This window comes from Oryctolagus cuniculus, chromosome 5 (genome assembly GCF_051225735.1).
Source record: "Oryctolagus cuniculus isolate XC-2025 breed Fujian yellow rabbit chromosome 5, ASM5122573v1, whole genome shotgun sequence".
NCBI lineage: Eukaryota > Metazoa > Chordata > Mammalia > Lagomorpha > Leporidae > Oryctolagus > Oryctolagus cuniculus.
Genome location: NC_142871.1, coordinates 140619295 through 140762194, shown reverse-complemented (window position 1 = coordinate 140762194; position 142900 = coordinate 140619295). Strand labels below are relative to the sequence as shown.

The following is a 142900-nucleotide window of genomic DNA, read 5'->3' as shown; positions in this document are numbered from 1 at the left end:
GAACCCCCAACGTGGAACAAACCCAGGACGTCCAACTGCAAAAGGATATCACTGTGTGGGCTTGTGTTGCTAATAAGCATTTTAATATGTTTATATTTGTATACAGAATTTGCATTCATGTATCTATTTAAATGTTTCTCTGGTTGTATTTTCACATTCAGTGTATCTTGACTTTCCTTATTATCCTAATGATATTTCTATATAAATACAGTACATGATTTATTTGTAACCTTAGACAAATCTGGCACCTGAGACTATCAGGCTATTTTTCTGTGCTTATATTCAGAAATGTAATACATTAGCCAGCATGTAGACTTGTGGAATATTGTGTGTTTTGGTTTGGGGAATGCATATGTGTTATGATATAAAGGGATGAAGTTTGAGAGACCATAAGATGCAGAAGAAGTAATTAAGAAGGTCTTGTCATCTCCTTCATGACCCTTTTTTTTTTTTTGAAACTAGAGAGACCCTCATTCCTCTGAACAACTGAACTGCTCACCTGTCACAGAAGCATGAAGGAGGTGACCTCTCAAACTGCTTCCCCCTCCCCTCCTTAAAACCTGTGGACTTCACCTGACAGTAAACACTGGAGGGGACTGAGTAGATCTGGGAGCTGAAGGAATAAAGTAAAACTAGAGGCAAAGAGGTGAAAGTTGAGTCACCAAGGAGACAGTTGATAGGAGCAGAGACAGAAAACATGTAGACAACGGAAAGAGAAAGAAATAGGGGTAAAAGAGAAAAGTACCTTGACTTGGAATGGGATTTTTCATGCCCTGAACATAAAACCAACTCTGGCTTTGAGAAGGAAAAATCTGTTAGGAGGAGGAAATTTCATCCCCAGATTTTGGGGAAGGATGGGAAGTTGGGGGGCAGGAAGGGGGGGGTGGAAGGGGAGCTGGGATGATCCGGCCCTCTGCCCAGGATAAACAGAAGACAGTTCCTTGTGTTCTTGGGAAACATAGGCACTGTCAGGAAGAGAGCACAGTGGAACTTTATCCCAGGGTCCAAGAGTGAGCTAGGGTGCACCGCGGACTTAGAGCTGGGCTGCCCAATTTCAAAGGCCATCCTATTCTAAAAGTGGCGGAGTCCCAGTACTTCCATCGCAGGCAGCTTTGCCCGCTGCGCAATTCCACCGCGGCAGCTTCTCCTTGCTTTGGGTGGTCTTGTCCTGCAGTCGAGGGGATGTGAGCAGCATGAGTACCAACGTCTCCGCGGTGAGCGAGTTCATTCTCGTGGGCTTCTCCCAGCTGGCAGGCTTGCAGGGCCTGCTCTTCTCGCTCTTCCTCACTGTCTACCTGCTCACCGTGGCGGGCAACCTCCTCATCGTGGCGCTGGTCTCGGCCGACGCCGCCCTGCAGTCTCCCATGTACTTCTTCCTGCGCATCCTCTCCGCCCTGGAGATCGGCTACACCTCGGTCACGGTGCCCCTGCTACTTCACCACCTCCTCACCGGCCGGCGCCACATCCCCCGCTCTGGCTGCGCTCTCCAGATGTTCTTCTTCCTCTTCTTTGGTGCCACCGAGTGCTGCCTCCTGGCGGCCATGGCCTATGACCGCTATGCAGCCATCTGCGAACCGCTTCGCTACCCCCTGCTGCTGAACCGCCGCGTGTGTCTGCAGCTTGCGGGGTCAGCGTGGGCCTGCGGAGCGATGGTGGGGCTGGGCCACACATCCTTCATCTTCTCCTTGCCCTTCTGCGGCCCCAATGCCATCCCTCATTTCTTCTGTGAGATCCAGCCCGTCCTGCAGCTGGTGTGTGGAGACACGTCGCTCAATGAATTGCAGATTATCCTGGCGGCTGCCCTCATCATCCTCTGCCCCTTTGGGCTCATCCTGAGCTCCTATGGGCGTATCCTGGCTGCTATTCTCCGGAACCCATCTGCTGCCGGCCGACGCAAGGCCTTCTCCACCTGCTCCTCCCACCTGATCGTGGTCTCCCTCTTCTATGGCACAGCCATCTTTATCTATATTCGCCCCAAGGCCAGCTATGATCCAGCCACTGATCCTCTGCTGTCCCTCTTCTATGCCGTGGTCACGCCCATCCTCAATCCTATCATCTATAGCCTGAGAAACACTGATGTCAAAGCTGCCCTAAAGAGAATCATCCAGAAAATGGGGTCTGCAGAGATTCGACAAAGGGGAGTTAGTGGTGACTGCTGCTGACCCTTCCCAGTTAGCCCTATCACCATCTGTCAAAGGGAGAGAAAGCCTGGACCTCAGCTTAGCAGAGAACCAGGAAGCCAAGAAGACAGACTGATCCTTGAGGACCTCCTGGAACCAAACCCCCTAATCAGGACTTCACAACACACACACATCCTCTGACCTGCTTTCTGTTGCAAGAAACAAGAGACACAGGATGGATAAGCAACTTGACAAGCAGAGCAAGTGGCGAGCTAAGGGAAAAGAAGCAAAATATCACCCCTACCAGACTACAAAGATGACACGATTTCCAGCCACAGTAACGGTCCTTCAAGTCATTTGATGTTTGTACAGCCTGGGCTAGGTATTTGTTCCTAGGTGACACTACTGTTTAGTATGGTAGCTCTCATAATTATACCTTATTTGAATCTATCTCCAGGAAAAAGTAAAATTTCTTAAGAAGGGAGGAGGGGCCAGAAAAGTATCAAGAAAGGTAAGTCCTTATGGAAATCCATATGACACAGTAAGAGAGTAGAATTTTGGTATCAGACAGATTTGAATTCAAGTATTAATTCTTCCAACTAATTAACTATGTGACCACAGAAGAATGATGCAATCTCTCTGGGCTTTAATTTCCTTACCTTGTTGTCGGGATAACAAATAGAGTCTATTTCTTGGAGCATTTACAGGATTCAGATTTGTATATCACCAAGCTTAGTAGCTGGAACAAAATAATGTATCAGTAAGTGCTTTTATTAGTGAGTCAGACAAGTCAGCAGAGAAGACAATGTCCAGCTCATACTGGATGCTTTTTCTGGGGAAAATGTCAGTGGTATTAGGAAGCCAGAAAACAAAAGGAAGGTAGAGTAAGTGAGCCCACATGACACTGTTACAGGTCACCCAGAACAGACATAAACCAGAAACAACCAGGATGCTAAAGAACAAATGTAATAGCAATGACATGCAGGACAGTCAGTCAGTAACCTGAAGAACAAATAACTGTGATAAGCTTAGATGGTTAGTCAAAAATATAATCCACACATTTTTTATTGCTCTCAATGTTTTATTTAATTGTAATACCATTTATTGAGGAAATTCTATACCCATTACTCTGCTTGGCACCATGCAAATACAGGGTGGTGATTTTTCTCGGAGAATGCTTGCTTCTGGTTGGAGGGAAAAAAAAACACTGATTCCCAAGAAACTGACAGAGAATGATGCAAAGTAAGAAAATACTCAAAACACTAAAGTGAAGAGATGTAAGTGGTTCCTCACCCATCAACCTCCCAGAAGGGCAGTATGGCCTTCTCCATGCCACTATTATTAATAAGTAAAATCTCAAAACTATTGTTAAAACTTCAATAGGGAAGAACAACATTTAGGAAGGGTTGCCCAGAGGATTGGCAAGAGTTCTTCCTCTGATAACCTAAAATCTTATCCTCAGGCTAAAGCAAACCAGCAGAGATCTGCACACCTAAAATGCAATGTGCATTTTCCACCTCCTACTTATGTCCACTTACCTACCCATCCTCAACAGAACTGTTCTTGCTGAAGAGTGCTTTGCATTGTGCTGTTCATTTACACCGAGAAAGATTGCAAGAAGCAATATTATAAAAGTCTCAGAGGAAAAATTTCTCTCATACCTCAATGATAGCAATAGTTGTGATTTACAGGCGATATAACCGATAACTTTTTCTCACAGTTTTGTGGAAGTAACATAATAAATTGCACATATTCAGTGTACAACTTGACAAGTTTTCAAATATGCATACACTGTAAAAAAAAATTGGCACCATTAGGAAAGAACTTGTCCTCCCCAAAAAGATCTCCTCCTACCCCACTGTAATTTCTCTCTTCCATCCCTCTCTGCATTTCTCATTCTAACAACCTCTGATCTACTTTCTGTCCTTGTAGATTTCCTTTTCTAGAGTTTTACATAAATGTAATTATAGTTATGTACTCCTTTTAGTCTGATTTATTTCATTCATCATAATTGAGATTCATCCATGTTGTGATGTACCCAACAGTTCATTTATTTTCATCTCTGGGTAATATCCCATTGTATGGCTATGCCACAAATTGCTTATTCACCTGCTGATAGAAATTTAGGTTGTTTACAGTTTGGGGTTATACAAATAAAAGTTCTCTGAATACTTTTGTACAGTATTTGTATACTTCCATTTCTCTTAGGTGAACACATGGATGTGAATTGGTTGTATAAAAGGGAAGGTGTGTGTTTAACTTTTTGAGAAATGAAGTAATCACTTCGTCCATTTCACCTGACAGCTAGTAAGCTTTCACTTGAATTTGTAACTCATTTCCAGGAAATGTGAAGGCCCTCAAAAAAAAGTATACTTTTGAAATACTCACTTGATTTCTGGTTTCACCTTATTTTTTTCTTCATCCAGTAGCTTTCATCTTTATTTTCTGCATAGATAAGACATGTTGAAGTTTAGAGGCATAGCAAGCAAAAAGAAATAAACAGCAAAAGGTGTTTTTGAATGGGGAAAACTCTGAGTAAGACTAAAATCCTGGGTTATATGATCTTCACTTTGTTACTAAAATTTTACACAACCTAGAGAAAACTTTAAACACCTTCTGGTCTTTAACTTCTTCATGAATAAACAGAAAGGTTGAATCAAATGAGCTCTGTGCTGGGTTCCAGCTCCACTATTCTATTCCTATTTCACCAAAAGACCTTCTACATCCCATAGCTGATTCTGATTCTGAGGAAGAAGTAGAAGGAAAAGGAGAAGGAGGAGGAGGACAAGGAAAAGGAGGGAAGAGGGGGAAGAGGAAGAAGAAGAGGATGTTGACTGCGGTAAATATTCCTTGTCCACTATCAATACCAACGGATCTTGAATTACATTGGTCCTTTACCAATTATAATTATGTCCACTTGGTTTCCATGACAAATATCAGCCAAAATAGGTAAGAAGCTTCTATATTAAGAACCAGAGCCCCATACCTAAAAGAAGTCAAGCAGACTGGTTTGTCTCCTTTATTTGCAGAGATTTGCAGCAGAGAGCAGACATGCATGTGCTCACCAGTAGAGAAGGAACAGATTGGGAAGAATTACTTGTTAGAGGGATTTTTGGGTGACCAAGATCTACTTTCCCCCAAGATTGGGAGACCAAAAATCAGATAACACCTGTTCCCAAAATCCAGTGAGCTTTCTGCTCCATCTCCTTCTTGTGAGTGCCCATCATATCTGCGAGTTATGTCTAAGAAGCAAGCATCCAATTTAGCTAAGTGCCTGAAAGGAATTTCCCAAAAAGGGGAAATCTCATCAGTATTATCGTGTTATTGGATGGTATGTTTGAGACCAGATACATACATTAGAAACATTAACACAATTGCCAGAAGAGGTGCCTGAAATTCCATTCTTAAAGACTAATAAAAGCCTCTCCTTTAGGTCATGTGTAATTTTGACGTTGAGAATTTCTGTAAAGGTGTATTACCTGAGCCATTTCTCATTTACAGCTGTGGTGTTGGGGGTAGGGGGATGTGAGTCATCTAACAGCAAAACATCAAAGGACTTGGGCCCCAGACCCAAGGGAATGATAAGTAAGCAAGTAAGCCAAAAGCAAAAAGGAAAGGTCCCAGAAGGTAGGAAGATGGCTGGGTATGACCATGTCCCGTTGTGTCTCAGTCAACAACACAGCTCCCTGGGATAGGCAGGACCTCACCTCCACTGTCCTTACTTCCTAACACTTTTTAGACAAATTGATAGATCGCCTCCTGGTGACTCAGGAACATGTAGCACACTACCCCATCTCCTCAAAGTTTGCAGACCCCAGCACAGGGATCACTTTTTGTTCAGAGTGGGATGGAAGCCTGCAGCGGAGTAGCTGGGGGCTCACAACTATTGGCCTATCTTTATATTAGCCCACTTTTTCTTAAAATACTTAAATGCTGTCCAGTGGCAATAGCATCACCTGAGAACTTACAAAAGCAAATTCTCAGGTGCTACCTCACAACACTGAATCAGGAATTCTGTGGGTAAGATCCAGCTTGAAATCTGACAATTCCTGCCTTAGGCCGTAGCTCAACGAAAAGTTTGTACAGTATTTCAGGATAAGAGTGCCTTCCAATGCTACAGAAGATACAATTCCCATCTTGGCCACACGGTGGCATAATGATTCTGCTATTTTCCTGTGAGGAGCGAGGCATTGGCACTGCTAGAGGAAAAGGCCTCTATGCAGAAATCGGTAGGCTCCTGAAAAGTTCAGAATTAGAAAGCCAATGTAAAAGCTGTTATAAACAATAGCTTTAAACAATCCCAAAGAAAGCACAGGAGAGTAGTATTGGTCCAAATAATTCATCTGTAAAGAAATGCTGGTCTCCACCAACCACAAATTTTAAAACGGCATTCTTCTTCCAGTGAAAGGCAGTTCATTGCAGGGAGCAGCTTGGTGCACAAGAAAACAGGTGCAGCCCCACCCTCTGGGTGAATCCATAGACTTTGGGAATGATTTCACTTCCACAAACCCTGATGTTCCGTGTAAGGGGACTGAGAGAAGGATGGGGTTTCCACCCACACTTTGTCACTCCAAAAGTCTCATTGACTAGGAAATATCCAGGACCTGGAGGAAGCCGAGGCCAATGCAGCCCCCATACCATCACCTTTTCCTGTGTCTGACTTCTGCTCTGTGCTCTGTGAAAGACAAGATGTGCTTCTTATCTTGTTTTACTTTCTAATCACCCAGACTCCCACCACATCCAGAAATTCCACAAGTGAGGAATGGGCAGAGTGTGATATAAAGGAAATCCCACCCTGTGTACCATCAAAGTTCAGAATATCCTTAACTGAAACTTGAAGGTTTGATACAGTGAGGAGAGGGCAAGTGGAGGGGCTGATGCAAATGAGAATCCCTGACCTGCATGGCTCAGAAGACCATCTGGGGTTGGAAACATAGGGTGGGACCATCAGAAATGGGAAGCAGCTTCTCCATCATTAACATCACCAATAAGATAGCCCAGACACTTCTATGAGCCACTGAGGAACAGGAGGTGAAACCCCTAGACAATAAGATGTAGGCAACAGGATGAGAAAACTCTGAAGAGTTTTTCCCAGATTCATACTGCCTGCTATACTTTTTGTTCTATATCTTCTGCACCCAGGTAATTCCCTGGTGACCCAAGCACCCAGGGACTTGTAATATGATTTCCCATGCTTTAGAAGAGCCTGGGAAACTCTAAGGAGATCTGAGTCCCAGAAGCCCCAAGTAGTCAGCCTGTGTCCCTGAAAGTGGTGACTACAGTCACCTTGAAAGTCCCTCTCCACTCCCAGTCTCCTGTGGCTGCAAAGCTCTCCATTTATTTTTTTGTTTATTTATTTATTTAAAATTTTTAAGGTGAACAAATGTCATGTATTTCATATATACAGATTTAGGAACACAGTGATACTTCCTACCCTACTCTCCCTCCCGTCCACGCTCCCACCCCTCCTCCTCCTTCCTCACTCTCTGCAGTGATCTATTTCCAGTTAACTTTATACTCTTAAAATTAACCCTGCACCAAGCAACAAGTTCACAAATAGTTAGAGGGAAAGACTTGTTCCTCAACAGTAGAGACAAGGACTGTAAACAACCATGGAAACTCAAAATGTCAGTTTCACTCCTACACTTTTTTTTTTAGTACTTTCTTAGTTACACAGATCAGGGAAAATATATGATATTTGTCTTTTTGGGACTGGCTTATTTCACTAAGTATAATGGTTTCCAGTTACATCCACATTGTTGCAAAAGACAAGATTTCATTCTTTTTTACTGCTGAGTAGTATTCCACACACACTATATATATATGGAGCCCCACTCCATGCCATTCTGGCTGGAGGTCTCTGACTTTAATAAATCTTTCTTTTAACTGTCTCTGCTTGTCCACTTGGAAATTATTCCATGACAAAGAACCGAGGTAATAATATTTTCTCCGTTGCCATTTCACCCGTAACATTTTGGTGCCGTGACTTGGATAGCAACTCCAACATGACACAGATCCCATTGGAATTTAACTCCAGCCAGCAGTGTATCATCCTGCCAGAATGGTGACCATGCAGACGGCTCTTGTTTTTTAATTTTTTGCTTCTTTGGTTTTTTTTTTTTTTTTAGAATTTCACTCTCCTCCATAGCAACTTTAATTTTCTCAAAAACACTGGATCCCTGCCAACCAGTGAAAAGCAATTAGCCTGGCTGCTGGACTTAAGACTCAGGGGCCAGGCTTGCTGATTATAGCCAGGGCAATGCCCTGGAGCTGAAATTCTATTCTAACCTCTCTGCTCTCTTGTGTGGGTCAGCCCTTTGCTGACTGACAGAAGGCCTCAAGAGATCTGACAGATTCTGGCCAGGGCTATATTCCAGTGCTTCCAGAAGTTCTCTTGTCTGGACACCAGACCCCAACAGCCAGGATGGTGTTGGGCTAGAAAATGCACTTCCCTGCAGGGAGCAAGCCCCCTGCTGTTTTGGAGCCCTCACAAGCTGTGAAGCCAGAGGATCAGCTCTTCACAGATCTCACCTCAGCTCTGGGAATACTGGCTGGTCCAACCCAGCTTCCTTTCACAGGGATCAGCCCAATGGCCCATTAGGGAGTCAGCCAAAAACTGACTTCTGTTCTTCCTTTCTCAGAGATTTGATTTGTCAGTGAGACTGGGCACAGCTTAGAGTGAGGCCATGGGCTCCAGGCTCCACAACTCAGTGAGTTTTTCCTTTACCCCAGATCCTGACAAGATCTCATCTCTCTCTGCTCCTCTAAATGCTTACTGTACCTCACCAGGTCTTCTCAATTCCTACAGACTCGATTTCCTGGTTCCATTACTAGGTACTTCTTAGAATTTTTTTGTTAGCTCTAAGTTATATTTTTTAAAGATTTCTTTATTTGAAAGGCAGAGTTACACAGAGAGAGGAGAGGCAGAGAGAGAGAGAGAGAGAGAGAGAGAGAGAGAGAGATCTTCCATTGAATGGTTCACTCCCCAATTGGCTGCAATAACCAGCGTTGTGCTGATCCGAAGCCAAGAGCCAGGAGCTTCTTCTGGATCTCCCACGCTGGTGCAGGGGCCCAAGGACTTGGGTCATCCCCTACTGCTTTCCCAGGCCACAGCAGAGAGCTGGATAGGAAGTGGAACAGCTAGGTCTTGAACCGGCGCCCATCTGGGATGCCAGCACTTCAAGCCACAGCGTTAACCCAGTGCACCACAGTGCTGGCCCCTTCTAGGTTATATTTTAATTATCCCATTTGCAGATGGGTAGTTTTTTGATCTAGACTCCCATTAGATGTACATCCTCACATGGCCTGAACTTGTGTGGACAAGTCTCAGCATGTCTCAGGTATCCCCTATGTTCCTTCTCAAATCCCCTCTTTTGGGTCACTTCTGTCTGGTACTTTGTATGTAGTACCTACCTCAGGGAAGCTTACTGGGGAGAATTTTTTATTCCCCACTCTGTTTCTTTATCCCTTCATCTGCCTAGTCACCAACCTTGGTGGTAACCAGGACCAGCATTCTCTCACCAAACTCTCGCTCAAAACACCTTTGTTTCCTAGGGCTCTCACCACAAAGTCTCATTGTTGAATTCAGGCCCATTAGATAAGACTCAAAGTTAAGAGGCATAGAACAACTATTTCTCTTCATGTAGGGGAACAAAGCAACAGTATATTCTTGACCAGGCAGAGGCCCATTCTAGCACACTGCCAGCAAAGGGAACTGATCATTCCATGTGCATGCTATTCTGACAAATATACACCCAAGGTTACAGGCATGGAACACTGAGTGAGCATAACACATGCTAATCCCACCCTCACCTTCCTCCCCTCCCTGTGGGCTTCAGTGCACATCTGGACACCAAGGCAGTGAGAGAGTTTTGAGAGATGTCTCAAACCCAAGAGAGGATAGAACTGGGGATACTTCCATTTTTATACTTTCATTATAGTAGGCATTCCCTGGAGATGCATCCTTAGACTTTGGGACTCCTTTGATCCCTGAGCTTAAAGAAAAGCACCTCATCATTTTCTGCACCACCATCTGGCCTGGTTACAAACTAGAAGATAGTGAAGCTAGCTGAAAGTGAGTTGTGAAAAGTGTCAGCCCTCCTACTCTGACTCCCATCTCGGGAAGCCTCTTGCCTCTATTTCCCTACATGTGCTCCAATATGCATTAAATTCTTTTCCAGAGTGTCACAGGGTCCTTGGGTCTATTTAATGAGCCCTCTGTTATTACGTTTGTCTGTTGTTGAGGCTTCTAATTCCTGTTGGGTGGAGGAGAGTTTTTATCAGGTGCCCATTGCCCCCATTGTTATAATTTTGCCCAGGGGTTTCTAGGCAAGAATCTAGGCCCAATAACCTCAGATGCTATTGAATATTTATGGATTGATCCAGGTGATGAAGTCTTGGACTTGAGCTACCTCCTGAGCTGACTCCTTATTGCTGAGACTGGTTTATCTGCAGCCTCATTATTACACACACTTGCAGTGTTGGCTCCTGGTTTGGAGTATCAGGTTATTGTCTCTTTTCAGGGCTTCCAGTTTCTCCCTTTAGGCTGCCTCTTTGTGGGTTCTTACAGCCTCCTTGTTGGTCATTGCCCTCTATTCTGCCTCCTATCAGATTCTCCTTAGTAATCTCTGGAGGGGTGCACATCTACTCTGATGGTGACCTCTCCCATTAAACTTCACATAATGGTGAACAATCTTCAGTGCAGTTCTTGTCCCCGGCACATCAGTTCCTAACCCACAGTCACCCTCGGGACCTATCTGGCAGCTTCCTGAACTTTTTATTTCAGAGGCAGTCCCAAGTACTGACTGTTGGCTGGACATCATTAGCCTAATGTCTTTTTTTGGGTAAAAAGAAAACTAGACTCAAACTCAATAAAAATCTAGAGACTTCTCTGGTAAACAATCTTGTGCATGAAAATTTAGTTCAACTGCAATGGTACATTGAGTTTAAGAATACTGCCTAAAAATATTGCTTTGTAACTTGCCAAACTTGTCTTACAACTTGTTCTAGCAGGTTTCTGATGAAATAGCTTGTTATAGCCCCCCCTAAAATGGATTTTGCAGTTTCTGGTTTATGTCATTGATTTGTAGCTTGAGTTTTATAAAAAGGAGTATAATTTTTATCTTAATTCAGATAGAGGTATGATATAATATCAGCTTCAGTCATCTAGGTGTAACTGCTAAATGTAAATTGGGTAAAAGTAAATGAGGGAAATGTGCCTAAATGTACACTTTGATACTCTAAACACCTTATATTCTATGGGAAAACAATTTGGGTTTGTTAACAAATATATTTTCATAAATAGTCTATAAAAATAGTTCAGCACTACTTGAAAATAACTAAGGCTGAAATTAATTCAATGTGTTATCTTAATTTAGAAATGTCTTAATTTGGAGATTTTTAAGGAATTATTTCAAAATGGAAATCAGCAAATGGAAAAAGGTCACAAGCATAGAAATGTGTTCTTGATAAGGAAGGTAAAAGAAGGAAAGAGTTTTTTTGAATAAGGACCTGGTTTGTAAAAATTACCTATCCTCATGGCTAGTTTACTCTAGACTAGAATGTAAAAGATAGAAAGGTTTAAGTAAGTTGCACATGGTGTGAGGAAATACCAGAAGGTTATGAAAGAAATTTTGGAGACAAAAGTTATTAATATATTTTTCTTTGACATAGAATTAGAATCTGATCCTCTGTTAAAGCAGTGAGGTTTTTGCAATACATATATGTTGGTAAGTACTTTTAAATAGTCTTTAAAAATCTGTTTAAAAACTGCAACATCTTCTTTTAACAGTTTTTGTTTGGAGGTGATAATGGAATGAACCAAGGCCTTCAGCAACCAGGCAGTCAACCAAATGCTGCTACAGGAATATACTTGGCTCCTCACCCAGGAGACAGCAGCTTGAGACATTGTCCCATGCCAGCGAAGAGTACCTTATCACCCCATGTCAGCGGGAAGTAGCTCTAAAGATAGATCATCGTCCCTCTACCCCTCCTGGACTTTTGGGACTAATGTAATCCCATACAACTCCTGCTTTATAAAAAAAAGGGGGGGGGGAGTGTTAGTAAAATGGTGCAGTCCACCGGCGCTGTGGCTCACTTGGCTAATCCTCCGCCAGTACCCCAGGTTCTAGTCCCAGTTGGGGTGCCAGGTTCTGTCCCAGGTTGCTCCTCTTCCAGTCCAGCTCTCTGCTGTGGCCCAGGAAGGCAGTGGAGGATGGCCCAAGTGCTTGGGCCCTGCACCCTCATGGGAAACCAGGAAAAAGCACCTGGCTCCTGGCTTCAGATCAGTACAGTGCGCTGGTCATAGCGTCCATTTGGAGGGTGAACCAATGGAAGGAAGACCTTTCTCTCTGTCTCTCTCTCTCTCTCTCCCTCTCTCTCACTGTCTAACTCTGCCTGTCAAAAAAAAAAAAGGGCAAAATGGTCTTATCTATGGCGTGACTTACACCCTGACACCATCCTAGGTTCTAGCTCCCACTGCCATTGCTGGAAGCCAGGTAGCCACATGGCCCAACCACCAGTGTCAGCCCCACCCCCATCCTAATGGGATTCACTGCTCCTACCTCCCTGCCCGCCCCCAAGTGAGGTTTTAAAAGGACCTGTTCCTGAACACGTGTCTCTCTCTTCCTCTCCATCTCTTGACCTCTATCTCTGTCTCTGTCTCTGTCTCTCTCTTACGCTCTCCTTCTCCCTCTTTTCCTTCTTTGCCCCTTCCCTCCAGTCTGTTGGGTTTCCCCCAATAAACTCTTTCCCTTAAAAAAAATAGTTCTTGTTTAATTGATGACTCTGTTAATTTTCTAGCCAGCTCCAGTGAGCTGTTTTCTCTTCCTTAGTTCTGACATTATTAAAATTGTTCCAACTTATGGGATTATTCCATATGCTAACTCTTACATTTAAGGTTTGATTTCTCATTTATGGAATGACAAAAGAGATATGGATTTTGTGTCTTGTTGAAGTAATCTATTGTGTTCTCTTAATGTCTATTTAAGTTCTGATTGTTTAAAAATAAGTAAGCTTTTTCTTTTTACTAAGAGTTATGGTATGTTTAGATAAATACTTATTCTAAAGCACTTGGGTGATCACTTTGTAACAGTGATCAAATCTGGTCTACATCATATGCTACTTATACAAATGTCCAAAAGTTAGAAAAGTCTAATGATCTTGTAGTGTTATCAAACATATTGTTTTCTCAATGAGAAAGAACCAGAGGCCTAAAAGGGATAAATGTTTTATAAAATCCTACAGCTGCTTTCAAAATACTGTGTGGAATAAGCAAGTCCCTCTTCTTTTTGGTTAATGAGTTTATACTTTTAAACATGGCTATTTAAAGTCTTTTGCCATCCAAAGTTCTAGATCACTGGGACTAGTGAGATGGCATTGGTACATGCCACCTTGATGGGATTGAATTGGAATCCCCTGGTATGTTTCTAACTCTACCGTTTGAGGTAACTCAGCTTGAGCATGTCCCGAATTGCACATCTCTTCCCTCTCTTATTCCCACTCTTATATTTAACAGTGATCACTTTTCAGTTAAGTTTCAGCACTTAAGAAGAATTGTGTATTGATTACAGTGTTCAACCAAAAGTATTAAGTAGAACAAACAAAAAAAAAATACTAAGAGGGATAACATATGAAGCTGTTCATCAACAGTCAGGGCAAGGGCTGATCAAGTCACCATTTCTCATAGTGTTCATTTCACTTTAACAGGTTTCCTTTTTGGTGCTCAGTTAGTTGTCACCTATCAAGGAGAACAAGTGGTATTTGTCCCTTTGGGATTGGCTTATTTCACTCAGCATAATGTTTTCCAAATTCCTAACAGGGATCACTTTTCAGTTAAAATTTAAACACCTAAGAATAATTGTGTTAATTACAGAGTTCAACTAATGGTACTAAAACAAAAAAAAATACTAAAATGGATAAAGTATTACATTGTACATCAACCATCAGGACAAGAGCTGATCAAGTCACTGTTTCTCATAGTGTCCATTTCACTTCAACAAGTTTCCCCTTTGGTGCTCAGTTAGTTGTCACTGATCAGGGAGAACATATGATATTTGTCGCTTTGGGACTGGCTTAGTTCACTCAGCATGATGTTTTACAAATTCCTCCATCTTGTTGCAAATGACCAGGTTTCGTTGTTTGTGACTGCTGTATAGTATTCTATAGAGTACGTGTCCCATCATTTCTTTATCCAGTCTACTGTTGATGGGCATTTGGGTTGGTTCCAGGTCTTAGCTATTGTGAATTGAGCTGCAATAAACATTAATGTGCAGACAGCTTGTTTGTTTACCAATTTAATTTCCTTTGGGTAAATTCCAAGGAGTGGGATGGCTGGGTTGAATGGTAGGGTTATCTTCAGGTTTCTGAGGAATCTCCAGACTGACTTCCATAGTGGCTTAACCAATTTGCATTCCCACCAACAGTGGGTTAGTGTCCCTTTTTCCCCACATCCTCGCCAGCATCTATTGTTGGTAGATTTCTGCATGTGAGCCATCCTAACCGGGGTGAGGTGGAACCTCATTGTGGTTTTGATTTGCATTTCCCTGATTGCTAGTGATCTTGACATTTTTTCATGTGTCTGTTGGCCATTTGGATTTCCTCTTTTGAAAAAGGTCTATTGAGGTCCTTGGCCCATCTCTTAAGGGGGTTGTTTGTTTTGATGTTGTGGAGTTTCTTGATTTCTTTCTTTTTTTTTTTATCTAGAACAAAATATGTATTTTATTGTGTCTGTACTAAGTATACAAAGATAGGCATCGTCAAACACAAACAACTCTCAGCCTGCTTTAAACAGACCTCCTCATACAATTAGTGGTTGTAAGGTATTATGAAAATACAAAATGCACAACAATTAGTCCGGGAGAATAATTATTGTTAACAATACAGCTAACCATCTTGAGCTATGTGAATAATAATAAAGAACACTATATGTGCTCCTGGTCGAAGCAGAAAGAGTGATCCAAGATTTTGTAAGGAACACATTGCAATTGTTAGCAAGTAATAGAGGATGCCCCCAGCACCCGAGGGGGGTGGGTGGTACACAGGAGATGAAGGTCAAAGTCACTGGCCATGGAGCACAGTGGGGATGCTGTGGGGAGCAAAGAAGGCCGGACTAGTTACAGTCCTCTAAAAATCTTGATTTCTGGCCTTAGGATTTGGGGAAACACTGTTCTGAACAGCAAGAATGCAGCAACACATGCCGGCACATCTCTTTCTATGGGTGGATACTAATTTTCCCCTCGCGCGGTAGGAGCCATTACCCACATGCATTTTCATCGCTGGCTGCGCACAAACTTACCCCACCTCATCTCATAAAGAACTTAGTGGTCCTTTCGGTAAAACACCAACACCCGCATGAAGCAAACACAACGTTCTCCAGTTGTTTCAACCTAACCTAAGAGACCAGCTACCCATGCTTCAGCAAGGCCCGACCATGAACACTGTTGCATGGTTTTTTCTTTTTATTTTATTTTTTAACTTTTATTTAATGAATATAAATTTCCAAAGTACGGCTTATGGATTACAATGGCTTCCCCACATAACGTCCCTCGCAACCGCAACCCTCCCCTCTCCCACCCCCACTCCCCTTCCATTCACATCAAGATTCATTTTCAATTCTCTTTATCTACAGAAGATCAGTTTAGCATACATTAAGTAAAGATTTCAACAGTTTGCTCCCACACAGAAACATAAAGTGAAAAATAATAGATGATTTTTAAATGATGATGAAATTAGATCAGACCTATTGTCATGTTTAATCCCAGTGAGAGTCAAGTTGGGAATTGATAATTTCTTCTATTTTTTTTTTTACAGAAGATCAGTTTAGTATACATTAAGTAAAGATTTCAACAGTTTGCACCCCCATAGAAACACACAAAGTTAAATATACTGTTTGAGTACTCGTTATAGCATTAAATCTCAATGCACAGCACATTAAGGACAGAGATCCTACATGAGGAGTAAGTGCACAGTGACTCCTGTTGTTGACTTTACAAATTGGCACTCCTGTTTATGGCATCAGTAATCTCCCTATGCACCAGTCATGAGTTTCCAAGGCTATGGAAGCCCCTTGAGTTCTCTGACTCTTATCTTGTTTAGACAAGGTCATAGTCAAAGTGGAGGTCCTCTCCTCCCTTCAGAGAAAGGTACCTCTTTCTTTGAAGACCTGTTCTTTCCACTGGGATATCACTCACAGAGATCTTTCATTTCGGTTTTTTTTTTTTTCCAGAGTGTCTTGGCTTTCCATGCCGGAAATACTTTCATGGGCTTTCGAATGCCTTTAGGGCTGATTCTGAGGCCAGAGTGCTATTTAGGACATCCGCCATTCTATGAGTCTGCTGAGTATCTCGCTTCCCATGTTGGATCACTCTCCCCTTTATTTATTCTATCAGTTAGTATTAGCAGGTACTAGACTTGTTTATGTGCTCCCTTTGACTCTTAGTCCTTTCATTATGATCAATTGTGAACTGAAATTGATAACTTGGACAAGTGAGATGGCATAGGTACATGCCACCTTGATGGGATTGAATTGGAGTCCCCTGGTATGTTTCTAACTCTACCATTTGGGGCAAGTCAGCTTGAGCATGTCCCAAATTGTACATCTCTTCCCTCTCTTATTCCCACTCTTATGTTTAACAGGGATCACATTTCAGTTAATTTTCAACACTTAAGAATAACTGTGTATTAATTACAGAATTAAACCAGTCATATTAAGTAGAGCAGACAAAAAAAACTACTAAGAGGGATAATGTATTAAGTTGTTCATTAACAGTCAGGGCTATGCTGCTCAAGTCACCGTTTCTCATAGTGTCCATTTCACTTCAGGAGGTTTCCTTTTTGGTGTTCAGTCAGTTGTCATCGATCAGGGAGAACATATGGTATTTGTCCCTTTGGGACTGGCTTATTTCACTCAACATGATGGGTTCCAGATTGCTCCATTTTGTTGCAAATGACTGGAGTTCGTTGTTTCTTACTGCGGTATAGTATTCTAAAGAGTACATATCCCATAATTTCTTTATCCAGTCTACCGTTGATGGGCATTTAGGTTGGTTCCAGGTCTTGGCTATTGTGAATTGTGTTGCAATAAACATTAAGGTGCAGACCGCTTTTTTGTTTGCCCATTTAAATTCCTTTGGGTAAATTCCAAGGAGTGGGATGGCTGGGTTGAATGGTAGGGTTATCTTCAGGTTTCTGAGGAATCTCCAGACTGACTTCCATAGTGGCTTGACCAATTTGCATTCCCACCAACAGTGGGTTAGTGTCCCTTTTTCCCCACATCCTCGCCAGCATCTGTTGTTGGTAGATTTCTGTATGTGAGCCATTCTAACCGGGGTGAGGTGAAACCTCATTGTGCTTTTGATTTGCATTTCCCTGATTGCTAGTGACCTTGAACATTTTTTCATGTGCCTGTTGGCCATTTGGATTTCCTCTTTTGAAAAATGTCTACTGAGGTCCTTGGCCCATCTCTTAAATAGGTTTTTGGTTTTGATTTTGTGGAGTTTCTTGATCTCTTTGTAGATTCTGGTTATTAACCCTTTATCTGTTGCATAGTTTGCAAATATTTTTTCCCATTCTGTCGGTTGTCTCTTCACTCTCCTGAGTGTTTCTTTTGCAGTACAGAAACTTCTCAATTTGATGCAATCCCAATAGTTGATTTTGGCTTTGACTGCCTGTGCCTCCCGGGTCTTTTCCAGAAATTCTTTGCCTGTGCCAATATCTTGAAGGGTTTCTCCAATGTTCTCTAATAACTTGATGGTGTCAGGTCGTATATTTAGGTCTTTAATCCATGTTGAGTGGATTTTTGTGTAAGGTGAAAGGTAGGGATCTTGCTTCATGATTCTGCACATGGAAATCCAGTTTTCCCAGCACCATTTATTAAATAGACTGTCCTTGCTCCAGGAATTGGTTTTGAATCCTTGATCAAATATGAGTTGGCTGTAGATGTTTGGGTTGATTTCTGGTGTTTCAATTCTGTTCCATTGGTCTATCCATCTGCTTCTGTACCAGTACCATGCTGTTTTGATTACAACTGCCCTGTAGTATGTCCTGAAATCTGGTATTGTGATGCCTCCAGCTTTGTTTTTGTTGTACAAGATTGCTTTAGCTATTCGAGGTCTCTTGTGCCTCCATATAAATTTCAGCACCATTTTTTCCAGATCTGAGAAGAAGGTCTTCGGTATCTTGATTGGTATTGCATTGAATCTATAAATTGCTTTTGGGAGAATGGACATTTTGATGATGTTGATTCTTCCAATCCATGAGCATGGAAGATTTTTCCATTTCTTGGTATCCTCTTCTATTTCTTTCTTGAAGGTTTTGTAATTTTCATTGTAGAGATATTTAACGTCCTTGGTTAAGTTTATTCCAAGGTATTTTGTGGGGAGCAAACCGGACTAGACTGAGTTACTGGAATTAAGACTTATTCTATGCATCTGCTCTCCCACAATATGGCGCTGGGAGAGAAGTAAACAGCTTCCGCACAGCTGCCTCCAGTTCAACCAATAAACTGTAGGACTTGCTCCTGATTGGAGAGCAGCGTACTCGGCGTGTGGGCAGCCGAGTTAGGATTGGCGGAGGAGGACTATAAAGGAGGAGAGAGACGGCATGCACCAGGAACATCTATGGGGAACATCTAAGGGAACCCGTGCTGCCCCCGAGAAAGCCGGCCGGCGGTGTGCCGCTCCCCTGCGGAAGTGGGGAATGTGGCCAGGGGGAACTGCCCTTCCACGGAGGTGGAAGGGATAGTAGCCAACCCGGCAAGAACCAGCAGCAAACCCGGGGAGGGCCGAGCAGACGAAAGAACAGCGCAGGGTCCTGTGTCGTTCCTCCACGAAGAGGGGGAGCGACATATTTGATTGTTTTTGTAGCTATTGTGAATGGGATTGATCTTAGAAGTTGTTCCTCAGCCATGGCATTGTCTGTGTATACAAAGGCTGTTGATTTTTGTGCATTGATTTTATACCTTACTACTTTGGCAAACTCTTCTATGAGTTCCAATAGTCTCTTAGTAGAGTTCTTTGGGTCCCCTAAGTAAAGAATCATATCATCTTCAAAGAGGAATAGTTTGAGTTCTTCCTTCCCAATTTGTATCCCTTTCATTTCTTTTTCTTGCCTAATAGCTCTGGCTAGAACTTCCAGAACTATATTGAATAGAAGTGGTGAGAGTGGGCATCCCTGTCTCGTACCAGATCTCCGTGGAAATGCTTCCAGCTTTTCCCCATTCAATAGGATGTTGGCCGTGGGTTTTTCATAGATTGCTTTGATTGTATTGAGGAATGTTCCTTCCAAACACAGTTTGCTTAGAGTTTTCATCATGAAAGGGTGTTGTATTTTATCAAATGCTTTCTCGGCGTCTATTGAGATAATCATATGGTTTTTCTTCTGCAGTCTGTTAATGTGGTGTATCACATTGATTGTTTTGCACACATTGAACCATCCCTGCATACCAGGGATAAATCCCAGTTGATCTGGGTGGATGATCTTTCTGATGTGTTGTTGCATTCTATTGGCGAGAATTTTGTTGAGGATTTTTGCATCTATGTTCATCGGGGATATTGGTCTGTAATTCTCTTTCAGTGCTGCATCTTTTTCCGGCTTAGGAATTAAGGTGATGCTGGCTTCATAGAAAGAATTTGGGAGGATTCCCTCTTTTTCCATTGTTCTGAATAGTTTGAGAAGAATTGCAGTCAGTTCTTCTTTAAATTTCTGGTAGAATTCAGCAGTGAATCCATCTGGTCCTGGGCTATTTTTTGTTGGGAGGGCCTTTATTACTGTTTCAATTTCTGTCTCAGTTATGGGTCTGTTTAGGTTTTCGATGTCTTCCTGGTTCAATTTAGGTAGGTTGCATGTGTCCAGGAATCTATCCATTTCTGATAGGTTTCCCTGTTTGCTGGCATACAAGTCCTTGTAGTAATTTCTGATGATTCTTTTTATTGCTGTGGTGTCTGTTGTTACGTTTCCTTTTTCATCTCTGATTTTATTGATTTGGGTCTTTTCTCTTCTTTTTTTAGTTAGTTGGGCCAATGGGGTGTCAATTTTGTTTATTTTTTCAAAAAACCAGCTCCTCGTTTGGCTGATTTTTTGTAATTTTTTTTTGATTCAATCCTGTTGATTTCCTCTCCGATTTTAATTATTTCTCTTCTCCTACTATATTTGGGTCTGGTTTGCTGTAGGTTTTCTAGATCCTTGAGGTGTGTTGAAAGCTCATCTGTTTGGTGCCTTTCCAATTTCTTGATGTAGGCACCTATTGATATAAACTTTCCTTGTAACACTGCTTTTGCTGCGTCCCATAAGTTTTGGTATGTTGTGCTGTTATCCTCATTTACTTCCAGAAAATTTTTGATTTCTCTTTTAATTTTTTCTATGACCCATTGTTCATTGAGGAGCATGTTGTTCAATCTCCATGTGTTTGCGTATGCTCTAGGGATTCCTGAGTTGCTAATTTCCAACTTCATTCCTTTATGGTCTGAGAAGCTGCATGGTATGATTCTAATTCTTTTGAATTTGCTGAGACTTGCTTTATGGCCTAGTATGTGGTCAATCCTAGAGAAGGTTCCATGTACTGCTGAGAAGAATGTAAAATCTTTAGCTGTAGGATTGAAAGTTCTGTATATATCTGTTAGATCCATTTGGACTATAGTGTCGTTTAAATCTACTGTCTCCTTGTTGATCTTCTGTCCTGTTGATCTGTCTATTTCTGAAAGTGGAGTATTGAAGTCCCCCAGTACTATTGTAATGGGGTCTAAGTCTCCCTTTAAGTCCCTTAACGAATCTTTTAAATAAACCGGTGCCCTGTAGTTAGGTGCATATACATTAATAATTGTTATATCTTTTTGTTGTATTGATCCCTTAATCATTATATAGTGTCCCTCTTTGTCTCTCTTAACAGTTTTTGTGGTAAAGTTTATGTTGTCTGAAATTAAGATGGCTATGCCCACTCTTTTTTCATTTCTGTTGGCATGGTATATCTTTTTCCAGCCTTTCACTTTCAGTCTGTATGCATCTTTGTTGGAAAGATGTGTTTCTTGTAAGCAGCAAATAGATGGGTTTTTTCCTTAACCCAATCAGCCAATCGGTGTCTTTTAACTGGACAGTTCAGGCCATTCACGTTCAATGTGACTAATGATAAGTGGTAACTTTGCCCTGCCATTTGCCAAAGAAAAGTTCTAATATATGCTTTGAATTCCCTGTGATCTTTTGCTGTGAGGTTTCCTTCCTTTACCTTCTTTCATATTGATGACCGTGTTTCTGTCTTTCTGTGTGCAACACATCTTTAAGCATCTTTTGCAGGGCTGCACAAGTGGCGACAAATTCTTTCAATTTCTGTTTGCTATGAAAGGTCTTTATTTCACCTGCATTCACAAATGAGAGCTTTGCAGGATATAATATTCTGGGCTGGCAGTTTTCCTCTCTTAGGACCTGGGCTATATCTCGCCATTCCCTCCTAGCTTGTAGGGTTTCTGATTAGAAATCTGCTGTGAGTCTGATTGGAGATCCTCTGAGTAATCTGATGTTTCTCTCTTGCACATTTTAGGATCTTTTCTTTCTGTTTCACTGTGGTGAGTTTAATTACAACGTGTCGTGGTGAGGATCTCTTTTGGTCAGGTTTACTAGGGGTTCTATGAGCTTCCTCTACTAGGATGTCTCTGTCCTTCTCCAAGCTTGGGAAATTTTCTGCTAATATCTCACTAAAAAGGCCTTCTAATCCTTTCTCCCTCTCCATGCCTTCAGGAACTCCTAGAACCCGAATGTTGGGTTCTTTTAATAGTATCCTGAAATTCCCGACAATATGTTTTAGATTTCTAATTTCCTCTCCTTTTCTTTGGTCTGACTGTATCCTTTCCTGTTCTCTGTCTTCTAAGTCCGATATTCTCTCTTCTGCTTCACCCATTCTGTTTGTAAGGCTCTCTAATGTGTTTTTCATTTGATCTATTGAATTCTTCACTTCATTATGATTTTTCATCACTATCACAGTTTCCTGTTGTTTCATTTCATTTTGATTCCTCCTTGATATTTCATTTTCATGAGAGAGTTTTTCTATCTTGTCCATTAAGGATTTCTGTAGTTCAAGAATTTGTTTTTGAGAACTTCTTAATGTTCTTATCAATTTTTTGAGATCTGCTTCTTGCATTTCTTCTATCTCATCATCTTCATAATCTTGAATCGGGGTGTCTTTTTCATTTGAGGGCGTCATGGTGACTTCCTTGTTCTTATTACCTCGGTTTTGGCGTTTGTTATTTGGCATATTGGAGATATTTGGTTTCTTCACTGTGGTGCTTTTTCTTGTTATACTATGACTTAGATTAAGCCTTAGAGGCTTGAGATGGGTGTGGCCTGAGAGCTCTGTTTGATGTACCAAAGGTGACACTCCCAGATTTCGTGGTAGATCGATTTCTTTCTTTATTTCTTTCTTTCTTTTTTTTTATTCCAAAAGGAAGTAATTCCGCACAGCTGAACGAAGTTGGAGGTAGTTAGCAGGCAAATGATATACCCACAGGAGCCAGAGATTGGAAGCTCTTTCCCAAGGACCACACAGGGAATCTGTTCTGCGCTCAGAGTGGGCTCAAATTCTCCTTCAGTCTCCTACTGGGTTGCCAAAGTTACAGAATTGTAGCATCTCTTTAGAGTACTCACATGAATTTCATGAGTTCTCTCCCCCACCGTCTCTTTTTTCACAGTCTCAGCTCAGTAGCACCACAAATTCACTAGGTCCTAATCTCCTGGTAATTCACCCCGCCCAGAGTCAGGTTTTTCTGCTAGGCTCAGGGCCAGTGCAGACCTGAGGTCGCTCTGCTTATGACGTATGTCCAAGATGGCGCCTGCTCTTTGTCTTGCTTGCCTTTGAGAGGTGAGTGGAGGGAGAGAAACCCGTGTCCGTATCAGTCACTTTTTTTTTCTCTCTCTCTCTCTTCTAGTTAGCCTGGTGAACTTTTCCCCCCGGGGTCATTCCCTCTAGTCTCCTCTTTCCGCTTGCCTGCCGGTGTCTCAGGCTATTGAGGTTCGGCTCACCTCACGTTCCAGCGCTGGTGTGTTGAGTCTGCTGCTGGTGTCCCGAACTGTGGGCTCCCACACTCTCCACACAGGTCCACTGTGAATCACTCGTTCTGGAAGAGTTTCTTCTGCTGTTTCCTCCCCTACTCTTCCTTGAACCTTCAGTATCTCCACTTTTATTAAACTGTCTCTCCCCGGACTATCAGTGTGCTCCCTTCCTATTCCACCATCTTGCCTCTCTTCCCTGTATTTAGTATTTTAAGGACTGTTCTGTAAGCACATACAGCCAGTAATGGACTACAGGTTCCATCTGAGAAAAAGTATGGTTAATTCAGGCTACTAACAGCGGGAAGTAATTCTAATAAATTGATGGTAATTTAAAAAAAAAACTGTAACTATGAAATTTATATTTATTAAATAAAAGCTTTCTACTGAAACTGCTTTATTGTTCTATCTTGTATATTATGTTACACATGTGTACATACTGTATGTCTACATGAGAAAATTTATTAAGAGCTCTGTTTTAATTGGCTCATAGATAAATGATTGCTCATAAATTTAAACTGTTAAATTAATTGAAGATCCCTTTTTTGGTTCACGTGACCAGATGTTTTAAATTTGTTGGTAGAAAGAAACTAAAAATGTTTGTCATTGACATGTTTGTACTTTGGTTTGCTGGTCAAACAAGTTACACTTGTGTTAGATATTTAAGCAATGTTTCTATATACATGTACTCTTGTCTTGAAATATATAGAAGGCATTGGGCCATCTGGTAAATGTTTTCATAAGTTGTTAAATAACAGTTAAAGCTGCTTGCTAAGTTTTCATTTGATGTTAAGTCATTGACAGTAAGTGATCTGGAAAGCCTGATTTGTTCCCTTATTTCTCTATTCTCTCCAAGATGGGAAGCTGATTCTATACTGAAGGTCTCTCCAGGATGTACAGTTCGATCTTTAGACCTTATAAAAGGGATGGCTAACACTTCTCTGTAATAATAGCACAGCCAAAAAGAGAGCTTAAGTTATGATTTAACAGCTAGATTCACTTTGCCATGGGCACAGTAAGTAGGAAAAACCTCCCTTTCAGATCAAATAAAGGGAGAGAAAATTTTACTGATGACTTCAAGTTTTATAAATAAGGTGGTCATCATGTTTGATGTTAAAGTGAGGACATAGCTTTCATCATGAGCATTGTCTACCTCAGAGGAAGACCACTATCAGAACATACCTGTGACTGTAGATTTCTAGCTTAGGCTACCAATGATTAGGAATGGGACTGAGCACCCCCATGACTTGCATCCTCTTAAAGGCTGCCTCCATGGTCTCCTTTGCCAGAAACCAAGAAGAAAGAGGAGAAAGCTAGGCAGCAGTAGCAATGAAAAGATAGGTGGCAGGCCAAATAAAGGCTGCTTTAAACAGTGATCTGCCATCAAGGAGACCCAACAGGCCAGTCTACTGCAAATGGCATCTGTTTTTGATGTGGAAAGCCAGTGCTTCAGATGGACATTAAAGTCAGTTTTTGAAGAGCCCTGGCAGCTCTGCCAGTGAAAAGGTGGGTCACTGGAAACAAAACTTCCCTGGGGGTTGGAGGACTCCTGGGTCAGAGCCACAGACCCTGTTGGCTCTAATCTGGAAAAATCCCTTCACTCCAGCTTCCAAAGTGGCCACCACTGTGGAAGAGAAAGCCAAGCAGGGTCAGTAACACTGCAGGCAGACCTGTAAACCTCCTTCCAGAGATGCCACCTGCCTTCTATTCAGGCCAGCTCTCCTCCTGACTGCTAGGTAATGGAAGTCAGCAGGGTGCCTTCTCTTATATCTCTTCTGGTACCCTATCTGAAGAGATGTATAGGTCTGGGCCTCAAACCTGGGCATGCCCTAAGCCCATCTGGTTATTATCAAGCCCCTTCTGTCAGTTTCTACTTGCCTCTTCATGGGAAAACTTGCTCATGGTTTAGACAGTACCTTTCTTAGGTCTTCTAATAATGACTCTGTCCTTTGTTTTAGAGCCTGGAAGTTTAATCTGCTTATTAGATTTGTTTTCTCCAGACCTGAAGCATCTATGTACATAGATCTATGGCTATCTATGTACATGAAACCCCAAATGGAAGCAGTTTCTGCAGGTTGGCATTGCATCCCCCCACCTGCTGCTGGAACCATCTTGACTGCTGCTCTGCCCGTACTCAGCTTGAAGAAGCCAGGGCAGTCATCATACCATACCCCTAACAGAAGTTAGGGTCCATTCTTCTGGGGAGAGGGGAATGTGAGACTTCAGACAGATGGTCCCAGTGGATATTGAAGGTGCAAAATGCTTTCTTCCTCCCAAAAGTTATCTTTAGCAAGCCCCACTCCTTGAAAGCTTCCAATCTTATCATGAGAATAGCAAGGGAGTGGTGACTCCACCCTTCTGAGCTCCCAGTTTACTGTAAAGCAAGTTAGGTATCCCACCCTTGTGATGGCTCTTTTTGTATTAGCGTGAGCAAGCCAGACAGGATAAAAGATTCCAAATCAGGTCTTTTGATTGGTTTTGTCCCTGCCTTGTAACTGAATGTCAATCTGATCGCCAAGTTTTTTCTTCCCCAAAATTGTGCTTAAAAAACCCACTACTACCAGCCCCTTTGGGTTTTACCTCTCTTGGAGCCCTCCTCCATGCCACTGTGGCTGGAGGTCTTTGTAATAAATCTTGCTTTTAAATCTCAAAAAAAAAAAATAAGCTAAGCTAAACAGAAAATATTTTTTACTGTTTTTGCCACGTGTTGTGCTATCATTCAGTTATTCTTTTCAATTAACATCAAGACTAGGAAAGTGCTCCATGAACTACATTTATGTGTATAACTTGGTTTTGAATTCTTCTAGGCCTATCCATGAGCTCTGGGGCACCCCACAAAAGATTAGACAGAAACACACATATGACTATATATATACCAACAACATGCATGTACAGAATACTTTCTATAAATGAGAATAGGATTGATATCTGGCGTTCTCTCAGTAGTAGGCTAGTGGGCAATGATAGGGCCAGGATAGGTGTGTGATTGTGAAACAGTTTTTAACTATTCAGAAATAATGTCATCAAATGCATGACCTTTTTTTTCTTAGACAGAGGTACACACACATGTATAAAGACTCATGAGCACACATGATCCATATAGGAGGATAATCTATCTATTTAACAACCAGCCAACATGACTTCAGATGGGTGACAAATCAATGAACCTGCCACACTACTGCCAGTGACCAACGAAGGCAATACCAGGTGAAGGCATTAGTGTACCTGCTATTATCCCCAAGCCGCATCACCACATAATCTGCCAGCGATAACACCAGGCCTTTCGGGTCTCATATTCTCAGTATAGAAAGAAATTTTTCCCACAGAATTTTTGAAGCACCCTCATGTAAAAACCAGGTAGCTCCAAATTTAAATGAGCACCAAGATACTACTTGGCATCACTATCAAAAAAAAAAATAAAGACATGAGAATTGATCTTAGAAGACAGTTTAATTTAAACAACCCTAAAAGTTGACTGTGGCTCCAAGCCATGCTCCTATCACTCTGACATTCTTATCTTACAGACATTTGGGGCTACATAAATACGATGTCTTTAGACCAATATTAAACTAACTTTTGGAAGAGTCTATGAGGAAGACAACAAAATTCAAAGATAACTTGTGTGTCTGGGTAGTGAGATTATGAGTGCTTTTAAGTTTTTTATACTTTTTGTGTTTGCAACTTTTCTACAATGAGAAGACATCACATTTGTAAGCAGAAAGATGTAACTTTTATTTTTCAAAAACTTACAAAGCCACTCACAAGGGTAAAGAGCAATCATTGTGTCTCGCTTATGACCCTGGAGCAACTCCAAGTCTACTTCACACTCCAAATGACAGCTTTCTCAGGTCAGGACAGGCTGGTAGAGCTCAGGAATGGCATAGCTCCAGTATTCAGTTCGTTTAATAAATGCTTGCTAAATGAACAGAGCAAAAACTAGAGTATAATGAGACCTGAGTGTTAAGGGACTAAAAGACAATAATGGACAGTCAAGCATGGAAAACACAGCAAGACACAAAGATATAGAGAGAAAGGAGACAAAAAACAAAAAAGATAAAGAGTGAGGGGCAAGTATTGTGGCACAGTGCATTAAAGCTGCCACTCAGGATGCCAGTGTCTCATATTGAAGTGGGTTCAACTCCTTGCTGCTCCACTTCTGCTTCAGCTTCCTACTAAATGATTCTGGGAAGGCAGATAATGATGACATAAATACTTGACCCCTACCGCCCATGTGGGATACCAGGATGGAATTCTTGGCCTCTGGCTTTGGCCTGGCCCAGATCTGGCTGTTGCAGTCATTTGGGAAGTGAACCAGCAGATGGAAGATATCTCTCTCTGACTCTGTCTCTCCCTCTTTCTCTGTCACTATGCCTCTCAAATAAGTTAATCCATAAGAAAAAAGAAAAACAGAGTGACCTAGAGAAAAACTATATGCCAAAATGCAGGGAGTGTGAATAAAATTCCCAGCACTGTTCAATAAATAGAACCACAACATTCACAGCTATTAGATCATTTAAGCAGAAATATGAGCCCATTTGGTTCAATGTCGTCATTTTGGAAATGAGAAAAAAAAGGCCTAGAGTGGCTAAAATGTGCCAGAAGTCACATAGTGACCCAGCAAAAAGGCCATAGTTAGAATTCAGGTCCCCAGCCAAATTCTCTGGCCTTCGTGCTCCTGTTTCCTCTCCTCTCTGAATGAATCCTTCTTACCCAGGTTCATCACAAGATTTGAATCAAAGCTGTGGAGTCAGAAAAGGCTAGTGAGATGGAAGAAAGGGAAAGAGATGGCTGAGTACAAGCCTAAAGAGGAAAAATGAAAAGGGAGAGAGGAAGAAAATAAAACATGGGCTAGGAAACAACTATATGCAAGAGAATTGTCAGGACTCCACATTCTCACCTGAACTCCAGATGTAAAGAGCATGGTTGTCATGGCTGGTCTGTGGAGGATGAAGATGGAGGAAAGTTAAGCTGGGGGAGGCTGTTACAGAGACCCCGGTCTTGAGCCCTCTCTGCCTTCTACCTCCCTGAATTTGACACCTAAGCTCTGCCTCCTTCTCTCACATCCTGCCCCAGCCCCAGTACAATTCCTGGCCCTTTGGAACTCTTACTGCCCTTTCCCTGTTTTCCTTTCCAGCCTCCTTCCCCTTCCCTATCTTCCCCAGGCCCACAAACCCACAATCTAGAGTGTGCCCCAGACTCAGGTGGTGTCTGCCACTGGAGGTATCCTCTGTCCCTCATTTGTAGAACTGAAGTGGAAAGGTGGTGAGGGAGAACTCAAGCTTCCTGGGAAAACTGCATGTGCTCACTGAGTCAGTCTTTCTTGTCTCCTGGCCAGAGAGCAGTCCTTCACCCAGGGTTCACTTCGCCAGCATGCACACACTGGTTCCCCCATCAGCTCCTCCCAAGGCAGCACCTGTCCCCTGCCTAACCTCTCCCCCAAGGACTCTAGAATTTACAGATCAGTGCCCTTGGGAGGGACTGGACAGCCCAGTAGGTGAGGATCTCCTGAAGGGGCCAGGAAAAGGATGTGGGAGCAGGAATTGACACTGAACAAAGTTCCCAGGAAATGGGAGTGTCTGTGTGTTGGCCCAGTCTCCCTAGGGTGGATGAAATGGTGGGAAGAGAAAAGAAACGAGGTGGAAGAAGGAAAAAAACTCGGGCACAACAGAGTTGCTGAGAGACGGTTGAATGGAGATACACACTGAAAGAGGAGAAGCTGACTCAGCTTGCCGCTCTGCATACTTGTGTACTCCTGGTCCTTTAGAAGCTGAGAAAAACAGGAAGTGGGATCTGAGTGCAGACTCCAGGCTTCAAAGATGCCCCTCCAACTCTTCTATTCAACCTTCTTTGTACTGTTTAACACCTTTTTCCAATGTTATCACGTATTACCAAAGTGCTATGAAATGCCTTATTCTACACGTTCCTCAGGATCTAGTAAATTCCATGTGCCTTCTCACTCTGCTCAGGATCTGTTTTCTTTTTTTTCTTTTTTCTTTTTTCTTTCTTTCTTTTTTTTTTTTTTTTTTTTTTTGACAGATAGAATTAGACAGTGAGAGAGAGAGAGAGAGACAAAGAGAAAGGTTTTCCTTCCATTGGTTCACCCCCCAAATGGCCACTACGGCAGGAGCTACATGGATCCGAAGCCAGGAGCCAGGTGCTTCTTCCTGGTCTACCATGCAGGTGCAAGGCCCAAGCACTTGGGCCATCTTCCACTGCCTTCCCGGGCCACAGCAGAGAGCTGGACTGGAAGAGGAGCAGCCGGGACTAGAACTCGGTGTCCATATGAGATTCTGGCACCGCAGGCGGAGGATTAGCCAAGTGAGCCATGGCACGGGCCCAGCATCTGTTTTCTATCCTCTTCAATCTCCCTCACTCTCACCCAAACCCAGTCCCACTTGTTCCCTCCCCCATCTCCCTCATCACCGCCCTGCAGGGGTACACAGTTTTATCCATCTGTCTCAGCCATTGTAACCACCACAACCACCACCTGGCAATTTTCCAGATGTTTCCTTTCCTGAAAGCCAGGACTGGCACTGTCACCTTCCAAGACACTGGGAAATATGAACGCACCCTTCTTAGAAACTTCTCTTGCCACCAAGAAGTTGAAAGCACTACAGAGAGCATCAGGAGAAGGTGGACCAGCAGGCCATAAATGGTCTTGATTTATTTGGAGGCACAAGGATAGAACTGTAGCATATGGCTGAGAATAGACATTTAGCCAATAAGGATTGCAGAGGTGAAAGCATAAAATTTGTTTCCTTTCTCACTGTTTTTTGCAAAGTTCACATTTGATTCACCCTCAGCATGCCTACATGTGTTAGATAATATACCTGTTAAGGACTGGGTCCTTGTGAAGTAAATTATTTATCAAAAGTGACTTCCCAAGTGGCTGGTATGAAGCCAAAACGACAACTGACTACTTTTCCTTAAGATTTATTTCATCAGGGCTGGCATTGTGGTGCAGTGCACGGAAGACTGACTCTCTCTCTCTCTCTCTCTTTCTCTCTCTCAATCCATCCGTCCACCCACTAGTATACTTCCCAAATGGCCCCAATGGCTGGAGCTGGACAGGCTGAAACCAGGAGCCTGGAACTACATCTGGGTCTCCCACATGAGGGGCAGGGGCCCAAATACTTGAGACATCTTCCGCTGCTTTCCCAGGCACATTAGCAGGAGCTGGATCTGAAGCGCGGCAGCCAGAACAAGAACTGGCACACATATTGGATGCTGGCATTGCAGGTGGCAACTTAACCTACTGTGCCACAACACCGGCCCAGACAGCTCAGTAGTTCTAAATGTGCAGCACACCTGGGCTGAGTAGTAGGGTCAGTTTTGCAATCATCTTCTTCAGTAAGCCAAATAACAGGTCAAAACATTGTTTAGAACCCAGACAGTGAAAGCAAAACAAGACCTTTAACTACCTTAGGCCTCATGATAGACCTAAACAAAAAAGTCACTCATTTTCTACAACAAAAATATTAACAAAAAGATGGAAACTTATCAACCAGACCAGTGTCTTCTGACTTTTGTATTTTCATTGGATGACATTCCAGTGAGCTTTTTTTACTCTTTATCTCCTACCTCAAACATCTACCCATCTAGCTGTTGCTACCTAGGCCTTATTACCCATGTGCATAAAGAACATAGACCATAGTCATACAAACTAAATATCCATGATTCCAAGGGATAAAAAAGAAAACTGTAATAGGAAATCATGCTGCCTCTTCTTTGCCCTGAAATAACTAGGAAGTTTTCTAAAGCAGCAGTTGGGAAGTCATTTTTAGAATTTTTGCAGTGGGACCACAAATACATATGCAACATCAGACATTGTCACGTTAATCTTTGTTCCCTTCCCAAAGGTAAGCAGCTTTAAAAAAAAAAGAGTTTGCCTTGACAACTTTGCATTATTAATTATAAATTGGAATTTTGTACTAACATTTTGGACAGTGATGGAAGACTCCGGAGCACTGCTTGCAACCGTACACCAGCATGGGTGTAAAGATAATGTGAAGGAGGCCTAGAGATAAATACAGGGTTTACCCAGGTGGAAATGAGAACTCCAGTCATGCACTGTTTGCAGAATCATGATTAAATGTATTCTTGTACTCTGGAAGTATGGTGGGGCTACTGTAGAGCTATCTCCTATATCATGCCAAGAGAGAAACTACAACGAGACGTTAATGAAATAAAGACCACAGTGACTGGCTCTCCCCAAGGATTTAGCTCTTTCCCAGATCCTCTAGAGCACTGGATATGTCTTCTTCATATACCCTGGATTTTTCACCAGTGTTTTATGGCTAGTAAACCTGTCATAAATCCTTTAGTTCATTCTTCCAACCAGCATTATGCTTCCAATAGCATTATGCTATTGGTACTCAAAAATGATCCATGATCAACAAATCTTCTCCATGGCAGTTAGCATGGCAGATGGAAAACAGAGTGAAGACCTCTTAAAAAGCTGGAAATAGACTTGCCATGTGATCCAGGAATCCCACTACTGGGCATATACCCAAAAATGTGAACACAATGAATCAAAAAGACACCTGCACACCATGTTTATAGCAGCACTTTTCACAATAGCCAAAATTTGGAATCAACCAAGGTTGATCATCATCTTGATTCATCAGATGAATGGATAAAGAAAATGTGGTATATATACACAATGGAATATTATTCAATTATAAAAAAGAATTAAATTCTACCATTTTTAGCAAAATGAATGCAATCAGAGGATATCATATTGAATGAAATAAACTGGACCCAGAAAGGAAAATACCACATGTTCTCCTTATATGTGGGAGCTAAAATTTAAAAAAAAGAGAGAGAAAGAAATGTCTGTATCAGTATTGCTGCAAAAAAAAAAGTTTTGCAAACTTTGTTTTATACCTTTTTCAACCTAAAAGTTAAGAATGTTATTCTGATATAGTTTTCATGATCTATGATTACTTTAAAATTTACTGTATATGGGAGCCAGCATAACAGGTAAATCTGCTGCCTATGATGCTAGCATCCCATATAGGCACTGGTTCAAATCCTGGCTGCTCCACGTCTGATCCAGTTCCCTGCTAATGCCCCTGGGAAAGTAGAGAAGATTGCCCAAGTCCTTGGGCCCCTGCACCAATGTGGGAGACCTAGAAGAAGTTCCTGGTTCCTGGCTTCAGTCTGGCCCAACTCTGGCTGTTGTGGCCATTTGAGGAGTGAATCAGTGGGTGGAGGATTCTCTCTCTCCCTCTCTCTCTCTCTCTCTCTAAATCTGCCTTTCAAATAAATATAACAAATCTTAAAAAATAAAAAATATTTCTTCGGGACCAATCTCAGCATGCTCCCTGACCATCTCTCATGAATCTGTCTAAATTCTTTCCTACATATGTGATGCTTTCGTAAAAATTAGAAATAATTTTAAAAATTTATTGTATATGGATGAAATGGCCATTTTTCATTTAATTATTGTTTAAAGCATTGTCTGAATTCCCACTAAACTAGGCTGTTTTTGCTGTTTACTTATTAAGCTGTTAATTCGGTGAAGTGTTAAGCCTTGTTACCGTAATGTAAATTTAAAATGTAATCTCAAAAATGAAAAAAAAAAAAGAGGATAGAGGGAAAGGGAAAAGGAAAGGAAGTGTGGGACAGAGAGAGGGGGAAAGAGGAAGGGAATAGCATTATGTTCTTAGAATTTTATCTACAAAGCATGTTGAATCTATTAAAAACCAATTAAAATTTTAAAAATGAGCATCTTCCTGACTACTCACCCATACAAATACATACATATCACACACCTGGCGCTAGTAACAGCGTGACCTGGAGCGAATCCCTTGAATTCCTCAGCTTTTCACCAGTGTCTGTGGCAGCACAACTCAGTTGCACTAACCTGTACTGCACCTGCCACCCAGCAGGACACCTGGAGCGCAGGTGAGGGCGGAACCCTTCCCGAGCCTCTGGCGCGGACACGCCCCTGCTGCCATGGAGACGCCAGATTTCCGTGGAGGCCACGCCCCTCCAGATAGGTCAGCGGCTTCCCTCCCCTATGCACCGCCACAACCCCACCCCTGGGCCTCTGTAGGATGCCCGGGAGGTCGGATCTTGATATGCTTCACCGTTCTCTCCAAGTGTGCGAGTTGATGGAGCTAGGAAATCTCAGTGGGTTTTAAATCTTTAGCTGAAGTGGGCACTGAGCGGGCGAGAATAAAAGGGGACGCTCCAGGGAGCTGGTTGAGCCTTATGTCCTAGCACAGAACCCTTGAAAGGCAGAGAGGGCAGGGGAACGAAAGGACGAGGGAGCCAGGGGAGGGGAGGAAAGCGGGGAGGCTCGTGATGAACGCGCGTGGAGAGGAAGAAGGATGCAGTGCAGAGGATACTTAAGGTAAGAGGCCGCAGGCGCCCAGGAGAAGAGTGGGAGCAGTTTCTAAGGGCTGGAGCCGCTTGTAGGAAGAAGTGGTACTTTAGGGGGCTAGGGGAGGTCCAGGCCCACTGGAGGGAAGATGGCCTGGACTAGGGAGGAGTTCTGGTAGGCTGGATGGGCATGGGGTTAATAGAAGTTTTGATCCTTTGGATGCACTGCAGTCCTAGTAAAGTAATACGAATAATGAAGTTAACATGCTTGAAGACGTATCAGTCAATTGTTATCTGTAGTGACGACTTCTCCAAATTCTGACATTATCACCTTGTCCAGCCACTACACAGAACATCCTACTGACGCTCTTGGATGGTCTTGGAGCTGTTGAATCCTTACCTCCTAAGTAATCAGAGTACAGCTGCAGTTATTCATCGCAGTCAAGAACTGAAAACAATATACAACCCTCTTCAACAAGAGAATGGATTTCATAATTGTGATATATCCATGCAATGAAGTACTGCTCAACAATAAAGATGAAGGCCTGCTGATACCAGCACTACCACAGGTGAATTACTGAAATGAAGCAGTCACAGAGAAGCAATCGTGAAAATGTATTATTCCATGATGAGAAGTTTTAAGAAAATACAAACTGCAGTGAAAGAAAAGATCAGTGGTTGCTTGGAACTAAAGCCACTTAGAAGGGGACAGAAAGAACCTTTGGGAGTGATAAGAAATGTTCTATATATTGATTGTGGAAATGGTTTCACCAAACACCTATTTGTCAAAACTCATTAGTTTGGGTCAGGCATTTGGACCAGCAGTTAAGATGTCAATTAAGATTCTCATTTCCCATTTTCACTGTTTAATTCCCAGCCCAGCCCTCACCTCCAGTGCAAACCCTGTGAGGCAGCAGTGATGGCTCAAGTAATGCCCCTCATTGTGGGCATTTGGGGAGTGAACCAGCAGGCGAAAGCATTTTCTTTCTCCCTCTATTTCTCTCTGCTTGTCAAGTAAATAAATTCTTTAAAAAAAACTTAATTCAGCCAACTTTATTTTTAAAATAGATGTGATTTATTGTATGTAAATCATACCTCAATAAAGCTGACTTAATTATATTTTTAACTTATTTGAGAAGTAGAAACAGACGGTGCAATAGTAATGTCTCACTCTACTTTATAAGGTATTTCAAATGCAATGAAACAAAGAGAACTAGTTGGGGCTGGCTTTGTGATATAGTAGGGAAAGCTGCCACTTGCAATGCTGCCAACATCCCATATGGGTGCCGGTTTGTGTCCCAGCTGCTCCACTTCCAATCCAGCTCCCTACTAATGTCCTGGGAAAGGCAGTAGAAGATGGTCACTGCTACCCTTGTGGGAGACCTGGAAGAGGCTCCTGGCTCCTGGCTTTGGCCTGGCCCAGGAGCTGGTTATTGCGGCCATCTAGGGAGTAAATCAGCAGATGGAAGGGGTGTGTGTGTGTGTGTGTGTGTGTATGTGTCCGTCTCTGTAACTCTGACTTTCAAATAAATAAATAAATCTTTAAAAAAGGAGAGAAAGAGAGCTAGCAATTCTAACCTACAGACTCTGAGGATGTAGCTATGAACAAGATAGACCATGTACCTACCCTTACTGTGTGCTGAGGCTTGGCCTGCATCATCTCTAATCCTCACAGCAGCCTGTTACTAAGGGAGGTGCTATACTCAGATGAGGATTTTGATGGAGCTCCCCATGTGCAAAGTATACACTCTTTCCACTATGTCACCAGAGGCATAGATCTGCAGGTAGATGATTGATTGATCAATGCGTAGATAAATAGATAGACTCCTGGAATACCACAGATATATCTGATATAATCATTTTATTCCCCCACCACTCTTTCTTAAGGAAATGCATAAAAATACAAAAAATTCTATTTCTTGAAATTGTATTTTAGGCCTGCGCCGCAGCTCACTAGGCTAATCCTCTGCCTTGTGGCGCAGGCACACCGGGTCCTAGTCCCAGTTGGGGCGCCGGATTCTGTCCCGGTTGCCCCTCTTCCAGGCCAGCTCTCTGCTGTGGCCCAGGAGTGCAGTGCAGGATGGCCCAAGTCCTTGGGCCCTGCACCCCATGGGAGACCAGGATAAGTACCTGGCTCCTGCCATCGGATCAGCGCGGTGCGCTGGCCGCAGCACACCAGCCACAGTGGCCATTGGAGGGTGAACCAATGACAAAGGAAGACCTTTCTCTCTGTCTCTCTCTCTCACTGTCCACTCTGCCTGTCAAAAAATAAAAAAAAAAGAATGAAAAGCAGAATGTGAGAAAGATCATATACAATGGTGCAAAGTGTTAGGACTCTGAGAGGTGAGAGGAAGCTTAGGAAGGCTTCCTGGAGGAGGCGGATCTTGTGCTGACCCTTGAGGGTCAGAAGTCTCTGATGGGGAGAGGACACAAAAGACCATTTCACTGACACAAGGAGAAATGCAGGTGTAAAGCTGTGAGGCAGAAAAGCTGTCAGTCACCCAGGATGACCAAGACTGCACGCACAGTCCCATGAGAAGAAGAGCACCAGTTGAGTGGGGAAGCTGGGGGCCAGATCATGGGAAGCCTCTAATGACAGCCTGAGACATCCAGTTTTGCCTGGTGAGAGATCTCAGCAGGTAACTCTAGCCACCATCCATTCCCCTTACTGAGCCATGAGACATTAAAGGCAAAGCAAAACAAAATCTTCTGGAAATAACCTGAGGGAAGTGAGAAGGAAATGGAGGGGACATTGGGGAAGGCGCCCTGTGTTTCTCTGTTACTCAAGCTGTCAATCACAGGTGAAAATGTATTGAATTCTGGCTTTTTTATCTCATCTGCGCATGTTCCTACATCAGCACCTCTGCTGGAAACAGCTCTCTTGACTCCCTCAGGTTCAGAAGAGGGTTTTGTTCCTCCTTCTTGGAGACAGCCTTCTCCATTCCACACTCCTGATGCATGTCCTGCTCACAGTCCTCACAGTGCTCGCTTGCCTGTCCTCGATGTTTACTGCATTGTGTTCCAAGTACATTTTAAACTACTGTTTTACTCTGTTTGAAGGGATTTAAGTTGCCTCCTTAAATTGAGGGTTATCTCCTACAGGCAGAACTTGTTGTTATCATCTTTGTAACCCCAGCACCAAACATGAAGCTTCACAGAAAGCAATTCCCCCATAAAATAATAACAGCTACCACGTGTGCAGTGGTTACCACGCACTCAGCCTTCGCACTCACTCACTCATTCCTCAAATCTATTCACTACCTACTACGGACCAGGGAATGCTCTAGGCACTTCAGATTCAACAATGGATAAAACAGAAGAAAGCAAGTCATAGCCTTCAACAAACCTACATTTCAGAAGGAGAGATAAAATCATTTCACTGATTTACTTAAGTAATAAAATCAGTGAAATACCAGGTATGTTACATAATGATGAGTGCTAAGAAGAAAGCAATAGCAGGGACAGGGAATAGGAATGTCAGCTAAATAAATTTTAAACTAAAAATAGCCATAGGATCCCTCAGTGAAAAGTTGATGCTTAGATAAAGCTTCTGAAGGAGCTGAGGAGAAATGGCCAAGAAGCAGTCTGAGGAAAATACATCCCCTGCATCGAAAACAGCAAGAACAAAGGCTGTGGGGTGGGCGCAGCCTTGGCAAGGTCATAGAAAAGCCAGGGGCCAAGGTGGTAAGGCCAGAGAGGTAACAAAGGATCCGATCAGGGAGGCAGTAGCTCTCAAGTGAGGCAGTTCTGTCCCCATGGGACATGCGGCAATGTCTGGAGATTATTTTTGATTGTCACAGTTGGAGAGGAGGCACTATTGTCATCTTCTGAGGAGAAGCTATGGATGCTGCCAAACAACCCACGATGCACAGGACAGCAAAGAACTATCTGGTTCAAGTTGTCAACACTGCTGAAGTGAGGAACCCCAATCTTTCCATTGTGGGACTAGGTTTCCATTCTAAGTGACATGAAAAAACTGTTGGGAGATTTTAGGAAAACAAATGAGATGATCAGTGTTGTGTTTTAAATGGTCTGCTCTGGCTTCAAGAAGAAAGTGAACTGAAGGGTAAGGACAACAGAAGGACCTTGTTTCCATAATCCAGGAGAGAGATAACCATGGCTTGCACCAGGCAGAGGGGTAGTTCTGAGGTTGCTTGCAACTGGACAGTTTCAGGGCAAATTTTTGCAGGTAAAGTCAATAGAAATTGCTGATAGATTGTACCTGGGTGAGATGAAAAGAGTCAGTACCCCAATATTTTCATCTGAGCAACTAGGAAGATGAAGTCCCATAATCAGAGATAAGAAAGGCTACAGAAGAAGCACATTTGGGGTGGGGGATGACAGGTGCTCCATTTGTGGCCTGTTAAACTTGAGATACAAAAATGTTGTTATTGAGTAGACAATTGGACATAGGAATCTGAAGCTCAGATTAGGTAGAACTATAAACGATTAGACAGGAAATGTAACTGTAAGAGTCATCATCACGCAGGTGGTGTATTAAATCTTGAGAAATGCTGAGATTAGCTAAGAAATTTATGTATAAAAGAGAAGATGTCCAGTGAACAACAACCTGAGGAGAAACCAGCAAAGGAAATGGAAAGGGAGCAATGCGGCAAGTGGTGGTGCCTTTTGAAATTGCCTTAGTGCAGGCTGCCATAACAAACTGCATAGACTGAGTGGTTCAAGCAGTAGAATTCCATTTTTCCCTATTCTATAGGCTGGAAAATTTAAGATCAGGGTACCCGCTGACAATTAGTGATGAGGGTCCTCTTCCTGGCTTGCAGATGACCTCCTGCTCCGTGTTCTTATATGGTCCTTGTTCTGCCTTAACTCAGAGGGAATCTACCTCCTATGCTTTTAAGGACCTCATCCTTATGACTTCTTTAAGTATAATTACTTCTTTTTTATGATTCATTTTATTTATTTGAAAGACAAAGTTACAGAGAGAGAGAGAGACAGAGAGAAAGGTCTTCCACCCGCTGGTCTACTCCCCAGATGGCCGCAATGGCTGGAGCTGTGCCAGTCCGAAGCCAGGAGCCAGGAGTTTCTTCCAGGTCTCCCATTTGGGTGCAGGGATCCAAGGGCCTAGACTATCCTCTACTGCTTTCCCAGGCCACAGCAGAGAGCTGAATCGGAAGAGGAGCAGCCAGAAGTAGAACCTGTGCCAACATGGGATGCCGGTGCCTCAGGCCAGGGCTTTAACCCACTGTGCCACTGCACCACAGCACCGGCCCCTGTATAATTACTTCTTAAAAGGCCCATCTCAGCACTATATTGGGGGTCATGACTTTAACATACGGATTCGGGGGCGGACACAACTTGAAACCAAGTGAAAGGGTGTTTCAAAAAAGGAAAAATCAGGGACGGCGTTGTGGCATGGTGGGCAAAGCTGCTGCCTGCAGTGCCAGCATCCCATATGGGTACAGGTTCAAGACCCAGCTGCTCTACTTCCAATCCAGCTCTCTGCTATGGCCTGGGAAAGCAGAAGATGGCCCAAGTCCTTGAGCCCCTGCATGCACATGGAAAACCCGGAAGAGGCTCCTGGCTCCTGGCTTCAGATCAGCACAGCTCCAGCCATTGCGGCCAATTGGGGAGTGAACCAGCAGATAGAAGACCTCTCTCTCTCTCTTTCTCTCTCCCTGCCTCTGCCTCTCCTTCTCTTTGTGTGTAACTCTGACTTTCAAATAAGTAAATCTTTAAATGTCATGCTCCTGACATTACATTAGATGCACCAATGTAGAGATGTCGATGGACCGCAGTAATCAAGAGTAGAGCAGCACAAGGTAGGTTTGGCTAACTACACAAGAATTAGAATAGGCAAAAACTGGGTGGCCTGGCTAATGTGAGAACTGAAAACTGAACATTGTATATAGCAATGCAGAGATCATTTGTAACATTTGACAAAAGCAGTTTCTGTGTCAAAGCCTTATGGAGTGAATTCAAAAGAGAAGGAAAGCAGAAAAGTGCTATATAAGACAAAGCTGGGGTGATAACTCCAGTCAGTGGAATAAAGAGATTACTTTTAATGAAAGTAATTAAAGCGTGCTTACATGTTGGTGGGGATAGTACACTAGAGGGTAAATTATGTACAGAAGAGAGAGGGAAATGCTAGAATCATGCCCTCGGGTAGTTGGAAAGGGATGGAACATAGTAGACAAATGGATTGGCCTCAGACAGAACCACACACAAAAAGTATCACACAAAAAGATGGTGAGTATGAGCATGCATGCAAGTAGGAGAGATGGGTTGATGAGAGCTTATGGAAGTTCTCCCATAATTTCTTTAAAATTTTTTCAGTGACATAAAATTATTATTTAGGAAAGCAGGATATTCTGTAAGAGTGGGGAGGGAAGAATATTACAGATTTGAGGAAAGACCAGAAAGTTTGTACTAGATATATAAAGAATGTGTACAAGTGAGTGGACTAGGGGTGCATAATGTGATTATCAAATGCTTTAGTCCCTGCTCTCTAGAGTGTAGTGCTTTTCTTCAATCAGCTGAACAAACGTAGGGAAAGAGTAGGACTATAGTTGAGTTTAGATAAGATAGCAATTATCCAAGTGAATATAATGAAGTGAAGCACCGAGAGTGTGCAAAGGAGTGACTATAATGGTTGACATGGTAACCTAAGCCAGATAAGAGGAGAGCAGACATAAAGGAAGTAAAGGACAATACATTTCCAGGGGCCGGAGCTGTGGTGCAGTAGGTTAAAGCCCAGGCCTGAAGCGCTAGCATCCCATATGGGCACCAGTTGTAGACCTGGCTGCTCCCCTTCTGATCCAGATCTCTGCAGTAGCCTGGAATAGCAGAAGAAGGCCCAAGTCCTTGGACCCTTGCACCCATGTGGGAGACCCAGAAGAAGCTCCTGGCTTCGGATCAGCGCAGCTCCGGCCATTGCAGCCGTCTGGGAAGTGAACCAGCAGATGGAAAATCTCTCTTTCTGTCTCTACCTCTCTCTATAACTCTGTCTTTCAAATAAATAAAATAAATCTTTTTAGAAAATACATTTCTAGACCTTAACTGAAGAAGGAAGTGAGAATAAATCTTCATTTTAAAAAATCTTAAAAGAATTAGAAGGAGCAAAGGGGATGGGGGGGATGACGTCAAAGAGGAGTGTGGTTGGCAAAAGCTAATGACATAAGAAAGCTGCATTCAAAACCGAGGATGACGTCAACAAATCTGCATCTCTGGCAACTAAAGATTTTCCTCCAAGTTTTGCAGATAGCAACACAGAATCACTGAGGCTAAGCAGCCAGCTTAAGATCGTTCAACCGAGAAAAACTCCAAGAGAAATGAAAATGAAAGGGAACTAGCCTGCCTCTGGCCTTCACACACTGCAAGGACTTTCCTCTTCTTCACCCTGGGAGACTTCTCTCTGGACACCTCCATGCAAAGTTCTAATTACAGGAGTGGGATATAGATTCCCCAGAGCTCTGTCCTCTCTTCTAGATAACAGGGGAAGTCGATTCCCCTGTGTCCTCTCCAGTCATCGGCATGTTCCCTTCTTCTCTCCAGCTCCACGCCCTTTAGCCTCATGAACAATATGTTTGCTACCACCTGACTACTGCTGATTTGTAACCAGTGCAAGGTTAAATCCTTGCCTTGTCTGTAACCATCACGAAACTCTCCAACAACAGACGTCACCACTTATGCCTGGATCTGTGTTTCACAGACTTAAATACCTCCTTCTCCAGATGTGCTGTTCATTCCTCTGTTGAGAGGAAGATGGCACCCACACCCTCCCTTCTTGCTGAGACACATGACACTGATCTAAGGCACCCATTCCAGAAATTAACACAGACATGCAACTGGATCTTCTGTTGATCTCTCCCTCCACTGTCTCAAACCTAGAGAATCCAGAGCAGGAGCAAGCAACCAGCTTATGATCTGAAAAGCCAAGGTCTAAACATCAGGGTCAGACATGAAGGTAAGTTTGCTGTTAACATTGCCAAGGGAAAAAAATAACCTTTCAGTTGAGAAATACATTCTAGAATATCAAATGAGGCTTGCAGACACAGTATACAAAGTGTTCTACGAAGAATTTGCCCTCTGGGTATGAGAGAGAATGCTGGGCTGATTGTATATGTGTACATGTTTGAGCTATTTGGAGGACTTGTGCACACATGCAGTATATCATCTGTACAATGTTACCACTGTGTGCCTATTTTCATGGTGTGGCATGTTTGTAGAGGAAAGGGTTAGAGCTCGCCTGACTGAACTGCTGTGTGATAGTGTAATCATAGCACTGAAGAATCTAAAGTTTTGTAACAGCTTCTCAGGTTACCATTAGGTCATAAGCATAAAGGTCACCTCTTGTACCTTATTCATGTCCAGTACAACCTCAATGCTGTAAAATTATCTACAAATTTACTTTCTGTCTCTTGCTCTCTTCTCCTACCTCTCCTTTCAAATAAATAACTTTCCAGCTAAAAGTCTCTTAGCTTGTCCTCTTGCTCTTCATAGTCTGTAGCATAACAGAGCCTTCTTTATAGAAAAGGGGGAAGGGCAAGGACTCTGAGGTTACTCAGATTAGAGTAAAAATCCTATCAAGCATGTGCAAACAAGGTGACCCAAGACAAATTAGTGAATTTATTCGTTAAAAAAATTTATTTATTTATTTATTTATTTGAAAGGCAGAGTTAGAGAGAGAGAAGAAGAGACAGAGAGAGAAAATCTTCCATCCACTGCTTCACAACTCAAATGTTTGCAAAGACCAGAGCTGGGCCAATCCAAAGCCAGGAGTTTCTTCCAGGTCTCCCATATGGGTTCAGGGACCCAAGGACCTGGGCCATACTCTCCGGCTTTCCCAGGCACATTAGCAGGGAGCTGGATCGGAAGTGGAGCAGCCAGGACATGACCAGTACCCATATGGAATGCCAGCATCTGCCATCTAGCCTGCTACACCACAGCACCAGCCCCAAATTATTGAATTTCAGTTTACCTGCTATCCTGCTTCTTAAAATAAGCTCATTGTCTAATTTTCAGGTGAGTAAAAATCAGAGCTAATATATAAAAAAGACTATGAATTTTTATACCAGTTCTGTCACTACCAAGCGTAGGAAGAACTCTTTTTAAAAACCTATTTCCTGTTCCTGAAATAGGGATGACAATAGTTAACACTCACTAAACATCTCCTATGTGCCAGGAGCTGTTCTAAGAACTTTGTGTGTTTTTTTAAAGATTTATTTTACTTATTTGAAAGGCGAGTGAGAGAGAGGGAGAGAGAGAGAGAAAGGAAAAGGGGAGGGAAAGACAGAGATCTTCTATCTGCTGGCTCACTCTTCAGTTGGACACAACAGACACGGTTGGGCCAGGCTGAACTTCTTCTGGGTCTCCCATGTGGGTGCAGGGACCCAAGTACTTGGGCCATCTTCTGCTGCTTTCCCAGGCACATTAGCAGGGAGCTTGAAAGGAAGTGAAACAGCTGGGACTCAAACCAGCATCCGCAATGGGATGCCGGCACTGCAGGTGGATGCTTAACCTTCTATGCCACAGCACCGGCCCCAGAACTTTGTATATCTGGTGCTCTTCACCTACTTCTGTTTTCTTATGAGGAAATTGGCTCACAGACAGGTTAAGCAATATGTCCAAAGTTGCTCAGCTAGGAAACAATAAACCCAAAATTCAAATCCAAGTAGTCCCCCTCCCAAGCGCTTGTTTTTAACCACAACATTAATATTTGTTCTGCCTAATGAGGATAAAATTAGAGAAACATGTAAACAAAATTTTTCTTTGCATGGAAGGAAGAGTTTTTTCCCTGAGAACTAAAAAATCAGAGATTCTCATTTTTCAATAAAGAGCAATGAACGATGTTTAAGATAAGCTGTCTACGTTATAATACCAATCAGAAAACATACAGCAGAAGGGTTTCTATGAAATCTATCCATCATATCAATCATCATAGTTTCTGTCCCATTAAAATAGTTAAACATAATTCAAGGGTCAAAAGATCCTAGAGAACTGTGTCCTCTTTATTCCCTTGGCATTTATTGAGAAGTATTTGATATTAAAGCTGGAGGGCCAAAACAGAAGCCACAGAGACCATCTAGCTCAAAGTCTGATTTACAGATAAACAAATTGAGACAAAAGGAATTGCATGTTCTCCATACCAGCTGACAGCTATGCTAGGTAGAACCACGTCTAACTTCTGGTCTACAGAAAGCATTTGTTCCTCAGTACTTATATCAATCATTACATTAGTTCTTACATCAACAAGGGCGTGGACATTGGAATCAGCCTCTGTTCACAGCAAAGCAGAAATCAACAGCAAAAAGGGGCAGGCCTTGGTGCAGCAGGGATACTAGCATTACATATCAGAGTGCCTGCATCTGAGTCCTATCTCTATTCCTGATTCCAGCTTCCTGCTAATGTATACTGGGAGAGATTAGTAATGACTCAAGTACTGGGGTCTCCGACATCCATGTGGGAGACCCAGATTTAGTTCCAGGTTTCTGGCTTTGGCCCAGCCCAGTCTTGGCCATTGCAGGTATTTGGGGAGTGAACCAGCAGATGGAAGATCCCTCTCTGTCACTGTCTCTCTAGTTCTTTCTGCCTTTCAAATAAGAAAATAAATATTTTTTAAAAAAATTTCTGCATGAACTGAGATACTAAAAATTTAGAGTTCATTTGAGCAGTTAGGCAGCCACAACCATCTGGTGGCTGCTTCTGATTGGTTGGTCTGTTTTCCTCTAATATAGGCATTTGCAAGAAATAGGTCAAGTAATGCTTTTGTTTCCAAGTCAAGCAAAGTGAAGGTCACTTAGAAGATCTAACTGGCTTTGTCTGCTCTGGGATTCTTCCATTCCCATCTCTATTTTAATTTAGCAGCTGTATTAATAAAAACAGAGCACCCGAAACAAAGCAGGCTAAATGCTGATTACCAAGGGTTGGTTAGGCCAGGTTTTGGGCATTGCCATTATTTTTAGGCATTATGTGCTTTCTGAGAGAGAGGCAGACTTAGAATGGGCTAGGGCGTTAACCCGCTGCGCCACAGTGTCAGCCCCTAGGACAACTAAATTAGCTTTTCCTGCCCTCAGTTTGTTCACCCATAAAGCGGAAGTTCCGTATCCTTCATAAGATTTATACTTATTAAGTCATCTGTGAAAAGCTAGTAATTGTGTATTATGAAACAAACTATGCACAGCCTTAAAATATTTTTGCACCAAGATAAACCCCGTTTTTAAAGTCTGTTTTCAGCAAACTTTTCGAAGTACCCTTGTATCAAAGAACAAGTAGCAGGCGACTCACTAAATTCAGATCTGTAAATGTACAGCCAATAAATAAACATTGCACGGGCTCCCGGCCCTTCCGCCAGCACACCCCCACATTTGGTGTCCTCTTTTGGTTTCAAACATTCCGGAAGTTTTCCTCTTCAGGGCAACCACAGCGCAGAGGAGCGCTTCCTCCTGCTGGGTTTCTCCGACTGGCCCTCCCTGCAGCCGGTCCTTTTCGTCCTTGTCCTTCTCTGCTACCTCCTGACTCTGACAGGCAACTCGGCGCTGGTGCTGCTGGCTGTGCGCGACCCGCGCTTGCACACGCCCATGTACTACTTCCTGTGCCACCTGGCCCTGGTGGACGCGGGCTTCACCACGAGCGTGGTGCCCCCGCTGCTGGCCAACCTGCGCGCCCCCGCACTCTGGCTGCCGCGCGGCGGCTGCATGGCCCAGCTGTGCGCCTCGCTGGCGCTAGGCTCCGCCGAATGCGTCCTCCTGGCCGTGATGGCGCTGGACCGCGCGGTCGCCGTGTGCCGCCCGCTGCACTACGCCGGGCTGACCTCTCCGCGTCTCTGCAGCTTGCTGGCCGGCGCCTCTTGGCTAGGCGGCCTCTCCAACTCCGCCGCGCAAACAGCGCTCCTGGCTGTGCGACCGCTTTGCGCGCCGCGCCTGCTGGACCACTTCATCTGCGAGCTGCCGGCGCTGCTCAAGCTGGCCTGCGGCGGCGGCAGAGAAACCATTGAGCGCCAGATGTTCGGCGCCCGCGTGGTCATCCTGCTGCTGCCGTCCACCGTCATCCTGGCTTCCTATGGGGCCGTGGGCCACGCTGTTTGGGGCATGCGGTCCAGAGCAGGTCGGAGGAAGGCGGTGGGCACGTGCGGGTCCCACCTGACTGCCGTCTGCCTCTTCTACGGTTCGGCCATCTACACCTACCTGCAGCCCACACACAGCTACAACCAGGGGCGGGGCAAGTTCGTCTCGCTCTTTTACACGGTGGTCACGCCGGCCCTCAACCCGCTCATCTACACTCTCCGGAATAAGGAGGTGAAGGGCGCCGCGAGGAGGTTCCTGGGGAGTCTGCGGAGAGGGCACCCGGGACAGTGATTGGGTTGGGGCGGGGCAAAGGTACTGGACAGGAACCAAGAAAGGAAATGCCCATTGGAGAGTCTGCCCGCCTAGCCTCCATGCTATTTATGTATTTAGTGACAATACAAGATTTGTCCTCAGGGAGTCCAAGGTTATTGGAGAAGATTGCTTCCTCTCATCAGGAAATGTTCAGATTCTTGAAGGAAATAAATATTTCCTCTATATTTACCTGTTTAGGGAGGGGAAAATGGCCCCCGAACTTTCTCCTAAGCTCATCAAGAGAGGAAATATGACTTGGGAGACAGGTTCCTTGTCCTCAAGGAATCCTGTAGCCGTCACTCAAGACTCTGTGTGCCATCTGACTGGTCATCGGTGTCTACCTTTCAGGACGTCCATTCCTTCTGAGGTAATCCACACACAAGGGTCCCCTCTAGAGACACAAAATCTCCAGGTCCATATTGAAAAGACTTTATCATGCCCACCACCATCTGCAGAAGTAAAAACAATTGGAACTAAATATGTGACACAGAGGGTAATCGGAGACACGATTCCAGATTTCACTTCACACCAAACAGCTTTTTTAAAAAGGAGAGAGGAAGCAGTTTAATTGAATCTCTGAATTATTTATTAATGATAATTATCATCAGAGTAATTAATTTACTTCTTCACATGTCATTTTACTATTCTCTATAAGGAGAAAGTCAATTTGGTTCAGCAATAATTGAGTGATATTATAGATGAAGCACTGGGTTTAATATAGAAACACAGAAATTAATACAACATGGAACCCAATTTAAAACTTACTATCTTGTTACAGAGGAAAAAAATAGGAGTTTTCTATAAATCAGAAAGGATTGAGTTTCAAAAAGTTAGCTTTGAATGCTATTTCAAGTGTACATTAAAAATTTACTTCCTATCCTCAATAATACATTATAAATGATCCTGCCCTTTCACACACTTGATCTTAGCCAAAAGGCCGAGAGCCTGCCATTTAATCAGCTATGTTAGGACCAAAGAATTATAGAGTTGGAAATTTTCCTTCATCCTACCCACCTCACCCAAATCTTAATCTATTTGAGTCTCATTCATTTTGGGAAGACATCAGAAGATGTGGCTACTGAGTAAATCGAAAGAAAATAAGCTCTGCTACTCCTACTATCACCCCATCCCCAAGGTGGTCACCCCCCAATACAGTAACCTGTCATGAAGAGTAAAGTGCCTTTTTTAATATTGTAATCTGCCATGATCTTCCCATCCTCCAGTTTTTTTCCATTGCAAGTCACATTCTGGATTTTAGGGGCTGCACCAGTCAGGATCTTGATCATTTCTTTCACCTGGACCACTGAGTTGGATCTTCGCACTTGCAGGAGATGCCTCTGCCCGTGGTCTCTTGACTCCACTAGAAACAAGGGCAGCTCCTCATCACTGGGCTTCACCACCTTCAGAGTGAGGTGGATGGTCTTCTCCTTGTCAATGCCATAGGATGATAGCTTTCTCTGTGGATCTAGAGTCTTGGAGCCCAGCAGAAGGACCTGTTCCTGCACAGGAATCTTGATCTTAGATCTCACGTGTTCATTGATCTTCCGTACTCTGTCATGTCTGTTGGCCTCGAATGTCATTAATTCCTGTGTCTCACAATAGACATTCACCTACCCAATGAGAGCCAGAGAGAGTTAGTTGCCTAAAATGCCTGCCACTCATTATTCTCATATACATGGATTTCAAACATTTATGCACTAAAATAAATTTATCTCTTCATGCTTTTTCCTCATGAATTTTTTTTAAGTATTCTTGTACCCCTGGCTCTCCTATCTTAATTGTTCTCACCTTCTACCACCTTTTTTGTCTTCTGGCTTGTCTACAACAATATGTGTCCTTCCCCTTCTTGGAATTTCTCTTTCAAAATTTCCAGGTTGCAATATAAGCAAGAATATTAGTGTCATTACCTTATAACCATACATTTTATTCATCTCAAAATATAATAATGATTTCCCACTTTACCTGCCTCTCCTGTCCAGATAAAGTTTGTCAAATGCCAAAAAGTAAATCCAACTACAAAGCTTCAAAAGTTGTACACCATATTCTAAAAACAACTCACAAACAATTTTCAAGACTTGGCAGCCTCTCAGGATATTCCTGTCCATAGAATCCCCTCCATGGCTACCTTACAAGAAAATCCAGATTAAGACATGTAGTTTCTTTTCTAATGTTCCATTGCTTTATAGTAACTTTCCTAATGCAGTGACACTATGTTCATATCCTCAGTGTTGCTGTTAATCTATAGTTCCTATACTTCTTTTTTATATCCACCTATGGTACAATATTACCTTTTTCTTAAATTAGACCAGAGCCTCACTTAAAGAAGGTAAAGACTACATCTCAGTCCTACTTCAACAATTGAAAAATCCTGAAATGTAGTGAATTTCACCTCTGTGTTGCCCCTTTAAAGCTGCCCTGTTCAAAAATATCTTCCAGATGCCGGCGCTGTGGCATAGCAGTTAAAGTCACCGCCTTCAGTGCCGGCATCCCATATGGGCACTGTTCCAGTCCCAGCTGCTCCACTTCTGATCCAGCTCTCTGCTATGCCCTGGGAAGTAAGTAGAAGATGTCCCAAGTCTTTGGGCCCCTGCACTCATGTGGGAGACCCAGAGGAAGCTCCTGGCTCCTGACTTCAGATAGGCACAGCTGCAGCCATTGCAGCCAACTGGGGAGTGAACCATCGGATGGAAGACCTCTCTCTCTCTCTCTCTCTCTCTCTCTCTTTCTCCTTCTCTGTATAAGTCTGATTTTCAAATAAATAAATCTTTAAAAAAAAATCTTCCCAACCTAAATGGCACATATACTCCTTGCCCTCATTCCAAGTTCTCTTCATAGGTCATATGTTGTTCTTTAAAGTCTGCATTAGGTCATTGATAAGTTAATAAATGAGCTTTGTAAAGCTATCCTTTGGAAGGACCAAGAAACTTAGTTTGAAAACCTTTAAAAAATTTCCATAATTCTAAATCTTGACATAATTCTAAATCTTGCACACTAAGTCCACCCCCACTTCTTACCATTTACCCTGAACAGCAGTCAGTCCAAGGTTTGATTCACAAGAGAACTCAGAAGTCAGATAACAAGTTTCTCTTCTGAGCACCCTCCTTCCCATTCTACAGATCCCAATGCCTAATTCATCCCCTTCAAGATGCCTTCCCAACCATCCCACTTCCCACTGTTCCTTCTAGAACACTATCCATCCCTGAGATATCTTCCCAACTCTTTAAAATGCTTTGCCTTTCCCCATACCCTTTTTTAAATGCAAACTTACAGCAAGGGTGGAAGCATTGGGAGCCATTCCTGCAATCAAAGGAGCAGAAAGAAGAGACTGAGCAAACGGACCTTGCATCCAGCTTATATGCAAACAGTTGAGCTGGAAATCCCCTGCCCGGACAACTGTGTTGTCGAACTTGACTGTGCCCTTTGTTCTTGCATGCTCTCATCAATTTTCTTTCACTTTTGCTGCAGTGTAGTTAATAAACAAATAATACTTTATGTTCGAGCACTTTGCTATCCAGCAGGAAAGGGCTACCCCACATTCACTGTCCAATAGGATTTGGTGATTCTGAGAAAATGAGCAGTGGTGAGGTAGAAAATGTTAGATCAGGTTGAGGGAGATGAAGAAACAGAAATCCTTGCAGCAGGTTAGGGATGGGGAAGAGACTGAGGAAAGAGAAAGGAAAAGTTCAACCCCAGGCTTGCATAAACTGCTTTCACTTTTGAAACTTTATTTGTAAGCTTTACTTTCTGAGAACATCATGTCATTTCTCGGAAAGCAAGAAGGAGAGTAGGTGGTTAAATGTTGCTTAAAATTAGTCCACTCTCTTTTCATATCCTTTCCTTCTCTGTCCATCTGACCATTTCACATTAATACAGCCCCTTTATCAGGGGCTGTAAGGAAACCTTGGCCAGAGAAATGACATTTCCCAGGAAATATTTTATCTTCTGAGACCCCCAGATCTATACCCACAGCCCTCACCTGAGTTGCATATCTGTAGGTCACTTCCTTGACCATATAAAGTTCTCTGCCCTCTCCAAGCCAGTGAGCATATCTTTCCCTCCAACTCTATCCCCAACACTACGAATTTTAAGAATACACAGTATAGGCAGTAACTCACTCAGGAAGTTTTCCCTAGATCTCTTCTTCCCTACGTGGGTTATGTGGCCATCATCTAACCTCCCATCCTTCCTCTAAAAACCTCTCAGAGAACATTTCCCCTTTAATAGGGACATTTGCTTTTCATTTTCAGTAAACAGAAGGATTCTTGAGGGTCATGACTGTGTCCTAACTAACATGTATTTAGCACTGCCCAGCATGCTTTCTGGCACAGGAAATACTTAATAAATATTAAATGCATGAATGAATTATAAATGAATGAACAAGTAAAAAAAAAACAGCAAATGGAAAGCAATATTTAGTAAATCCTTGGAACTACACAAGATATCAAATGGTATCTCATTTACTGTATTGACATTCTAATGATATATTAGTATTCTTTGGAATACTAACAACCAATAGTCATGTAAGCAGAGTAGGTAATGGTTCAAATGAAAATGTCAATTTCTATATGCCTTGTATTCTTATTATGTTGCTTCAGCACAAAGAAAAGAGGCAGAAGAGTCTCCCCTGGAGTTGGGAATTTCCAAACGTGTTTACAATGAGGGTGAGCCTGGAATATTCCCAAGAAAAACTAATTCAGAAGTTTCCCCACCTGAGAGGGCCTGGATTCTGAGAAACAGTGTCCTTTCAAGGAAGGTGAACAACTAACTTGGACTTTGATCTCTCTCTCTCTTTCCTTCCCTTCCCCTCTCTTCCCTTCCTTTATGAAAGTCCCTCCCTGCCCAAGGTCAGGGCAATCTCTGTCCCGGGTGCCCTGCTGCCAGTCTGCAGACCTCATCAGAATTTCTTCTTGGAACTTGATCTCCTTCTTACCTCATTCTTACTTCAGCTTTTTACCTCAGTGTCCATCTGATTTTTTTTCCATCTATGTCACAATATATTCTTTTAGCAATAAAGATATCGTTTCATTTGCCCCTCTAACAATTCAGAAGATGAGCCAAGGTGAAAGATCATGCCAGGGAGATTCTTCCAGGTTACAAAACACCTCAGACATCTACAAACCTCCCAGCTGGGCCCAGGTTGATGAGGTGACCTTAGCTCATCACTGCTCCCATTGGAACATAGGTCTCTTTCCAGTGTGTTTAATAATGCCTGTGAGTTTATAAAACTTTGCAATCTGAAATACTGGTTCAGAAATGTCAACCTAACTCAGTTAAAAAGCTACTATAAATTATCATCTTTTGGTGGTTGGGAGAAAATATTGGTCCATCCTCAAAGAAAGATAGCTTGGAAAATCTTACCAAAAATAAAAATAGACATGCCAGGCCAAAACAACCCAAATGCCCTTCAGTAACAGAAAATAGATAAATTAACTGTGGAATATCATCAGTAGATAAATGGATGGATTATTCCTACAAGCAACAATATGGATGAATTTCTAGAAACCTATTACATGAAAAAAGCAAGAACGAGAAGACTATAAAATGTGACATTCTTTATAAAGCTCAAAGACAGGTAAAGTACAGGGAGTCACAGAAACTACTTTGAAATTCTGGCATGTATCCTTCTTAACAGAAATGAAGTCAAATCTAAATGCTGATATGAGTTATCTGAAGGAACTTTCAAAGGGTATCAAGGCCCTCAGGATCCCTCTGACATCATCTCATTGTCAAAGTCAGAGTCCCCAGGGCCAGCACAGTGGTGTAGCAGGTAAAGCTGCTGCCTGCAGTGCCAGCATCCCATATGGGCTCCAGTTCCAGTCCCAGCTGCTCTTCTTCCAATCCAGCTCTCTACTAAGTCCTTGGGCCCCTTCACCACATGGGAGACTCAGAAGCTCCTGGCTTGTGGCTTTGGATCAGCGCAGCTCTGGCCATTGCAGCCATCTGGGGAGTGAACCAGCAGATGGAAGACCAGTCTCTCTGCCTCTCTGTAACTCTGCCTTTCAAATAAATAAATAAATCTTTAAAAGAAAGAGTCCAAGCCAGCACAACGGCTCAATAGGCTAATCCTCCACCTAGTGGCGCCGGCACACCAGGTTCTAGTCCCGGTCGGGGCACCGGATTCTGTCCCAGTTGCCCCTCTTCCAGGCCAGCTCTCTGCTATGGCCCGGGAGTGCAGTGGAGGATGGCCCAAGTCCTTGGGCCCTGCACCCGCATGGGAGACCAGGATAAGCTCCTGGCTCCTGCCTTCGAATCGGCACGGTGCGCTGGCCGCAGCACGCCAGCTGCGCTGGCCATTGGAGGGTGAACCAACAGCAAAAGGAAGACCTTTCTCTCTGTCTCTCTCTCTCTCACTGTCCATTCTGCCTGTCAAAAATAAAAAAAAAGAAAGAGTCCAAAATTTAACTATGAGAACTGTTTGTTAAAGAAATTTATTTTTATGATTTTATTTATTTATTTATTAGATTCAATAATTTTAACATTTTGCTCTATTCAGTTAATATGTAAACTTCAAAATCTGACATTTAGTACATACTTACACATACACACTATTTTTCTTGAAAACAGGGATATTAATATCATAATATGGGATTCATAGCAATCAAAGTCAGAAAAGAAAGATATATTATTATTTAGAGGGTAAAATTCATTGAAAACAATATTTCTATCTATTTACCAAATAATATGTTAAAGAAATGAATTACTCAATTAAGGAACATAAAATATTAGAGATAAAATATTGTTGTTTAAAGCAAATATTCAAAAGGGACATTAACATAAGCAAAACTAAACACTACAGTGTTTAGGAGCACATATGTATGTAATAAAACTGTTGTAAAAATGTAAAACTCAGGGCCAGTATTGTGGTACAGTGAGCTAAGCCACTACATGCAGTGCTGGCATTCCAAATGGGTGCTGGTTCCAATCCAGCTCCTTGCTAATGCTGTGGAAAGCAGTGGAAGATAGCCCAACTGCTTGGGCCTCTTCACCAGGTGGGCGTTCCAGGCTCCTGGCTTTGGTCTGGCTCAGCTCTGGCTATTGTGGCCATTTGGGAAGTAAAGCAGTAGATAGAAAATCTCTGTCTCTCGATAGCAAGAGGAAATACCCAAATCCCCCTCAACGCCCACATGCCAGCTTTGAAGAAGTTACAGAAAACGGAACTCCATCCATAACCCCAAAGAAGAATTTTGGGTATTACCTCTTAAGGGGGGAATGTTAGGTAGGAAGTCAGTTATGAGCTTATGTGTGTGTGACATAAAGGCCTAAAGAGAAGACATCTATGTCCAGCATATGCATCTGCATCTCAAAGTCATCCTGACAATGTTTCAGGGGCAGCCCGGTATTCGCATCCTGCCCTGCCCCCTTCTACCTGATAACCTGCCAGGTGGAGGTCCCCGCCCCTTCTGCCTGACAAATCTTCCACAATCTCCCAGGTACAGCCCAGTATTTGCACTTCAAACACCCTGCTCCAGAGCCCCATTCTGCAGGGGTCTTGCTCACCCTTCCTCTAAACTCAGGATGGTACCAGCTGGGCTTCCTCCTGTCTGATACCTTCAGGGGAAAACTCAGATAGAAGCTTTTCTATTTACATCCAAAAAGCCCTTTGTTCCAAGAGGAGCAGAGGTGGGGAAGCAAGACCCATCTCCTTAAAAATCCCCGGCCTCCAACGGCCACTGCATGTATCACACCATCCAAGACCAGCTGATGTCCTCAGTGGCCATTAGTAGTGGTATCACCGCACCTCCAAGTACATGCAGAGGCACATTAATGACTTCATGCCGTTCTTCAGTGACTCGAACATCAACGATGATGGCACCCACAACCACTTCATGAGATACTGCAACATCATGTGCAAAGTGTCATGGGGAGGGCAGCTTCAGTTGAGGACCCGGTCACAAGTCTTGTATACAATCATGGAGGTAATGCAGGCCGATTCACCTGCTGTTGTTACCTGGAAGGAGTACAACAAGAAGCTGCTCACCCTGGTCTACCTGTGCCACCCCTGGGACCTCTGAGAGCACTACAATTCCATGGTGCTAAGGCCACAAAAGTCCCCTTCTTCTGGACACCACCAAATCAACCATTGCCATCACTGCCACCACTGCCATTGCAGCTGCAACCAAAGTTGTCACCATGTCTTTTCAATAGCCCCTTTTTTTCTCCTTTGGTTTTATCTGTTTGGTTTTTTTTCTCAAAATTTGCCTCACTGCCACCCCCACCAACATCACCCTCTCCTTTCTGTCTCCTTGGTAATCATGGCTTTCCCGTCTACCAGTCCTGGACATTGACTCTGGGGAAAGCCACAACTGTGGACTCCTTGAGGGCCATTGGTTTGAGTTTCACCTCTTTCTTCAGGGTCTTTTCTTTCTCCACCCCCAAGAATTGGTCTTTGGTTTTGATGTATTCTTAACTTGGGAAAAAATTAATTTACTTCAATAGCTCAATGTCTTCAGATTTTGCCCCCAACTGTATCAAATTACTTTAATAAAATTGGAGTTTGTGTGAAAAAAAAAAAAAAAAAACTCGGCCTCAACTGGACTGTGCGCTCAGCCCTCTGCCTCTCTGCAGAGCCGCCTGCCTGATCTGCCCAGGTGTAATCTCTCCACTCAACCATGTAACCTCCACCCCCCTCCACCCAGTCTCTCAGGCTCTTTTTGGAGAGGTGCCCATCCATCCTTATGGATGTCCCTTCCCTAATAAACCTTGCTATTTTACCTCCCACTAAAAAAAAAAAAGAAAGAAAAGAAAAGAAAATCTCTGTCTCTCCCTCTGTTTGTAACTGTGCATTTCAAATAAATGAATAAATATTTAAAATAAAATATGAATATTCATTACGATACTACTATACCTTATTGTTTATGTGCATGTTACATATAATTATTTGTGTTATCAAAGGACATGGTAAAAATACAACTTAAGAATTTTCATGGGGCCAGCACCGCAGCTCACTAGGCTAATCCTCCACCTGTGGCGCTGGCACCCAGGGTTCTAGTCCCGGTTGGGGCGCTGGTTCTGTCCTAGTTGCTCCTCTTCCAGTCCAGCTCTCTGCTGTGTCCCGGGAAGGCAGTGGAGGATAGCCCAAGTGCTTGGGCCCTGTACCCACATGGAGATCAGGAGGAGGCACCTGGCTCCTAGCTTTGGATCGGCGCAGGGCACCGGCTATAGTGGCCATTTGGGGGATGAACCAATGGAAGGAAGACCTTTCTCTCTGTCTCTCTCTCTCTCCCTAACTCTGCCTTTCAAAAAAAAAAAAAAAAGAATTTTCATGTACAAATCTTCTAACTTGGCAATCCCATTTCTAGGAATTTATCCTAATCCTTTTTTTTATTTGACAGATAGAGTTATAGGGAGTGAGAGAGAGACAGAGAGAAAGATCTTCCTTCTGTTGGTTCACTCCCCAAATGGCTGCTACAGCCGGAATTTATCCTATTCTTATGTGTGTATGAAATAAGCTATGTACAAGAATATCCATGTGATATTATTTGTAACTTAAAAATGAAAACAACATCAATAGGGAACTAAGTAAACAAAGGTTTATTCAGTGGAATTAGCTGAAAAATTGATTCAAACAGTGTATATATGGTATTTTGTTTTTTTAAAAAGAAAAGAGGGGTGAGCATCTGACCTAGCAATTAGGACATCATTAGGATGCCTGCACTACATGTCAGAGTACCTGTGACTGATCCCCAGCTTCAGCTCCTGATTTAGCTTCCTGCTAATGTGAACCCTGGGAGGAGGCAGTAATAGCTCAAGTGACTGGGTTCCTGCCACCTGGATGGTGTTCTTAGCTCCTGGCTTCTTCCTACTGACAGTTGCAGATGTGGGGGAAAGAGATGTGGGGAGAATGAATCAGCAAATAAGAGCATTCTCTCAAATAAATAAATACTTTAAATTTTTTTTTTAATTTATTTGAAAAGCAGAGTTACAGAGTGAAGAAGCGAGACAGAGGGGTCTTCCATCTGCTGATTCATGCCCCTGAATATACATTAGAGCCAAGGCTGGGCCAGCCAGAAGCCAGAAGCTTCTTCCAGGCCCCCCAGGTGGATGCAAGGGCCCAAGCCATTCCCCACTGCTTTCCTAGGAGCATAAGCAGGGAGCTGGATCAGAAGTGGAGCAGCTGGGACTTGAACCAGCTCCCTTAGGGGATGCCTGTGCTGCAGGTGCAGCTTAACTCATTACACCACCATGCCAGTCCCCCCAAATACACTCTTAAAAATCAAAATTTAGATGATTTAGAGCAAATATGGCAGTTCTGCTCCACAAAGAACTCATGGCCAGATTCCTTTGAGTTCACTGCTCAGCTATTCTTAAAGTATGGCCCACATTTTTGTGGTCCAAAACAGCAGCTAGTACCCTACTCTTTATTTCAGCATTCCAGGAAGAAGGATGGCAGAAGTTATAAATGAAAGGAGCCAAAGAGAGGGCTTTAACTGTGCTTAGAGGCTGCAGGGGAGACAGAACAAAGTGGAGTTGAGTAAGGTACTCCAACAATCATCTCAGCACAACTACAATTTGAACAGTTGATCCTACAGTAAGTCACCTTCACAGCAATTGTGGGGTCAGATGAGGGACCACAGTGCATGGTTTCACAGATTGAAGAAGCTCTTTGAAAATAAACAATTGCAGAACAAAAAAAGAAAAAAATCAAAAGGAAAAAAGAAAACCTATTGGAACTGTGAGATAGCACTAAAAGAACAAATATTCAAATTGTTGGGATTCCAGGTGTTCTTGAGACTGTTAAAGGAAAAGAGCTAAATGAAAGATAATAATAGGAGCACATATTTTAGCCCAGTGGATTAAGCCACCACTTGGGATATCTGTCTCCTGTGTCAGACTGGAATTGAGTACTGCCTCCACTTCTGATCCAGCTTCCTATGAGTGGGCCTGGAATGCAGCAGATAATGGCCCAATTACATAGGTTTCTGATTCCCTTTGTGGGAGACCCAGATGGAGTCCCTGGCTCCTGGCTTTGGCTTGGGCCATCACCAGCTATTTTGGCCATCTGGAGAGTGAACTAGTAGATGGAAGATCTCTCTCTCACTCTCTCTTTCTCTCTCTCATCCTGCCCCATTTCTCCTTCCTTGTCACTCTGCCAAATAAATGAATAAATAGATAAATCTTCAAAGAAAGAAGAAATAATAACAAAATTTCCAAAACCTAGAGACACAGCTGTCTTGGCGAAGGGAGTCAGAGGTCACCAATCAGAGTCAATTCAACCAAGTCTACCACAAGATATGTTATAACCAAGCTCTTTAAACGCAAAGAGATGATTCACAAAGCTATAAGAGAAAAGAAAGATATAACATATAAATGTGTTTTAGTTAGCCTCACCGGAGATTCCTCAGCAGAAATCTTACAGGCCAGGAAGGAGTGGAATGAGTCTTTTACACAGTATTAAGTTGGGGGAAAAAAAAAAAAAAAAAAAAAAAAAAACACCTGCCATCCAAGAATGCTATTTCTAACAAAGCTGTCTTTTAGATAAGAAAAAGACTTAGACATTTCCAGAAAAACTAAAGCTGAGAGAATTTATCTCAACCAGACCTGCTTTACAAGGAATGTTAAAGGGACTTCTTTGGGCTAAAAGAAAGATACTAATGAGTAAAAAAGAAAATACCAGAAGGTAGAAAACTCATTGGTAAGACTAACTGTACAAACTCAGGATGCTCTGATGCTGGAGACATGCTTTGTAAACCATCTGTGCTTTAGGTTTTTTTTTTTTTTTGCTTTGTTTTTGTTTGTTTGGTTGGTTGGTTGGTTTTTACTTGAGAGTCAGAGTTACACAGAGAGAGGAGAGGCAAAGAGAGAGGTCTTCCATCGATGGTTCACTCCCCAATTGGCTGCAATGGCCAAAATTGCACCAATCCGAAGCCAGGCGTTTCTTCCGAGCCTCCCATGCGTGTGCAGGGGCTCAAGGAGTTAGGCCATCTTCTACTGCGTTCCCAGGCCATAGCAGAGAGCTGGAACAGAAGTGGAGTAGCCGGTACTAGAACCGGTACTCATATGGGATGCCGGCACTTCAGGCCAGGGCGTTAACACACTGCGCCACAGCACCAGCCCCAAAATGTACAGTATTTCATTAGTACTTTCTCTTTTCTTTCTTTTCCTTTGTTTATAATCAATGCCAGGTTGCTTTCCTTTCAAAACAGCTCATTATAACCAAAAGGTAATTTGGTAAGCTCATAGTAACCACAAAGCAAAATGTATAATAGACTTACCAAAAATAAAAAGTAAGGAATCAAAACATGCTACTAGAAAATATTGCTTAACTACAAATGGAGATTGCAAAAGTGGAATAAAGAAACTACCTTAAAGCTAGGGAAAAAACAACAAAATAGCAATACTGTTTATCAATAATTACTTTAAATGAATTAAATTCTCCAATTAAAAACATAGAGTGACTGAATAAATAAAAAACAACAACCACCTGTTTGCTGCTTACAGGAAACTCACATTACCTCTAAGGACACACATAGACTGAAAGTGAAAGATTGAATAAGTTCTGGGGTGGGCACTTGTTGCAGCAGTTAAGCTATTTGGGATGTCTGTATCCCATGTCAGAGAGCCTGGGTTTGAATCCTGGTTCCACATCCAATTCCAACTTTTTGCTAATAGGTATACTGAGAGACAGCAGGTAATGACTTAAGTGGTTGAATCCCTGCCACCCACATGGGAGACCCAAACTGAGTTCTGGGATCCTGGATCCAGCATTGCCCAGTATTGGCTGTTGTGTCTATTTGGGGAGTGTACCAGCAGATAGAAGATCTCCCTCTCCCTGTCTCTCTCCATATGTGTGTGTGTGTATATGTGTGTGTATGCACACATGCACATTTCAGATAAATAAAAATCAATACATTAAATTTTTAAAAGAATAGTATTGTTTAAAAACATATGTTAGGCACATGGAACCCAAAATAAAGCAAGAGTAGCTATGCTGGGAAAAAGAAAGAGAAAAAGAGGAAGGAAGGAAGGAAGGGAGGGAGGGAGGGAAGGTGGAAGGGAGGGAGGGAGGGAGAATATAGTAAACCTCAAAGACTTCACCAAAAAATGATTAGAACTGATCAACGAATTAAGCAAAGTTTCAGGATACAAAAGAAAATCCACAAAAATTAGTATAGTTATTATAGATCAGTAGTGCATTATCAATAGTGCATTATCAGCCAGCACCGCGGCTCAATAGGCTAATCCTCCACCTAGCAGGGCCGGCACACTGGGTTCTAGTCCCAGTCGGGGCACCGGATTCTGTCCCGGTTGCCCCTCTTCCAGGCCAGCTCTCTGCTGTGGCCAGGGAGTGCAGTGGAGGATGGCCCAGGTGCTTGGGCCCTGCACCCCATGGGAGACCAGGAGAAGCACCTGGCTCCTGCAATTGGATCAGCGCGGTGCGCTGGCCGCAGCACACTGGCCACAGTGGCCATTGGAGGGTGAACCAATGACAAAGGAAGACCTTTCTCTCTGTCTCTCTCTCTCACTGTCCACTCTGCCTGTCAAAAAAAAAAAAAATAGTGCATTATTAAGAAAGCAATGCCATATCCAATAACTGCCAAAAAGTACCTAGGAGAAATTTAACCAAAGAGGTGAAAACTCTACAATGAAAACTATAAACAATGTGATGAAAACTATAAACCATTAATGAAAGAAATTAAGGTACACATAGGGCCAGCACTGTGGGGTAGCGGGTAAAGCCGCCGCCTGCAGTGCAGGCATCCCAGTGGGTGCTGGTTCAAGACCCAGCTGCTCTACTTCCAATCCAGCTCTCTGCTATGGCCTGGGAAAGCAGCACAAGATGGTCCAAGTCCTTTGCCCCTGCACCCTCGTGGGAGACCCAGAAGAAGCTCCTAGCTCCTGGCTCCTGTCTTCAGATCAGCACAGCTCCGGCCACTGCGGCCAATTGGGGAGTGAACCATCAGATGGAAGACCTCTCTCTTGCTCGCTCGCTCGCTCGCTCTCTGTCTCTTCTTCTCTCTGTGTAACTCTGACTTTCAAATAAATGAATAATAAAAAAAAAGAAATTAAGGAACACAAAGAAATGGAAAGACATCATGTGTGTTCATAGATTGAAAGAATGAATATTGTTAAAATATCCATACTAACAAAAACAATATACCAGTTCAATGTGATGCTTATCAAAATACCAGTAGCATTCTCCACAGAACTAAGGGGAAAAAAAAAACAAAGTTGACAAAACATCACAAATGGTCAAAGCAATCTTGAGCAATAAGATCAAAATCAAAGCAGGAGGCATTGTGCTCCCTGTATTTAGAATATATTACAAAGCTACAGAAATTAAAACAGCACAGCACGTCATTGGCATAAAACAGATACCTACACCAGTGGATGGTGACCCTAGAAGTAAATTTACATATTTACAGGCAACAGATCTTTAACAATGCTACAAGGAGCACACATTGGAAAAAAGTAAAGCTTTTCAACAGTGTTGGGCAAATTGGATATACACATGCAGAGGAATGAAGCTAGACTTCCTCTGCCTCTCATAGTATACAAAAACCAAAATACTAAGGGACATATTTCTCAACAACTGTAAAACCAAATTCTATCAACAGGTGAATGGATGAACACATTGTATATATTTAAATAATGCATTACTACTCTTGGTAAATTTTTAAAAAGCAATGGACTATTTATACAAAAAAAAATGGATGAATCTCTAAAATATTATTCAGAGTATAAGAAACCAAACACCACAAAGTACGTGTTGGATGAATCTTTTATATGAAGTTCTAAAGCAGATTAAAAACAACCAAAAACAATAGAAATCAGGAAAGTGGTTGTCTAGAGCATGAATGGGGAGAATGATTGGAAATGGGCACAAGGAACTTTCTGGAGTAATGAAAATGTTTTATAGCTCCACTAGGATGGTGTTTCCCTGGATGAATACATTTTCAAAATTCAACGAACTGTACATTAAAATATGTGCATTTTATTATGTAAATTATATCTAAATTTAAAAGGAAGAAGAAAATAAGCCAAAGACACACATTGTGTCCATGGAAGTAGCACAAGCCCTCATTACTTCTACCTGAAATCTAAGCTCTAATCACTTTCAAGGATGTAACTAATGTTCCCCCATGCTGTGCTTTTATAAAGTTCTCCTTATGAGAATCAAGTGGAAACTCCAACCAGTCCAAAAGCTGCTTTTCATGGGAACTTCTGGCAGCAAGGTGATGAGGAGATTCTGGCCAGATTGTAGGTAAGTTACATGTTTATTCTTCTTCTAGAGCCCCTCCCTTTCCACTTGTCCTCAGTAGTGCTTGGGATCAAACAAGATCTCGAATCTCAGCCCTAGCACTTGCTGGCTGGGTAGCTTTGCACAGTTATTTAACTCTATGGCTGTTTCTTCTTAGGTAAGGGAGGGAATAATAATAATTAACTTTCACTGTTGTGAGAATCACGTATTCCAGGAAAATATCAGCACATTGTCTGGTATGTATAGGAATCACTCACCAGAAGGTAACTATTAAAACCATGGGTGATTATCATTGAATTGAAGAGCAGAATTTGTATCTCAGCTTGTAGTAGCTAATACATATCTGGTTCCATGGTGATCAAAAAAGGAATAAATGACTGCATGCATGTGTGGAGTTCATGGGAAATAGGAAGGGCAGTGCCTGCCTTTGTTGGTGTCAGAGAAAATGATTGTGCTAATAGAAAACTTGACACAGCAGAGTCAAAGGAAGATACAGACTGGAGATGTTTCTTTAAAAAAATGCAGTGAGAAAAGTTATCAAGAGAATAAGAATGTGAGAAATTCTGGTTTATGGATGAATAACACATGGTAGGAAATTACTGAGATACAAAAATATATGATAAAGTTTAAAAAAGAATTATGTGGGGCCGGCATTGTGGCATAGCAGTTAAAGCCACCGCCTGCAGTGCCGGCATCCCATATGGTGCCGGTTCTAGTCCCGGATGCTCTTCTGATCCAGCTCTCTGCTGTGACCTGGGAAAGCAGTGGAAGATGGCCCAAGTCCTTGGGCACCTGCACCCATGCGGGAGACATGGATAAAGCTCTCCTGGCTCCTGGCTTCAGATCTGTCCAGCTCTGGCCATTGAAAACATTTGGGGAGTGAACCAGCAGGTGGAAGATCATATTCTCTCTCTGCCTCTGCCTCTCTGTAACTCTGCCTTCCAAATAAGTAAATAAATCTATAGAAGAAAAGAGTTATAGGGCAAAGAAGGAGAGTGATTATGAAGGCGCACACAGAAAGTTCCTAAGATACTAATAAATTTATTCTGCTTTTAAGTTGGGAAGGGGCCCAGTATATCATGTGTTTATTACTCTGTAAAATACATAGATACATTTTGCATAGTTTTTTGATTGAGTAATTAATTTGTTAAAGAGGAACAAATATTATCTTCAAAGAAAAATGTAATAATGGAGAAAGAAATATAGAAGACAAAAAAAAAGAGGATGTCTGGTTGATAAAGAGAAGTAAGAGATAGCTTTGAACACAGAATGGAAACACAGGCATGGGAAGATGATGGCGTTGTCCCATAAGTTCCTATTTTCCACCAGTGGGACCACTAACTGGCTTGCCACCTGCTCTAAGCAGCCTTCACAAGATTGTGTCAGATTACCATGGTGTTTGCCTCTTAACTGTCAGTGTGGCTGCCACATGCCACCCCGAACTTTGAGCTCACCTTCTGTGTTCCAACAGAGTCAGTTATTTATTTGTTTGTTTGTTTGTTTGAAAAGCAGAGTTACAGAGAAGCAGAGGCAGAGAGAAAGTTCTTCCATCTGCTTGTTCACTCCCTAAATGGCCACACAGCCAAAACTGTGCTGATCCAAAGCCAGGAGCCGGGGCCCACACCGGTGCAGGGGCCCAAGCACTTGGGACATTCTCCACTGCTTTTCTAGGTCATAGCAGAGAGCTGGATCAAAAGTGGAGCAGCTGGGACTCAAGCCAGTGCCCATATGGGATGGTAGCACTGCATGGGGGCCTTTAACCCACTGCACAACAGCACCAGCTGTTGGGAGCCACTGTGCTGGTCTCCCTGTATAGGCCTCTGTTTAGATTAACCTTCAACTATGAATCACTAGAAAGCTCCGTTTGTACAGATCACTGATATGGTTGGCGCTTGGCCGTCTGGCTTCAGTGCCCCCCTGACCTCACGACCTCTTGTACCTTGATAAGCACATTTGGTGGCTGTAAAACCCCACGGTAACTCCCCTTGTCAAACTGATGTTGATTTAAAACTCCTGTAAAACCATTCCTACAAACTATGTTGTAAAATGATCCCTGCTTGCCCTCGACTGCTACAATCCTTGCCTTGTACTATATAAGCTGCCTCCTTCTCCAATAAAGTGAGACCTTGATCAGAATACTGTCTTGGTCTCCCTTCTCGTGTCTGGTTTGCCTCTCCATTCAGGTCTGCACTCCTCGTGTCCTAGTTGATTACCCCGTGGATGGGGCAACTAGCCCCAGCTCAGTGTGTTTTGCTATTGATGTAATCTTATGTGAAAGGAAAAATATTTTTTAATTGTTTAACCATTTTTATTTTTAATCCCCAGAACAAGACAATTGGCAGGATTTTTTTGTCTTATTCTGCTACATTTCACATAATGTTCAATTCAAGTTAGAACTTTCCATTTGTAGACAAATCTTGTCTACAATAAATAAATGATAATTTAATAAATAAAATAATAATATTTAAATAAATAATATACTGTTTAACATATTTAAATAATTTAAATAATGATATTTAAATAAATAAAATAATTTAAAAAATCATAATTGTTTTTAAAAAAGGAAGCAGAAAAACTATCAAATTGATCTCACTGCAGTTAAGGTCACTTCACTTTCTTCAGCTTCTGGATGGTCTTCCTACAAAAAGGGTAAAGAGGCGGGTGCTGAGGCTCACTAGGCTAATCCTCTGCCTGAGGCGCCAATACTCCGGATTCTAGTCCAATTGGGGCGCTGATTCTGTCCCGGTTTCTCCTCTTCCCGTCCAGCTCTCTGCTGTGGCTCGGGAAGGCAGTGGAGGATGGCCCAAGTGCTTGGGCCCTGAACCCACATGGGAGACCAGGAGGAAGCACCTGGCTCCTGGTTTCAGATCGGCGCAGGGCACCGGCCGTAGCGGCCATTTGGGGGGTGAACCAAAGGAAGGAAGAACTTTCTCTCTGTCTCTCTCACTATCTAACTCTGCCTGTCAAAAAAAGAGGGGGATAAAGAAAACAAAACATGAATAACTTTAGGAAATTTATGCCCCACAATAAAAATAATCCTACACAAATATGTATCATAGAAAATTTCTGTTAAAAATGTTTTTGCTAATTCTTCCTGAAAGTATAAGAGCTACCACAGTATTCAGAACAAAAGAGCTGAATGTTTATTGTTGAATTAATGAGGAGTAATTAGTTATTGAGTGTTTTACATTGTCCTCAGCCAGCAAGGTACAGCGTGAGGATTCCTCTGTGGTCCAGCACACTTGTGGTTTCCTCCCTCCCAACAAATGTTTGATAAGGAGGAACTGGGGAAGAGGAGGGCTGGATGCTGATGTGCCTGGGAAACGGGGCTGGGTGAGCAGAGGCAGAAGAGAAACGACCACCTGGAATAACCTAAAAGAATCCACACTGGTCTGACAGCCTCTTCCCTCCAAGAGCCTGCGCAGGACCAGGTCATGGTCAACCAAAGCTCCCCCGTGGGCTTCCTCCTTCTGGGTTTCTCCGAACACCCAGGACTGGAAAAGATTCTCTTCGTGGTTGTCTTGATTTCCTACCTCCTGACCCTGGGGGGCAACACACTCATCATCCTGCCGTCCCTGCTGGACCCCAGGCTCCACTCTCCAATGTACTTTTTCCTCCACAACCTCGCCTTCTTGGACCTCTGCTTCACCACAAGTTTCATCCCCCAGATGCTGGTCAACCTCTGGGGCCCAGAGAAAACCATCAGCTTCCTGGGCTGCTCTGTGCAGCTCTTCATCTTCCTGTCCCTGGGGACCACTGAGTGCATCCTGCTGGCAGTGATGGCCTTTGACCGCTATGTGGCCGTCTGCCAGCCCCTCCACTACGCCACCATCGTCCACCCTCACCTGTGCCGGCAGCTGGCATCTGTGGCCTGGGTCACTGGACTGGTGGAGTCAGTGGTCCAGACCCCAACCACCCTCCTCCTGCCCTTCTGCCCCCACCGGCAGGTGGACGACTTTGTGTGTGAGGTCCCCGCTCTGATTCGATTCTCCTGTGGGGACACCACCTACAATGAGATTCAGATGGCAGTGGCCAGTGTCCTCATCCTGGTGGTGCCCCTCAGCCTCATCCTTGTCTCTTACGGCGCCATCGCCAGGGCAGTGCTGAGGATTAACTCTGCAAATGGGCGGAGGAAAGCCTTTGGAACCTGCTCCTCCCATCTCCTGGTTGTCACTCTCTTCTACAGCTCAGTCATTGCCGTCTACCTCCAGCCCAAAAGTCCCTATGCCCAAGAGAGGGGCAAGTTCTTTGGCCTCTTCTATGCAGTAGGCACTCCTTCACTTAACCCTCTCATATACACCCTGAGGAACAAGGAGGTAAGAAGGGCACTCAGGAGATGGCTAGGGAAGAGTGGGCAGCTCAGGGGAAACTGAAGGAGAGCTACTTTCTAAATGAAGGAGTGTTTCTGCACTATTTGTAAAAAAAAAATAAATAAATAAAATATTGAGTTCTGTAGGCCATTCCCTTCCCTACACACTCACACGTGAGTCCCTGCAGTGGGTCATGATGTGGCTACATGGAATCAGACAGGGAGTGAGTCCAGGGGAGGTAGTTGTCTCCATAAAACACTTTAAATTCAAACACCGGCATACCTGTAAACTCAATATTTCCTTCCTAGTCTAAGCCAGTGGACCTCAACTAGCTGCCCAACAGCAACACCTGAGACCACTCAAAATGCACTCCATGAAATGTGGGGTGGGTGGGGGTGGGGTGGGCTGGGGGTGGCCTCATGGTTAAGATGTCCGTGTCCCACACCAGAGAATCTGGGCTTGATTTCCAGCTCTGGCTTCTGACTTGCTCCCTGCTGATGCTGTTTCACGGTCTTCACTTGCATAGATTCCTCAGTTCCTCTATGCCCATCTACGACTACACAATCTCTCCTCAACTGCTATGAAAGTATAGAAGCGCTGTTCATCATGGCATGCTGGAGAACTTGCACAGAAAATCTGAGGCATGGAAGGATGCCTTTTGCTGTCTTCCTGTCTGTTTACTTCAGTGTCATCCTTGGGTGTATGTGGCACAAATACACAGGGAGCTGGTACTTTTGGCTTTTTCCTACTTTTCAACTGTATATAAATAATACTCTCTCTAAGTCTAAAAGTAACCCATTTACCAGCCACATAATCAAGTCTTGGTGTTACTTGCTTTGTTTTGTTCAGGAATCTTTTATCATTAGAGCATTAGATCCTTTTCAGAAAAAAGTATAATTTTCAGAAATTATACAAGGCAACTTTTTATCAGGTATCAATATTTAGCAGTATTTTCTTTTGATGAAATTTTATTTCAGTTATAAAAATCATCTCTGGTTACAAAAAAAAAGATAATCAGAGGCCTCAGATTTAAATTGTCTTTAAAATGTCTTACAAAGTCTTAAACTAAATATTTTAAGCTAAAAACCACTAAATTTTAATTACATTGATATTCTAGTTCTGTGGTTTATGTATATGTATTAACTGGTCTCTTCTAAAGGAAATCTGATTAGAAGTTTGTTGCATTAAGCAAGGTAAAACAAAGGTAAGACACCTGTTCACAAAAAAATGCTCTGCATGCAACTCCAAGGGCAAGAGCATTATTAAGAGCATTATTTAGTCATCAGTCATTTCCTGCTACAAGATATGAAAAAATATATTTGCTAGATGGCTTTTCATTTTGCAGACGTCTGGCATCCAAAATATAGATCTCCCATGAATAAAAGCAATATTGCAATTCATTTAGTAGGTGGCTTAGACCAATCTTTCTCCTCTTTATACCATTATTCTCTTTTGTCTCACCAGTGCCCTCACCTTCCTCTACAGTGGCACCATATTATTAACACATTAACAATTTGTACTTCAGATCAAGATGTCATTTGATTAATTTCAAATGATGGGCAATTTTTTAACTTTTATTTAGTAAATATAAATTTCCAAAGTACAGTTTATGGATTACAATGGCTTTTTCCCCCCATAAATTCCCTCACACCCAACCCCCCCATTTCCCGCTCCCTCTCCCATTCCATTCACATCAAGATTCATTTTCAATTATCTTTATATACAGAAGATCAATTTAGTATATATTAAGTAAAGATTTCATCAGATCAAGACATCATTTGATTAATTTCAAATGATGGGCAATTTTCATGTAAAATTGTTTTTGTGGTCACAATTACTTCAAAAATTAATTGTATTCAAATAACCTGACATATCATGCCTTAACAATTACAAAACTATGATTTTTAATACATGACAATTTATAAGGCAAGTGAGAAATGCTAAAAGACATTAATAGATATTCTGCTTAAGTTTAGGGAGCTGAAAAACTCAAATAATGACTTTATTTTTTGAGTTTACATAACCAGCCCAATGTACAGAATACTAAGGAAATACAAATCTGAGGAAGGCAATCATTTTGCTAAGTTACAAAACTTTAGTAAAACAATACAGTGTCCTTTGATACAATAAAAATCATATTTTTGTCATATATTACTTTAGTGCTAATGTGAATTCCAAAATAACATTTAAATACTAAAGCAAAATACTGTGGTTTTAGCAGAGCAGGTTATTTCTGAAAGTTAATGTCTGTTAAAATCATATAGTTTCTCCTTTTAAACTGAGTTCCCTCATGCAAGCCATTGCAGTTTATGGCAGTCGCACAATCTGTGACTCTGTGTTATTCCAAGACTGGCCCAAAACCAGGTAGAGTCCCAGGGTGGGAAAAGCTGTAAATTCTACCTTAAGGAGATTCAACATTAATACCAAATTCCAAATACAATTGTTATATTTTGAATTAATATTGGAACCCTCTATATGAGACAGTCATACAGCACTAATTTCAGGTGATTGATTTTATTTAGAAGCCCTGTGTTTTTTATTTTGATCAAAAGTCACATAGCCATACTCCAGCATATTGAAAACAATCTGTCTAAAATATAATTGTATTTTTAAATAAAAATAGACAGAAGATGCTAATAATAGGGGAATCTGAGTGTGAGGTATATGGGAACTCTTTGCACAACCCTATAATTTTTGTCTTGTAAATTTAAAACTATTCTGAAATTGAAATTTAAAAAATAAATAAATACATGTGCAGTCCAGAGAGAACTGGGGGCCTGTTGATAAATGCTGACTGGCAGTATCATTTCTCAACAAACACTGCTACCGCCAACCATGCCCTTATGCTTCCTCTTGTTGTTGTATCACCAATAGTTCAGTCTCGGCATTTAGTTAATGTATTACTCACTCCTTTGCTTCTCAGCCTTTTTGCATTTGAAGATGTCATCCTTGTCATCAGCCCTTCGAGGCAACCACTGAGGCTAACTCCTTTCACTGTGGTTGTGGCTTCTTGAGTTAAAATATCTTTTTCTGAATCCTGAGGACTTGGCTTGTGTATGTCTCTCATCTACTGCAACCATAATTGTAGATGAAGCACTAGTAGATTTGAGTTCCATTATTTTCTCTACAGGATCAACTATAGAATCCTCTTGCCCATGTGTTTGGGTTTTTGCTGCCCCACTCAGAGACTTCACAACAGAAGGCATTTCTCCCTCCACATGGAGAAATCTGTGGCTGTACAACTTTCAGAGGGGTTTGTGTATCTGCCCAGCACATCACCTCTAATCACACTCAAGCTTGTGGTTTGGAGCACTTCTGCATTGCCGCTGTTTTAACAGTTTCCATGGGTGGTCCAAGACGTGCTCTAAGGTCCAGATCTTCACAGTGCAAGTGGTCTGTGCAATGTCCCAGGGGTGCTAGGGGACAAGGAGGCAGAGAGGCTACGCCTACCTCCACTCCACCCTGAGCATCTCCTGCCTTTCTTGCATTGAGTGTGCTTGACGGTCATCTCTACTTTCATTTCCAGTTCCTACCATGTTGTTTTAGTCAATTCAGGCTTTTGTAACAAAAAGACATAAATTGGGCATTTTATGAATAGCAGATTTATTTCTCACAGTTTTGGAGACTCAGAAGTCCATGACCAAAGCAATTTCTGTGGCAAAGAAGTGCTTACTTTGTGACTCAAATGGTGACTTCTTGTGTCTACACATGGTGAATGGGCTTGGCTAGCTCACTTGTGTCTCTTATTTGTGGTCACTAACACCTAATGCCCTAATCACTGCCCAAAGGCCTTTATCTCCTAATGCAGTTACATTCCGGTTATTACTTCCACATGTGAATGTGGCAGGATAGGTACACAGCATTCTGTCCATTGCACGTGGCTGTTTTCCTTCCTCCTCAGGGTCTTTTCTGTCGTTTTGCCACTTGCCATCTTGGTCATCTTTTGCCTTCTTTCTCTTTCTTCTTTTCTCTTCCAAAGAATAGACAAAATGGAGGAAAACCTGAAACTCAGCAAGTTCATAATCTCATACAAACACACACAGTGAATTATTACAACCAAAACACAGACCCTAGGATTTTCATTATGGCAACCTTTCAAATATTTGTGGTTGTTGCCACACTGTAATAACAAATAATAGGGGGTCGGTGCTGTGGCATAGTGGGTTAATGCCCTGGCCTGAAGCGCCGGCATCCCATATGGGCCCCGGTTCGAGACTCGACTGCTCCACTTCCAATCCAGCTCTCTGCTATGGCCTGGGAAAGCAGTAGAAGATGGCCCAAGTCCTTGGGCCCCTGCACCCACGTGGGAGACCGGAAGAAGCTTCTGGCTCTTGGCTTCTGATCAGCACAGCTCAGGCTGTTGCAGCCAACTGGGGAGTAAACCATCGGATGGAAGACCTCTCTCTCTCTCTCTACATCTCCTCTCTCTGTGTAACTCTGACTTTCAAATAAATAAATAAATCTTTAAAAAAAATAATAGTTCCCTTGAGATTGAAATAGAAGTTAAAAATTAAGGGGAAACACTAATTTGTTTGCAATATTTCCTTCCTTCACACCAAGAAGCCAAGAAAGAATAGGAAAACATCATACAATCTCTGGTTTGTAAAAATTTGTGGCAATGGGGACTTTGTTCCATCAAGTAAATGCACAACACTGACCATATGGAACTCCATTCTCCTGGATTAAGAATTTCCACTATCTACCTTTCTCTAAAGGGAGGAGAGAACTTCCACTTTGAATATGGCCTTGTCTAAAGAAGATCAGAGTTGGTGAACCCAAGAGGCTTCCATAGCCTTGGCAGCTCATGACAAGAGCCTCGGGTGATTACTGACGTCATAAATGAGAGTCTATTGTTAAATCAACAATGGGAGTGACTGTGCTCCTGCTCCTGATCTAGGACCTCTGTCCTTAATGTGTTGTACTATGTGAATTAACAGTAAAACTACTACCCAAACAGTACTTTATACTTTGTGAGTCTGTGTGGGTGCAGTCTGTTGAAATCTTTACCTAGTATATACTAAGTTGATCTTCTGTATATAAATATAACTGAAAATGAATCATGATGAAGAATGGGATGGAAGAGGGAGTGGGAGATGGGATGGTTGCAGGTGGGAGGGAGGTTATGGGGTGAAAAGCCTCTATAATCCAAAAGTTGTACTTTGGAAATTTATATTTATTAAGTAACAGTTTAAAAAAAAGAATTTCCACTATAAAAATATCTGGGCATACAGGTTGCTAAACAAGAGCCAAAAGCTACTCTTGGGCAGTCACCCCCGATGTAGTGGTATGTCAAGAACAGAGAATTACTCTTTCTGATGCCCTAGTCTACATATTTCTTCTAGTAAGCCACACCTGAAGGCTCCATCAGAAACAGACTCCACATGGAGAACATCACCACATTCAGAGTGAATTTAATGGTCTACTCCTTGTCAATGACGTAAGATGGGAACTTTTCCAAGGCTTGAGATCTTGAAGTCCAGCAGAAGGTAAGTATAGAAAATAATATATATATATATATTCGTGTATTTATACAACTATATGTGTGTATGTGTGTGTATGTGTATATAATCTAGATGAGAGGGCCTTATTTTGAAACAAAGACATCCCAATAGCAATCGGAACACCTAGCACCCAGATCTTGTTTTCTAAACCCCATCTTCCAATAAAAACAACCAAGAGTCCTTGGAGACTGTGAGTGACCCCAGAGACAGGAAAGGGAAGATACAAGATAAAAATGGAGCATTGTGTAGTGCCAAAAATGATGGAGATTTATCAAAAATTCAATGGGTTCCCAATAGCTGAATCTAGGAAAATTTAAACATTAAAATAAATAGTGAGAATAATGGCAAGAGAATTTTAAAAATCCAGGAGTTATTACTTACATAAATAAACAACAAACAGAGAAAAGGAAAAGTTCTTATTTATATAATTAAAAATTATAAATATAGAAGCAAAGATGAAAGTCATCATTCATAAAACAGGCAAATAATAATTGTTTCAGGGCCAGGCATTTGGCCCAGGAGTTAGATGGCGGCTGGGACACCATATGCCATAGCAGAGTGCCTGGATTGAAATTCTGGCTCTGCTCTCAACTCCAACTTCCTGCTAACATGAACCCTTGGAAACAGTGGTAATGGCTCCAGTATTTGGGTCCCTGCCACCCATGTGGGAGACTTGAACTGAGCTCCAGGCTCTTGGTTTCAACCTGACTCAGTACCCCTGGCTATTATGGGTAAATGGGGAGAGAATTAGCAGATGAAAGATTGTCCATCTGACCATGTGTGTGTGTGTGTGTGTGTGTGTGTGTGTGTGTGTCTGTCTGTCTGCTTTTCAAATAAAACTAAATGAAATTTTTAAAAAGTATAATGAGGAACAGATAAAGAACAGATAATTTGCACAATCTCCAAAGGTATTTAGCATATTATATGTTATAATTACAACTTTTAATAAGTCAAATAGTATAATACAAATGGGAAAAAATAAAAATATAAATAAAAAACATGTTAAGACCAAAATATAAATAAAACATAAATAAAAAACATGTGAGGACCAAAATAAGCATATACTAATATGCTTAACATCATTAATCAACTCAGAGCAAATCAAAACTGTTATGAAGAGTTCTTCATGCTCAACAGGACTTCCAAAGACAAGAGATAGATTACTGAGAATTATCAATAATGTGGAGTGTCTGAGACTCTCATTCATTGTGTGTAAGATTGTAAATAACATAATCACATTGGAAAACAGTTTGTGCATTTCCTACAAACACTCATCCTATAAGCCAGAAATTATGTTCCCAGAAATTTACTCAAGATATGAAGACATGTATCCATACAGAGAACTGTATACAATTGTTCAAAGCAGCCAAAAATTGGAAAGAACCTTAACATTTATCAACAAGTGAATGAATTAAACTATGGTATATTCATGCAATGAAATAGGAGCCATTCAAAGCAACAAACTACTATACTGGTATTTGGAAACATCCTGAATGAATCTCAGTAACAAACTGAGCAAAAGGACCCAGGAGCAAAGAATATGCACTAATTCCATTCACACAAAGTTCTTACAACAGGAAAAACTAACCTTGTATGATAGAAGTAAATGTTCTATGTCTTGAATGGGGTGGTGGCTACCAGATATACACTTGTCAGAACTTATTGAACTGTACACTTAACATGTGTTCACTTAATTCCATGTAAATTGTTCTTCAATTAGTAGATTTTTGAAACAAAAAAGAGTTACTGATATGTGAATACATAGCAAAAGAATTATGCTGCATGAAAGAATCCTGACCCAAAGGAGTACATATTGTATTGTTCCAGTTGTGTGAAGCCCTGAAAGAGGAAAAACAAAACTATGATGGTAAGAAATCATAACAGGGCAGCGCTGTGATGTAGTAGGCTAAGCCTCCACCTGTGGCACTGGCTTGTGTCCCAGCTGTTCCTCTTCCAATTCAGCTGGTAGAGTAGCAGAGAATGGCCTAGTGCTAGGACCCCTGCACCTTCATGAGAGACCCAGAAGATGCTCCTGGCTCTTGGCTTCAGATGGGTCCAGCTGCAACTGTTGCAGCTTTTGGGGGAGTGAACCAGTGATAGGAGAACTTTCTCTCTGTCTGTAATTATACTTCTCAGATAAATAAATAAAATCTTAAAAAAAGGAAATCATGATAGTTTTTGTCCCTGGACAAAGGTGACAGGGGAGGGTAGTGAGAAAAGTAGAAAGGAGAGGTTTTAAGGTGATGGAAATATTTTCTATCTTGATTAGGGTCATTTAGATATTTGGACTTTATTGTGTACAAGTTATATTCAGTTTTAACAAGGAGATAATAGACTGTTGAATTGAAAGAAGAACGCGGGACATGTGACAGAAGTAATGATGACAAAGCCTTTGTACTCCCCATGACACGATGAGCAGAGGGTGGTGACCTTCTTCCTTACTACAGGGAGCATTGTTGCTGGCACGTTTCCTCTGAATCCTCTCCCCTTTCTTAACCACCATTAGTGCCAGTGACTAATTATCTGTGGGCTATGAGGCTCCAGAGTCTTGTCGTAATTAATGAGCTGTTTCTCTCCACGGCACTGGAGTCCTGGGATTCCTTCCTGCATCACTTCACTATGCCTCCTTTCCACTTGCAGTGCCACTAGAAAAGGAGTTGGCTTGCTGGGATGAGACCAAGAGCAGCCTGTGTCCTCATACATAAAAGCAGAATGATGGCAGTGTAATATGCTTAGTGCATGATGCTACAGCCTACCTGCACTCAAGTCTTAGCTCTAGCTACATTGCTATGAGAAAATCATTAAATCTGTTTGTGTTTTAGTTTCTTTATCTAAAAACAAAACTGGAGAATACTAATAATACCCAAATCATATGCATTGAAAAGTAAGGCAGTAGCATTAACAATCAACTATTACCTGAACCCTAACTTCCAATCCTTTCCAAGGAGTTCAGTTCCTCTATATTTTGCTTTTAATTCTCATCTTGAGGGACAAGTGGAGGCTCAAACCAGTCCAGAAACTCTTTGTCATGGGAAAGTTATAGCAGCAAAGTCATAAGGAGACTCTGACTTAAGTGCAGGTAAGTTGTACATTTTTTTATCCTCTTACAACCATTCAGTTTTCACGTGTCTTCCATAGTGGAACCACCAAGAGCATCATCATTGGAATTAAAAGGCTTGGAATCCAGGCCTTACCCTTTTTTAGCTGTGTAAATTTGGGCAGGTTATTTAACCTTTATGGAGACTGTTTCTTCTTCCATGAAGGGAGGATAATACTACCTACGTGGAAGGACTGTTGTAAGAACCAGGTAAAAAGGACGTGTCGATCACAGTGTCTGCTGTACAGGAAGCACTCAACAGGTGACAGCCGTGAAAGTAATAATATGCTCATCTTTATTGGATGGGAAAACAGAATTGCTCTCTGATTCCCTTTTAGCAAGGGCCTGGGGATCAGTTAATAAATAAATAAATGAACATGGAATAAATAGTGGGAAGTGAGTAAAGTAATAGCCGATGTTTGTTGGTGCCTGAGAAAAAAATTTAAAAAAGCAAGCAAAAGAGAATGAAGAAAAAAGAGATTGTGAAACAGAACGTGACAGAACAGAGACTCAGAGGATGCTGAAAACTGAAGGAAGAAACAATAGTTATCTCACAACAGTGGGACAATAAGTTAACAGGAGAGTGAGAAGGTGAGGCCTGCAGAAAGAGTAGTGGAATGACAGCTGGTAGATGAATATGGAGCAGTTAGCTATTTGTTTTTAATTCATTTTCATTTTATTTGAAAGGCAGAGAAAGAGACAGACAGATTTTCCATCCACTGGTTGACGCCCCTAAATGTCTGTAACAGCCAGGTCTGAGCCAGGCCCAAGTCAGGAACTGGAAACTCATCCTGGGTCTCCAAGGTAGGTGGCAGGGACCCACATATGGAGCCATCACCTGCTGCCTCCCAGGGTACATATTAGCAGGAAAATGGAATTGAAAGTGGAACTGTGACTTCTATTCATGTCCTCTGATATGCGATGAAGGCTTCCCAAGCAGAACCTTAACTTCTGTGCCAAACATCCACCTCCAGTTTTTTTGTTTGTTTGTTTTGTTTTGTCTTGGTTTGGTTTGGTTTGGTTTGGGTTTGGGTTTTTGGTTTTTGGTTCCTTTTACCAACACAGAGAATATAATGTTAAAAGACAACATAGGGGAACCAGCACTGCGGCGTAGTAGGCTAGGCCTCCACCAGTGGCGCCAGCATCCTATATGGGCATGGGTTCAAGTCCTGGCTGTTCTACTTCCAATCCATCTCCCTGCTAATGAGCCTGGTAAGGCAGTGAAGGATGGCCCAAGTGTTTGTGTCCCTGCTGCCTACATCGGAGATCCAGAAGAAGCTCCTGGCTTCTGATTTCAGATCAGCCCAGCTCTAGCCGTTGTAGCCATTTGGGGAGTGAATCAGCAGATGGAAGACCCTCCTCTCTGTCTCTTCCTCTCTCTTCTGTAACTCTACCTCTCAAATAAATAAATAGATATTTAAAAAAATTAAGGACAGCATGTGAACAATTTACTAAAAGTAATATTAATAAGCAAATATTAATAAGCTCTTCAGGGGCAGGAACTGGATTTGATCAAGACACAGAAAGCTTTTAAGATACACACTGCCTTCTGTTCAAATATTTAACAATACGGATACTCTTCAACTTTCCATGGTGGTAAATCCTGATAAACTCATCCTGAATTGAAAATATTGCAGGATTGTAAATGCATTTAGTATGTCTAACCCACAGAACATCACTGTGTAGCCTGACCTGCCTTAATCATGCTTTGAAAACTTACATGAGACTGTAAGTCATCAGACTCATCTAACACGATTTCATAATAAAATGTTGAATATCATATGTACACACACCAATGGGCATTTTGTAGACATTATGAAAGGCAAAACACAAACCACAATACACAAAAATTGCTGGCAACACTGTACACTAAAGAGTATCTGACATCTGCCCTTGGGATGGCTACCATTGCCCAGGGCCATGAGAGAGTATCATGCCACACATCACCAGCCCAGCAAAAGATTAAGATTGAAACTGCAGCTTTTCTATATACGTATCACGTTTACACAATAATAGTCAAAAAATCATGTTAAAGCATAAGTTAGGGATCATGTATATTATAAAAATTAAAGGCAAAGGTCCTTTTCCCTCAGAATGAAAAGAACAATGGAAAGAAGGCAAGGCTGGGGAGAGACAGAGGTAGACTGGACAGACAGAGATGAAATTCAGCTTTTATGCACACACAAAATCGTGCTAGTGGGGAGATACTTACTGCCAATATGTGGCCTCTCAAGGCACTTCATCCACTTACTCGGTTTCTGATGCTGCTTCGCACCCACTTCTAAGTCAGTGTTTTGGGACCCAACTCTCCTTTCTTTCACAAAAATAAAGTCACATACTCCTGCAAACATTTCCTGATTAATACAAGCACACGGCTCCTTTTCTCTACAAATTTGTCTCTGGCCAGCCTGATATTTTTGATTCTTTGCCCTTCAGTTCCTAGGGTCTTCTGATGATGGCCAATAAACTCTCCTGGGAAATCACTCTCCATCTAGCCCATAAGCTTCACTGGCACGTACTGATTAGTTCTCCAATGTTTTAAAACAAACCCTTTAGTACAGTGGCACAGAATAGGTTGCTAAAGAAAGTAATGTCAGGCACTAACAAAAAATATGATTTTTTATATTTTATTTATTTATTTACTTCATTTGAATAGCAAACAAACAGAGATAGACAGATAGACAGAGATCTTCCGTCTGCTGGTTCTCTCGCCAAATGGCTGCAACACCAAGGAACTTGACCAGGAGCCAGAAACTCAACTCAGGTCTACCACATCTATGGCAGGGACCTAACTATTTGGGTCAACACCTGCTACCTCCCAGGATGCACATTAGCAAGGAGCTGGAATCAGAAGCAGAAATGGGGCTCAAATATGGTCACCCCAATATGCAGGCATTCCCAAGCAGCCTTCTATTGCTAACTTCACAATATGTGAATCCAGAATGGATCCTACAAAACAAATAAACAATCCTACAGAAGATATTATTAGGACAGTTAACAAAATAGGACTGTTCTTATTAGATAAAAGTACTATATCAATTTTAAGCTTCTTGATTTGATTATGATACAGTAATTAAGAGATCATCTTATAACAAATACATCCTGAAATTTTAGAGTAAAAGGATACAATGTATACGACCTACTCCCACATGACTCAGAGTAAAAATGATAATATGCAAATATATTGAGAGAGAATGATAGTCAAATGAGTGAAAATACCAAAAATTGATAAAAATTTTGTGAGTCCTTAGAACTGTTATTGCAAATTTTCTGTAAACTTGAACTTAATTGAAATTAAAAAGTTTTGAATAGCATATAAGGAAAATTAACCACACATTATATGAAAACAAAACCCTATTTAAATATCCCAAACTCAATATGGTGTACTTTATCTACTAACTTTCATTTCCTATGAAAAGGGGGAAATGAAATCAGTCTATTTGAATTTTCCATTTCTGAACCTCAATCCTTGTAAGAACTTTTGGTATTATAGAACCAAACTGATCATTTTATGACTGATACTGTATTTTTATTATTATTCCACAACACACATAATGAAGAGTTGAAGTTAGGACTTAATAATATTCAAAGAAAATATTTGCTTTTAGTTGAATAAATCATCATACCTTCTTAAGTGCTTAGTTCATTCAATTGATCTTTTTTACTTTTTTTTTTTTTTTTTCTTTTTTTTCTTTTTTTTTTTTTTTTTTTTTTTTTTTGACAGGCAGAGTTAGACAATGAGAGAGAGAGAGAGACAGAGAGAAAGGTCTTCCTTCCGTTGGTTCACTCCACAAATGGCTGCTACGGCCGGCGCGCTGCGCCAATCCGAAATGAGGAGCCAGGTGCTTCCTCCTGGTCTCCCATGCAGGTTCAAGGCCCAAGCACTTGGGCCATCCTCCACTGCCTTCCCAGGCCACAGCAGAGAGCTGGACTGGAAGAGGAGCAACCAGGACAGAATCGGACGCCCCAACCAGGACTAGAACCTGGGGTGCCAGAGCCGCAGGCGGAGGACTAGCCAAGTGAGCCACAGCACCGGCCTCAATTGATCTTGCTGGAGACTGAATGATTTCACATAAAGGAGAAATCACCTTTACAGTCCACATTTGTTTCTCTGGTCAAGTCTCTGGTAAAGCTGTAAAGTAAATAAAATTTGAATTATTCTAGGAATTTCATGCTTACCATTGGAAAATAAGAAGAATTCTACAGTAATGTATGAGATCAGGAAATTCACTCAATAATATTACTTTTTAATTCCATCCACACATGAAGGGAAAATTCGATAGCACAGTCTCAGATCATGATAGGTATTCAATAAATGTTTGCTGAATTAATTAATATTAGTTAATTAATTAATGTCTTACATTATCATCTTTTGCAACTAGCCAGTAAGTCAGAAGTACTAAGGTGAGACTCCAACCATTGTCTGCACGTCTCTGGTTTGCTCACTTCCATGAAACAGTGGACCAGCAAGAATAGGAGAAAAGAAGGAGCTACTGGATGGTGAAGTGACTAAAAATAGGAGCCTGAGTGGCCAGAGGAAAAAAAGAAACACCTGCTTTGGTATAACCTGAAGATAACCAAGGTAAGTTTTTATAAGACCGCATGCTGCACCATGGTCAACCAAAGCTCCCCCGTGGGCTTCCTCCTTCTGGGTTTCTCTGAACACCCAGGACTGGAAAAGATTCTCTTCGTGGTTGTCTTGATTTCCTACCTCCTGACCCTGGGGGGCAACACACTCATCATCCTGCTGTCCCTGCTGGACCCCAGGCTCCACTCTCCAATGTACTTTTTCCTCCGCAACCTCGCCTTCTTGGACCTCTGCTTCACCACAAGTTTCATCCCCCAGATGCTGGTCAACCTCTGGGGCCCGGAGAAAACCATCAGCTTCCTGGGCTGCTCTGTGCAGCTCTTCATCTTCCTGTCCCTGGGGACCACTGAGTGCATCCTGCTGGCAGTGATGGCCTTTGACCGTTATGTGGCCGTCTGCCAGCCCCTCCACTACGCCACCATCGTCCACCCTCGCCTGTGCCGGCAGCTGGCATCTGTGGCCTGGGTTATGGGTCTAGTCCAATCAATAGTCCAGACCCCACCCACCCTTCGCCTGCCCTTCTGTTCCCATCACCAGATAGATGATTTTTTATGTGAAGTCCCTTCCCTAATTCGACTCTCCTGTGGGGATACTACCTACAATGAAATCCAGTTATCTGTGTCTAGTGTTGTCTTTGTGGTGGTGCCTCTCAGCCTCATCTTTGTCTCTTACGGTGCCATTGCCTGGGCAGTGCTGAGGATTAACTCTGCTGTAGCATGGAGAAAGGCACTCAGAACCTGCTCCTCCCATCTCCTGGTTGTCACTCTCTTCTACAGCTCAGTCATTGCCGTCTACCTCCAGCCCAAAAATCCCTATGCCCAAGAGAGGGGTAAGCTCTTTGGCCTCTTCTATGCAGTGGGCACTCCTTCTCTTAACCCTCTCATATACACCCTGAGGAACAAGGAGGTAAAGAAGGCACTCAGGAGGTTGCTGGGGAAGGATGCAGAGAACAGGGAAAACTGAGAGAGCTGCTTAATGTACTTTCTAAATAAAGTTTCTAATGATTTTGAGAAGTTTTTGTTTTTCAGACCATTACCTTCTCCATACACACCACTACAGTAGGTCATAATGTGACCATGTGGTGTCTAGGTGGGAGAGGATGAGATTAAGAGGAAGTAGTGATAGCCATAATATACCTTAAATTCAAATATTATCATGTCTGTCCTTTGTTAGTATTTCTTCTCCATTCTGTTTTACTGTCTTCACTTCTATAGATTGCCTAATTCCACCAATGTCCACTCTGTCTCCAATTGTCCCGCCAATGTTGAGGAACTACTCTAAATGGCATTCTGGAGACTTTGCACATAACTACATAGGTCACACAAGCAAGTTTGAACCATAACTAATTTGATCCTTGGAAGGGTAGCTTTTGATCCTCCTGGAATATAAAGATGGGAAACTTGTTAGTATCTACCTAAGGGCTATTTATCCCTCTCTTCCTCATGTCACCTGGGAGGCTGTCCTTATTGCTGCCCAGGTTCTCATGGACCATGAGGCTTTCTGCCCCCACATCATTTAGGATATAGCTGAAGAAATTTGGAGATTGAGCTGTAGTATATAACTGGGATATCCCAAACAGTGTTTTAGTTCTCTGGTCCCTTTTTCCTTCAGTTTTATCTGGTGCATAGCACAAAGACCCAAGGAGCTGGCAACTTTGACTTTTATTTGCTTGAAAATAATAAACTCGCTGACTCTAAAAGTGGTCCACTATGTCTTTGCCACTCAAATCAATTGCCCTTGGCCTTGACTCATACTCATCATAAGAGTATTTTACAGTCATCACTGTAACTCTATATTCAATTCATTTCCAGTTCCTACCATGTTTGCTTAGTCAATCTGGGTTACTATAATAAATTTGCAGAAACTGAGAAGATTGTAAACAACAGATCCATTTTTTGCAGTATTGAAAGCTGGCAAGTCCAAAGTTAAAGTAGATTCCATGTCTAGTGAAGGTCCACTTTCTGACCCTAAGATAGTGAGTTCTTACTGTGTCTTCACATACTTCACATATAGCTAGCTCTCTGGAGTCTCCTTTATAAGGGCACTAATCCTGATTATGACAGCTCTTCTTTCAGGACCTAATCATAATCCAAAGGACTCATCTCCTAACACAGTCACCTTGAGGGTTAGGTTTCAGCATAGGAATTGGGCGGGCATAAGCACTCAACCCATCACACATTGTCTTCTTTCCTCTTTCCTCAAGGTCCTTTCTAATTCCTTGCCCTTCTTATATTGATCCACTTCTGCCTTCTTTTCTCCTTCAAAGAACAAAGAGGTGAAAGAATTAAAACTCAGCATGTTTATGATCTCATACACAATCTCATGCACAAAATATAGACCCCAATTTTCTCATTCCAGCCAACTTTCAAATGTGTATAGCTGTTATCAAACTGTAGTTACAAAGAATAGTTCCCTTGGGACTGAAATAGAAGTGGAATATGAAGGAGAAACGTTTACTATTTCATTTGTGGTGTTTCTTTCCTTCACACCAAACCAAGAAAGGACAACATCATGTAACCTCTGGGTTATAGCAGGATGTTCCAATGGGTACTTTGTTGCTAATAGGTAAACACAAAATATAAAGAGTACAGAACTTCTGCCCCATAGATAAGGCTTTCTGTCATCAAGGTATCTGGGCACCAGGGTTGGTAAATGTCAGCCAAATGCAAGTGAGCTTCTCTTTTTCTCCAATATTAATCTACCCCTCCATATTCACCTCTAACATAGTGGTACATCAAGAACCATGAGAAGGCGTCCCTTCTCACGCCATGAGCCACCATGTGGGTTTTCTTTTTTTTAAGCCACATCCGGAGAAGGTGTCTCTGTCCCTGATCATGTGACTTTATCAGAAACAAGGATCTTCACTGTGGGTTTCATCGCATTCAGAGGTGGATGGTCTTCTTAGCATAAAATTACATCCTTTTCTCAAGCTTTAGGATCTTGGAGCCCAACAAAAACACATGATCCTGCATAGAAATCTTGGTCTTAGACCACATATTCCCTAAACTTCATTCCATGTTGGCAGCAAAAGTCATTAATTTCTGCTCCTCAAGGATCAACATTCACCTGGGCAATTGTATACATGTTAGAATATTCTACAGGAATAAAGATGAAATGAAAATATTTTCATAGAAGTAAAATTAGGAGAGTTATCACTAGCTGAAGACCTGAAGCCAGAGAGAAATTTGAAATATCATGACCAAAGAAAGACCCACATAACTGATAGCTATCTGCATACATAGAATAATAATAGTATATTATTCTGCTTTTGAGTCCTTTAAAATATATAACACTTTTGGAACCAAAGTGTACAAAATTGATGGGATATATATAATACATATGACAATTACAAAATAAAATAATAATGACAAAAGTATCTCTGAGTATATAGTGGTGAGGTTTCTGTATTCCACATGAAGCAGTAAACTGTTAATTCTATGAAGTCTGTGAAGACTTAAGTATTTATATTGTAATTCCAAAAGTATCCAATATGACTGAAGACTACACAAAGACATCAGCACAGTTAAATCCTCCAAAAATTATCATGTTCATAAATTATCTTGTTCATAAGCCAGAAAACATCATTATAATTAACAATTATAGAACTCTAGAAATTAATCAAAAGCATGCTGCAATCTGAAGAATGTTCATTCAAGGATAATGACTGGGTCTCAGTAAGAACACTCAGTTCTATGGAATGATTTCGTCATAGCCCCCTTCCACCTCCCAAGCTCCACGGGAGCCTCCACAGCACACAATCATGGTGAAAACTAGCAGACAGAAATCACTGGAAGGACCATGGGGTGTCAGATCCTTCAACGTCCTACTTATAGAAAATTGTCGTTATTTTACTTGTCTGGTTGTTTCCCAGAACTCACAAAACTAAGAGCTTTACTGAGACAGAACAACCATTTTCTGGGGAAATATTAGCTAAAGAAAATAGACTGCCTGCAGTTGTAAATAATAGTTGGGACAAAGAGGCTAATCAAAAAGTTTAAATGGAAATGCCACAGAATAAGATGCCTCTCAGGGGCAGTCTGGGGAAGTTTCTTTGGTGGTCCAATGGCTCCAGTAAGAGCTCCAGGTCAGCATGGGGGCTTCGTGGTGACTGTCCAGCAGGAGCACAGCGAGGGCCTGTGGCCAGTGAAAAGGGTATCCACGTGGAGGCTGCAGCTCTGGGCACCACACCTTCCCACTACCCCCAGACAGAGAAGCTGGGGATCCACCCACTGGGGCCAGGCCCCATTCTGCACTCTGGGGGCTCCAGCACCCCCTAGAATTAAATTCCTATAGAATCCCTTTAGCTTTCGATCTCTGCAAACTACAGGACCTCCAAATTCCTCACCATGAGGGTGAGTATGGACCAGCTCCACCAGGCAAAGGGGCACTGCAGTGACAGTTCTCAGGAGTGAGACCCTTGAGACCCTGTACCCCAGAGTGGGGCAACTGGTGCTGATCATGCTACTGTGGTCCCTTGAGGAACCCCTGGGGAGGTGGCATCTTTCCAATGCTCCATTTGGACTTGTTCAATAAAAGATAGTGTATTTTTCTCTTATTTATTTATTTATTTATTTGAAAGGCAGAGTTACAGAGAGGCGGAGAGAGAGAGAGAAAGAGGAGAGAGGTCTTCCATGCACTGGTTCACTCCCAGTTGGCTGAAATGACCAGAGCTGGGCCAATCCAAAGCCAGGAGCCAGGAGCTTCTTCCAGGTCTCCCACTTGAGTGCAGGGGTCCAAGGACATGGGCCATCTTCTACTGCTTTCCCAGGCTATAGCAGAGAGCTGGATGGGAAGTGGAGCAGCCAGGACTAGAACTAGCACCCATATTGGATGCCAGCCCTGCAGGCTGCGGCTTTTACCTGCTACGCCACAGCACTGGCCCCCAGAACTTATATTTTTTTTTTATTTTTATTTATTTGAAAGTCAGAAAGACAAAGAAAAAACAAAAACAAAGAAAGGCAGGCAGACAACTTTCATCCACTGGCTCACTCCCTAAATGTCTGTAACAGCTACAGTTGGGCCAGGTTAGTACTAGAAACTAGAAACTCAATCCAGGTTTCCCACAGAGTGTAAGGGACCATAGTGTATCACCTGGATGCTGCCTGTGTTGTGATGATGTTCCCATGCAACATGACCTCCTCAGTGACCCACAACCACGAACAAAGAAACCTCAAAAAGAAAAATGTATGCATGGTTAGAAGGGAGTGAACTTTTGTTCTTAGGGCCATTGTAGGAAAAGTAATTAATAGCCCCACTGTTTACCTCTCCCTGAATATAGATAACATCAGACATGGGAATGTAGGGTACCACCTTTTTTTTTTTTTTTTTTTTTTTTGACAGGCAGAGTTAAACAGTGAGAGAGACACAGAGAGATAGATCTTCCTTCTGTTGGTTCACCGCCCCCCCCAAATGGCTGCTACGGCCGGTACCCTGCGCCGATCCAAAGCTAGGAGTCAGGTGTTTCTTCTTGGTCTCCCATGCAGGTGCAGGGCCCAAGCACTTGGGCCATCCTCCACTGCCCTCCGAGGCCACAGCAGAGAGCTAGACTGGAAGAGGAGCAACCGGGACAGAACCTGGTGCCCCAACTGGGACTACCACCTGTGGTACCGCCGCCGCAGGGGGAGAATTAGCCTAATGAGCCGTGGTGCCAGCCACACCTCTTTTAATCAATAATCAAGTCTGTTAACTATTACCTGATGTTCTTCAATTTTTAAAGCAGCATTCTCTGACTTCCAAGGTGATTGATAACCGCACATTAACTCTGTACTGTTTAAACCTGTTTCAGTGTGTGTACTCATCCTGTAACCAAACAGCCCTGTGGAACAGCCAGAACAGGCAACTGACGATTGTCTCCAGGTTTAAATCCTCAGTTTGACTTGCTGAATAAAACTGACTTTGGGGGCCGGCACTGTGGCATAGTGGGTAATGCCATCACCCACAATGTTTGCATCACATATGGCCACCGGTTGGAGACCCAGATGCTCCACTTCCAATTCAGATCTCTGCTATGGCCTGGGAAAGCAGAAGGTGGCCCAAGTCCTTGGGCCCCTGAACCCACGTGAGAGACCCAGAAAAAGCTCCTGGCTCCTGGTTTCGAATCAGCTCAGCTCCAGTCATTGCAGCCATTTGAGGACTGAACCAGTGGATGAAAGATATCTCTCTCTCTCTCTCTCTCTGCCTCTGCTTCTCTGTAACTGCCTTTCAAATAAATAAATAAATCTTTTTAAAAATCTTTAACTTTGATTTCCCAATGAGACTCACACTTATTTTCAGTTAACAACAGGAAGCTGGAATCAAAAGCAGAGCCCAGCCTCCAACCCAGGCGCTCCAATGTGGGATGTGGGCATCCTTACTAGCACCTTACCCACTGTGCTAAACCTTTCCGCCCATGCAAATATGTACTGGGTTCTATATAAAACAAATAATAATGATTCCAGTGGATGGCGTTGTTGCAGAGTAGGTAAGACTGCCGCCTGCATATGGGAGCCAGTTCTTGTCCCAGCTGCTCCATTTCCAATCCAGCTTCCTGTCAGTGGCCTGGGAAAGGCATCAGAAAATGGCCCAAATGCTTGGGCACCTGCTACCCACATGGGTAACCTAGAAGACGCTCTTGGCTTCAGCCTTGCCCAGCCCTGATCATTGTAGCCATCTGGGGAGTGAACCAGAAGATGGAAGATCTCTCTTTCTCTGTCTCTCTCTCTCCCTCTGTGGTGCTTTTAAATAAACAGATAAATATTTAAAAACAATAATGATTCTTTAAAAAATAAAAATCTTTAAAAATAATAATGATAAATCTTTAAAAATAAATAATGATTCAGCATTGTGGCCCAGCAAGTTAAAACTGTTGCCCATATGGGCACAAGTTCAAGTCCCAAATGCTCCACTTCCTATCTACCTCCTTACTAATGTGCCTGGGAAAGCAACAATCACCCAAGTACTCCTACCATATATGTGGGAGGTCCAGATGGAGTTCTAGGCTCTTGGCTTTGGCCTGGCCCAGCCCTGGCCATTGAGGCTATTTGGGAAGTTAATCAGCAGATGGGAGACCTGTGTGTATGTCTGTGTCTGTGTGTGTGTGTGTCTGTGTGTGTGTGTAACTTGGCCTTTCAAATAAATAAGTAAATCTTTTTTGGGCCGGTGCTGTGGCATAGTGGATAAAGCCACCACCTGCAGTGCCGGCATCCCATATGGGCACTGGTTTGAGTCCCAGCTGTCCACTTCCGATCCAGATCTCTGCTATGGCCTGGGAAAGCAGTGGAAGATGGCCCGAGTCCTTGGACCCCTGCACCCACATGGGAGACCCGGAAGAATCTCCTGGCTCCTGGCTTCGGATCTGCACAGCTCTGGCCATTGCAGCCAACTGGGGAATGAACCAGCAGATGGAAGACCTCTCTCTCTCTCTCTCTCTCTCTCTCTCTCTGCCTCTCCTTCTCTCTCTGTGTAACTCCAACTTTCAAATAAATAAATAAATCTTAAAAAAAGTAAATCTTTTGTAAAATTCCTACAAAAGATATTGCTGAGAGCATCAACAAAATAGAAATATGGACTGCACGTAGATATCAGTACTGCATGCATTCCAAGTTTTTAAATTTTTATTGCAAAATGTTTAGGAGATCATTTTGTTTTAACATAAGCATCCTGAAATATTAAAGAGTAAAATGGAGTGAAGTACACAGTCTACTCCCTCATGACTCAGAGTAAAAATGATAATATGCAAATACACTGAGGGAGAATGATAGTGCAAATGAGAGAAAATACAAAAACTTGGTGAGTCGTGATAAATATTATATAAAAGTCCTTGGAACTACTCTTGCAAACTTCCTATAAGTTTGAAATTAATTCAAATTAAAAAGTTTTTAACTACATATGAAGAAAATTAACCACACATTATGCAAAATAAAAACTCTATTTAAAAGTCCCAAGTGCAACATGGTGTACTTCAACTACTAATTTTCATATTATATGACAAAGAAAGGTTGAAATCAGTCTATTTCAGAATGAACAGGAGAAGCAGAGATAAATTTCCACTTGATGTGACTTCATAAGTACCCAGAGTTTTGTACAATAGCTTGCCATACCATGGTGGAATAGGCCATGGTCAACCAGAGCTCTGCAGAAGATTTCCTCGTTATGGGTTTCTCTAAATACCCAGGTCTAGAAAAATTTACTTTCATTGTTGTGTTGATTTCCTATCTCCTGACCCTAGCAGGCAATACACTCATCATGCTACTGCCTCCTCGGCCCCAGGCTCCACCTTCCCATGCACTTTCTCCTCTCCAACCTCTGCTTCTTGAACCTTTACTTCAGGTCCTTTATCCTCCAGATGCTGTTCAGCCTCCAGACACCGGCCCCTAAGAAACCAACAGCTTCCTGGGCTGCTCTGTGCAGCTCTTCCCGGCCCTGGGGACCACTGAGTGCATCCCACAGGCAATGATGGTCCTTTGACAGCTTTGTGGCTATCTGCCAGCCCCTCCACCATGTCACCATCATCCACCCCACCTCTGCCAGCAGCTGATATCTGGGTCTGGATTGTGTGTCAAGTCAAAACCATAGTTCAAACATCACCCACACTCTGCCTGCCTTTTTTTTTTTTTTTTTTTGAAGATTTAGTTATTTATTTGAAAGGCAGAAATACAGAAAGAAAAAGAGAGAGAGAGAAGGACAGGCAGAGATTGAGTCAGGTCAGAGGACACAAGCATCTAGTTTATACCTGAGAACTAAAAACATCATCAAGCCTGGAAATCGTTAAAATTTAATTTCTGTTTATTTTCTTTTCCATTAATATTTTGACTGTCTTCATCTCCACTATGGCTTTGCTAAATTCACCACGCACATGGCTGGCCCAGCTTTCATGGTATTATAATTGTTAGCCAAGAATAATAAGTGAATCCCCCTGTTACTAAACACAGAGCCTAAACTTCTAGATCAGGCTCTTGTTTTCCTTATTTTTTCATCACCCTCTCCATGACCCACCCACCTAGAATCCTGCAAATTCACAGAGCTACTGGAAGTCCCTGAAACACACCTCGCTCTGTTGCCCCGGCCTTTAGACATGCCATTCTTCTGCTTGGAACACTCTCCCTTCCAATTTCCCTCTACCATAAAAAGTACTTCTCCAGAAGGAATGGGGTCATCTTTTAATTGTAGAAATTTTGAAGGTCAAGGGTTTGCATCTTCATTGATTGGCTGGTGGTCTGGTTCCCTCTGAGTACAATTTGCACAATAAGCTTCCCTAGAACATCCTCTGAAAAACAACTTTTGATGAGCAAAAGGTTTCAGATTCTCTGCCCCATCCTCCTTCTCAGTTTCGCCTAACTCCTCACATTCTTGAATACAGTCTCACAGGCTTCCTATGGGAATCCCAACAGTTGGAGCAAAATGAAGAACCAACCCTAGAAGTGTCCATTCACAGAATGTTTTAGTTTTAGTCAGTCATCCCTTCTGGTTGGTTAAAGTAAGCCTGTCTCCCATGTAAAAGCTCCACAAACCAAGAATAGAAATCTTCAACTCCCAAACTCACCTAATACCATAGTGTCCCTGACTGGACAGACACTGGCTGGCAACAGAGAAATCACCCACTGAATTTGGGGATTCCCTTCTTAAGGTTGCTACAAGAGTCCCAGGATTCTCTCAAGAAAAACTAATTCAGAGAAGACTTGGATTTAGAAAAATGGTGTCCTGTCAAGGAATGTGAGCAATAAATCTAAAACCCTCTCTTCCTTCCTCTCTATGTGAAATTCCTTCCTTGTCCAAACCAGAGACACAACTATTCCAGACTCCCTGAGTGTCCCATTCCTGGCCTTAAGAAGGGTATCTTCTTGGTGTCTGATGCACTTGGCCTTAAGGCAGCATCAGATAAAATAATTTTATTCTGTGTGTATTGAATTCTCCCAGAGAATATGAATATTATTACTTTATTTGTCATCTAACAAAAATAAGAAAGCCAAAATATGGGAGTAGGCTATGGGAATTGTGATAGGTTAAGAAGCTGGAAGGAAGTAGCATGGAAATTCATGAACCTCCCATCTTGCCTATTGGTGATAGGGTGACTCTGATCAAGTCAGTCCACGCATGGAAAAAAGGCCTCCTTCCCTTTTATCTGTAAAAGTTCACAAGAAATTTTGCCAAAGTGCTTTGAGAATGAATAATCCTTCAGGAATGCAAACTAAACTCAATCCAAAACCTACTTTGAATTCTTATGTACCAATGGTTAGAATTAAAATTCAATGAACAGTAGGCTAATCTGCCTGTGGCACCGGCACCCCGGGTTCTAGTCCCGTTTGGGGTGCCAGATTCTGTCCTGGCTGCTCCTCTTCCAGTCCAGCTCTCTGCTGTGGCCCAGGAAGGCAGTGGAGGATGGCCCAAGTGCTTGGGCCCTGCACCTGCATGGGAGACCAGGAGGAAGCACCTGGCTCCCGGCTTCAGATAGGTGCAGCGTGCCTGCTATAGAGGCCATCTGAGGGGTAAACCAACGGAAGGAAGACCTTTCTCTCTGTCTCTCTCTCTCTCTCTCTCTCTCACACAGTCTAACTCTGCCTGTCAAAAAAAAAAATTCAGTGAACAGAGGAATGCCTGAATGAGAATTTAGCTGTTTCTATTCTCAAAAGTCATCATTACACCTGGACAAAATAGAAAGCACCATTTCAGAGCTCTGGAAATTAATTAAAGGTATAGAAAAAATTGAGAATTTTATTTAGTAAAATACAATAGAAGCAGACATTTGACCTAGGAGTTAAGACAACCAGGTGTAATAACAGGTGTCTGAGTTCAATACCAACATCCACCTCCTGACTCCAGCTTCCTGCTATTGTGACTTCCAGAAGACAGTGATGATAGCTCAAGTAGTTAGGTTCCTGCCACCCACATGGGAGACCTGGATTGCATTCCCAGCTCTCAGCTTCAGCCCCCAGAGCCATTGTGGGTATTTGGGCAATGAACCAGCAAATGGAAGCACCCTCTCTCCTCTCTCTCTCTCCCTCTCATTCCCTCCCTCCCTCTCTCTCTCTCTCTCTTCCCCGCCATCCCACCTTCCCTGCCCCCACACACACACCTCAAATAAAAAACAAAAAAGTCCACTGTCAGTAAAATCAGTGGCCTGGATGTTCCCAACCACCTTCCAACCCCATGGCATGAAAATTCTAGTAAGCAGGGCAGACCACAGGGGTTAGGAGCTCTGTTAGGGGCACAACTGTTTATTTGGAACAGAGAGCAAAAAGTTTCATATCTGGAACATTGTCAAAAGCATTAACAGAGAGACACAGCCAAGATGACAGCTGAGTAAGAAGCTCTGGAAACCAAATCCCTTCAGAGATACCAATGTAAATAGCTACATACACCAAGTCACCTTCACAAGACCTACAGAAGCTAAGCCAATGCATGCAGACAGAGCCCCTGAACCTGCCTCAGTGCTCACTGGAGTTCTGCCATACTGATTGAGTAGTCTTTTTTTCTTAAGATTTATTTATTTATTTGAAAAGCAGAGTTACAGATAGAGAAAGAGGGAGAGACAGAGAGAGAGGTCTTCCATCCACTGGTTCACTCCCTCAATGACCATGGGGCCAGAACTGAGTTAATCTAAAGGCAGGAGCCAGAGCTTTTTCCAGGTCTTACACATGGGTGCAGGGACCCAATTACTTGGACTATCCTCTGCTGCTTTCTCAAGTGCATTAGCAGGGAACTGGATAGGAAGTGAAGCAGCCAGGACTTCAGCCAGCACCAATGGGGGATGCTGACATCACAGGCAACGGCTTTACCCACAATGTCACAACAGGGACCCCAGAATTCTCTCTTTTTTTAAAAGATTGATTGAATGATTGAATGATTGATTGATTGATTTGAAAGGCAGAGTTACAGAGAGGCAAAGGCACAGAGAGAGAGGTCTTCCATCTGTTGGTTCATTATTGCTACAATGGCTGGAGTTGAGCCAATCTGAAGCCAGGAGCTTTCTCCAAGTCTCCCACGCAGATGTAGGGGCCAAAGAACTTGGACTTGGGCCATCCTCTACTGCTTTCCCAGGCCATAGCAGAGAGCTGGATCAGAAGCAGAGCAGGTGGGACTTGAATCAGTGCCCATAGGGATGCTGGCACCACAGGTAGTAGCCTTACCCACCACACCACAGCACTGTCCCCCCCCCCCGAATTCTCTCTTAACAAATAAACAGAATGAGGTGATTTGCAGGTATAATAAAAAAGATGCTACAAAGTTATAGTTATTTATATTTTTATGTGTGTGCTAACTGTCAATATAGTGGCTCTCAGCCTCAAATTTCACTCCAATAGCTGTTCTGTATTAATAGACAGAATTACCTTAAAGAGTTTTCCTTTGCAGTGAGTAAGATATTAGCTTTCTTAGTCAAGAGCTCCAGAGGAACACAAAAAGGAAAAGGGGCTTCTCTTGCTGGGCCCACTGTTGATTTCAAGTGCAGGTATGAGGATAAACCAGTGGTGTCAGCCCCAACCATTGCCTAGAACATGTGGTCCCCCAGTGATTTCAAAGCTGCTAAGGTGATTAGCCTGCTAATCACCTTGCCACAGCTCTCATAATGTGGGCACCCTGCCCTCTAGATCTCCCACCCATATGAAAACAGCCCAACTCCCTCTAGCTGACTGCACCCTGAAAGGTTTTCTTCTACAGCTCTCCCAAAGTAGACACCAGCCAACACTTTCTTCATACTCATGCATCTTCTCAACAGCTGCAGCCTGTACCCCAAAGGGCTGCTTCCTGCTTGCCCAGTAACTGTGGACCAGCTCTGGACAAGGCAAGCCACTGAACTCTGACATCCAGTAGGCTGCAACCCAGACTTGAGGAAGGGGCCCCGTTTCACCCTTACTTGTGCACTCTCCCTCAGCAAGAGTACCCTACAGCCATCTCTATACCAAACAGTTACTCTTTTATTATAGCTTAACAATGCTTTATACTAAGCTTCCCCTGTATCAATCACCATATGATTTCTGCCTCCTGGCTAGACCTACCCCACTTTAATATACATAAAATATTCCTAGAATTATACATCTGTCATACCTAGGAAGAGGAAACAGGTAACTTGAAGAACAGACATGGGAAGAAAGTAGACTTTTATATAAATAATGTATATATATATATATATATATATATATGAGACTGTCTTTTTTAAAGATTCTATATTTTATTTATTTGAAAGGCAGAGTGATGAGGGAGGTGGGAATTCTCTATCTGCAGGTTGACACCCCAAATGACCACAATGGCCAAGGCTGGACCAGGTCAAACAAAGTCAGGAGCCCAGAACTCCATTCGGGTCTGCCAAATGGGCAGCGAGGAACCAAGAAGTTGGGCCATCTTCTGCTGCTTTCCAAGGTACATTAGCAGGCAGCTGGATCAGAAGTGGAGCATTGAAGCTGGCGCTGTAGCATAATAGGTAAAGCCTCTACCTGCAGTGCTAGCAACCTATATGGAAACCAACTGCAGTCCTGGCTACTCCACTTCTAATCCAGCTCCCTGCTGTGGCTTGGGAAGGCAATGGAAGATGGCTCAAGTCTTGGGACCCTGCACCCATGTGGGAGACCCAAAAGAAGCTTCTGGCTCCTGGCTTCGAATCAGCACAGTTCTGGCTGTTGCAGCCATCTGGGGAATGAACCAGTGGATGAGAGACTCTTTTCTCTCTACCTCTGCCTCTCTGTAATTCTGCCTTTCAAATAAATAAACAAATAAATCTTTAAAAAAAAAAGTGGAGCATTGAGGACCCCAACAAGTGCTCCAATATGGAATACCAGTTGGCATTGCAAGCAGCTGTTTAGCTTATTTTGCCACAACACTAGTCTCCTGTCTTTTTAATGTTATAGTTGTGCACACTTAATCTATTCAAATAAATAAAGTGTGTTTGTGTGTGTGTGTGTGTGTGTGCACAGCTGTGTGAATCTTAAGCTGCTATAGGCTCAGGAAAAGTTTATGCCCCATCAGGGATCAGTTCGAGTGTTCATCACAACCTACCAGGAAAAATTGGTCCTAACAATGTGGTAACCAGGATAAAAATTAAACGAGATTAACTATAAACACTTTGTATCATATCCACTCCAAAAACTGCTATACCCAAGAATATCTTTACTTCACAGAGCTATCAGAGATTGCTAATATAACTCTGAATAATATATGAAACAAAATGAACTTTCAGAAAGCTAAATTTGGAAGAGAATCTTAGCAAAATCATATAATTCATAGCTCATCACTGAACTTTGTACTTCAGTCTATTGTCATTTGTGAAAATCAGCCAAGTATAATCAAGAAAACCCAGTGCAGTCATGGGCTGCAGAATAATGTGGTAGCCAAGGGGTGATATGGTGACATAATAAAAAATATGTGTTTTGTCTCTGCCCCTAATTCCTGGTACAACTTCTAAAACCCTTGTGATTTCCTGAGAAATATGGGCTCTGAGAGAATTTTTTTTTTTTTTTTTTTTTTTTTTAAGATTTCTGAATTGGACGGTGATATGTACTTTGGAGAAAATAAAACATCAATTTAATAAATAGTGATTTTGAGTGGGACACTAGGTTGTGGGATCAAGGAATGAGTCTTTGACTCTTTAAGAAGTGAAATTTGCAATGAGATGTGAATATTAAAAAGAAGTTTGTACAAAGATTTCCCAGAAGAACCTTCCTAACACTGGAACAGCTAGTTTAAGCTAATGGTTTGGTGTGTTTGAGGTTCAAGAAGAAAGCTTGTGCCTAGAGAGTAGTGAATAAAGAGAGGAAGAGGTAGAAGTTAAAGCCAAAGATATAAATAGACATGGTCCAGATTATATAAACTCTTTTTTTTTTTTAAACTTTTATTTAATGCATATAAATTTCCAAAGTACGACTTATGGATTACAATGGCTTTCCCCCCATACCGTCCCTCCCACCCACAACCCTCCCCTTTCCCACTCCCTCTCCCCTTCCATTCACATCAAGATTCATTTTCGATTATCTTAATATACAGAAGATCAGCTTAGTATACATTAAGTATGGATTTCAACAGTTTGCTCCCACACAGAAACATAAAGTGAAAAATAATAGATGATTTTTTTAAATGATGATGAAATCAGAGCAGACCTATTGTCATGTTTAATCCCAGTGAGAGTCAAGTTGGGAATTGATAATTTCTTTTTTTTTTTTTTTTTTTTTTTTTACAGAGGATCAGTTTAGTATGCATTAAGTAAGGATTTCAACAGTTTGCACCCCCATAGAAACACAAAGTGAAATATATTGTTTGAGTACTCGTTATAGCATTAAATCTCAATGTACAGCACATTAAGGATAGAGATCCTACATGAGGAGTAAGTGCACAGTGACTCCTGTTGTTGACTTTACCAATTGACACTCCTGTCTATGGCATCAGTAATCTCCCTATGCTCCAGTCATGAGTTTCCAAGGCTATGGAAGCCCTCTGAGTTCTCCGACTCTTATCTTGTTTAGACAAGGTCATAGTCAAAGTGGAGGTTCTCTCCTCCCTTCAGAGAAAGGCACCTCCTTCTTTGATGGCCTGTTCTTTCCACTGGGATCTCACTCGCAGAGATCTTTTGCCAGAGTGTCTTGGCTTTCCATGCCTGAAATACTCTCATGAGCTTTTCAGCCAGCTCCGAATGCCTTTAGGGCTGATTCTGAGGCCAGAGTGCTATTTAGGACATCTGCCATTCTATGAGTCTGCTGAGTATCTCACTTCCCATGTTGGATCACTCTCCCCTTTATTTACTCCATTGGTTAGCGTTAGCAGGTACTAGACTTGTCTATGTGCTCCCTTTGACTCCCAGTCCCTTCACCATGACCAACTGTGAACTGAAACTGATCACCTGGAACAGTGAGATGGCATTGGTACATGCCACCTCGATGGGATTGAATTGGAATCCCCTGGTATGCTTCCAACTCCACCACTTGGGGCAAGTCAGCCTGAGCATGTCCCAAATTATACATCTCTTCCCTCTCCCATTCCCACCACCATGTTCAACAGGGATCACATTTCAGTTAATTTTCACCACTTAAGAATAACTGTGCATCAATTACAGATCTAAACCAGCTTAATACATTATCCACACTTGTGGAAGCCCATGTGGTTACACCCATGTGTACTTCCATCCTTCCGCCAAAGCTCCCACTTCCACAAGCCCATTGTGGCAGCCCTGGGTGGCCCATGGCTGGCTTACGTGAACTACCCAATAGTGATTCTCTTTACTTGGTTGTTTACGCCACTTCTGTTGTAGATGCTCTCTGGTAGGCATCAGCATGTAATACAAGATAGTCACATTTCTTTCTCATTCTCATTGACCCTATTACCCAAGACTTCATTGCCCTTGATCCTCCAAACCTTCTCCTTCCAAACCCATGACCAATCTGCCCATCTATTTACCATTGGACATGTATATTCCTCCGTTAGGACACTTTTCTTTCCATACAAATTGATTGACCAGGTGCAACACCCAAAGCTCTGCCCATTGGGATAACATGTCTACTGTATTCTGCAGCTACCCTTGAATGCAGCTACAATGCAGTAGCAATCCATTTTCAGCTCACGCCAATGTATTATGTTGATCCATCCATGTACCAAGATCAGCCTCATTTTCCTTCATCAGTTTGTCACAAGATGCAACTCACCCAAGGCAAATTAAAGACAATTACAAAGTCTTTGACAACCTCCCAATCAAGAGTGTTGGTTTAAGCCACCAAGTCTTGGAAGGCTTTTTTAATGAAGCAATAAATTGCTGAAACACCCTCCATGAGCCATTGATGAGAGTGAAGAGAGAGGTACTGAGTTAACATAGGGGATGACATAGGGAATCTGGGCCATCTGCTATGTACCTTGCTTCCGCCCTCCAGTTCTATTCATGCTTGATCCAGGATGTACTACTTCTACTTACAACTGATGATGCTTTAACACCTTGGCCTTATCACTCATCCAGTTAGGCAGAATGCAGCTCATGATGGACAACTCCAGCTGTGGTCACTTGATGTCCCATAGTCAGCAGCTCTGTCTCTACTAAAGCTTAGTCACAGGATAGGAACTGTTTCTTAGTAGGGTATGCTTTTCTACAGCTAGTAGTATAACCTTGATCAAGAACCCCAAGAATATTTGTTTATTCTCCTTCAAAAGCTTGCCAAAATGTCCTACCACTGATACCTGTAGCACCTTAGAGTCTGCTAGGACAGATGACCAAAGCAGCCAGGCTGCTAATATAATGACCTAGAACAGCTGCAGAGCCATTTTCTTGTCCATTTTCAAGTCACAAGTAAATGGTTCTGTGCAGCATTTCCATGAGTCCGAAGTATGGAGGGTATGATAGATATCACCATCCTTGCATCTGCTAAAGATAGAATCAAACAATCATTTCCTTGGATCGTGATATTATTCCTGATTTGCTGTCATTGTGGCTGGAGGTGCATGCATATATTCAGGGCTTCCACTCTGTCTTCCCTACAACTATAGATCTTCCTCCAGAAACAAACAAAAACAAGATTCTGCCAACTACCAGTTACTCACATATGCACTGCATATGTGCAGAAATAACTACTTCAGTTGGTCCGTGGACTTCATTCATGCACTGACCAGGATGCCATTTATTTTCGGACTCTAATGCAGGAGTGGCATAATAATGATTCTGCTACATTGTATGAGGATTAGACTAAATGTCCTAAGTATTCTGCCAACCCTCCGGCTTTATGATTCGCTGTTACTACAGTGTGATCCATCTCAGAGACAGAATTAAATAGAAAGGAAGAAACTGAGAACTTTGAAATGTGGGGTCCTGGGATAGGAATTGTGGAACACCAGGTTAAGCTACTGTCTTTGACACTTACATCCTATATTGAAGTGCAAAGTTTGAGTCCCACCTCTACTTCCCATCCAGCTTCCTGCAAATATTCACCCTGGAAGGCAGCAGGTGATCGGTTAAGTAGTTGAGTCCCTGCCACTCACATGGGAGACCCAGATGGAGTTCCTGCCTCTTGTAGGCATTTAAGGAGTGGATGGAAGATTCTCTCTCTCTCTCCCTCCCTCCCTCTCTCTCTCTCTCCTCCCTTCTCTTCTCTCTCCTGCCCTCCCACCATCCTTTAAATAAATAAGTGAGCAAATTTTAAAAAGTGAGGTCCTAGGGCCAGTGCAGTGGCACAATGGGTTAAACCATGGTTTGTAGTGCTGGTTAGAGCCCCAGCTGCTCCACTTCCCATCCAGCTGCCTGCTAATGTGCCTGAGAAAGCAGAAGATGGCCCAAGTGCTTGGATCTCCAAACCCATGTGGGAGACATGGAAGAAGCTCCCAGATCCTTGCCTGGCCCAGCCCCAGCCACTGCAGCCATTTGAAATTTGAAATCTGAGGAGTGAGCCAGCAGATAGATCTCTCTCTCTCTCTTTCTCTCTCTCCCCTCTCTCTTTCCTCTCTCTGTAACTCTGCCTTTTAAACAAATAAACAAATCTTAAAATATATATATATAAAGCGAGATCCTGAATGGGCAGACCAGAGGCTTGGGCAAATTATTTGATGAGTGGCGATCACTGGAGGTGGGGAGGAAGAGGGACATAGAGAAGTAGTGAATGGCCTTTGTACCTACCACAGTGATGACTATTGCTGGCATATTTCTTCAAGATATTCCCCTGACCCCTACCATAATTAGTTGCTAATTTTCTGTGGGCTGTGGAACCCTAGGGTCTTAGAATTAATGAGCTCTTTCTCTCCATAGGAGTCCTGGGATCCCTCCCTCTACCACAATACCAGGTCAGCTTTTCAACCCCCAGAGCTCCTAAATCAGAAGCTAACAGCCTCCCAGAAAGGGGCAGCAGGTTGATGACAAAGGCCTCCCTAGCAAAAGCTGTCTCTGACCTCTATTGGTCTTGTTTTCCATGCAGTTATGATGGGCACAGGGTGCATGGTGCATAGCCTTTGCATCCAGCTCATTCAAGTTCAAACATCAGCTGAGATGTTTACTAACTTGGCAAATTATTTAAACTTTCTTTGCTCCACTTCTTCCTATTAAAAGAAATATAATAATACATGGAGTAGCTGGGGACAGTCAGAACTGTGCTAGTTAATGTTTAGTAAACTTGGTTGGGGGAAGGCAAAGCACCAATTGGAGTGTTTGATATTTTCCACGTTCTAAATACTCCTGTCATGGCTGATTTGAGCTATCAGTGATTTAATCAGTGATTGAATAATTATCTCTTAAAATTCTTTTTTTAAGATTTATTTATTTATTCATTTAAAAGGCAGAGGTACAGAGAGGCAGAAGCAGAGAAAGAGAAGTCTTCCATTCTACTGGTTTCCTCCCCAAATGGCCTTAACAGCTGGAGCTGCGCCAATCCAAAGCCAGGAGCCAGGAGCTTCCTCCAGGCCTCCCAAGCAGGTACAGGGGTCCTAGCACTTGGGCCATCTTCTACTGCTTTCCTATGGCATGGCAGAGAGCTAAACTGGAAGTAGAGCAGCTGAGACTAGCACCAGCACCAGCTACTCCACAGCACCAGCCCCATCTCATAAAATTCTTAAAAATTTAATAATCAAGAGATAGAGCAAGCCAGCTCCAGCACATCACATATGCACGTGTTCATAGAAGTACAGAGTGGTAAGCATCATCAGTCATTACTATCTAACTGCCGTAGTTGTTCAAGTATAGGCTATGCACTAATTAAAAGTTTTGTTCTGAGGGACAGCTGACACCAGAAGAGATTTTTATATGACCGAGGGTGAGTAGAACATTTGTTTTTCTATGAGATATTAGTTTCCATGTCCTTGATAATGGAACAGCCTCAGAATTAAACAGGGTCTATTGACCTGGTACTATTGGCTAGGTGATCTGAGACAAGTTTGCTTATGATCTCTGAGACTCTTCATTCTTTGGTAAAATGGGGAGGGTTTTTTGTAGGGTTGTTATGAGAACCAGATGTACAGGGAGCCATTTAGCATGGTGTGTGGTACATAGGAAGCTCTCAGAGGATGATAGCTACTACCAACAGTCACAAGCAGTGATCCCTGGACTATCATAAACCTCTTCCCCATCTCCTTGCACAATGCTGGTACCTTGGGGCTGACAAAATGAACAGATGCATAAACCAGTGAATGAATATATCAGAAGGAGGAGGACTGGAAGAAAATGGTAATGAAAGACAGTGGGAAAACTATGATCAAAGAGGGTTAAGGAGAGTCACTAGGGAAGATGTATTCTAAAAAGATTCAAAACAAGGCAAAGGAAGGGAGTGAAATGACCAGAGAACAGAGATAGAAATTCAGAAAATCTATCAGGACAGCCGATGGATGAACAAGAGACAGTTGGTTACTGTGTGTTTAAATTTACATGCAAAAACATTACTTTATCAAGAAAGCAAAGGAGGAGGTGACAGCTAATGGGCATGGGGTTGGTTGCACAACTTGTAGATTACTTAAAATATTCCCAATGATGGATTCTATGTTGTGTAAAGTATCTCAAAAATAGAGCAAGGAATAATTAAAAATTTAGGAGGAGGCTACATACGTAGGGTGGAAAACTGAGAGGTCAAGGTGGGGACCAGATGCTCAGGAGTCCCTAAGACACTTGAAGCATTTGCTCGGTTCCTCAACCTGGCTTTAGAGAACACCAGGGGCTGATATCATTAGCCTTTAAACTGTAGATGTTTATTATTACACTTTGGCTTGAATATGAAGCAATAGTTTTTATATTAAAGAAAGGTCTATTAAGGAGGGAAATAACAATAGGAGGAAAAAAACCCAAAAAGACAAATTGGCAAATTCTGGCAGAAAGGGAGGATGTGATGGAATGTAAACACAGGTGGGGACCCTGTGATGGGGAGACACTTCCGCTACCCTATAAGCTCCCATGGCACTTTTGCCAGGAGTCCCACACTTGCTCCACCATGGCCTGACTAAGGTCTTCTAAGACTAGAAATCCTGAGTCTTTGTCTTTCAGCTGCTGGCCGGCTGCAGCCTCACATTGCCATCACTGAGCTGAACTCCTATACCCCAATACTTCTCTTACAGAAAAAAACGGTCAAGTTACTTCCTCCAGAAAGCTTTCCATGATGTGTCCAACCAAACTGGTCCTGTACCTTACAACTCTCTCCACTCATTGACCCACTACACTGCGGCTGCTGGCCTTTAAAGCTTGGAGTCTTTGGGCAGTTCTCCTAAACTCCCAGTGATTTCAATGTACCTGGGGCCACTTCTGTTTGTCTTCTGCCTGTAAAGTTTCACATCAGAAACTGATCATGTGGTGCAGTTCCCCCAGCCAGGGTAGCTGGCATGGTGACTCAGGTTGCTGAAGAGGCTAGGACAATAAAACTGATCTCTCCATGGTTAGGGAGTTCTCTCAAAGCAAAACATAAGCTCTTCCACAGATAAAACATTCTGCTTCCAACAGCCCTCTCCCCCCCCTCCCCCCCGCAAATGAAGAAGTTCATGCCATGCCCACAGAGATAACGTAGACTCAGAAAACTCATTCAAAATAGGTTACTTGGCTGGCTCCTCCAACAAGTAGGAGACAACACAGCACTTAGAACAGCACTCAGAATAGTGGTACTCAGTATGTTTCTGCGAATGAATGAATACATGTCTTACATCAGCCTATTTCACACTCAACCAGGAAATCAGGCACCCTGTGATGTGCCATCCGCTGTCTACCACATTCGTGGCTCCCTCCATCCCACCAGACGCTTGACCAGGAGGAACTGGGGAAGAGGAAGGCTGGATGCTGATGTGCCTGGGAAACGGGGGTGGGTGAGCAGAGGCAGAAGAGAAACGACCACCTGGAATAACCTGAAAGAATCCACACTGGTCTGACAGCCTCTTCCCTCCAAGAGCCTGTACAGGACCAGGTCATGGTCAACCAAAGCTCCCCCGTGGGCTTCCTCCTTCTGGGTTTCTCTGAACACCCAGGACTGGAAAAGATTCTCTTCGTGGTTGTCTTGATTTCCTACCTCCTGACCCTGGGGGGCAACACACTCATCATCCTGCTGTCCCTGCTGGACCCCAGGCTCCACTCTCCAATGTACTTTTTCCTCCGCAACCTCGCCTTCTTGGACCTCTGCTTCACCACAAGTTTCATCCCCCAGATGCTGGTCAACCTCTGGGGCCCGGAGAAAACCATCAGCTTCCTGGGCTGCTCTGTGCAGCTCTTCATCTTCCTGTCCCTGGGGACCACTGAGTGCATCCTGCTGGCAGTGATGGCCTTTGACCGCTATGTGGCCGTCTGCCAGCCCCTTCACTACGCCACCATCGTCCACCCTCACCTGTGCCGGCAGCTGGCATCTGTGGCCTGGGTCACTGGACTGGTGGAGTCAGTGGTCCAGACCCCAACCACCCTCCGCCTGCCCTTCTGCCCCCACCGGCAGGTGGACGACTTTGTGTGTGAGGTCCCCGCTCTGATTCGACTCTCCTGTGGGGACACCACCTACAATGAGATTCAGATGGCAGTGGCCAGTGTTCTCATCCTGGTGGTGCCCCTCAGCCTCATCCTTGTCTCTTACGGCGCCATCGCCAGGGCAGTGCTGAGGATTAACTCTGCAAATGGGCGGAGGAAAGCCTTTGGAACCTGCTCCTCCCATCTCCTGGTTGTCACTCTCTTCTACAGCTCAGTCATTGCCGTCTACCTCCAGCCCAAAAGTCCCTATGCCCAAGAGAGGGGCAAGTTCTTTGGCCTCTTCTATGCAGTAGGCACTCCTTCACTTAACCCTCTCATATACACCCTGAGGAACAAGGAGGTAAGGAGGGCACTCAGGAAGTTGCTGGGGAAAGATGGGGAGCCCAGGGAAAGCTGAAGGAGAGCTGAGAAAGAGCATGCCTTAAAATTCGGAGGAGATTCTGCATGCTTTTATCTGGAAGCTTGAGTTCTACACCTCAACCTCTAGTTTTCCTGTTAGTTAGCCGTCCTCACCCTGCTAGTGATGTTCTCACTTCTAACTCGCCTCTCAGGTCACGGGGTCACCAGTGCCTCACTTCCAATTCTAAGTATGACCACATTTTCTTTCCTTTTCAGTTTTTCCCCTCTGACTTTTCTGTCTAGTTTGTATTCTCATTCTACTTTATCTCCCAAATATCAGCAAGGGGGAGGGGAAGCTGAGATTCAGAAAGTTACCTGCAACCCAGAGTTAGAACTAAAATCCAGGCACCCCCACTCAGGCAGTGCTCAAACACATGCTACTACTTTCACACCATAATGAAAAACCCCAGTGCAGCTAGACTTGAAGCCAGAACAAAATCCTGGGCATTTTAACTAGGATGTTTAAATTCTTCCACTCTATGATTCTTCTCTTAGAATTCCCACAAATCACAGCTCAGAAAGGGCATTGTCTCAACCAATTAAGACCCAAGTTTCCAATTCTGTGAATATTTCGATAACAACATTTATTTTAAATTTATCATAAATGGTATATTTATTGCTCAGTTTAAGTCTTTATTGGTGTCCTATATGTAGAACAATGGGAACATAAAGGTTTGGGTGGTCAGGACAATTTTGATGTTGGGGCTTTAGTGCCCTCTACTGGCTAAATGTGGTATTATTCATAGCAATCCCTCTCCCCGATTTCCCACCCCAACTCCTGACCTAAACCATCAGTACAGACTGTACTCTGCTCAGAGAATTATTATTGTTATTAATCTGTATAGTAATCTGTTTCTAGATACCACTTAACTATATTGACTCATTCAATCCTTATAACACAGGAAGCAGATAATGTTATTAATATATTATTATCCTGCAGCAGCAAAAACTGAGACACAGCTTGAAAATGTCAAAGCCAGGATTTGAGGCCAGGACTGGCTCAGATCCATGCTCTAACCCTGCCTCTTGATACATAATGCTTCTACGACCCAAGCTAGAAGCCGGAACTTCTTGAGAAATCTAGAGAAAATCACTCCAATCTGAACACACATCTAATCTGGTTCCCCAGCTTCCCTGAAGTCAGTTTCCCAAATCACTCAGTCAAGCCTCAAAGAGTTCAAAGAAGATAGGTGCGGCCAGAGTCATATTTCTTTTTTTTTTTTTAAGATTTATTTATTTGTCAGAGTTATAGAGAGTTTGGAGACGCAGAGAGAGAGAGAGGTCTTCCATCTGATGGTTCACTCCCCAATTGGCTGCACCAGCCAGAGCTGTGCCAATCCAAAGCCAGAAGTCAGGAGGTTCTTCCAAGTCTCCCACATGGCTGCAGGAACCCAAGGACCTGGACCATCTTCTACTGCTTTCCCAGGCCATAGCAGACAGCTGGATCAGAAGTGGAGCAGCTGGGTCTCAAACCCGCGCCCATATGGGATGCTGGCAACTCAGGCCAGGGCATTAACCCACTGCTCCACAGCGCTGGCCCACACAGTCATATTTCCAGCACATGTAATGGTTACACAAATGACTAGGAGGCACATCAAATCAGAGGCCAAAGGAATACAAAATAAAAAGAATAAAGCACATGAGTGCTTGGTGTAAGGAGAGAAAACTTCTTTAGAGATCTGAACCACAGTGGAGGGAACAAATTGTCAAATATTTACTGCTTTTTGCTGGGACAGGGTTAAGGCAGGAATAATCATGTTGCACACTAAGATAAGGAGGTACAGGGTGTTATATATTAATGTTAGCCGTCACAAAGCACACGGAACGCCAGAATAAGGGGAAGGGTTTATCGGGGAACATCCAACAGACTGGAATGAAGGGGCGGCAAAGGGGAAGAGAAAAAGAATATAAGCAAGAAACAGAGAGGAGAGGAGCTAGCAAGGAGGGAAGAGAGAGAAGAGAGATGAGAGGAGCCGAGAGATAGAGCCAAGAGACCAGAGAGAAGCCAAGAGAGAAGAACCAAGAGGGCAAGAGAGGAGAGCCAAGAGAGCTCGTGTTCAGGAACAGGCCCTTTCAAAACTTAGCCTGAGGATGGGCAGGGAAGCAAGAGCAGCGAATCCCATTAGGATGGGGGTGGAGCTTGACCACAGAGGTTGAGCCATGTGGCCACCTGGCTAAAACTGGGCCAGTTTCCTAAAACAGGGGAAGGCGTTACACCAGGGAACCAAGAAATCAAGAAGGAAGATACAGCTTATTAGAAAAAGATGTAGAAGCTACTGAGTTGTATACAACAGGGGGAAGGGAGACCCTTACAGATGTTTCAGACTTCAAGACTTACCCATCCACCTAAAGTAACACTCGAGTTGGAGGTCTTAAAACAGACCTTATTGAAAACTCTCCGGTTTAGGTGCCTGTTCAAACGTAGTCCCAGGTTCACTGCTGAAAGCTAGGTCCTGAATCCCAGGGCCCTGGGAGGGTCAACATGCCTCTTTAGCAAATGCATGTTTTGAGCTAAGTGCCTTTGAGAAACACTTGATCCAGGAAAGCTGTAAAGACAGGGCAATTTCCCTGTTGTAAAGAAAATTTACATTTGTAAAGATATAACAGCAAGGTGGAGAGTGCCAGTTTAAATCTGCATAACAAACCTCACTGAGCAACCTTTGCTGATCACACTTTCCCTGGTCACCTTTCCCAGTTGCCTCCCTCCAGTCCCTTTCCTTTGCCCAGCCTGAAATAGTAAATAAGCCCAAATTGTACCCCACACTCTAGATTCCTCTTCACTAGGTACTGCCGTGTATACAGGCATGAAGCAATGTTAACAAACTTCCATTTGTTTTTCTCTTGTCGATCTTTTTTTTTTTTAAGTTTTTTTTTTTTTTTTTTTTTTTTTTGACAGGCAGAGTGGACAGTGAGAGAGACAGAAAGGTCTTCCTTTTCCGTTGGTTCACCCCCCAATGGCCGCTGTGTCTCCCATGTGGGTGCAGGGCCCAGGGACTTGAGCCATCCTCCACTGCACTCCCAAGCCACAGCAGAGAGCTGGACAGGAAGAGGAGAGACCTGGACAGAATCCAGCGCCCCGACAGGGCTAGAACCTGGAGTGCCAGCGCCACAGGCGGAGGATTAGCCTATTGAGCCACAGCGCCAGCCTTTCTTTTAAAGGTTTATTTATTTATTTGAGAGACAGAGTTACATGGTGCGGTGGGGGTAGAAGCATCTTCCATCTGCTGGTTTACTTCTGAAATGGCTGCAACAGCTGGAGTTGGGCTGGTCTTAAGCCAGGAGGCTCTTCCCCGTCTCCCACGTGAGAGAGGCACCCAAGCACTTGGGCCATCTTCCACTGCTTTCCCAGGCCATTAGCAGGGAGCTGGATCAGAAGTGGAGCTTCCCAGACTCAAACTGGCGCCCATATAAGAAACGGGTGCCACAGGTGGAGGTTTAACCTACCAGGCCACAGTGCCGGTCCCATCAATCTTTGATCAGTCTAACTCACAGAGCCTCTTCTGTAGCACCTAAGATAGGCAGAGGAAGAAGACTTCTCTCCCCACCCTGCACCTCTCCACACACACTTGAAGAGCATACTGGGCACTATGTGTGACTGTCACTTTCCATCTGTCTGCCTCCTGGCTTTGCCGCACCACAGGCCCCTGCGGTGTCAGCCCACACAGGCCTCAACTCCAACCCATCATGGCCACCACTGGTGCTGAAGCTCACCTTCCTTGCCCTGGGGTCTGCATAAGTGAACATCATACTGGTTGCTACATATTTTGAATGTCACCCGTGATGGGGGAAGCTCTCACTTGACATGATCACCCTTAGGTTAATGGGCCAAAATGGGCAATGTAACACAATTCCCTGTTTCAAAAGCCCAAATCAGGGTCAGGCATTGGGCTCAGCATTAAAGACACCACTTGTGATGCCTGTATTCCTGTATCAGAGTGCCTGGGTTTGAGTCCCCACTCTGCTTCCCATCCAGCTTCCTGCTAATGTGTTCCCTGGAAGGTAGCAGGTAATGTACCTGGGTCCCTGCCACCCACATGGGAGACCTGCAGTTTTTCCAGGTATATGGGGAGTGAACCTGCTAGTAAAATGGTGCAGTCTTATCTATGACACCATCCTAGGCTCTAGCCCCTGCCACCACTGCTGGAAGCCAGGTGGTCACATGGCCCAATCACTGGTGTCAAGCCCCACCCTATCCTAATGGGATTCACTGCTGCTACTTCCATGACCCCCCCCCCCAGCAAAGTTTTAAAAGGACCTGCTCCTGAACACGTGGTGCACGCTCTCTCGCTCTCTCTCTCTATCTCTCTCTGACACTCTCCTTCTCTTTCTCCTTCTTCGCCCCTTCCTTTCAGTCTGCCATGTTTCCCCCAATAAGCTCTTTCCCTTACCCCGGTGTTTGGTGTGTTTTGTGGAGGCCTTACAAAATCAGTGGGTGGCCATGGGAGACCAGGAGAAGCACCTGGCTCCTGCCTTCGGATCAGCGCGGTGCGCCGGCCGCAGAGCGCCAGCCATGGTGGCCATTGGAGGGTGAACCAACGGCAAAAAGGAAGACCTTTCTCTCTGTCTCTCTCACTATCCACTCTGCCTGTCAAAAAAAAAAAAGAAAAGAAAACCAGTGGGTGGAATTTCTCTGTCCCGATCTCTGTCTCTGTTGCTCTATCTTTCAGATAAATAAATAAATAAAACTTAAAAAAAAAAAAACCTGCAAAAGTCTAAATAAGCAAAAAGTTGCCTGCCCTGAAAATTATCAAGTCCTGTGGGAAGAGCCACAGCTGGCAGGGCCGTCTTGAACATTTCAGGCAGAAAGCGATGGGAGTAGGACCACAAGTGGCCCTGGGGTATCACAAAGGAATCACAGGGCAGACTGGTGGCTAAACACCATGGAGGGACGTGGGTGGGGGGGCGGGGGGACTAGTGAGGTGAGATGGCGTGAACATGCTTTGGAGAAGGCATATATGATGGGTATTTTTTTTTTTCCTAAGAAGCCTGCAAGAGTAATCCCATCCCATACACTCTTTTTACAATGTGACTTATGTTCATCCTGCTAAGCAGTGGGTCTGTGAATCAGGCACAGCTTTGCAGCTACCCAGACTGATGGAGTAGTAATGGCATAAACAATGCTGTGTGACTTCCAAGGCTTTGCTAGAAAACAGATACCTCATTGGCTCTCTCTCTCTTTCAGAACTCACCTTTGGAACCCAGACACCACAGCAGGAGCAATCCCAGGTCACCTGGAAAGACCACATGCAGGGATTCCAAGTCTCAGTGGGTGGTCAACACTCACTATTAAAACACTGAGTGACAGTCTCTTACAAGACTCCAGCCCACACCTTGAAAATCTTCAAGACACAAATCTCCCCCATGTATGTACTTTGTCTGAATTCCTGAACCACAGAAACCATGAGATAATACATGATTACTACTGTTCTAAGCCAATGTAAGGTCCTAGGTTGTATAGTAATAGGTAATACTAAATGCAGTTGAATACCAGCTCTACTTCATTACCTGTGACACCAGACACAATCCTCCCTCTCCCTTAACAGCAGTCTCCTTGTCAAACACCTGAGCATACAGCTCCTCTCCCCTGTAGAGTTGACCTATGAGATATCCACCTTTAACACATCTGGTGGCTCTCCTTATCTTGTTTATCCACATGCTTTCTGTTCATCTTCTCCTCTCAAGAATGTGCCCTGCCCAAGGGCTTAGAAGAGTAACTTGTTGATGGATTGAAAACAGCAAAATTCACGCAGCAGCAAAGTGCTCACAAAATTCTATTTGTAAGTGGCAGGTACTAATGCAGGGTGACAGAGGCCAAGTCATGGAAAAGCTGGGGACAGCAAGGGCCAGCAGGCAGTCTACAATCCAGGGTGCTTCCAAGTCAGAAAGATAAGAAGTCTGAGGGTGAATGCCACCCTCACAGAGGCAGACTCAAGGTATGAGGGAGTAACTTCCTAGGACTGCTGTGCAGTGAGCTCACTGCCTGGCAAGACATCCACTCCACAGCCCTCCACACCTCCACTAGCCCTACCATTTAGCTTCGTTCCTGCACTCCTGCTAGCAAAGAGGTTCACCCCAGCCACAGTAGAACCTGGTTTATAATTTGCACCCCACCTAAGTGCAATGCAAGTTTGAGGTAGTAATTTGTGTCTCTCAGGTTCTATCCAAGGCTGGTATATAGCTCCTACTGCTGTTTCTGAAGCCAATTGTTCATTTTCCACATGGCAGGCTTACTTACTCCATAGGCTTCTTCCTCTCCCCTGAGGGAAGAAGGGAAACCAAATTAAATCCAAATGGCCCAAGGTGGACCATCACAGTGGAATGTTTTTCAAGTACCACTCTAAAATCTAACCTATCCATGCTCTAGCATAACTTCAGAAATTGGTTCTTAAACAGGACAATGAAATGAGAGGGCCCATCTAACCCTTGCAGCTCTTTTGCAAAAAAATTTAAGAATCACTTTTAAAAAGCAATGTTAATATAGAAAAGTTGAGGGACCGGCGCTGTGGCACAGTGGGTTAAAACCCTGGCCTGAAGCGCCAGCATCCCATGTGGGCACCGGTACTAGGCCTGGCTGCCCCTCTTCCGATCCAGCTCTCTGCTATGCCCTGGGAAAGCAGTAGAAGATTGCCCAAGCACTCAGGCCCCTGCACTCACGTGGGAGACCCAGAAGAAGCTCCTGGCTTCTGGCTTCAGATCGGCTCAGCTCTGGCCGTTGTGGCCATCTGAGGAGCAAAAGAGTGGATGAAGACCTCTCTCTCTGTCTCTACCTCTCTGTGTAACTTTTTTTCTTTTTTTTTTTTCTTTTTGACAGGCAGAGTGGACAGTGAGAGAGACAAAGGTCTTCCTTTTGCCGTTGGTTCATCCTCCAATGGCCGCTGCAGCCGGCGTGCTGTGGCCGGTGCACCGCGCTGATCCGATGGCAGGAGCCAGGTACTTATCCTGGTCTCCCATGGGGTGCAGGGCCCAAGCACTTGGGCCATCCTCCACTGCACTCCTGGGCCACAGCAGAGAGCTGGCCTGGAAGAGGGGCAACCAGTACAGAATCCAGCACCCTGACCGGAACTAGAACCCAGTGTGCTGGCACTGCAAGGCGGAGGATTAGCCTAGTGAGCCGCGGCACCGGCCTCTCTGTAACTCTTTCAAATAAATTTTTTAAATAATCTTAAAAAAAAAAAAGTTGAGTTTAAAAAAAGCACATCTCAAGGAGGATGTAATTAATTGTAAGTCCCAGGAAAACTGTTTCTCATTTAGCCATTCAAAACCTTCATTTTGATAGCAAATTCCAAGAATTCCTCAGAGTCCCTAGACAAAGTCTTTTGGAGTTGGAAATACTCGGGAGCCATCTCACCCACTGCCTTCTAGCAGTTGTCACCCTGGCGTTCTTGCTTTCTGAGAAAGAGAGTAGTCAACGTCTGTTCCACCACATGGTCAGGCCCCGTACTGATGTGCCTTCACTTCCCACAGGATCACATCCTATCATATTAAATGTAATACACCTACCTACTAAATATCCTAGCTTAGCAACAAGGTATAGTATCATGTCCCCCCACCACCACCCCATGACCCTGGGGCTGACTGGGGGCTGTGGTGGCTGTTGCCCAGTGTCACAAGAGCATCACTGGCCTGGGGAAAGATGAAAATTCAAAGTATAGTTTCCACTGAATGTGCACAGCTTTTGCATTATCATGAAGTTGAAAAATCCTAAGTTGAACCATTCTAAGTCAACAGCCATCTGGACATGCCCACCACACTCAGAGAATTCAGTAAACAGTAGTGCCTGAGCTAACATCTACCCAGCATATACCACAGGCCACATAGACCTAGGCACCTTAACGCGTAATTATTCTAGCCTTGCATCTATCGGGTAGAGGAATGTATGGTTGGTGTTCCTGCTATCATTACTATACTATCTTATCAGATGAGGGCACAGACATCAGAGATTAAGGAACTTGTTTGGTATGTGGTGGATCTGACACTCTGGCAGTCTGATTCCAGAGCCCTTTTAAACTAGTGTCACCACTCACTAATCTCAGCCTTACTCATGTCCTGCTTCACCCTGCTAAGGCTCAATGGATCAACAAAACTTCTCTTCGACACCTCTGCTTTAACGTCTTTGCATTCATTTTGACCACTCATAGCCTCCCTCCTGGCCTTAAACCCACTCTGTTCACAGTAATGAGGGTGAGATCTTGAGTCACACTGTTCACTGGTTTATTGAGATCTGGGGAGAACCTTCCCCAAGAGACACCACAGTGTGAAAGGGACGCCATCTCTCGCCCCATCAGTCCATCTGTCCATCCCAACAGTCAAGAGATGCCTTCCTTTGATCAGGATTTCCACCAATTATCCACTGGAAGCAGCTTCTCAAACCTGGCCCCCCTTCTTTTCCCTTAATTCCCCCAAAAAAGCACAAAGCAAAAGGGAGTAATCTTGGGAGAGGGTGACTGTGAGCTGTAGACTGAGGGTGGTCTATGAGCACAAAGGAGAGGGGGAAGAGTGGGCAGAAACTGAGAGTGTGCGAAGAGGAGAGGGTATGTGTGGACAGCCCTACCAGACACAGAGTTGGGAGAGTGCACACCAATGTGCAGAGTAGCTATGTTGGAAGAATACAATGATCTTAAGGTGCAAAGGGAAGAAAGTACACATGGTACATTGGGGGCACACAGGAAAAAATACATGGATAAACATGGATTGTGCAAGTAGGAAAGACATGAAAACATGCTAGACGAATAGCACATGCCTACCCAAACACGCAGCAGCACATCCACAACCATGAGAGGAGAACACACAGCTATGAGTGCAAGGTGTATGAGCAAGCACTTGTGACCACAGCATTAAGGGATGCGCGTGGGAAAAGCACATGTGCACATGAGCATGTCCAGTGGGCACAAGCAGGAGAAGAAAGGACGCACTTGTGTTGGGCAGCATGAACACACGTCGAGCACAGGATCATGTGAGCTCTGGCTAGAAGAATGAGTCCTCCGAAGAAGGAAAATCCAGGGAGGACCAAAAGGGAATGGATGGAAGGGCAATAGGATGGGAGGAGACGATGATGATGAGAGAGATGGAGAGGCCCCTGTTGGGGTGGAAAGGGCACTTGTGGGGAGACCCCTGCTGGATAGGAGCAGAGTACAAAGGCAGAGGGAGCTGCAGGGGTTGCCTGGTAACCAGACAGAGGCCTGATGTAGGAGAAGAGAAGGACATGGGAAGGATGCTGAGGAGTGGTGAGTGAGTAGCTTCAAGCAAGGTACAGACCAAACTATGAAGTAGTGACATAGAATGATATGAATGGATAAGGTAGAAAAAAGTCTACTTCCCAGAATATTCAAGACCAAAACAACCCCAGGACTCACAGAGGGATGTATATTTACAAGAGATGGGAATGAATGGCATGCTCTCCCCATCTGGGGATAGGGATTCCCCTGCTGCCTCCCCAGTTCTCTGCCCACTCCTCCTCTCCCTTTCCCTCCCCCTCTAGCTTGTCCTCCCTGACACTCCCTCACTTGTAAAGCAAATGGACTCGACTCCCATCACAGCTAAGCCGGTCAGGGGGCTCAGGGGGCCCCCTGGGAAGGCCCCCAGATGGGTCTGGGGGTGTTGGGGGGTGACGCCGGGAGCGGAGCTGCTGCCGAGACTGGAGTTGATGGCGCAGTTCAGAGACTCGCTCCTCTTTCTGGAGGAAGAAAAGAGTCAGTAGAGTTAGAGAAAAGGAGGTCACGAGGCATGGGGCTGAGAGAAAGGAACAGCACAGAAACATGAGGCAGGGTACAGGGTAAGTGGTAGAAGAAATTAAAGTGAGGACTCAAGAAAAGAACAAGGAAAGTCAAAGAACACAAAGGGCACATGCGAGAAAAAAGAACAAGGAAATTAGAAGAAACAACAGGAAAAAATGGAGAAGGGGAGAAAAGTCAGTGCACAAAGTTTCCAACAAACCACACAGGGACTGACACCAAACCACTTGGAATACGCTCCTCTTTGGCACTGCACGGGCTCCTAACTAAAGCCTGGAACACAGTGGACACTGTGAGAGTGCCCTGCTTGAGGGATACACCTGACATCTGGATTCTGTGAGTGTTGGCTGCTATGGCACACAGCTTTCACTCCCAGTTGCCTCAAGGGGATGCAGTCGATGGTGCAGCTCCCTCACCAGAGCCCCCTTCGCCTGATGAGGCCAACACCAGATCTTATCTGAGACAACAACTTGCTCAACACTTTTCCCTGCCCCATCCTGACTCACTCACTCCTTTTCAGGTTTTATCCTGAGATTATCTCCCATGGTTTGGATATGGTCTGGCTGTCCTCTAAGGTCCCCAGGGTGGAGTTATTAGAAGGTGCTTTAGGTGGGGCCTAGTGAGAGAGGTCTTTGGGTCACTGGGAGGCTGCCTTAGGTATTTCACTGAGTGACAGAAAACTAATACACCCCCTCTCCATAAATCACAAGCTCCTGGACTGTATCTCAGGCTCTGCTTCAGATAACCTGGCCTCCACACCTGCCATTACTCACACACCTCAGCAATGATCTTTTCCAGTTCACGGTTCTCCTTCTCCAACAGCCGGGACTTCTCCTCCTCATTGTTGTTGGTTGATGACCCTGTCTTCATGGTGTCCTGCGCCTCAGACTGCCATTCCCCTCGGGTGATCAACCTGCGCATCTGTTTGGGCACGGGTTGGCCAAGCAGAGATGTTCAGAGATTTGTTGGTGTGGGGTTGGAGTTGGAAGGAATGAAAACAAGAGACAAGCTGAGCCCGAAATAAGGGAAGGAGTGGCAGGAGGGGCAGGGAAGACCAGGAGAACAGAGTCCTGGGAAGAAGGAATGGAAAGAACATGGGACTAGAGAGGGTGGGAGAGAAGCCAGAACCTCACCTTGGGCACAAAGAGCACAACCAGGGTAATATAGGAGGAGAAAACTATGGCGAGAGAGGCAAAGGCAAAGGCCGCATCCTGCTGGCTGGAAAGGATCATGGTGACAGGAGCAGTGATGAGACACAGGACCTAGAGGACACAGCACACACAGGGTCTCAGGGTTGCAGACTCAGAGTCCAGGGTTCTTCCACTGGAGACAGCCTGTGAGGACAGGTTCCTGGTGAACTTTCCCATTAGAAAGGATCCAGACTAGGATCACTCTCCACACTAGATTCAGATACACTGTCCCAGACAAGTCCCCAGTGCTGTCAGCCCCTCCTCAAGGCAGGGATTCCCAGGATCCATACACACATACTCGGAGTCCTCCAGACTCAGGCCTGGGGAGACCTCCTGGCAGAAACCTCCATTCAGAGTCCAGCCTGAGGACCACAGATGGGCAATCCACCACCTCTGTGTTTCCTCACCTGCAAGGTGGGGACCCTAACATAGACTTTATTGGGTAGTTCTAGGATTTATGACACAGTGTGTAAAGTAGTATGCTTTATAACCTGTAAATTACTTTACAAATCTGAAGCACTGACAAACATTTTAATGCTTCCATGCAACTGATCTCAAGTCTAGCACCCAGGGCTTCCTAGTCCCCCATATCTGGTGTTGCTGTGGTCAGCCCACAAGCTCAATAGCAGGTTTCTGGTGATCTCACCGCCACGTTGTAGATGGCCATGCCCACGGCCCGGTGGTCATTGATCTTCTCAGTGGACACACTCTTGGTCTCATAAGCCAGAAAGATTCCTAGCAGCAGCAGCAGCCCCTTGTACCCATAGAAAATGCCTAGGGTAGCAAGAAAAAGTCACTTGAGCAACAAGGACCTTCATGCTCCCCACCCACCACCCGTCCTCTCTGCCCCTCACCTACTGCTGCCACTTCTGATAGTGCCACAATGGAAAAAGTCATCCCCTCTGACCTAGGATACCCCTCCCGGTGACCCCTACATCTATTCAATTGGCCCAGACCCCATGGCTTCCTCCTGGATTAGGAGCCATGTTTCGCCCAGGAAGATCATGGTGATCATGGGATGGGAATGGGCCAGTCTGGGCAACATACAAGTTCTCACCCCTTATCCTCCAAGTTTGCCGGTGGCTTTCCAAACCGAGGTTAATTTGCCATTTATGGGCATCAATCAGAGCAATGTTAAGAAGGCCAAACACATGGAAAGCCAAAACACTCAGGCAAAAAAAAGAAAAAACCTAAATGAAAGATCTCTGTGAGTGAGATCCCAGTGGAAAGAACAGGTCTTCAAAGAAGGAGGTACCTTTCTCTGAAGGGAGGAGAGAACCTCCACTTTGACTATGACCTTGTCTAAACAAGATAAGAGTCGGAGAACTCAAGGGGCTTCCATAGCCTTGGAAACTCATGACTGGAGCATGGGGAGATTACTGAGGCCATAAACAAGAGTGTCAATTTGTAAAGTCAACAACAGGAGTCACTGTGCACTTACTCCTCATGTAGGATCTCTGTCCTTAGTGTGCTGTACATTGAGACTTAATGCTATAACGAGTACTCAAACAGTATATTTCAGTCTGTGTTTCTATGGGGGTGCAAACTGTTGAAAGCTTTACTTAATGTATACTAAACTGATCTTCTGTAAAAAAAAAAAAAAAAAAGAAGAAGAAGAAGAAGAAATTATCAATTCCCAACTTGACTCTCACTGGGCTTAAACATGACAATAGGTCTGATCTGATTTCATCATCATTTAAAAAATCATCTATTATTTTTCACTTTATGTTTCTGTGTGGGAGCAAACTGTTGAAATCTTTACTTAATGTATGCTAAACTGATCTTCTGTATATAAAGAGAATCGAAAATGAATCTTGATGTGAATGGAAGGGGAGAGGGAGTGGGAGAGGGGAGGGTTGCGGGTGGGAGGGACGTTATGGGGGGGAAGCCATTGTAATCCATAAGCTGTACTTTGGAAATTTATATTCATTAAATAAAAGTTAAAAAAAAAAAAAAAGGCCAAACAAAGCCTAAACCCATGACCCTACAACCTTTGCCTGACTCTGTGGAGCCGGCCAGACAAAGATAGGTCTTTCTCACTGGTCTCTCTGCTAAACACAAGTTCTTTCTCATCCCTACTTTGAACCCTAAACTTCTCATAGAAAAAGTCCAGCTGTCCCTATTCTCAGAAAAGATGAGTGCAATTACAAAAAGGGGAACATTCAGAAATTGCATTCACGGGTTCTCTACTCCTCTCCTGAAGACCCTTGCTCTGCAGCCCTCGGCCCTTGCTGCCCCATTCCCCTCCTTTTTCCCGCAGCCACACACCAAGCCACGTATTCATCTTCTTAGAGCTGCAGTGCTCCAGCTGTGGCAGAATAGAGACATCAATGTCTTCCTTTGGTTCTTCTTTGGCGAAAGTCTAAGGAAGAAATGGGGGCCAGAGGACAGATGTTGCCTCCCTCACCAACTCCGCTCAGTTCCTCCCTCCCAACCACGCAGCAGCTTTCCTACAAAACCTTCAATAGCGAAGCCAAATCCCCCCACCTAGGCCTGGACACAGTCTCCTTAACACTTCGGCAAGAGCGTGTTCCCCTCTTTCCCAGGTGCCTAGAAGTTCTACACATCCTTCCCAGACCCCCAGCACTCCCTGTCTTCAAATAAATCCAGAGGCCTCTGAGGGGCCCTTCTAGGAGAAGAGGAAGAGCCACCGATATACAGATGGCAGGAAAACACTGACTCACAGGGCGACTTCATTCCTCAAGGCCACACTCAGCCCCCAGGGCCCTGATGGCTGGCTCTGCTCAGCCTCTAGAGTATACCTCGATGGTCCGGTGCAAGGGGTCTACAATCTGCCAGATGGCAAGAGTGAGGACATCCATGCCCACCAGCAGGCCCACTGTGGCATACAGTTTCCAGGGCTCCAGGGTCTGAGTAAACACACACAGTACAGGCACATCAGCAGGGGACAGTCCTGAGAGCTCCAGCAGCCAAGACACTGGGAGCTGGGTTGGGGAGCGGCTCACCTTCCTCCATTCCTTCTTTTCCTCCTTCTTTGTGAAGACTGTGTGAACCCACCAAATCTTGGTGAACATGGAGCCATAGCCCAGACTGAAGCCCAGGCCAAGGAGCCAGAGGCGGGCCTAGAAAAGGACAGAGGACACAGACAGAACAGGGTGGGGCAGAAGGTGGGACTTCAGCTAGGAGGGGAAGGACTGTGGGAGCAAGCGTGGGCAGGCAGCAGATGACAAAGTAGGCAGGATGCAGCCAGGGGGTAACGCACATGGGGAGGGTAAGGACAGGGGATAGTGCCCCCCTTCAACAACTCCTCCCATCCATCTCCTACTTTGCCACCACAGTGATCTTGCTAAAAATCCTCCTGCTTTTAGTGGCCAAACACTTCTGCCCAGCCTTCAGTGCCTACAGGTTACAAGCTGAACACCTCCAGATGGGATACAAGACCCTTCACAACATGATCCCAGCCACCTATCCACCCTCCCAGCACATCACCTACCTCATGCCCAGCCATGCTGACCTATTCACTTTCCTCTGATCTACTCTCGTGTCTGCTCATCACACAATGTTCACTGCTCCTGGAGTAACCCTCCTCTATATTCTCTAGCAGGCCAAGCCCCACATGTCCTTTGATGTGCAGTCAACCCAACCACTGGACTGGGTGTGAGCTGCTTCTCTGCTCTACTCAGACACGCTGCAGCCAGAACAGATAACACCTGGTAGACTGTGTGTGCATGTGTGTTCAAATGCCATTTGCATAGCTGCGTGATCAAGACAGGAATGGGGGCAGAGGAAAGAGAGAGTAAAGATGGGCAGAATCAGGAAAGAGAGCAGGTGTTTCCTTCTAGCATAACAGAGAACGGCTCACACATCACTGTTAAAGCCAGCCTGTCCCCACAGCCCTAGAACCTCCCATGAACCAGTGAATTCCAGATGCCCTCTTCCCTGTGTGACAGTGGCCCCTTCCCCCAAGTCTCTCTGTTCTGTTTAGATCATCCTATCAAACCCCAACTAAGGCTCCCACGGGAAGTCCACGTTCAGGTTCTCAGCCCCCACACCAGACAAGGCACCTTTGTTCAAGGGCTCTTTGTGCAGACCCCCTTTCTTCGTCTTCAGTACTCCCCCTCTCTGCAAAGCATGCCATGGCAACCTTGGAACTGACAATGAGGCACATAATAGAAAAGACTCAGAGAGAAGGGACGGAGCCAGAGATCAGAGGACTGATGCTACGAGGAAGGAATGGGGGCAAGAGCCAGGGAAAGGCAAGGCAGGGAACCAGAAATCGTGGAAGGTGCTCCTGAGAGGCGTGGGAGCACCACGTTCTGTGAGGTGCCTGACCACAACCTCCTCACCTGGCAGACGAAGGGGAACTGGTTTCTATGGATGTGGTAACCATCCAGCCCAAGGGGGAAGACAGCAGCTAATGCCAGAGAACAGCCCACGGCAGTCAGATTGTTCAGGTTGGGCTGTGAGTTCTGGATATAACTAGGGCAGAGGCGGAGAAGGTGGGAGAGGGAGAGAGAACAGAATTACTCCCTATTCTCTGGAAAGGCTCAGCTCTCCAAATATCACACAACTGCGTGACCCCAGCTCCAAGGTCATGGGATTAAAGGAAGAAAGGCTTGGAGCAACCAACAGAGCCTGGGTCTTAGGTTGGAGTTACAGCTGCAGAGGGCTTCCACCAGAATACACCTGATTTATACAGAACCAGGACTATGTCATCTGGTCCCAAAGGTTGGTCGGCTGTTTTTTCCAGTCAGCTGCTTTGGAAAAGGGTGGGGTGGAGGGTCCTATCTGGACCCCTACTTTCATTCTCAGTTAAGTCACAATGAAAACCTGTGAACCATGGCCTTAGGAGCTACGCACATTTCATTCCTGTCCCCTTTAAGGAGCATGATCATTATCTTGGAGGGGATAATGACAGAAGAGATACTTACCGGACATGGGAATTGTAGATGTTAAAGGAGAGACAGACAACAGCTAGGACAATGCCCAGGCTGGAGAGAACTGAGACTGAGATGAAGAGTTTCTGTGACAGGAAGCGGAATGTCGTGATGACCAGGGTCTGGTCCGCTGGGGGATTCCCTCCTGCATGGAACAAGAAAGGGGAAAAGAGAAAGGAAGGAGGACTAAGGAATGCAGACAGGATAGGCGGAGGGGCGGAGGACAAGGCAGCCCACAGACAGGAGTCTTTGGCTGTGGACATGAGGCCTAACTGTCCTCAGCAAGGACAGGCAGAATGTTCCTTGGCTAGAGCCCTCAGGGAACAACCAGAAATGAAATGAGAAGATGGAGTGAATGGTCCATCCAGAGGCTGGGACAGGCTGAGGTCTATCGCCTTGGCTGTGGGCTCTGTTTTTAACTGTTTATTCTTTCAGTTTGTCTGTCTGTCTTGCAGCAAAGGAAAATGGGAGGGGGAAAAGATAGGGGTAGCTGAGAAATTTTGTGAGGTCTCTTGTAACCCAAATTATAAGCTGCACAAAACAATTATAGAATCATAAAACTAAAGGGGCCTTCAAGTAGATTTAATGGGGCTTCCTAATCGTGGGCAAACAAAAATTAAAATAAAAATAAGCAAATTGGAGATTTTACCCCTAGAAGTGTGATATTTCCAACGATATTTTCCAGTTATCATTAAGGGGAAGTTCAAATTTGTCAGATTCACCAAAAAATTAAAAAAAAAACTAATTGCAATTTGCTTAGTTTAAAGGGCGGGGAGGATAATTTAGGCCATGCAGCATTTATAGCAGTACAGAGCGTTGTCCTAAATTCAAATTATTAAAAAAAAAACTGCAAAGCTCCAGCAGTGCTGGGAACAGCTAGATTGCAGTCGGGCAGGGCAGATGGAGCCATCTCCAAAGGCTGTGCCTCCCCCGCTCCATCCTCCAGGTGCTCAGCCTTTCTTCTGCAGTTGGTCCTTTTTGCCCACCTCCAGCATCCTTCCCATCTCCTATTGCTTAGCCCACCAAGTACACAAAGAATAACTGCTCACTTCCCCTCTTTAGAAAGCACACTTTAGTAGACGACAATTACATGAGGTTTTGCATCCTGTCCGATAGCTTAAGCAACTGTTTCCCTGACAGAGACAAAGAGGCAGCTCCAGGCTTGAAGTAGCTGGTTCAGATTAATCAAGGCACCAGGACATCTGGGAAACCCACATGGAGTTTCCATTTCCCGCCCCCTGCCCACCCTCTGCCTCTAATCCTGCTACCCAGCAATGTACTATTAAAAATAGTACAACCCACCGCCTATTCTGTCTCCAAATACGCCAGTCTCCCCAAACCCACGTCTTGGAGGTTGTATTCACTGTCTCTTAATCCTTACCCCTGGCCTCTCTCCCAGCCACATTTCAACTCAACAGCACCCACCACCCGCCCCTCATGCAAGCCCATGAGCCTTTTCCTTGACTGTTTAGAGGGCTTGAAGGAAAACGTAAACAGGATGGATGAACTTACCAATCCACTTATCTGTTTTGGACCAGGAAAGAGCATCCTTTGTGCTGTCATAGTAGCCAATCTTCTTATAGCTGCCACCTGGGCAGAAGACAATAAAAGGAGTGACCTGGATAGGTGAGGTGTCTATCGTGGGTACTTTCAACTCCCCACTTCCCTAACACTGCTTCCCATGGTTGTCCCTAATGTTATCTTCAACTGAGCCTAAAAGATGCTTATAAGGATCTGGGGGTTGCTTGAATCAGCAATGTGACTTAAGAGTAATATAAGGTGGTTCCCAAGGCAACTCAAATAAATAAGAATATCTCATATATTTAAAGCTCTTACATGAGGAAGGCTCTGCAATACGTCTGCCACCCCTTTCACTGCCTCACACCTCTCTAGCAAGATGTTTCTCACTTTGATGCTGGCTTCTAAAGCTTTAAACATATTTCTGCTTATTCTCTCTCTTTTGATGGACAGAATCACAGGATCTATCTTCCCAGTGGCTTTCATTTTAATTTTAGAAATTTCTCTTCCGTTGGCTTGGGCTCTAATCCCTTCTGCTTCTTAAAGAGCCACTAAGTGAAATCTAGTCACTCCTACGATTTTTGTTGTAGAACTGCCCTAGTTAACAAAATTATTCTTTCAAAAGCCAACTCACACCCCTTTCACCATGGCTGAAGTCCATTGCCTCTTGTTCTGGATACAAATAAGAATGGAGAGGATGTGGGAGTTTGAGAGAGGGGAGGGAAGAAACTGTTCACAAAAGGCCAAGAAACTGGTCCCTTGCCCATGCCTTGTGAAGCTGAGTGGGATGCAGTTGACACAGTAACTCAGAAGTTTTCAGAGGCCAGCATTTGTGGCCACTTGGGAGTCACCTGGTGGATGAGAGCTCTCTTTCCCTCTGTATCTTTCCATCTATCACATAAATAATTTTTAAAAGAAGTTTTTCATATACATAAATGTGCTGAATTATAAGAAAATACAACTGGGGTTGGCCCTGTGGTGTAGAAGGTTAAGCTGCTGCCTGCAGTGCTGGCATCCCATATGGGCACTGGTTTAGGTCCCAGTTGCTCCACTTCTGATCCAGCTCTCTGCTAATGTGCCTGGGAGAACAGCAGTGGATGGCCCCAGTGCTTGGGCCCATGCACCCATGTGGTAGACACAGAAGAGGCTCCTGGCTTCAGCCTGGCCCAGCTCTAGCCATTGCAGCCATCTGGGAAGTGAATCAGCAAATGGAAGATCTCTCTCTCTCTTCTCTCTCTCTCTCTCTCTGTACCTCTACAAAAGGAAGGAAGGAAGGGAGGGAGGGAGGGAGGGAGGGAGGGGAGAAAGGGAAAAGACAATCTAGAAAAGCCAAACTATAGATACCTCAGGAATGACGGAATGACAGTTTACCTAGTAGGGAAACTCAACAAGTTTCCTTTTAAAAATATCAGGTTTTGGGTCAGCATTATGGTGCATCTGCTTACTCTGCCACTTGTAACTCTAGCATCCTACACTAAAGTACCAATTTGAGTCCTGGCTGATCCAGCTTCCTGCTAATGTGCCTGGGGAGGCAGTGGCTAATGGCCCAAGCACTTAGGCCCTGCAACTCACACAGCAGACCCGGATGAAGCTCCTGGCTCCTGGCTTCAGCCTGACGCAGCCTGGCTATTGCAGACATTTGGGGAGTGAACCAGTGGATGGAAGATCTCTCTCTCTCTCTCTCTCATGTTCTTCCTTTCAAATAAATTTTCAGGAAATAGCAGCTTTCTAGATTGATCTTTTCTGTGTCTGTAAGTATGCACTGTTGGGTCATTAATCCCTCATCCCAAGTCACCAAAGGAAAATGTCCAGAACAAAAACAGAAGCCACTGAGAAAAGAGAGCCTACTTTCAATCTGCACACCCATTTTCAAGAATACAACAATGCACTCAAAGAGAACTACCCCATGTCAGCTTTTTATTAAAACTGCTTCAGGGTTTGACACACACAGTAAGAGGAAACAGCAGGAGGCAGGAGGGCCAGGCAATCTTGTGCTGTCTCAGGTGTTCTCCTAGCCCAGTCCCAGCCTGGTGGCTCCCCCCCCCCACCGAGTCCTGGCCTTGCACTCACCCTGTAGCTGTTCGATGAGTGTCCACGCCATCCGAGAACCGCTGGCATCAAATACCACATGGCCCTGAGGGAGAGAAACATGTGGAGGAAGGCAAAGGGGATAAAAGCAGAGCAAAAAGGGAACATCAGGGACTCTGAATCCTTCTGTTATTGATGTAATTGAGCTTCTGAATGAATGCTATTTATGGCATCTCCCTGCATATAGGACATACCCCAGATGCCCATACCCTAGATTTTAGAAACAGTATTCTTTTGAGAACAGCTTCACCCATGAGATTTGAATGGAAAAATCCCCCAGACAGAGCACCAGGAAGCCTGGCTCCTGGCTGTGTGGCCTGAGCAAGTCACCGCACCCACCCTGGGCACTCATTCTCTCACTTTAAGAGGAATGAGGAGGTTTTTTCAGACTATTTCCTCTTTCAAAATCCTACAATTCCCACCCGACTCATAAATACCTGGACTGGTTTGAAAAGAAATGAAGGAAGGAGAAAACGAGAGGAGAACACATGTTTTTTTTTTTTTTTTCCTTATCATCTTGTATGGGTTTTTCTGGTTTGGGGATCCCTGCTCCCCTGGCCTGAGACTGAGGATGGCGAAGAATAGGCAGAGAAATTGGAGAGCACATGTGCCTAGGAGGGGGCATCTGTGAAGGGGCCCTCACAAAGAGGAGGACGAGTGGGTCTGAAGAAGGTGCCATAACTCACAGAGACACCCTCGAAGGATGAGGAGTTCATCGCCCGGTAGATTTGGTCCGTAATGGTCTGGTTATTGTAGTTGAAGTCCTCCAGGCGCACACCTGAACGGCCACCCCCTCCAGATGTCTTGTTCAGGGCTAGTGCCAAGGCCCAGATGGCATCATAGGCCAGAGGTGCCTCCTGGAAGCCTCCAGTCTCTTCCGGGTGCCTTTTGAGTCGCTTGGTTAATTTCTCCACAAACTCCTGGGATGTCTGGAAAGGGAAGAACATGAGGAAAGGATTAGAATGTGTGTGTGTTGGGAGGAGGGGGTGGAGACACCCAATTCTGACTCTGGTTTATGTTCATATTGTCAGGTTGAACATATTGCACATTCAAAATCTGTAACCACACCCATGTGTCTCTTAGATTGAAAGCTACCACACTACATCAGGGATTATCCAGATCCAAAAGTCTTAACATGCATAGTTACTAGCTCAGAAGTAAAGAAAAGTCTGAAACATCTTGGATAGGCATTGTGGTGCAGCAGATGAAGCCACCCCTTGCAACAGTAGCATCCCATATCAGAGCACTGGTTCCAATGCCAGCTGCTCCTCTTCTGATCCAGCTCCCTGCTAATGCACCTGTGAAAGCAGCAGAAGATCCCCAACTACTTGGGCCCCTGCCACCTACATAAGATTCCAAGATGGAGTTCCTGGCTCCTGGTTTTGGCCTGGTCCAGATCATTCTGTTGTGGCTATTTGGGGAGTGAACCAGTGGATGGAAGATCTCTTTCTCTCTTTCTGCCACTCTGTCTTTCAAAGAAATTTTAAAGAATAGGAAAAAAAAAAAGGAAACACTCTGATAACGAATGGTAAAGGATAGAAAGGAGAGACAGACACAGGAAGAGACAGGGCACTCTAATGAAGAGCTACGATGTCGGTGCTCTCTCACCCTTCAGACTTTCTCAACAGCATTGGCCCAGGGCCTGATGGTTCCTCCAGTTCCAAAAATGCTAGAAAAAGGAATACCATAGCCTTTCCCACTCTGTTTGTCAGCCAGGAAGATTTCTCTTCAGCACACCAGCTTGTTGCCATCCTGGAATGCTTTCAGCTCACTTCCTCTGACAGCGTTTTCAGAAGACCAGGATTACAGAAACACCCTTCACATTTTCGAAGCCTGTTATCCAGTTCTACCAAGCCTCTCCCAATACTCAATCTTCCTTTGCCAAGAAAGCTAAAAACCAGTTCCTTTAACACTGCATGAAGTGGGGCAGAGATCTAACTCTGTGCCTCTGGTCGTAAGACTTTTTGGCTAAATGGTCATCAGGTAAACTGCTTAACCTCCTGAAACTCCCTCCACACAGTGGAGGGGAAGAAATTCACATCTTCCTTTCCCTGTCTCTCAGAAACCACACAAGGGAAAGCTCAGCAACTACTTCTCAGCAAAGCACAAGCAGCCCCTGTGGGAATCCCACAAATAATCATTTGAATTTGGAGCATATTAGCACATAAAATGTAATGAAGGAATGAATAAATGAATGGAAAAAAAAAAACTCTTTGCTCCTAATACCCTGCTACTTTTTTTGTATTCAACTTTCTGGGGGGAGGGTGTGTGTGTGTGTGGAATATGCAGAAATCCTGCAGTGTGGTGCAGTGGAAGCAGCCAGCGCTGTGAGGACACACAGGCCTGGGCTCTCCTACACTCCTCTCTTAATCATTAGCATTTAGCACTGTGACCAGCCTCTAATGGACAAGGAATAAATGTCCATGCATTACAGAAGCAAAAATATCATGTGTGATACTATAATAGTGGGGATATGTCATTACTCCTTGGTCCAAGCTCACCAATTATACACCAAGAGTGAAGGCTCGTGTGAACAATGAACTTTGGATGGGTGAATTCATTGCACCAATGTAGGCTCATGAACTGTAACACATGTACCACTCTGCTGGGGGATGCTGAGAATGGGGAAGGCTGTGTATGTATGAAGATGTACAGGAACTTTTTACCTTCCTCTCAATTTTGGTGTAAACCCAAATTTCCCCTAAAAGATCTTTTTTAAAAAACACGGTCTGGGGTTCAGCATTCTGGCACAGCAGGTTGTACACAGTGGTTGAGTTATCACCTGCAATGCTGGCATCCCATAAGAGTGCTCATTCCAGGGAGCTGCTCCACTACCAATCCAGCTCCTGGCTAATGCACCTGGGACAGCAGTGGAAGGTGGCCCAAGTGCTTGGGTCCCTGCCACCAACATGGCAGACCCAGATGGAGTTCCAATGGCGGCCATTTTGGGAGTGAACAAGCAGGTGGACGATCTCTCTGTCTCTCCCTGGCATAGTGGGTAAAGCTGCCACTTGTGATGCTGCCATCCCATATGTTCAAGACCTAGCTGCTCCATTTCTGATCCATCTCCCTGCTGATGGCCTGGGAAAAGCAGCAGAAAATGGCCTGAGGGCTCGGGCCCCTGCTACCCATGTGGGAGAACTGGAAGAAGCTCCTGGCTCCTGGTTTCAGCCTGGCCCAGCCTTGGCCATTGTGGCCATCTGGGGAGTGAACCAGCTGATGAAGATTTCTCTCTCTCTCTTTCTCTCTCTCCTTCTTTCCCACTCTCTCTGTAACTCTGACTTTCAAATAAAAAAATCTTCTAAAAAGAGAGAGATTTACTCCTAAATAAACAGATCTTTATAAAATAAGTGGGGCTGGTGTTGTGGTATAGCAGGTTAAGCTGCCGCCTCCAGTGGGCACCACCAGTTCAAGACTCGGCTGTTTCACTTCCAGTTCAGCTCCCTGCTAATGCACCTGGGAAAGCAGCAGAGAACGGCTCAATCCTTGGGTCCCTGCACCCATGTGGGAAACCTGAAAGAAGCTCCTGGTTCCAGGCCAGACTATTGCGGCAATCTGAAGAATAAAGCAGCAGATGGAAGATTTCTCTGTCTCTGTCTCTCCCCTTCTTTCTAACTCTGCTTTTCAAATAAATAAAATAAATATTATAAAAAGTAATAAATTACTTGCAGCCCTTGCACTGGCCGGCGCCGTGGCTCACTAGGCTAATCCTCCACCTGTGGCACCAGCACCCTGGGTTCTAGTCCTGGCTGGGGCGCTGGATTCTGTCCCGGCTGCTCCTCTTCCAGTCCAGCTCTCTGCTGTGGCCCGGGAGTGCAGTGGAGGATGGCCCAGGCCCTGAACCTACATGGGAGACCAGGAGGAAGCACCTGGCTCCTGGCTTCAGATCGGCGCAGCGCACAGGCCTCAATGTGCCGGCCGTAGCGGCCACTTGGGTGATGAACCAACGGAAAAAGGAAGACCTTTCTCTCTCTCTGTCTAACTCTGCCTGTAAAAAAAAAAAAAAAAAAAAAAAAAAACAACCACTCAAAGTGGCAGGCATCCCAAACATAAAAAAAAAAAGGTAATAAAGTACTCAAATTAAATTTTTTAAAATCTCATTGAATAAATAAGCCAACAGATAGATTTCAATTCTAACTAATCCCCTTACCTGTTATGAAATCTCTAACAAGATAGCAAACTTCACAAGCTGGCTATTCAGCTTTAAAATGGGAATAATACTAATATTACCTTTAAAAGACAGTGCAAGGGGCCAGCGCCACGGCTCAACAGGCTAATCCTCCACTTAGCGGCGCCGGCACACTGGGTTCTAGTCCCGGTAGGGGCGCCGGATTCTTTCCCGGTTGCCCCTCTTCCAGGCAAGCTCTCTGCTGTGGCCAGGGAGTGCAGTGGAGGATGGCCCAAGTGCTTGGGCCCTGCACCCCATGGGAGACCAGGAAAAGCACTGGCTCCTGCCATCAGATCAGCGCGGTGCACTGGTCACAGCCATTGGAGGGTGAACCAACGGCAAAAGGAAGACCTTTCTCTCTGTCTCTCTCTCACTGTCCACTCTGCCTGCCAAAAAAAAAAAAAAAAGATGGTGCAAGGATGAAATAAGAATGTGTTTAAAATGCTGGGAACAAAGGATCAACATGTGGCAGAGTGAGTTAAGCTGTCCTAAATAGCACAGGCATCCCATATGGGAGCCAGTTTAAGCCCCAGCCACTCCACTTATAATCCAGCTCCCTGTTAATACACTTGGAAAAGCATCAGAAGATGGCCCAAGTCCTTGGGCCCCTGCTACCCAAGTGAGAGACTTAAATGAAGCTGCTAGTTCCTGGCTTTGGCCTGGTCCAGCCCCAGCTATTGTAGCAACTTGGGGAGTGAACCAGTGGATAGAAGATCTCTCACACTCTCTCTCCCTGTCTCTTCCACCCCTCTCTGTAACTTTATCTCTCAAATAAATTAATTAATTTAAAAAATTAAGAAAAAATATGCTGGGTACAAAGTAAGTTACTTTATCACTTTGTGAATTTCCCTGCCTCAATTTCACCTTCTTTTTTTTTTTTTTTTTTTTTTTTTTTTTTTTTTGACAGGCAGAGTGGACAGTGAGAGAGAGAGACAGAGAAAGGTCTTCCTTTGCCATTGGTTCACCCTCCAATGGCCACCGCGGCCGGCGCACCACGCTGATCCGATGGCAGGAGCCAGGTACTTCTCCTGGTCTCCCATGGGGTGCAGGGCCCAAGCACCTGGGCCATCCTCCACTCCCTGGCCACAGCAGAGAGCTGGCCTAGAAGAGGGGCAACCGGGACAGAATCCGGAGCCCCGACCGGGACTAGAACCCGGTGTGCCGGCGCTGCAAGGCGGAGGATTAGCCTAGTGAGCCGCGGCGCCGGCAATTTCACCTTCTTTAGATACTCAGGTTTACAATTCCAATTCAGTATCAAGTCTGGTATCTTCAATTGACTCTAAAGCATTTGTAAGTATAAGATCAATAATCACAAATTCAAAATATCCAAGATTAAACTCGGCTTTTCCTTACCCTCTAACATTTCCCAGTACGTGAGATTGAAACTTGGAAATTACATAAACCCTTTTAAATCACCAAATCCGTATTAATTCTTTTGTTAAAATGTTTCATTAATATCCTCTCTACCTCTACAGCATGATGAGAAGGAGATGATGATGATGATGATGATATGATAATGGCTAATATTTATATTTTCTTTACTAAGTGCCAGGCTCTTCATTAAGATACATTTACCAATTTATTTAATTCATATGTCTAAGAATTATCCAATTCCCATTATCTTTAGAAAAGGAAACTGAAACACAGAAAAGTATAGAAATCGCCTAAAGTTATACTGCTAGTGACTGGCATTCAAAACCAGGCAGTCTGGCACCAAAGTCCTTACTCTTAGCAAGGATTCTACACTACCTCTATGCACTGAAGTGCTTTTCAACAGCAGGTAGGCTGAGACTTCCTGAGTATTGTAATCCTCGGCTTTTTCCAGGTCTAACCAATCTTCAGTTCAAAGTAGACCCAGATGGGAAGGGATTAAGCTGCTCAGCGTGATGTCACCCTGCCCAGATCCTCAAACGGTCCATACTCCAGGTCACTGCCTCTCAAAGACCCAGCCACTGGGGGCACCAGTGACCCTCCCATGACTAAAGTCAAGAAAAAAATGTCTCCCTTGAATCCACAAACACAGGATTATAAATTTTCAAAAGGAAATTTTACCATATGCCTCAAGGAAAACTGAAAACCAAAAATTCCACAACCCATGGAAACTACTGAGTTAAACAAGTACAAATGTATGATCCCATTTTTTAACAGCCCTTCTGGCTATCTCTACGTGTGCTGATGGATGCTTGACAGTGATCTAGAACATGCATCCTGAGGTAGCTTTTTAGTTTCTTTTGTACCCAAGTCTGATGGGTTCTCTATTTCAATCAGGATTTACCCAAAATCTTATCCTCAAGTATGCCACCTCCCTCCTTCCCCTCTAGCCCATAGCTACATGTTTCTCAAAGCCACTCTAACTCACTCTTCTTTTCCATATATGGCCCCTAAAGATTCCCTACACCAGTGTTTCTCAATCTCTGCATTACTGACACTTGAGGTGGGGGGCTGTCCTGTACACTGTGGGATATTTAGAAGCATTCTTGTCTTCTTCCCAGTAAATGCCGGGAGCATCAATCCTTCCCCCAAACTCCCACCCACAGACATTGAACCTCTGATTAAAACTGCTGCCCTGGAGCTGGGTTGTGGTACAGCTGGTTAAGCTGCTGCTTGTCAGATTGGCATCCCATATGAGCATGAGTTCAAGTCCAGGCTGCTCCCCTTCCAATTCATCTCCCAGCTAATGTACCTGGGAAGGCAGTGGATGGAAGATGGCCTAAGTACTTATGCCCCTGCTGTCCATGTAGGAGACTAGATGGAATTTCGGATTTCTGGCACTGGTCTGCACCAGTCCCAGCCGTTCCAATGATTTAGGGAGTGAACCAGCAAGTGAAAGATCTCTCTCTCTCTCTCTCTCAATCTCTCTCTCTCTCTTCTTTCTTCTCTCTTTCTCTCTCTCTCTCCTCTCTCTCCTCTCTGTCACTATGCCTGTCAAATGAATAAATAAATAAATCTTTTTTAAAAAAGAAAGAAAAAGGGAAGGAAGGAAGATAGGAGGGAAGGAAGGAAGGAAGGAGGGAAGGAAGGAAGGAAGGGAAAAAGAAAGACAACTCACTGCCCTAATAGTTCTCAAAGTGCGATCCCTGGACTAGCAGCATTAGCATCCCTAGGAACTATTTAGAATGTAATCCTCAGGCCCTATCCCAGATCTACTAAATCAGAAATTCCCTGGAAAGAACCTATAGTCTGTACTAATGAATTTTCCAGGTGGTTCTATAGGAAGCTAAAATCTGAGAATCACTGATCTAAACTTAAGGCCATCCCTTTGGAGTGAAGGCAACTCTGCTTTCTTTCTAAGTTTCCATGGTTCTAGATCCCCTGGGTTCAACACTTGCTTCTGATCCTCTTCTGGTGCTGTTTGATTCATCTATAATCTCTGCCCTAGTTTAGTTGCTAAGGCTGCTTCTATTTTCTATTGGAAAATCTTGGCATTTCAGGCTACTAAGAAGTCTTGTGGCCTAAAGAGCAGCCAACATCTTTTTCTAGAATCCAAGAGCCAGAAAGTGACCTCCAAAGCCGAGGTGTCCCTGTATGTCCTCAACAAATGTCCTGCTTTGTGTCCAGCTCTATAGCTCCCTGCTGTGGGATAGAAGTCAGATCGACAGGTCCTGGGATCAGAGCACTAATTCTCCTTCCAGGCACTGGTAACCAGCTCCACTATTTCTCCAGTTTCTTGAGGATGACTCACCTCCCAGGCACTCTACAGGGAAGAGACTTCCAGAATTTTTTCCTGGTATTTTTTAACCAAGATGCCTTAAACATGGAGTCTCCTCAGAAAGTCCAAGGATAGTAGCAAGCATTTGGCCCAGTGGTTAAAACACTGTTCAGATTGCCTGCATCCCATATCAGAGTACCTAAATTCACATCCTGACTCTGCTTCCAATTTCAGTGTCTTCCTAATGTGCACCCCGGGATGCGGAGTCCCTGCCACCCATTTAGGAGGCCTGGATTCAGTTCTGGGCCCTTGGCTTTGGCCTGGCCTAGCCCCAGCTGCTGTGGACATTTGCAAAATGAACTAGCAGATGAAAGATCCTATCTCTTGCTCTGTGTGTCTCTCTCTTTCTCTCTCTCTCTCTGCCTTTCCAAAAAATGCAAATGAAAGCATAAAGTTTCCTTAAAACAGGGCAGGCATTGTAATGCTAAGCTGGGTTTGAGATACCAACATTCCAAATGGGAGCTGCTGTTGAAGTCCTGGTTACTCTGCTTCCAATCCAGTCCCTGAGAAGCACCTGGGGAGCAGCAGAGGGTGGCCCAAGTACTTGGGTCCTTGCCACCCATGTGGGAGACGCAGATGAAATTCCGGTTTTTGGCTTTGACCTGGCCCATCCCCAGCTTAAGTTATCTGGGGAGTAAACCAGAGGATAGAAGATCTCTGTCTCTCTGTCACTCTGTTTTTCAAAACAATAAATAAATCTTCAAAATAAAATAAAATAAGAATATCTAAGTACAGTGTCTATGATCAGAACCCAACGGCAACTAATCCTTTGTCACAGTCCACTGCCAGAACCAACTCCGGGCCTTATTTATCTCCTGCTCAAAAATCACCAGTGGCTAAGTAGAGTTAGAGAATAAAAGCACAAATGTTTTAGTTAAGCCTGATGACTTTCCTTGGGAGGTGATGGGGCAAAGCATCTTAGAACCAGAGTCAAATAGGATTCAATTCTGTCTGCCTGACCTGGGTCAAGTCATTAAAACTCTCTGAGTCTTAATTTCCAGGTCTATAAAATATAAACTACAAATCTAGCACACTGTGAGGATCGCCAAGATCATCTGCCTAAGAAGTTCCTGGTTTACCACATAAACGCAATTTTTACTAAGATTATTTTTAAAGTAAGCTACTTGGGGGCTTTGACACCATTAACTCACCCCTACCACTCTCTCCAGAGCAGGTGCTGCAGACCCGAGGGTCCCTCAGGTTGCCCTTTTAAGATCACCCAAGATTCCCCACTCTAGGCTATAGTGCAAACAAGAAAGGTATTTTTTCCCAACAGTCCCACACCCATACTCATTTGTGCCCTGCATCTGCAAGGCTGCTGCCCCAGCCCTGGCAAATCAGGGAATGCATTCTCCGGCTCCAAGTCTGTCCCTAAACATCCATCTGGGACTAAATGATCTCAAAAGTCCCTTTCATATCTAAAATTCTAAAAAAAGAATCATTGAAAAAAGCATCAGCATCCAAGCTTATTGCGTATCAATCCTGAGTGAATACATTAAGCGACTCTAAGGCACCGACGTAAGTCACCAAAAAAGCAAAATGTGTTTCTGCCCAGGAACAGCACTCCTGCAAAGGTGTGCTTGCGTGTACAGGCGTCTATTGTATCATTAACGCCTCTCCCTCATTTGACTTCTCACCAAAGACTCCTGTTTCCATGGTAACAGCCCTTCCACTCGTCAGGGGCCTACTGAACACACACAGACAGAAATACTCTATCGTTCTCTCTCTCTCTGTCTCTCTCTCTCTCTCGCCCAAGGAAGTCACTGCAGAGGTAGGATACACAGGAAACATGATGCAAACATGTTCAGAGTGAGCACAGGCCCCTTCCCCTCCCATACCTCCAAACTACACACCCTCTCTCCCCCCTGCAGGGCTCCCTCAGTGCCCTCCACCTAATCCTGGGTGCCCACACACTCACCATGTTGGAGATGCTGCGAGTGTTGGCAGGGTTCAGCATGACAATCTCAGTGGTGATGTGGCCCTCCACTGCTTCGGTCATCTCGTCCACTGTGCAGTTAATGGATGGGTCATAGATCTTGAACCAGTTGTCAGCGTACCACCCAATGAGGAACCAGACGTATTTCTTCCCAAACAGACGCTCCTTGTACACCTGAATGCAGAGGAGGAGGGCTGGGTTTGGTTTGCTTTGGATTTTTGTCTCATCTCACTAGCCAGATTCTTGGGAATCAGAAAAGAACAGGATTAATTAAGAGAAATCTGCAAGTCTTAGGGGTGGTAGGAAAGACACAACTCCTCCTACTAGATTCTTCCCCAGCCCCGCCATTCTCCAGTAGCTCTTCTAGCTAGTCATGAAAGATGGAATTAGGGGTTCCTCGGGAAATACAAAGAGGAAGGAAAAGGAGATCTGGAGAAAGTGTCGTGTGTTCCTGTGAATGTGTGTGTGTGTGTGTGAGAGAGAGAGAGAGAGAGAGAGAGAGAAAGATAACCCCAGAGCTGACAAAGACACCCCATTAATCATCACCTCTGATCATCTGTTACCAACTTGAGCAGAGATGCAGTGAGGAAATCCCAGGGGAAAACCAGAAGCAGAAAGCCCACCCAGTCACCCTCCCTCTCCAGATTCCATCTCCACCTCACAAAACACTTTCCGGGCTTCAGTCTCGTAGAAGAGCCCCACGATGATTCGGGCATCCTGGCGCTGCAGAACAGAAAGAGAAACAGAGCTCCTGAGGGACTCCTGGGAACGCCTGAGGGGCTAAGCCAGGCGCTTACACAGCTTTGCTTTCCCGTCCCAAGGTGCTTAGTGCAGAGTAATGCTCAATGGTAGTGGATAAATGTCAACTGGAAGACAGAGCTTGTCTTCCCCAGGAAATGCCACTGCTTCACAAAAGCAAAACCTCCCAGCCTTGTCCTCTCCAAGCAGCCCCTCTGAAGGCTGAGCCCACCACTCCGACCATCCCACCTTCAGGTTTTTGACCGGCACAGCAGGATCTGAGAAGAAACTCTGGCGGAAAGTAATCTCGATTCCAGCCTCCTTCACTCGCTCCTCTAGGTCATCCAGAGTCTTGGGTGGGAACGAGAAACAAGTAGGAAAAACATGGGGTGCACAGTGAGGTCAAGAGAGAGATGTTCACTGGGGACTGCACACTCAGAACAAAGGAGCAGCCTTCTGAATGCTAACAGCTTCTGTCCCCAGGGAGAAGAAAGCTTAAAGGAAGTGCCCCTCCTGAGGGTCTGTATCTGGGCAAACCACCCCAGTAACCCCAGTCCTAACACTGACCCAACTCCTACATTGAAAGGCAACACCAGGGAACCAGGAAAAGATGAGGCAGGGTCTGCTACAGAAAGCATCACATCAGTCTCAAGAGGCAGGGAACAGACAGACAACAGCATCAGAGAAGAATGGGTCTGAATCACTATGAAAAGAGGGGGGATACTCAAAAGGGCTCCTGTATATAAGACTGGACAGAGCTCCCAAAGAACAGAATAAAATGGAGAAAGTGGACTACCTGCATCAGATATGCGAGTAGAGCCATGTTCTTCCTCTCTACCTCCACATACCTGTCCCCTCCTTCAACCTCTCCTTGTCTACTGGCATATCCCAGTGCCAAATACCAGACTCACGGACTTGCTGTCTGCCCTTCTTCCCTCTACCCCGTCCTCTGTTCTCTATCATCTCTTCATCTCTTCTCTCTTCTGCTCTCCCGCTCCCTTTCTTCTCTGCCTCCATATTCAGTAGCTCCATGTCCTTTATTCCGATTCACAGGCACCCGGCATCCCCATCCCCGTAAGTGCCTCTGGAATCTGCTGTCTTCCAGGTTCCTATTTCATATTCCCTCCCTCTCTTGTCTCAACATTCAATTGAACCTACTTTAACAGAACTGAGTCATTTGGGTCTCTCTGGGGAGCAGAGCATCAAAACGAAAAAATTAAATCAAAAAGATGGAGAGAATCCCAAAAATTCAACTTGTTCATTCCCCTGGGCACAGAGAGAACATGCACTTAACCCACTTGGAATCTGTTCTCTTTTGATAAAGAGCCAAGAGCTTTCCCCCCAGATACAAATCCTGGGCTACATTTCTCTCCACAGGAGTTTGAGCAGATGCCCCCATTAACCTCTACCCAGTCCCTCCTCACCGAGGTGAAGACCTCCGTGGTCTGCTGGATGGTGGCAATCTTCTTCCAGCCCCACTTCTCAAAGAGCTTCACTCGGGTAGGGTTATGGAGTGTGGCTGATGGATGTGTCCGGAAGAATGTGGGGAAACGCTGCCGGTTTGACAGGGCTGGTGAGCTGGAGCCGTAGGAAAGCTGAGGGACAGGGATAGCACAACACAGTATGTTCACGTGGACTCGACTAAGAGCTGCTTAAGAGTCCTTTAACCCTCTCCCTGCCCCTGAGATTTTCTCCCTGACTCTCTCCAAAGCTCCCCCCACCATCCCCTCGGGAAAAATGATCATCAAAGACCCATACGGCCCCACTTCATAATCCAACTTCCTTCTGATGAAGAACCAGGTCGGCTGTAGCACAGTCCAGCCACTGTTGCTAGGAGGCCAGCCAGCTCAGGTCTGCAGAGGGCTTGGAATCTTGGAAGCAAGTCCTACACAGTTCTCTTAAACACAAACCTGAGCTGCCCTGGCCCCTTAATGTGGCCCACAAGGGAAGGACCCCAACTTCTGACTTCACAGCCCTGCTTACCACAATAAGGTTCCACATCCTGGCAGCCTCAGCCACGAGAGTGGAGACGGAGCTGCAGCCAGGCATGAGGATGATCTTGATGGGGTCGTTATAGAGCAGCTCGTACAGGTACTTGGTGGCTTGGCCCGGGTCACACTGAATGAGGAGGGAGGGGATGAGGGCAGGCTCTTCCAGGGCCTCTCTCCTCCCTGCAGCTCCCACCCTTCCATCTTTCTCTAGCTACTTCCTCAGTCACTCACTTTCATCATTGTTAACATCTTCTCTCTCCTGACATCTCTTCCTGTCAACTTGCTTGCTTCTCCTCTTTCGTTAAAACTCCCTTCTCTGTCTTCCATTTGGCCTTATCCATCTCTTCTTCTGCATACCTCCTCCCTTCAGTATTAATAAATGTATGGCCTCCCCTCCTCTCAGCTCATCCTCGGACATCCCCAAGCCCACTTTCCCTCTGTTCCTCTGCAAACATTTGTGGATAGAAAAGGACCTGCAGGAACAAGAACAAACTCTCCCCCAAGCCCCCGAGACGGCCTCCTCATAGCCATTTGTGAGATGCCTTCCCTTATCACTGCAAACTGCCTCTTTCCACCTCCCATTTTTTTTCTCCCTCATCTCTTTTCAGGGCCACTGATAAGTAAACAAGAGAGAACAGGAACAAGACCAGTAGGGGGTCCTGCTCAGCAGCTCGTCCCCTCCTGCTGGGCTCTGACATTTGATGGGTCTATTAGAAAAAAAAAGACCTGGACCTGGGCAACAATCTAGGATGAGGAAAGAACCGAGAATAAACAGAACGGGATTCTCAAAAAACAGACCATTTTAGGGGTGCCTGAAAAAGAGGCAAAAGCTAGGGAAAGTAAACAAGACAGAAAGTGGAGTGAAAGCGGAGCTGGGAGGAGGAAGAGTCAGCCACGGGGCTCCCACTGGCTGTTCCCCTCCTGCTGAAATACGACATTTCAGAAGCTGCTGGAGCCCCAAAGGAAGCAGAGAAGAAATGGCAGCCAGTGGGGAGCCAGGGCAGAGGGGACAGAGACAGGAGGCAAAAGGGTCTGGTGAGGTGAACAGGGAGGAAGCAGGAGGGGGTGAGTAGAAAGGAAATAAAGAAGGCCCCCTAGAGCCTGCTTACTTCCCACTGAGCCTGACATTTGGGACACCATGGGAAGAGCCAGGGAAGGCTGGCGGAATTGGAAGAAGCAACACACCCACAACTCCCTGCTGCCCACCCCACCCTCACCCCTGCCAAGGGCAGTGCTCAACCAGGCGTTTTGAAGGTTTTCTCTTCATGACTCCCACGGGGGCATCTCTGTATATCTTTACCATTCTCTTCCTGCACTCACCCAGGATCTCTTACTGCAGACCCAGCCCCCAGCTTTCCCCAAGACCCCCAGGGAAGGGCCCCTCTACTTCTTGTCTCAGAGCTTAATAGAAACATGAGGACACACAACAACATACAAGATCCGTGCAACGGGGCAAGGGATGCTGCCAGAGGTCTCTCCTGCTTCCTCATTCTCCCCCTTCCCTTGCGTCACCTCCCCCTACACTCCCTATTCATGGCTGCAGATTCCCTCAGCCACGTGCTTCCCCACCCTCCCTCCCCAACAACCTGCTCCAGCAAAGATCTAGATTTGCAACAAGGGGCACATTCCGGATGACACATTCCAGCCCCTTGGCTTTAGAATTTTCTCCCCTCCCCTTGCTACCCCTCCTATATTCTCCAGCTCCTTTCTCCTAGGCCCCCCCATCTGCTCCCAACACCTCCAGGGAATCACCTGTCACTGTGCGTGAGTTTAAGCTCACAGATCTCCTTGCAATCCCCTATCATAAAGCCTGCACCCACCTCTCCCAGTCTCTCCCTACACTCCAGTGCCCCATAGCCAATTATCCGTCTTGCACTCCCAAGCTTGACCCCTCCAACATTCCTGACCAGCTGCGGCTCCCCTCTTCTCCTACCCTAGTACCTAATTCTTTTCCTGCTCCCTGCGGCTCTTCCTGTAGGCATCCTGGGGTTAACTATAGCTCATGCATCTACCAGGACAGGATTTCTGTTCGTAAAAATGCAGATTCCAGGATTCACCCCTGACCAAGGAGTTAGGATCTGTATTTTTAACAAACTCCTCTAGGGATTCTTAGGTGCACTGAAGTTTGAGAACCACGGAGATGCTAACAGAAGGGATTTGACATTCTCTCTCCAGGCTCTCCACAGTCTTTGTGTTGGCCTCTCCCCAAGCACCTTACCTTCAACTCCACTTCTGCCCCCTCCCCACTCCGATGCTCCAGAGAATAACTATACGTCCTCTGCCCACCCCAGGCACCAAACCCTCACCTTCTGTGCTTTATTTCACTCTCACCCAGTCCCCTAAATCTCTGGGGCAACGTGTGGGTAAAGATAAATTGGAGCAGGTCTCAAATCTTTTCTTCCCCATCAAGTCCTTTCCCACACCCTCAAGTATTCCTGTAGGGGAAAGGAACCTTATGAAAAGCCATCCCCTAATACCCTTGGGCCCAAATTTTCCTACCTCCCCACATCTCCCTGCACTCACCTCCCTTGCCCTGCATCCCACTCCCCTTCTCACATCCTCCAGGCCAAAGTCAGAGCGGCAGCATGCCCCAGGGCCTCCTTGCCCCCTCCCCGCTCCATTCCTACACCCTGGCTCCTCTCCATCCCCATGTTACTGTGGGGCCTCCCCTATGGACCCCTCCTGCAAGTCATTTCCCAGCGCCTCTGCCCACTCCTTGACCATCCGTTTTTCCCAGCCACCACAGGCCATAAATTCGCACGGCCCTGGAATCCTCAACAAGGCTGGGGATGGAGGGATGAGAGGAGTCAGCTGTTTGTTTTGACAAATAAACTAGAACTCTCAAGTCCCTCAAAATTTTCCTCATTCTGTCCCTATTCCTCCCAGCCCCAACCTACGCCAAGATTTAACTTGTTACCATGGTAAAAGTAAATCCCTGCTCCCGCCCCATACCCCCGACATTCCCTCCGCCCTCCAATCCTTCCAGGACGAGTTTCCTACCCCCGGAGAATCAGCATCAGCCCGCACCCTAAACCAATCCCCAGCACCTCCACGAGCCTCCGCAGCGGGGCAGAAGGGTCTGCCTTGCAGAGCGCTTAACCGTCTTGAACCCCTAGACCCTCATCTTGAACCTCCAGCCACTGCGACTCTCCCCCTGGCTCCCGCAACCCTAGCCCAGCTCGCATGGGAGGGATCTGCTTCGCAATCCCAGAGGCTCTGGGACTGAGATGCACTCCCGCGGTCCCCCGGCCCCCCAAGCTCCCACCTCCCACCCACTCGCGTGTCCGGGGCTACCTTGCTGTCGTGGTGGATGAGCTTGAGCTCATAGTCCGGCAGGATGTCCCTGCGGCTGTTCACGTCCTCCAGCGCCATCTCCACCGCGGGCTGGCAGGCCTGGCCCCCCGGCCAGCCCCCGCTCATGGGAAACAGCGCCCCGATGTACACTGCGCGCCGTTCTGAGGAGGGGTGCGAGGGGGCCCGAGGGTGAGGCCGTGGGAGATGGGGCGAGTGGGAGGCCCACGCCGGAGCCACCCCCGCCGCCATCACCACCAGCAGCGGCAGTGGCCACCCCAGCCGCGGAGAGGGGGCTCCCGGACCCATGGCGAGGAGGGGCGGGGGTAGCCGCTGGGGAGGGGGAGGAGCTCAGGGGGGACACTTTTCCTGGGGAGGGCAGCTGAGGGGGTGTCGAGGAGGCGCCTCCATCCCTGCGTTTGCGCGAAGAGGGGGCTGGGGCCCTGGAGAAGCAGGGAAGGTGTGTTTCCTACTGCCCCCGCGGCTCTCGCTCCCGCCACCGCCACCGCCACCGCGGACTCTCCTCGCGGACTGACTGACCGACGGAGGGGAGGAGGAGGGCGGGGAGGGGCGGGGAGGGGGCTCTGACGTCACGGGCGGCGTGCGGCAGCGGGGGGCGGCAAAGGGGCGGGGAGGGAACAGGCGGCGAGGTGGGAACGGCAGGCAGGGGGCGGGGAGGGAAAGGTCGCACCCTCTTGGGCAAGACGGACGGACCGGGAGGAGAGAGAGGTCCCACCGAGGGGCGGGCGCAGGGACGGGACGGGAAGGGGTGTGGGGCGGGAGAGGCGAGGGGATGGCGGCCGGGGTCTCGCAGGACGCAGTGAATGGAAGGGGAGCAGGGCTGAGGGGAGAGAGGAGCGGCCGTGACGAGAGAGTTGGGAGAGAGGGGTGGGGAGTGATGTAGAGGCGGGTCGTGGGGCCAGGGGGAGAGAATAGGGGGTCTGCGTAGCCGAAAGCTGAGGAAAGCTGCTGGGAGAAGGAACTGAGGGGAAAGAGCGAGATATGGGCTTAGGGGCGAGAGCTGGAGGGGGAAGAGAGAGAGGCCTGGCCAGGGTCGAGGCGGGTGGCGGAGTCCGTTAGGCGAAATCTTAGGAGGGAGGCAGGCAGAGGGTCGCAAGGAGCCCCACAGAGAGGCCGGGATGGAAGCTCAGGGTCTCCCAGCTCGCTGCCGCCCCCTGCTGGGGCTCCGCCGCGCGGCAGCCAGGCAGAGCCCGGGAGGGGGCGGAGCCGAAGGAAGCACAGCCAAGCGGGGAGACGCAAGGGACCGCGGCCCCGCGGAAAACCGGGACTGGAGGCAGGAGCCAGGTAGGGAGCGAGGGGGGCGACCGCCAGCTAGGCTGGGTAGGGTCGGCTGGGAGGAGAACCATCCCCGGGAGCCTAGGGGCCGAATCCCTGAGGGTGGAGAGGAAAAGTGAAGGGTAAGGGTATTGCAGTGCACGCGATAAGGGTTTCTGATCTCACCTGAGTGTGGCGTTCGATTCACTGGCGGCAGGAAAGACGGGGATCAGAGAAGAGTTACCACTGGTGCCCAGCTTCCCTGGCCTGATCCCCAGCCCCCTCCCACACCGATCCATGCCGAAGTCAGAGGGGAGGGTCCCGGAGATAAGAGCAAGGTGGGGCTGGGGATCAAGATGTGTTGGTTTTCTTTTATTTTTCATAGGGCAAGGCAGGGACAGATCCTGGTCTTGTGGCACCTGAATATTATAAGATTTGGTGGTTCTCTTTAAGAAAAAAATTACAAATACAATTGGCTTCAAGCAATCGTTAAAATACCTTATTTCTGCAATTTTTACAAAAATCTATTACCACGTGAACACATTCTTAGAACCCTCCACGTTATGAAAGCACTGGAAGAGAGTCCTCAGTGAGGAACCCTGAAGCTTAAGTTGCATGTGCTTTATAGTGAATCCACCCATGGAACTCCCCGTTTTTGGAATGGAATGATACTCTAGAAGCAGAATAACTGAATTACGTGAAGAAAGACAGACCAGAGGTCTTAAAAGAATCAACAGAAGAGGAGGGTGCACGCAGCAGGGGGAGCAGGACACCTGCCAGCCCAGAAAGAAAGCTGCAGAGGGAGATGCTTGCAGAACTAGACAGCAAAAAAGTGGTAGACGCAAGCCCTATTCCCTTGAGGAATGATGGATGTTTCTGGGAGGTATGGAGAAGGTCCATGCTCTTCCCACCCACCCCTGGGTTGGCCTTGATGTTCTGATCACTGTGCCCCCAATTTAAAGTCTTTTTACCCTGATACATTTCCATTCCCATAACTCCCCTTATCAAATTTTCTAAATGCAATGTACAATTTATTTCTTAATCTTTACAATAATTCAATTATAAAATGAATGGTGAGAGGTTGGGTCTAGAAGAGGGTGACAGAAATCTGTAAGTTTAGAGAAAGGGAATGAGTCTAGGGAAAACTGGAATTTTTAAATCTTAAGAAGTGGAGGAAGGCGTAAGATGCATGATGAAAAAGAAAATATTAAGGCCAAAGAACTGGGAGCGGGGAGAAAATACAAAAAGAGAAAGGTACAGGAGGGAAGCCCCCAAAATAGATAAAGTGGACAGTGGGGACTGCAGGAGAAAGTTTGGGGTGGGTGGAAGGAGAAAGGGGTTGGGTTTTCACCTGTATCGTCCCCCGGCCCTCCCCCACATTTTTATCGTGCCCCTTCCTCTCCCACCGTCCATCCCACCCCACTCCCATCCTTGCACAAGCGTCCTCATCAGCTGCATGCAGGCAGCTGTTCCCCTCACCCTGGCAGTGGGGCTTGGGGGTGCTCCACTGGCCCTGACTACAGATGCTCCGGGAGCTGCCCACCAGATGGAAGTCGGGGTCACAGCGGAAATCCACCCGGGCTCCGTCCAGAGCTGGGAGGTCCCCACCCGTCAGGAAAACCTTCCCATTTTCCAGGGCCAAGTAAGACTTGGAGCAGATTCGGACTGTGGAGAGAGGAAAATAGAACAGCCAGTTGGAGATAGCAGGGGTCTCAGGTTTGGGCTTGGGTCCACAGCTTCCTGCTCTACAGAAAGTCAGATGTGAAAAGGATTCATGCTCTACCTTCCCTCCTCCCCTAAACCTGCTCCATCCACAGGGTTCCAAGAGGAAAAGGAAAAGCACTTGCATCCTAGGAACCCAAGATGGAGCTATAGGCCCATAAAATAGGATCTCTTAAAAGTCAGCACAATGGACAGTTCTCTAGCTTTGCAATGTATAGATGCAGGTATGGGATGTACAATCAAATCTGCTTTTTTTATTATAATGGGTATAAAACTGGCTTTTGTTTCCTGGGCATACAGTCATCGAGTTGGAGACAGAGGTATTCAAAAGCACAGTGAACTCATTTTACAACTTTTTGGCAAAACCCGCTACTAATGATCCTTAAAAAGAATCACTCACAAGATGAATAGTCAAAGTTACTTGATCCGGTTCCCAGTGGCCTCACGAGGGGAGGTGGAATGAAGTGCTTTACTACCTCCATCGCACACAGCAGCGGTTGCCATTCATTCAGGTATTTGAGAATTTGGTTATCCCGGATACAAAGTGCTGACTTGCAAGTGGTAACGCTAAGTTTGAGTCATGAAAACAAATGGTCCTGAGCAGGGGAGGGGCTTCCCGAGGCTACTCACCACAGCGGCTGGGTGTGTCCATGTCTGTCCAGGAGCCGTTGGCCAGGCACTTGCGCACCTTGGGCCCCACCACCTCGCGCTCCCCCCGGCACACATATTCAATCTCATAGTCCACAGGCAGGAAGTTGATAGCCTTCACCTGGTCCCGAGTCAGGCCCCGGTACCTTATGCCCCCTTCCCAGGGCGGGTGTATGATCTGGCAACCTGAGGGTGAGTGGGGGAGGCACACAGAGAGGAATCGTGGGAAAGAGGAAAAAGAGGCTCCGCGGCGGAGGCGGAGGGAGAGTAGGGCGTGGCCGCTGGGCGGGCTGGGGGCCAGGGGAAAGGGGGAGGCCTGACTGGCTGAAAAGAACCCCGGGCGGGAGGGGGGAGTCGCCACGAGCCGGGCTGGGACGATGCTAGTGGACGGTGATGAAGAAAAGTAACTAGGAAATAGTGAAGGGTATGATGAGTGGGTGGAGCTTAGCCCCCCAAAAAAGGCTAAAGGGATCCTTGAGTTAATTAGAATGACGAGTGGGGGACCTTGTAAGACCATCTGAGCAGTGAAGTGGGACCCAGTAGAGGTAACCTGGGGCCAGGAGAGGGAGGTGGGGTCGAGGAAATAGTGCAGGTTCCTGGCGGGTGGTGCCGTGCAGTCCTGGGCAGATGGAGGGGTGCTGGATAGAAAGGTGGGGTGACCGGAAGGAGGTAGGGAGTACTAAAAGGGGCCGAGCAGAAGGGGTGGCAGGCGGGGATGCCGTGTAGGGCTGACGGGACAGTGACAAGCTCCAGAATTGAAGAGGCCTGGGGAAAGCGGGAGTTGGGTGAAGGAGGGCCCGAGGTCGCCGGAGAAGGGGGCACCTTCGGAGGTGGCGTTGGGGGTCTGCGCCCCGCCCGCGCCCGGGGGACGTAGGAAGAGAGGCGCCAGCAGCAGCAGCAGCAGCAACGGCAGCATCTGAGTGAGAGGCGGCCGTGAGGACCAGCCCGAGCCCCGCCGGCGCGGCCCGGACCCGGGAGCGGCCTGGCCTCCCCGCGGTGGCCTCGCAGGCTGCGACCCCGCTCGGCCCCGGGGACCGCGAGCGCGCCCCGCGGAGGAGGCGGGGGCGGAGCCCCGCGCGGGGTGGGGGGAGAGGAGGAGAGAACGCCTGTCCCCACCCTCCTCCTGCCTCCCTCGGCCCCCCACCCTCCCGGGACTCCACCTCTCACCACCTCCTCTCCCCGGCCCCCGCAGCTCGGCGGAGCCCGGCTTACCCACGCTGCCGGGACCGGCCGCCTCACCGCTCCCCGAGTCCATCCCCGCCGTTCCTCCTCGCCCTCGGCCCCCGGCCCGCCCTCCCCCACGCGCCCCTCTCCGAGCCCTGCCTCCCGGGGCCCTGGCTCTTACCTCGGCGCGCCGGCCCAGCTCCCCGGCTCTCCCCGGGCCTCAAGGCCCCAGGCCCGGCCGCTCCTCCCCGCTCCCCCCTCCTCTCTCCTCCACCTTTCCCTTCCTCCCAGCCTTCCTCCCCTCAGTTCCGGGCTGCGGCCCGGCCAGGGTCTCTCCCCTCCTCTCTCGCTTCCCCCGAACCCCACCCCCGTCTCTCCTTCCCCGGGGCGGCGGCGGCCGCGGGAGCGGGGAGCCGGGAGGGAAGGAGGCGGCGCCGGGGACCGGGGAAAGCTCTCGGGCGGAGGGAAGAAGGAGGGTGCAGGGGAAGACAGGGCGGGGGGAAGAGAGGGGAGACCGGGGAGAGGGCGCCTCCCACAACCCCAGCCCCGGGAGCCGCCCCGGATCCCAGCCCCGCCCTGGACCGCCCACAGCGCGCGGGGCGGGCGGCGGAGAGGCGCAGGGCTGAGAGGTGGGAACCGACCCCGGCGCGCACGTACGCCCGGGCGGGGGCCGAGCACCGGCTAGCAGCCCCGAGCCAAAAAGGCAGAGAGAAGCTGGCACTGAGCCAGAGTCTGGGATGAAGGTGGAGAAAGACCGTTGCACAGAGGGAAAGCGGCCCTGAAGCCGGGCGACAATGGAGGCGGAGGCTGGGAGCTACGCGGAGAGCGGTGGGAGAGACAGAAACCTGGGCGAGAAAGGGAGGGGGAATGAGGTGGGGGACGGTGCACCTGAGCCACCCAAGAGCGAGAAGCGTCGGGTGCCGACAGGGAGAGCCGGAGACCTGGGCGGCCCCGTGGGCCAGCATTGCCTCTCTCCTGCTGCGGGAAGGGGGTGCAGAGTGGATGGGAAGCCAAAGATGGGAGGGGGCGCATCCAGGACAGAAATCAAGGTAGAAGAAAAGGGGGGCGGGGAGCGCGCAAGAGAAAAGAGCAGCCAGGTTCTAGACTTCCGCAGAGCTTGACAATCAATATTTCTTAGCTAAGGGCCGAGTGGAAACTCTGAAGATAGTCAGGGAAGTACAGGCCTTTTGACAGCTCCAGAAGCGCCTTGGCTATTGTCTGCAGCCCAGGCCAGTGCTGTCCATCACAGGCCTGATTTGGAGCTGGGAGAAGGGGGAGGGGCGGCTGCTTTCTGACAGCTCCTGGGAAAAAAGGGGGGAAGACGCCAAGCACGTGAGACTACCTGCAACCGAGGTCTTATGCCTCTTTCATAATAAACACTTTGTAGTGACCTGAATTGAAATTCACAGATGACATAACTTGAAAAAAAAAAAAAGGATCAAAATGTGTCCCTGCCAGGAAAATAAAGGTTACTTGTAATAAAGTAACACGAACAATATGTGAATGAATGAGTGCTCAAATCTTGCTATACTAGAAGTCATAATGGAGTAGTAGGCAGATGTTTGCACCTGTGCACAGAGTCA

The 142900-nt window shown here is 44.8% G+C and overlaps 7 protein-coding genes and 2 pseudogenes across 13 annotated transcripts; 6 read left to right on the top strand and 3 right to left on the bottom strand.

The window, feature by feature from the left end:
• The first annotated feature begins 1193 nt into the window (after positions 1 to 1193).
• OR10C1 (olfactory receptor family 10 subfamily C member 1) lies at positions 1194 to 2162 on the top strand. Its single transcript, XM_008262707.4, has one exon. It carries the CDS (start codon positions 1194 to 1196, stop codon positions 2160 to 2162), a length of 969 nt encoding a protein of 322 aa, XP_008260929.3.
• A 41292-nt stretch (positions 2163 to 43454) lies between these two features.
• OR2I1 (olfactory receptor family 2 subfamily I member 1) lies at positions 43455 to 45941 on the top strand. The gene has a single exon (XM_089333288.1). It carries the CDS (start codon positions 45020 to 45022, stop codon positions 45794 to 45796), a length of 777 nt encoding a protein of 258 aa, XP_089189414.1. The 5' UTR covers positions 43455 to 45019; the 3' UTR covers positions 45797 to 45941.
• A 439-nt stretch (positions 45942 to 46380) lies between these two features.
• UBD (ubiquitin like modifier D) lies at positions 46381 to 49502 on the bottom strand. The gene is made up of 2 exons (XM_002714335.6): positions 49086 to 49502; positions 46381 to 47427 (listed from the first exon to the last, which is right to left on the bottom strand). The coding sequence occupies exons 1-2, from the start codon at positions 49161 to 49163 to the stop codon at positions 46957 to 46959; spliced, it is 549 nt and encodes a 182-aa protein (XP_002714381.3). The 5' UTR covers positions 49164 to 49502; the 3' UTR covers positions 46381 to 46956.
• A 14948-nt stretch (positions 49503 to 64450) lies between these two features.
• On the top strand, positions 64451 to 65389 carry LOC100345684 (olfactory receptor 2H2). Its single transcript, XM_002714321.4, has one exon. The coding sequence runs from the start codon at positions 64451 to 64453 to the stop codon at positions 65387 to 65389; it is 939 nt and encodes a 312-aa protein (XP_002714367.3).
• A 1610-nt stretch (positions 65390 to 66999) lies between these two features.
• LOC100345940 (PRELI domain containing protein 3B pseudogene) lies at positions 67000 to 69257 on the bottom strand (annotated as a pseudogene).
• Positions 69258 to 77943: 8686 nt separating this feature from the next.
• Positions 77944 to 141733, bottom strand: GABBR1 (gamma-aminobutyric acid type B receptor subunit 1). 7 transcript variants are annotated; one of them, XR_016234157.1, is made up of 25 exons: positions 141499 to 141733; positions 140976 to 141069; positions 140136 to 140339; positions 139263 to 139448; positions 137970 to 137990; positions 136512 to 136672; positions 133210 to 133344; positions 132651 to 132821; positions 131476 to 131577; positions 131146 to 131211; positions 130471 to 130662; positions 121362 to 121604; positions 120658 to 120721; positions 118582 to 118659; positions 117064 to 117214; positions 116479 to 116611; positions 115138 to 115254; positions 114934 to 115041; positions 114440 to 114533; positions 112818 to 112945; positions 112115 to 112243; positions 111759 to 111902; positions 106440 to 106481; positions 103589 to 103818; positions 102458 to 102690 (listed from the first exon to the last, which is right to left on the bottom strand). XR_016234157.1 is itself a non-coding variant. In XM_051855794.3 (24 exons), the coding sequence occupies exons 2-24, from the start codon at positions 141067 to 141069 to the stop codon at positions 102484 to 102486; spliced, it is 2970 nt and encodes a 989-aa protein (XP_051711754.2). In that variant the 5' UTR covers positions 141499 to 141733; the 3' UTR covers positions 102458 to 102483. The 7 variants fall into 7 exon arrangements, 6 of the variants coding, with proteins under 6 accessions (XP_008260859.2, XP_051711754.2, XP_051711755.2 ...); XM_051855794.3 differs by lacking the exon at positions 103589 to 103818; XM_008262635.5 differs by lacking the exon at positions 102458 to 102690 and having other exon boundaries at positions 102975 to 103818.
• On the top strand, positions 78402 to 79616 carry LOC100352770 (olfactory receptor 2H1). Its single transcript, XM_017344998.4, has one exon. It carries the CDS (start codon positions 78537 to 78539, stop codon positions 79473 to 79475), a length of 939 nt encoding a protein of 312 aa, XP_017200487.3. The 5' UTR covers positions 78402 to 78536; the 3' UTR covers positions 79476 to 79616.
• On the top strand, positions 85997 to 89473 carry LOC149126753 (olfactory receptor 2H2-like; annotated as a pseudogene).
• OR2H2 (olfactory receptor family 2 subfamily H member 2) lies at positions 99909 to 101649 on the top strand. The gene has a single exon (XM_051855822.3). It carries the CDS (start codon positions 100310 to 100312, stop codon positions 101246 to 101248), a length of 939 nt encoding a protein of 312 aa, XP_051711782.3. The 5' UTR covers positions 99909 to 100309; the 3' UTR covers positions 101249 to 101649.
• Positions 141734 to 142900: the final 1167 nt, after the last annotated feature.

Bases quoted from the DNA above. Each gene is read 5' to 3' on its own strand.
- OR10C1 (XM_008262707.4), top strand. From the start codon at position 1,194: ATGAGTACCAACGTCTCCGCGGTGAGCGAGTTCATTCTCGTGGGCTTC.
- OR2I1 (XM_089333288.1), top strand. From the start codon at position 45,020: ATGTACTACTTCCTGTGCCACCTGGCCCTGGTGGACGCGGGCTTCACC.
- UBD (XM_002714335.6), bottom strand. From the start codon at position 49,163: ATGCAAGGTCCGTTTGCTCAGTCTCTTCTTTCTGCTCCTTTGATTGCA. The intron at 47,428-49,085 runs GTAAGTTTGCAT...CTCATTGGGTAG, and splicing joins CCAATGCTTCCACCCTTGCT to GTGAATGTCTATTGTGAGAC.
- LOC100345684 (XM_002714321.4), top strand. From the start codon at position 64,451: ATGGTCAACCAAAGCTCCCCCGTGGGCTTCCTCCTTCTGGGTTTCTCC.
- LOC100352770 (XM_017344998.4), top strand. From the start codon at position 78,537: ATGGTCAACCAAAGCTCCCCCGTGGGCTTCCTCCTTCTGGGTTTCTCT.
- OR2H2 (XM_051855822.3), top strand. From the start codon at position 100,310: ATGGTCAACCAAAGCTCCCCCGTGGGCTTCCTCCTTCTGGGTTTCTCT.
- GABBR1 (XM_051855794.3), bottom strand. From the start codon at position 141,069: ATGCTGCCGTTGCTGCTGCTGCTGCTGCTGGCGCCTCTCTTCCTACGT. The intron at 137,991-139,262 runs GTGAGGGGAACA...TCCTGCCGCCAG, and splicing joins CCCCAAGCCCCACTGCCAGG to TGAATCGAACGCCACACTCA. The intron at 112,244-112,817 runs GTGAGATCACCA...TGTGTCCTCTAG, and splicing joins TGGCCATCTACAACGTGGCG to GTCCTGTGTCTCATCACTGC.